Consider the following 143,645-nt stretch of genomic DNA (forward strand, 5'->3'; position numbering starts at 1 on the left):
AACTCGATCGGTGAAATGATGCCCTCTCTTTGCAGCCGGTCTAGCTCGATCTCTACCCTTTCTCTCATCATGTACGGAACTGCTCTCACCTTGTGATGGATGGATCGCACCCCCGGAATTAGGTGGATCTGCACTTTTGCTCCTTGGAATTTCCCGATGCCTGGTTCGAACAGTGAAGGAAATTTGTTTAAGATCTGGGCACATGAAATGTTGCCAGCGGGCGATAGCGCTCGGACGTCGTCCCAGTTCCAGCGTATCTTTCCCAGCCAACTCCTGCCGAGCAGCGTGGGACCATCGCCCGGTACCACCCAGAGTGGCAGCTTCTGCACCACTCCATCATAGGAGACCTTTACAGTAGCACTGCCGATTACAGGAATCAGTCCTTTTGTGTAAGTTCTTAGTTTCGTGTGAACTGGAATTAAGACTGGCCTTGAGGCTGTGCTGCACCACAACCTTTCTGAAGTCTTTTTGCCCATGATGGACTGGCTCACGCCCATGTCCAGCTCCATTGACACCGGGAGTCCATTTAGTTCAACATTCAGCATTATCGGGGGACAATTCGTGGTGAATGTGTGCACCCCATGTACCTCTGTCTCCTCGGTCTGAGGCTCTGGCTCGTCGTAATCCTCCGTGGATCTGTCCTCCTCTGCAACATGGTGGGTTGCAGGTTTAACAGGATTTGCAGCTCGCCTGTACATATGTTGGAGGTGTCCCATTGTTCCACAGCCCTTGCAAACATACCCTTTGAATTGGCATGAATGGAAACGATGATCACCCCCGCAGCACCAACAAAGTGTTAATGGCCTTGCAGTCATCATCCTTGATGACCTGACCTGTACGTTGCGATTCGAAAACAACATCACTTTGTTCACAGTACTTGTAGCATCACTTGTGTGCTGAGAGATTTGCTTAGTATTGTCACTGGTGGCAATGAACGCCTGGGTATCGCTATGGCCTTACTCAAGGTTGGGGTCACTACAGTCAAAAGTTTGCGAAGTATGGTGTCGTGGTCAATGCCAAGTACGAAAAAGTCTCCGAGCATGTGCTTCAAAAAACCTTCAAATTCGCAATGTCCTGCAAGGCGTTTTAGCTCGGCGACATAACTCACCACTTCCTGGCCTTCAGACCTTTTGTAGGTGTAGAACCGATAACTCGCCATCAGAACGCTTTCCTTCGGGTTCAAATGCTCTCGGACCATTGTGCACAAATCATCTTACGATTTCTACGTGGGTTTCGCTGGAGTGAGCAGATTCTTCATGAGGCCATACGTTGGTGCCCCACAGACGGCAAGCAGGATCGCCCTTCGTTTGGCAGCGCTCTCTTCCCCATCTAGCTTGTTGGCCATGAAGTATTGGCCGAGTCACTCCACAAAAGTTTCCCAATCATCTCCCTCAAAGAATTTCTCCAGGATGTCCACTGTATCTTTGGGTTCGCTTTCTGTATCTCGTCGCCAGTTGTTATGTATGGAGAAAGAGTCATACGGAACACTGTGAGCTCAAAGTAAAGTGTGACCGTAGTGCCTCTCCAACCTGTGAGGCCTCCTTAAATACCTGTGCCACCAGGGCATTATGGGATCCCTTGGGACTCCAGGGGATGAGCCCTCTGGTGGCTGTACAGAGTAAATACAAGTTTACATATATAACAGATACTATTTACTTCAACTGCTCCCTGTGGTAGAAAGTTCCACATTCTCACCACTTTTTGAGGTAATAAGCTTCTTCTGAATTCCCTATTTGATTTCTTAGTGACTATCTTATATTGATGGCCTCTAGATACGTTCTTTCACACAATTGGAAATATTCTCTCTGTATCCACTCTATCATAATTTTAAAGACCTCCATTAGGTCATCCCTCAGCCTTTTTTTAAGAGAAAAGAGACCCAGCCTGTTCATCCTTTCCTGATATGTATACCCTTGTATTTCTGGTATCATCCTCGTAAATCTTCTCTGCACCCTCTACAGTGCCTCTATATCCTTTGTTTAATATGGTGACCAGAAATGTATGCAGTACTCTAAGTGTGGTCTAACCAAGGTTCCATACAGGTTTAGCATAACTTCCCTACTTTTCAATTCTATCCGTCTAGAAATAAACCCTAGTGCTTGGTTTGCTTTTTTTACGGCCTTGCTAACCTGTGTCACAACTTTTAGTGATTTGTGTATTTGTATCCGAGATCCCTTTGTTCCTCTGCCCCACCCAGACTCGCACCCTCCAAGTAATAAGTGACCTCCCTATTCTTCCTACCAAAATGTAATACCTCACATTTATCTGTGTTGAACTTCATCTGCCAATTATATGCCAATTCTGCAAGTTTATTAATGTTCTCCTGTAATTTGTTGCACTCCTCCTTAGTATTGACTATTGCCTAATTTGGTGTCATCCGCAAATGTAGAAATTGTGTTTTTGATGCCAAACTCTAAATCGTTAATATAAATTGTGAACAGCAGTGGTCCCAGCACTGATCCTTGTGGAACACCACTACCCATCTTCTGCCCCTGTGAATTTTTTACCCCTACTCTCTGCTTTCTGTCTGGAAGCCAGCTAGCGATCCACTCTGCTACTTGTCCCCTGACTCTGCATTCTCTGACCTTGTTCATCAGTCTATTATGGAGTACTTTTTGAAAATCTAGATAAATTACATCTACTGCATTACCCTTGTCTACTCTCTCTATTACCTCTTTAAAAATTCACTGAGGTTGGTCAAGCTGTTGAGATCCATGCTTACTATTCAATATTATATTTTTGGTTTCTAGATGTTCTTCTATTTTCTCCTTTAGTCGGGATTCCATTATTTTTCCTACCACCGATGTTAAGCTGACTGGTCTATAATTCCCTGGACATATTCTATTCCCCTTCTTAAATATAGGTATTATGTTAGCTATCTGCCAGTCCTCTGGCACTATACAGGGTGGCAGGCGGTGGCTAGTGGGGTGCTGCAGGGCTCAGTGCTGGGACCCCAGCTATTTACAATATACATTAATGATTTGGATGAAGGAGTTGAGTGTCGTGTCTCCGGGTTTGCAGATGACACTAGGCTGGGTGGCAGTGTGAGCTTTGAGGAGGATGCTAGGAGGCTGCAGGGCGACTTGGACAGGTTGGGTGGGTGGGCAGGTGTATGGAAGATGCAGTATAATGTGGATAAATGTGTGGTTGTCCACTTTGGTGGCAAAAACAGGAGGGCAGAACATCATCTGAATGGTGGCAGATTCGGAGGAGGGGAGGTGCGGCAGGACCTGGGTGTCATGGTGCATCGGTCATTGAGGGTTGGCGTGCGGGTGTGGCGGGCGGTGAGGCGGGCGGGTGGTATGTTGGCCTTCATAGCGGGAGGGTTTGTGTCTAGGAGCAGGGAGATCTTACTGCAGTTGTACGGGGCCTTGGTGAGGCCACTCCTTGAATGTTGTGTACAGTTTTGGTCTCCTAATCTGAGGAAGGACATTCTTGCTGTTGGGGGAGTGCAGCGGGGGTTCACCAGACTGATTCCCGGGATGGCAGGACTGACATGTGAAGAGAGACTGGGTCGACTGGGCGTGTGTTCACTGGAGTTTGGAGGAGTGAGAGGGGATCTCATGGAAGCATATATAATTCCGACGGGATTGGACAGGTTGGATGCAGGGGGAGTGTTCCCGATGTTGGGGAGGTCCAGAATCAGGGGTCACGGTCTAGGGATGGGGGGGTGGGCCGTTTGGGACCGAGATGAGGAGAAATTTCTTCACTCAGAGAATTGCGTACCTGTGGAATTCTCTGCCACAGAAAGTTGTTGGGGCCAATTCGTTGGATATGTTCAAGGGGGAGTTGGATGTGGCCCTTGCGGCTGGAGGGATCGGGGGGTGTGGAGGGAGAGCAGGAGTGGGGTAGTGAAGTTGCCATGGTCGTGTTGGGTGGTGGTGCGGGCTCAGGGGGCCGAATGGCCTACTCCTGCACCTATTTTCTATGTTTCTATACTTCAATGCCTCAGCAGGGAATCCGTCCGCCCCATAACCTTGTTGCTTTTAAAAAAGGAGGGAGAAAACAGGGAATTATAGACCGGTCAGCCTGACATCAATAGTGGGTAAAATGATGGAATCAATTATTAAGGATGTCATAGCAGCGCATTTGGAAAGAGGTGATATGATAGATCCAAGTCAGCATGAATTTGTGAAAGGGAAGTCATGCTTGACAAGTCTTCTGGAATTTTTTGGGGATGGTTCCAGTGGAGTGGACAGGGGAGAACCAGTTGATGTGGTGTGTTTGGACTTTCGGAAGGCTTTCGGCGGGGTCCCACACGGGAGATTATTGTGCAGGGTTAAAGCGCATGGGATTGGGGGTAGTGTGCTGACGTTGATTGAGAACTGGTTGGCAGACAGGAAGCAAAGAGTAGGAGTAAATGAGCACTTTTCAGAATGGCAGGCAGTGACTAGTGGGGTACCGCAAGGTTCTATGCTGGGGCCCCAGCTGTTTACATTGTACATTAATGATTTAGACGAGGGGATTAAATGTAGTATCTCCAAATTTGCGGATGACACTAAATTGGGTGGCAGTGTGAGCTGCGAGGAGGATGCTATGAGGCTGCAGAGTGACTTGGATAGGTTAGATGAGTGGGCAAATGCATGGCAGATGAAGTATAATGTGGATAAATGTGAGGTTATCCACTTTGGTGGTAAAAACAGAGAGACAGACTATTATCTGAATGGTGACAGATTAGGAAAAGGGGAGGTGCAACGAGACCTGGGTGAGCCTGCTTTATATAGGGAGGCAGCACGAGGTGCAGTAATGTGTGCCTCCCGGGCTTTCCCCATCTGCTGGCTATTACATGTAATTACATGGTACGGAGCATGGTTGCAAATACATCACAACACTTCCCCCCAAGTCTTAGAAGCGGTTTACAGGTCGAGCTGACCGGGGGTCTGCGCTCTCTGGTTGAGCGTCTGAGTTGGACGCTGGGTGTGGGCGACCTGACTGGAGTGTCGCTGCCTTGCGGTGCTGTGGCTCTGGTCAGACTGTCCAGTGTGACGGGTTCTGTCTCTTGGTGAACCACCGGTTCTGTTGCTTGTGGTTGGAAGTCGATATCACTGTATCATCCAGTGGTTCTGGATCATCGGTAAACCTCAATTAGGTTTGATCGATGTGCTTCCTGCAGGTTTGGCCATTAGTGAGTCTCACCACAAATACCCTACTCCCCTCTTTAGCTACGACAGTGCCTGCGAGCCACTTGGGGCCCGTGCCAAAGTTCAGCATGAAAACAGGGTCATCGACATTGATACAACGCCTTACAGAGTTGCGGTCATGTTTTGTACATTGCTTAAGACGCCGGTTTTCGACAATCTCACTTAAAACCGGGTGCACAAGGGACAACCTTGTTTTGAGGGTCCTCTTCATGAGGAGTTTGGCGGGGGGAACCCCTGTGAGTGAGTGGGGCCGATATGCAAGCAGCACGCGAGGCAGACGGGTCTGCAAGGGGTCTTCCGTCACTCGCTGCATGCCCTGATTATGATCTGTACAGCCCGTTCAGCTTGGCCATTGGAGGCTGGTTTGAATGGGGCCGACCTGAACTGCTTTATGCCGTTACAGCACATAAATTCGCGAAATTCGGAACTCGTAAAGCATGGTCCATTGTCACTAACAAGGACGTCGGGCAGGCCGTGGGTGGCGATCATTGTCCGAAGGCTCTCTATTGTGGCGGTGGATGTACTGGACGACATTATAACACATTCGATCCATTCAGAGTAAGCATCAATTACAACTAGGAACATTTTTCCGAGAAAGGGACCCACGTAGTCTACGGGACCAGGGTTTGGAAGGCCAGGACCACAGGCTCAGGGGGGCTTCCCTGGGTACGTTGCTGAGTTGCACCGGTGTACGAATGACTCTAAGTCTGCGTCAATGCCGGGCCACCACACGTGCGATCTCACAATGGCTTTCAACATTATGATGCAGGGGCTGTGCTATGGAGATCCTTGACAAATGAATCTCTGCCCTTCTTGGGCAAGACTACGCGATTTCCCCACAAAATGCAGTCGGCCTGGATGGATAACTCGTCCTTGCGCCAGTGAAGCGGCTTAAAATCGCCATGCATCTCTCCATACGTGGTTGCCCAGTTTCCACTCAAGATACAGTTTTTCACTTGGGACAGCAGTGGGTCTTGGCTGGTCCAGATTCTTATCTGGCGCGCCGTGACGGGTGACCCTTCGCCCTCAAAGGCTTCCATGGCCATGACCAATTCCGCGGGCTGCTCCACTTCACCCTCGGTGGTGGCAAGCGGGAGCCGGCTGAGCGTATCTGCGCAGTTATCGGTGCCTGGTCTGTGGCGGATCGTGTCCTCGTAAGCGGACAGCGTTAGTGCCCACCTCTGAATGCGAGCTGAGGCGTTGGTATTAATGCCTTTGCTCTCAGAGAATAATGATGTGAGCGGCTTGTGGTCGGTTTCTAGTTCGAACCGCCGGCCATATATGAACTGGTGCATCTTTTTTACTATGTACACACAAGCTAGGGCCTCCTTTTCGACCTTGCTGTACCCCCTTTCAGCATATGCTACAGGTTGGAGCTTACCCGACACGTCCGCTTGCTGAAGTACACACCCGATCCCGTAGGATGATGCATCGCATGCTAAAACAAGATGCCTACAGGGATTATACAGTGTCAGTAGTTTGTTTGAGCATAATAAGTTTCAGGCCTTCTCGAAGGCAATTTCTTGATTTTTACCCCAGACCCAGTCATCACCCTTATGGTGCAGTACATGTAATGGTTCAAGCAAAGTGCTCAGCCCAGGCAGAAAGTTACCAAAGTAGTTCAGTAGTCCTAGGAACGAGCGCAGCTCCGTCGTGTTGCGTGGTCTCGGGGCCTTCTGGATCGCCTCCGTCTTGGTGTCTGAGGGTCTGATACCATCTGCTGCGATTCTCCTTTCCAGGAATTCTACCTCTGGTGCCAAGAAGATGCATTTAGTTCATTTCAATCTTAGACCTACTCGATTTAGTCGGCATAGGACCTCTTCCAGGTTATGGAGGTGTTCATTGGTGTCATGTCCGGTGATCAAGATGTTGTCTTGGAAGACGACAATTCCCGGGACAGATTTCAGCAAGCTCTCCATGTTTCGTTGGAAGATCGCAGCCGCTGAACGGATCCCGAAGGGACACCGGTTATATACGAACAGCCCCTTGTGTGTGTTTATACACGTCAGCTCCTTGGACGATTCCGCCAGCTCCTGGGTCATGTACGCCGAGGTGAGGTCCAATTTCGAAAACAGCTTTCCGCCCGACAGGGTCGTGAACAGATCCTCCACCTTGGGTAACGGGTACTGGTCCTGTAACGATACTCGGTTTCTGGTTACTTTATAATCCCCACAGATTCTAATTGTCCCATCACTTTTAAGAACGGGGACAATGGGATTGGCCCAGTCATTAAATTCCACTGGCGATATGATGCCTTCGCGCTGAAGCTGATCTAGCTCAACTTGTACTTTCTCCCGCATCATGTAAGGGACCGCTCTGGCCTTGTGGTGAACGGGTCTTGCGTCTGGGCTGAGGTGCATTGTTACCTTGACCCCTGTGAAGCTGCTGATGCCAGGCTGGAACAGTGATGGAAACTTGTCTAAGACCTGCACACACGTGGCTTTCTCCACCGATGATAATGTTTTTTACATCGCCCCATTTCCAGTTAAAATTCCGTAGCCAACTTCTGCCAAGCAGCATGGGCCCGTTACCGGGAACAATCCATAGTGGCAATTTATGCACAGAACCATCATGCAGCACCTGAACCATTGCACTTCCGAGGACCGGGATAATCTCTTTAGTGTAGGTGTGCAGCTTCGCATCGATCAGGCTCAGCTTGGGCCTGTGTGCCTTGTTTGCCCATAACTTTTCGAAGGCCTTCTGGCTCATGATCGATTGGCTCGCAGCCGTGTCCAGTTCCATCGGTACCGGTATGCCGTTCAGTTTAACGTTCATCATAATCGGGGGACTCTTGTTGGTAAAGGTGTGCACCTCATGCACGTGCACCCCATGTACCTCTTCCTCCTCGGTCATCTCTGTGCGATCCTCAGGATCTACGCTTGACCTCCCATCCTCCGCTACATATCGAGTTGCAGCACGTTTACACATTCGTTGGAGGTGCCCCATCATTGAACAATTCTTGCAGACATATTGTTTGAACCTGCGCTGGTTTGCGCGATGAGCCCCTCCCCAGCGCCAACAGCTTGCTGATGGACTTGCATTCACAGGTACTGATCTCTTCGCATTAGTCCATTGTTGTGGTGAGTAAGTCATCTCAGGTCAAGCAGAGATCGCATTAGCCCAGCTGGGGTACTTCTGCCTGCCGACAAATTTATCTTATTCACGGTGTTTGGCCCCGGGTGATTCCGAAGTTGTGAGTAGAGTAGCTTTGTTTCTACCTCTCTGGCCATGTATGCCTGAGCAATCAGGGTGGCTTTGGCTAAGTCCAAGTCTTCCTCTGCTAGCAATTTGTGGAAAATCCCTTCGTGTCCGATTCCCAAAACAAAGAATTCTCTGAACATTTCTTCAAGAACTGTCCCGAATTTGCATAGCCCAGCGAGACGCCTTAGCTCAGCGATGAACGCTGCCTACTCCACACTGGTGGGTGTAGAAACGGTACCTCACCATGAGCGCACTGCATTTTGCCGTTAGGTGATTTCGAACTAGCTCACACAGTTCTTCGTAACTTTTCTCAGTGGGTTTTGGCAGGGCCAGAAGGTCAATGCGTATGTCCGTGATCCACAGACCGTGAGGAGGACGGCCCTGTGTTTGCAGGAGGACACAGAGAGGCTGCAAGGAGATTTAGATAGGTTAAGCAAATGGGCTAAGGTTTGGCAGATGGAATACAATGTCAGAAAATGTGAGGTCATCCACCTTGGGAAAAAAAACAGTAAAAGGGAATATTATTTGAATGGGGAGAAATTACAACATGCTGCGGTGCAGAGGGACCTGGGGGTCCTTGTGCATGAATCCCAAAAAGTTAGTTTGCAGGTGCAGCAGGTAATCAGGAAGGCGAATGGAATGTTGGCCTTCATTGCGAGAGGGATGGAGTACAAAAGCAGGGAGGTCCTGCTGCAACTGTATAGGGTATTGGTGAGGCCACACCTGGAGTACTGCGTGCAGTTTTGGTCACCTTACTTAAGGAAGGATATACTAGCTTTGAAGGGGGTACAGAGACGATTCACTAGGATGATTCCAGAGATGAGGGGGTTACCTTATGATGATAGATTGAGTAGACTGGGTCTTTACTCGTTGGAGTTCAGAAGGATGAGGGGTGATCTTATAGAAACATTTAAAATAATGAAAGGGATAGACAAGATAGAGGCAGAGAGGTTGTTTCCACTGGTCGGGGAGACTAGAACTAGGGGGCACAGCCTCAAAATACGGGGGAGCCAATTTAAAACCGAGTTGAGAAGCAATTTCTTCTCCCAGAGGGTTGTGAATCTGTGGAATTCTCTGCCCAAGGAAGCAGTTGAAGCTAGCTCATTGAATGTATTCAAGTCACAGATAGATAGATTTTTAACCAATGGAATTAAGGGTTACGGGGAGCGGGCGGGTAAGTGGAGCTGAGTCCACGGCCAGATCAGCCATGGTCTTATTGAATGGCGGAGCAGGCTCGAGGACTAGGTGGCCTACTCCTGTTCCTAATTCTTATGTTCTTATAGAAACATAGAAAATAGCTGCAGGAGTAGGCCATTCGGCCCTTCTAGCCTGCACCGCCATTCAATGAGTTCATGGCTGAACATGCAACTTCAGTACCCCATTCCTGCTTTCTCACCATATCCCTATATCCCCCTAGTAGTAAGGACTTCATCTAACTCCTTTTTGAATATATTTAGTGAATTGGCCTCAACAACTTTCTGTGATAGAGAATTCCACAGGTTAACCACTCTCTGGATGAAGAAGTTTCTCCTCATCTCGGTCCTAAATGGCTTACCCCTTATCCTTAGACTGTGACCCCTGGTTCTGGACTTCTCCAACATTGGGAACATTCTTCCTGCATCTAACCTGTCTAAACCTGTCAGAATTTTAAACGTTTCTATGAGGTCCCCTCTCATTCTTCTGAACTCCAGTGAATACAAGCCCAGTTGATCCAATCTTTCTTGATATGTCAGTCCCGCCATCCCGGGAATCAGTCTGGTGAATCTTCGCTGCACTCCCTCAATAGCAAGAATGTCCTTCCTCAAGTTAGGAGACCAAAACTGTACACAATACTCCAGGTGTGGCCTCACCAAGGCCCTGTACAACTGTAGCAACACCTCCCTGCCCCTGTACTCAAATCCCCTCGCTATGAAGGCCAACATGCCATTTGCTTTCTTAACCGCCTGCTGTACCTGCATGCCAACCTTCAATGACTGATGTACCATGACACCCAGGTCTCGTTGCACCTCCCCTTTTCCTAATCTGTCACCATTCAGATAATAGTCTGTCTCTCTGTTTTTACCACCAAAGTGGATAAACTCACATTTATACACATTTATACTTCATCTGCCATGCATTTGCCCACTCACCTAACCTATCCAAGTCACTCTGCAGCCTCATAGCATCCTCCTCGCAGCTCACACTGCCACCCAACTTAGTGTCATCCGCAAATTTGAAGATACTACATTTAATCCCCTCGTCTATATCATTAATGTACAGTGTAAACAGCTGGGGCCCCAGCACAGAACCTTGCGGTACCCCACTAGTCACTGCCTGCCATTCTGAAAAGTCCCCATTTACTCCTACTCTTTACTTCCTGTCTGACAACCAGTTCTCAATCCATGTCAGCACACTACCCCCAATCCCATGTGCTTTAACTTTGCACATTAATCTCTTGTATGGGACCTTGTCGAAACCCTTCTGAAAGTCCAAATATACCACATCAACTGGTTCTCCCTTGTCCACTCTACTGGAAACATCCTCAAAAAATTCCAGAAGATTTGTCGAGCATGATTTCCCTTTCACAAATCTATGCTGACTTGGACCTATCATGTCACCTCTTTCCAAATGCGCTGCTATGACATCCTTAATAATTGATTCCATCATTTTACCCACTACTGAGGTCAGGCTGACCGGTCTATAATTCCCTGTTTTCTCTTAGAGGTCTTATGTTCTTATGCTGGCATTCGCGGCTCCCTCGAAGTTTTTCGCGACAAAGCATTGATCTAGCCAGTCAATGTAGTCATCCCAGTCTTCCCCGACGCAATATCGTTCGATGTAGTCAACGGTGGCCATGGCTGCGTGTTAGTATCCTATTCTCGTTGCCAGTTGATACATATGCTTATCACTATAATAAATCACACGTGGCCCATGCTGGAGCTGATCACCTTGTGATCTTTAGGTTTAATGTAAACTCCAAAAGTGAGCACTGCAGGGGGAGCCTGCTTTATATAGGGAGGCAGCACGAGGCGCAGTAATGTGTGCCTCCCGGGCTTTCCCCATCTGTTGGCTGTTACATGTAATTACATGGTACAGAGCATGGTTGCAAATACATGTACTGATGCGCTTAGCTGGCTACCATTGCCCACAACTGGGGTGGAAATGCCGCAGCCCGAAGACTTGCTGCTGGTCACGGATGCCTTCGAGAGCGAGGGGTCAAGTGTCACGGCTCGCCAAATTAGGACCTGGACCAGCCAGGATCCTGTACGGTCAAGTGTAAAAAGGAGTGTCCTAAATGGAAATTGATCTGCCATTCCCAGGGAAATGCAGGATGAAATTAAGTCTTATAGCCGCCGCAAAGATGAATTGTCTATTCAGTCTGATTGTCTGTTATGGGGTAATCACGTTGTTATGCCAAAAAAAGGCAGGGAAACTTTTGTGCGAGATTTACACAGTACCCATCCAGACATTGTCATGATGAAGGCCATTGCCAGGTCTCACGTTTGGTGGCCCGGCATTGACTCGGACTTGGAGTCATGCGTGCACCAATGTGACACTTACATGCAACTGAGTAACGCACCTGTGGAGGCTCCGCTGAGTCTGTGGTCATGGCCATCCAAACCGTGGTCAAGGATCCACATTGACTTTGCCGGCCCCTTTCTCGGCAAAATGTTTATAGTGGTAGTGGACGCTTACTCCAAATGGATTGAATGCGTAATAATGTCATCTAGCACGTCCACAGCCACTATTGAAAGTCTCCGGGCCATGTTTCCCACCCATGTCCTGCCTGACGTCCTTGTCAGCGACAACGGACCGTGTTTCACCAGTTTATGACCCGTTTATGACCCGTAATGGCATCAAGCATGTCAGGTCTGCCCCTTTCAAACCCGCGTCTAACGGTCAAGTGGAGCGGGCTGAACAAACCATTCAGCAGAACCTAAAACACGTGACTCACGGCTCCCTACAGACCCGCTTGTCCCGCATTCTGCTCAGTTACCGGACGAGACCCCACTCACTCACCGGGGTCCCTCCTGCCGAGCTGTTAATGAAGAGAGGCCTCAAAACCAGGCTCTCCCTTGTACACCCGGATCTCAATGATCACGTCGAAACCAGAAGGCAACGGCAGCAATGGTACCACGATCGCGTGGCCGTATCATGTGACATTGCTGTTCATGACCCTGTGTTTGTCCTGAATTATGGTCATGGTCCAAAGTGGGTTGCTGGCACGGTTTTGGCCAAGGAGGGAAACAGGGTGTTTGTAGTCAAACTGTTAAATGGCCAAACGTGCAAGAGGCTCATCGACCAAACCGAACTGCGATTCACAGACAACCCAGAACATCATCATCGACCAACCAACACACATCCAACCATCAGTTGACCCTTGTGTCATTCACGAAGATGAACCTACTATCCCTGACAGTCCTGTCAGACATAGAAACATAGAAAATAGGTGCAGGAGTAGGCCATTCGGCCCTTCGAGCCTGCACCACCATTCAATAAGATCATGGCTGATCATTCCCTCAGTACCCCTAACCGATCTATAATTATCCGCTTTCGCTCTTCCTCCCTTTTTAAAAAGTGGTGTTACATTAGCTTACCCTTCAGTCCATAGGAACTGATCCAGAGTCAATAGACTGTTGGAAAATGATCACCAATGCATCCACTATTTCTATGGCCACTTCCTTAAGTACTCTGGGATGCAGACTAGCAGGCCCCGGGGATTTATCGGCCTTCAATCCCATCGATTTCCCAAACACAATTTCCCGCCTAATAAGGATATCCTTCAGTTCCTCCTTCTCACTAGACCCTTGGTCCCCTAGTATTTCCGGAAGGTTATTTGTGTCTTCCTTCGTGAAGACAGAACCAAAGTATTTGTTCAATTGGTCTGCCATTTCTTTGTTCCCCATTAGAAATTCACCTGAATCCAACTGCAAGGGACCGATGTTTGTCTTCACTAATCTTTTTCTCTTCACATATCTATAGAAATTTTTGCAGTCAGTTTTTATGTTCCCGGCAAGTTTCTTCTTGTACTCTATTTTCCCCCTCTTAATTAAATCTTTTGTCCTCCTCTGCTGAATTCTAAATTTCTCACAGTCCTCAGGTTTGTTGCTTTTTCTGGCCAATTTATATACCTCTTCCTTGGATTTAACACTATCCTTAATTTCTCTTGTTAGCCACGGTTGAGCCACCTTCCCCGTTTTATTTTTACTCCAGACAGGGATGTGCAGTTGTTGAAGTTCATCCATGTGATCTTTAAATGTTTGCCATTGCCTATCCACCGTCAACCCTTTAAGTATCATTTGCCAGTCTATTTTAGCCAATTCACGCCTCAAACCATCGAAGTTACCTTTCCTTAAGTTCAGGACACTTGCTTCCAAATTAACTGTCACTCTCCATCTTAATAAAGAATTCTACCATGTTATGGTCACTCTTCCCCAAGGGGCCTCGCACAACAAGATTGCTAATTAATCCTTTCTCATTACACATCACCCAGTCTAGGATGGCCAGCTCCCTAGTTGGTTCCTCGACATATTGATCTAAAAAACCATCCCTAATTTCTTGATTGATGCTGTCCCCAACCTTACTACTACTGTTTGGTGGTCTGTACACAACTCCCACTGGCGTTTTCTGCCCCTTGATATTCCGTAGCTCCACCGACTGCTCCGCAGTTTAGCAATGGTCCTACTAACTCGCCGAAGCTTGGGTTCGAACTGAGAAGATCAACCAGGGTGCGGAAGGCCCTGGGCTGTCTCAACTTGTAAATACAACCTGTGCCAAGGACTTTGGGGGGAATGATGTTATGTATGTTAACTGGGTTTTACCTGCCACCGGAGGGCGCGACTGTCGGAGTCCAAATGGTCACTGGCAGACACGTGCAAGCCGTGTATATAATGTTGGCAGCCATGTTGAATCCTCACTTTGAGCATAAATAAACTGGAGTAAGGTCATGCCTGAACTAGCTCACCGTACCTAGCCTCGTGGAGTTATTCGATGCTTAACAGGTTGACTGGCCTGTAGTTGCCTGGTTTAACCCTCCTTTTTTTAAACAGGGGTTTAATATTCACACTGAAGAAATTTGCTCATGCACAAATAAGTATGTTTTCCATGGGCATTAAGCCTTTCAGAATCAAAGGTTTAATCCTAAATACAGCTCATTGCATCATCTAAGTTGTAGTTCACTCAGAGGATTGTGAATCTTTGGAATTCTCTACCCCAGAGGGCTGTGGATGCTGAATTATTGAGTATATTCAGACTGAGATCGATAGATTTTTGGACTCTAAGGGAATCAAGGGATATGGGGATAAGGCAGGAAGGTGGAGTTGAGGTTGAAGATCAGCCTTGATCTTATTGAATGGCGGAGCAGGCTCGAGGGGCTGTATGGCCGACTCTTATGTTCATTAAATCATAGAATGGTTACAGCATGGAAGAAGGCCATTCGGACCGTCGAGCCCGTGCCGGCTCTCTGCAAGAGCACTTCAGCCAGTCCCCCTCCCCCGCCCTTTCCCCGTAGCCCTGCAACTTTTTTTCCTTCAAGTACTTATCCAATTCCCTTTTGAAAGCAGTGATTGAGTCTGCCTCCACTGCTCTCTCAGGCAGCGCATTCCGGATCCTAACCACTCGCTGCATAAAAAGTTTTTTCTCATGTCGCCTTTGGTTCTTCTGCCAATCGCCTTAAACCTGTGCCCTCTGGTTCTCAACCCTTCCACCAATGGGAACAGTTTTTCTCGATCTGCTTTGTCCAGACCTCTCATGATTTTGAACATCTCGATCAAATCTCCTCTCAACCTTCTTATGTTCTTCTGGACACAGATTTTCCAGTGATTCGTGGACCTGTATATAAAGTCACACTACTCTCTGTATGTTTAATTCATCAAAGTTACCGTTAACGATTTAACATTGCATACAACATTAAAACAGTTTACACAAGCATAAAGACAGCATCCAGCAATACATATAACCTTTAAACTAAAGGTTCAACGCCATGGCAGCAGAGTGATCAGCTCTCACGTGGCACTCGACTCTTCTGGTGGAACGTTCTGCTCTTGGCGGAGTTCATGAGGCTTTCTGCGACTGCAGCACTGGCTCCATATTTTGTTTCCGCTGATTGGGACGTGAGTAAAAATTTATGGAATCCCATTTTGGTCACTCACCCATGTTGCTAGGCATCAATCATCATTATAGACAGTCCCTCGAAGTCGAGGAAGACTTACTCTACTCCCACTCTAAATGTGACTTCTTAGGTGACTGAACAGTCCAATACGAGAATTACAGTCTCTGTCACAGGTGGGACAGACAGTGGTTGAGGGAAGGGGAGGGTGGGACTGGTTTGCCGCACGCTCCTTCCGCTGCCTGTGCTTGGTTTCTGCATGCTCTCGGCAATGAGACTCGAGGTGCTCAGCGCCCTCTCAGCACTTCCTCCACTTAGGGCAGTCCTTGGCCAGGGACTCCCAGGTGTCAGTGGGGATGTTGCATTTTATCAAGGATGCTTTGAGGGTGTCCTTGAAACGTTTCCTCTGCCCACCTTGGGCTCGCTTGCCGTGTAGGAGTTCCGAATAGAACGCTTGCTTTGGGTGTCTTGTGACAGGCATACGAACAATGTGGCCCACCCAACGAAGCTGGCTTAGTGTGGTCAGTGCTTCGATGCTGGGGATGTTGGCCTGATCAAGGACGCCAACATTGGTGCATCTGTCCTCCCAAGGAAATTGCAGGATCTTGCTGGAGTGGAACTAAACTACAGAACCATGGTAACCTGTTCAACCTTCGTCGTCTCCAGGCCAGATCCAAGACCATCCCAACCTCTGTCATCGAACTACAATACACGGACGACGCTGGTGTCTGCACACAGAGACTGAACTTCAAGTCATAGACAACATCTTCACTGAGGCGTATGAAAGCATCGGCCTTACATCCCTAAGACAAAGGTCCTCCACCAACCTGACCCCGCCGCACAGCACTGCCCCCCAGTCATCAAGATCCACGGCACAGCCCTGGACAACGTGGACCACTTTTCATATCTCGGGAGCCTGTTATCGGAAAGGGCAGACATTGTTGACGAGGTTTAACACCGCCTCCAGTGAGCCAGTGCAGCCTTTGGCCACCTGAGGAAAAAGGTGTTCGAAGACCAGGCCCTCAAATCAGCCACCAAGCTCATGGTCTACAGGGCTGTAGTGATACCCGCCCTCCTGTTTGGCTGAGACGTGGACCGTATACAATAGACACCTCAAATCGCTGGAGAAATACCACCAACGATGTCTCCGCAAAATCCTAGGCATTAATACAGGACAGTTGGCTATTGGTTGTGTGTCAGTCAACTTCCTTCGAGGTTTCCTCAATTTTTTGAGGAGGTAACCAAGAGGGTCGATGAGGGTAGTGCGTACGATGTAGTATATATGGACTTCAGCAAGGCTTTTGATAGGGTCCCACATGGTAGACTGCTCATGAAGGTTAAAGCCCATGGGATCCAGGGCAAAGTGGCAAGTTGGATCCAAAATTGGCTTGGAGGTAGGAAGCAAAAGGTAATGGTTGAGGGATGTTTTTGTGACTGGAAGGATGTTTCCAGTGGGGTTCCGCAGGGCTCAGTAGTGGAATCCTTGCTTTTTGTGGTATATATCAACAATTTAGATTTGAATACAGGAAGTATGATTAAGAAGTTTGCAGATGACGCTAAAATTGGCTGTGTGGTTGATAATGAAGAGGAAAATCATGGGCTGCAGGAGGATATCAATCTACTGGTCAGGTGGGCAGAGCAGTGGCAAATGGAATTTAATTCAGAGAAGTGTGAGGTGATGCACTTTGGGAGGGCTAACAAGGAAAGGGTATACACAATAAGCGGTATACACATCTGAGTGTAGATGAACAAAGGGACCTTGGAGTGCTTGTCCACAGATCCCTGAAAGCAGCAGGCCAGGTGGATAAGGTGGTTAAGAAGGTATACAGAATGCTTGCCTTTATTGGCCGAGACATTGAATATAAGAACAGGGAGGTTATGCTTAAATTGTATAATACTTGGTTTAGGCCACAGCTGGAGTACTGCGTGCAGTTCTGGTCGCCATATTATAGGAAGGACGTGATTGCACTAGAGAGGGTGCAGAGGAGATTTACTAGGATGCTGCCTGGAATGGAGAATCTTAGTTATGAAGACAGATTGGATAGGCTGGATTTGTTCTCATTGGAACAGTGGAGGTTGAGAGGAGACCTCATTGAGGTGTACAAAATATTGAGGGGCCTGGACATAATGGACACTAAGGGCCTATTTCCATTGGTGGAGTGGTCTATTATGAGGGGGTATAGTTTTAAGGTGGTTGGTGGAAGGTTTAGAGGGGATTTGAGGGAGGGGCTTCTTTCCACAGAGGGTTGTGGGGATCTGGAACTCGTTGCCTGGAAGAGTGGTGGATGCAGAAACCCTCACCACTTTTAAGAGATGGTTGGATGGGCACTTAAAGTGCAGTAACCTGCAGGGTTACAGACCTAGAGCTGGTAATTGGGATTAGACTGGATGACCTTTTGTTGGACGGAGCAGATATAATGGTAAGTACTGCAGGGAATCGAATACGGCCAGGGTGATCTCCTGGACTAGTGTCGATCGCTTGGATGGGTCGGAGAGGAATTTTCCCAGATTTTTTCACCCTAATTTGGCCTGGGTTTTTATCTGGTTTTTGCCTCTCTCAGGAGATCACATGGCTCCGGTTGGGGTGGAGTGTAGAATGTTTCAGTATAAGGGGTGCCGCAGTTCTGTGAGGCGGACTGGTTGGGCCGGGTGCTCTTTACCTTTCCGTCATTGTTCATAGGTTTATATGTAACCTTTAGGGCTGCTGACCGAGGGCCGTGTGGCTCTTTGTCGGCCGGCGCGGACACGATGGGCCGGAATGGCCTCCTCCTGCCCTGTAAATTTCTATGTTTCTTTCTATGTTTCTATGTTCAACCAAGGGCAACCCTTCACCAATAGCTGGTCTTTTTACCTTGCTTGTTCCAGATCGGAATGCATTGGCATTTTCTTATCAGTGCTCAAACACTCTGGAAGCTTTCTTTCACAATGATACGCCCTGTTTCTTTCCACATTTTTTTAAATCAGCAGCCAAGGATTGTTTGAGTGGTGCTTTGGTCCTTTCAGTTTTGGAGCTTTTGCAGTGAATTAACTGGACTTCCGTTTTAAATGCAGAAAATCCTGCGTTATTGTGCCCATCCATCAGATTTGAACAGCAGGTTAGTAGCAGCAGAGACCATCGCATAAAATTTAAATCTATACAATGATAAACTAACTTAGACTTTGGACCAAATTTGGACAGATTGCATAATAACCTTTCTACCAATTTAAATCTTAGTTACATTGAACATCAGGCATCTGACTGTTGGATTTGTGTCCTCTCTGTGAGAAAAAACTTACTGCTTCTAAAGTAATAACTTTACTGATCCCTGGGGAATGTCTGTGAATTACTAATCCCGGGAATAATGTGGGAATTACTGATTCCAGGAATAATGTGTGGGAATTACTGATCCCGGGAATAATGTGTGGGAATTACTGATCCCGGGAATAATGTGTGTGAATTACTGATCCAGGGCCCGGTCTCGGTTCCGAGGGTTCCGGATTCTCGACGCTGCATCTGTATTGGGAAAAACTCATCGTTAGCAATGTTACCATATCTCTGTTCTTCTCAACATGATTTAATTGCGGTCTAAATTCTTTCCGAGACCCGGTCTCGCAGTCTTTCTACAATAGCATTTCTGGACAGTGGATACAGTTTTAATAGTAGCTTTCAAAAGGGAATTGGATAAATACTTGAAGGAGAACAACTAGCAGGTATATGGGAGAGCGGGGGGAGCGGGACTAACTGGGTCGCTCTTCGAAAGAGCTGGTGCAGACTCGATGGGCCGAATGGCCTCCTTCTGTGCTGTACTATTCTGTGATTCTGTGATAAGTGGGAGTTACTGATCCCTGGGGAATGTTTGGGAGTTACTGATCCCTGGGGAATGTTTGAGCGTTACTGATCCCTGGGGAATGTTTGGGAGTTACTGATCCCTGGGGAATGTGTGGGAGTTACTGATCCCTGGGGAATGTTTGGGAGTTACTGATCCCTGGGGAATGTTTGGGAGTTACTGATCCCTGTGGAATTTGTGGGAGTTACTGATTCTCGGGGAGTAAGCTGGATGTTACTGATCCCTGGGTCACTGGTTTAAAGTTTTCTGATTATGAACATATAATCAATGACGGATGGCCCTGGGATCTCCTGGGAGAAGCGAAAAACAAGTTTAAAAAAAACCGAGGCCAGTTTAGGGGAAAAAATCTTGGAAAACTCCTCCCCGACGCATCTAGCTGAAGAAAAGTAGTCGAGAGGATCAGTCAGACCCTGACTTCCCTGCAGTACCTCCCTTCTGTAAGAGGTGATCTCAGCCCTAGCCACAAATACGGCTAGCTCTCGCTTGAAGGAATTCAGCGTCCACCACACAAGGCGGCAGCTTCGTGGGGCCCAGGATTAAAGTTTGCTGATTTAAAGATCACATGGATGAACTTCAACAATTGTACACATCCCTGTCTGGGGTAAAAATAATACTGGGAAGGTGGCTCAACTGTGGCTAACAAGGGGAATTAAGGACAGTTTTAAATCCAAGGAAAAGGCATATAAATTGGCCAGAAAAAGCATCAAAACTGAGGACTGGGAGAAATTTAGAATTCAGCAGAGGAGGACAAAGGGTTTAATTAGGAGGGGGAAAATAGAGTATGAGAGTAAGCTTGCCGGGAACATAAAAACTGACTGCAAAAGCTTCTATAGATATGTGAAGAGAAAAAGATTAGTGAAGACAAATGTAGGTCCCTTACAGTTGGAGTCAGGTGAATTTATAATGTGGAACAAAGAAATGGCAGACCAATTGAACCAATACTTCGGATCTGTCTTCACGAAGGAAGACACAAATAACCTTCCGAAGGTACTAGGGGACAGTAGGTCTAGTGAGAAGGAGGAACTGAAGGATATCCTTATTAGGCGGGAAATTGTGTTAGGGAAATTGATGGGATTGAAGGCCGATAAATCCCCGGGGCCTGATAGTCTGCATCCCAGAGTACTTAAGGAAGTGGCCCTAGAAATAGTGGATGCATTGGTGATCATTTTCCAACAGTCTATTGACTCTGGATCAGTTCCTATGGACTGGAGGGTAGCTAATGTAACACCACTTTTTAAAAAAGGAGGGAGAGAGAAAACAGGTAATTATAGACCGGTTAGCCTGACATCAGTAGTGGGGAAAATGTTGGAATCAATTATTAAAGATGAAATAGCAGCGCATTTGGAAAGCAGTGACAGGATCGGTCCAAGTCAGCATGGATTTATGAAAGGGAAATCATGCTTGACAAATCTTCTGGAATTTTTTGAGGATGTAACTAGTAGAGTGGACAAGGAAGAACCAGTGGATGTGGTGTATTTGGACTTTCAAAAGGCTTTTGACAAGGTCCCACACAAGAGATTGGTATGCAAAATTAAAGCACATGGTATTGGGGGTAATATACTGATGTGGATAGAGAACTGGTTGGCAGATAGGAAGCAGAGAGTCGGTATAAGCGGGTCCTTTTCAGAATGGCAGACAGTGACTATTGGAGTGCCCCAGGGCTCAGTGCTGGGACCCCAGCTCTTTACAATATACATTAATGATTTGGATGAAGGAATTGAGTGTAATATCTCCAAGTTTGCAGATGACACTAAACTGGGTGGTGGTGTGAGCTGTGAGGAGCTCGCTAAGAGGCTGCAGGGTGACTTGGACAGGTTAGGTGAGTGGGCAAATGGCAGATGCAGTATAACGTGGATAAATGTGAAGTTATCCACTTTGGGGGCAGAAACACGAAGACAGAATATTATCTGAATGGCGGCAGATTAGGAAAAGGGGAGGTGCACCGAGACCTGGGTGTCATGGTTCATCAGTCATTGAAAGTTGGCATGCAGGTACAGCAGGCGGTGAAGAAGGCAAATGGTATGTTGGCCTTCATAGCGAGGGGATTTGAGTATAGGAGCAGGGACGTCTTACTGCAGTTGTACAGGGCCTTGGTGAGGCCTCACCTGGAATATTGTGTTCAGTTTTGGTCTGCTAGTCTGAGGAAGGACGTTCTTGCTATTGAGGGAGTGCAGCGAAGGTTCACCAGACTGATTCCCGGGATGGCAGGATTGACATATGAGGAGAGACTGGATCGACTGGGCCTTTATTCACTGGAGTTTAGAAGGATGAGAGGGGATCTCATAGAAACATATAAAATTTTGATGGGACTTGACAGGTTAGATGCAGGAAGAATGTTCCCGATGTTGAGGAAGTGCAGAACCAGGGTACATAGTCTAAGGATAAGGGATAAACCATTTAGGACTGAGATGAGGAGAAACATCTTCACTCAGAGAGTGGTTAACCTATGGAATTCCCTACCGCAGAGAGTTGTTGATGCCAGCTTGTTGGATATATTCAACAGGGAGTTAGATATGGCCCTTACGGCTAAAGGGATCAAGGGGTATGGAGAGAAAGCAGGAAAGGGGAACTGAGGTGAATGATCAGCCATGATCTTATTGAATGGTGGTGCAGGCTCGAAGGACCGAATGGTCTACTCCTGCACCAATTTTCTATATTTCTATGTTTCTATGTTTCTAATGGTCTTCTGATCTTCAGCATATTGAGCAACTAGCATTGCGATTTCAGATGGCAAGCCATTGTAGGCATGGGCTGATTTGATTTGAGGAAACCCTGAGTAGCTAGTAAACAGGCAACATGTGTCACAATTGTTATTTGCCAAATTATATTGTTTCCCCACAGGATCTGTGCATCGGTCTCACTCAGTATGGATTGTTCTGGATGGAAAAGCAGATTACAGGTTGCATGTGTTCTCAGTATCATTATCAGCCTGCCTTGTCCAGTTACCCACGGGGCGAATATACTGGTTGTTCCAATTGATGGAAGCCACTGGATCAACATGAGAGTTCTAATAGAAGAACTGAGACTTCACACACACAACATTACTGTGCTTCATTCCTCAACATCTTGGTATATTAAAGAGGAGCATGATCTATATCAATCCATTGTGGTTGAACTAAAGGGCTACAAAGGAGTGATTGAAGATACTACTGCCATACAGAGTTTGATACAAAGGTCACTGGCAATCTCCAAGAATGGCCGCACACTGTGGTCGTTTATCCAGCTCGAGTTTGAGCTACTATTGCTTTGGAAAGCTGGCAATCTTTGGGTCAACCAATTCATCACTATACTTTTTGAAAACAAAGACTTGTTAAACCAACTTGCAGATGCCAACTTTGACTTAATACTCGCAGATCCAGCTTTATGTGCAGGTCCAATGCTTGCTTACCATTTAAATGTCCCATTGGTGTACAATGTGCGATGGATCATTACTGGAGAAGTTCATTTCTTCGCTGCCCCATCTCCACTTTCCTATATCCCAGTCTTCAATTCACACTTAACAGACAAAATGAGTTTTCCCCAAAGAATTCAAAACGTTATGCAAAATCTTCTTGGGTTAAGTATTTCGGAATTTCTGGTTTACCCCGTGTACAATGAACTGTGCCATCGATATCTGGGCAGAGACACAGATATCAGGACCGTTCTGTTAAGGGCGGACGTGTGGCTGATGAGAGTAGACTTTACATTTGAATTCCCGAGACCTATCATGCCGAATTTTGTGTACATTGGAGGATTCCAGTGTCAACCGCCCAAACCGCTGACTGCACAGCTCCAAGACTTTGTCGAAAGCTCGGGGAAGCATGGGATTGTTGTGATGTCACTGGGGACCTTTGTCAACTCTTTGTCACTGGATATTTCAATGAAAATTGCTGAAGCCTTGGCTCAGATACCCCAGAAAGTCATTTGGAGACACGTTGGAGACATCCCTCCCAATATAGGGAATAACACACTACTAGCAAAGTGGATCCCTCAGAATGACCTACTCGGGCACCCCAAGACTCGAGCCTTCATTTCCCATGGTGGCACCAATGGAGTGTATGAAGCCATCTATCACGGGGTACCAGTAGTTGGCCTACCATTGTTTTATGACCAGTTTGACAACCTAGTTAGACTCGAAAGCAGAGGCGCAGCAAAAGTGGTTGATGTCGCCTCTCTGCAGTCATCAGATCTACTGCGGGCACTCAACGAGGTCATAAACAAGACGACATATCGGGAAAAGATGCAGAAACTCTCTGCTCTCCACAGGGACCAGCCAGAGTCTCCGATGGACAGAGCCGTGTTCTGGATCGAGTACACTGTACGGCACAAAGGCGCTGGACATTTACGCTCCGAATATTACAAACTTCCCTGGTACGTGTATTACTCTGTGGACGTGATGATCTTCCTGCTGTGCGTGTCACTAACGATTACGATGCTGATAGTTCTAATATTGAAGAAGTTTTGTAACATCGTACTGAAGAGAAAAGAAAAAGTTCTGTAGGATTGGTCTATTTTTGCGGGAGGGGCGGCGAGTGAGTTCTTTAAATGTAATAATAGAAGATTTGAATACTTCACAGGATGAGCCATGTTCCTCATGTTATTGGTTTCGAGCTGAGTTTAGCAGGGTTTAGCCAGGGTTTAGGAATCAAGGACATTACAGCACAGAAGAAACCCTGTGTGGAGCCTCTCTACTCCAGTCCCAACACTCTGCCTTCCTGGATCATTTTATATCCTTTTCAAACACGCATCCGATTCTTTCATACCCTGACAGACCCACTATGTGTTTCCAGTGATGCCTGCGTGCCTCAGTCCCATTCCTGCATTACCCCATGCAGTCACCAGGGGAGCGCTTGATATTTTTGTCAGACCGTTCACCGCCTAAAATTTGTAGACGACACAAACCTCACGTCAAGGGTAATGTCGGAACAAATCTGCTTTAGAAAGTTGCAGGACACTTGAGAAAGGACTGAGCCACTCCATTATTCAATGAATCAACCAACTGTTACAATTCAAAATGACAAGTACAATTATAATCCCATCATTGGGTACACAGAAACAAGACAACACAACAAAATGAAATATTACTGGTACACATTTAAAGGGAAGCACAACTTGGACGGAATGGTGATCAGCTGGGGTGCCCACTATGGTTGAATAGCTTTTGCTGTCTGAACCCAAGCATGCAGAATAGCCACTTTGGATGAGAAATTGGAGAAGCTGTGGAACAGTACCCCAGTGAGAGTCAGAGCCTTCAGCTGCTTCATCAATGACCTTGCTTCATTGTACAGTTAGAAATGGGGCTGTTTGTTGATGATTGCACTGTGTGCAGCTCCATACACAATTCCTCATCATGCGGCAAGATATGGACAGCATCCACGCTTGGGCTTATTAAGTGGCAAGTAACCTTTGCACCACACAACTGCCAGGCTATGACCATCTCCAACAAGACAGAGTCTAACCACCTCCCAGTGACATTTAATGGCCTAACCATCGTGGAATCCCTACCATCAACATCAATGGGGTCACCATTGATCAGAAATGTAACTGGATCAGCCAAATATGTGGTTACAAGAGCAGGTCAGAGACTGGCTATTCTGTGACGATTGTCTCACCTCCTGACTCCCTAAGGTTTTTCACCATCTACAAGGCACAAGTCAGGAGTGTGATGGAATACTCTCCACTTGCCTGGATGAGTGCAGCACCCACAACACTCAAGAAGCTCGACACCATCCAGGACAAAGCAACCGGTTAATTGGCCCCCCATCCACCACCTTCAACATTCACTCCCTCCACCACCGGTGCACCGTGGCTGCAGTGTGCACCATCTACAAGATGCACTGCAGCAACTCGCCAAGGCTTCTTCGGCAGCACCTTCCAAACCCGCGACCTCTACCACCTAGAAGGACAAGGGCAGCAGGCGCTTGGGAACACCATCACCTCCATGTTCCCCTCCAAGTCACACACCATCCCGACTTGGAAATATATCGGTCATTTGTTCATTGTGGCTGGGACGTGAGCTGGGATTGTGACACCGGGAGCTGGGATTGTTACAGTTGGGCAATGGCCCAGAATTCCTGGTTGTAATGAGAGTGAAACTGTCAGCATTCGACGTCATTACTGTGTAAAACTGACAGCAACCTCTTCCATCCGCACATGCAGACTTAAAGGTGGAAATGCGGCAATTGCTGTCAGTGATGCTCTGCTCCTCTACACGATGTGCTGTTGCAGTCTTCGCAGATACAATCAACATACGATCCGTGACTTGACATGAACTTCACCTTTTCACACGCTGTTCTCACTGTAAAAACCTTGTAAAAAGTTAATCCTTGCTGAATGAGCTGTAACTGAGTCAAATCGGCATAATCAGTCATAATTATTGCTGAACAACCTCTCTGGCCCTGTAAAACTAATTTTAGGAGCATGAAGTGTCATTCCTTCCTTACAATGATAAAATTTCCACAGATTTTTAAAATAATCAAAATTTCTTTTTTAATTTGTTTGATATTTCCTTAATCCCATGTGAAACCACAATCGTTATTTCATTCCCGGTATCATTATTAAAAAGTGAATGATAATTGTGCTTTTCGCTGTCTGTGAGAATTCCTCCATCTGATTGGTTGCTCAGCCTGCTTGATGATGTCACTGTTTCTGGACGCCCGGGATCCCCTATAGATGGCGCCAGAATGAAATTGACGTCGGAATATTAGACAAAAAGGATCCCACAGCACTAGTTCGAAGAGCAGGGGAGTTAAACCCGGTGTCCCGGCTCATATTTAACCCTCAACCAACATCGCAAATACAGATAATCTGCTCATTATCACATTGCTGTTTGTGGGAGCTTGCTCTGTGCAAATTAGCTGCCCCGTTTCCTACATTATAAGAACATAAGAAATAGGAGCAGGAGTATGGCCCCTCGAGCCTGCTCCACCATTTAATACGATCATAGCTGATCTGATCATGGACTCAGCTCCACTTCCCCGCCTGCTCCCCATAACCCCTTATCCCCTTATCGGTTAAGAAATTGTCTATTTCTGTCTTAAATTTATTCAATGTCCCAGCTTCCACAGCTCTCTGAGGCAGCGAATTACACAGATTTTCAACCCTCAGAGAAGAAATTTCTCCTCATCTCTGTTTTAAATGGGCGGCCCCTTATTTTAAGACCATGCCCTCTAGTTCTAGTCTCCCCCATCAGTGGAAACATCCTCTCTGCATCCACCTTCTCAAGCCCCCTCATAATCTTATACGTTTCGATAAGATCACCTCTCAATCTTCTGAATTCCAATGAGTAGAGGCACAACCTACTCAACCTTTCGTCATAAGTCAACCCCCTCATCCCCGGAATCAACCTAGTGAACCTTCTCTGAACTGCCTCCAAAGCAAGTATGTCACTGACTACACTCCAAATGTGCTTCATTGTCTGTAAAGTGCTTTGGAATGTCCTGAGGATGTGAAAGATGCTATAGAAATGCAAGTTCTTTATCCTCATTCCATTGCTCTGTGGATAGAATGTTTAGAAGATAATAATCAAACTTTGTGGAGTTTTTGAAAAATGTTTTAATTCGATTTAATGCACAGGATGTTTTAAATAAATATTCACATCTGACGAGATATAAAAGGGCCAGCCTCCTACTATACACATCAACAGCCACAATAATCTTCAAATCATTCAACAATTCATCACCTTTAATGTAACAGTACAATTAGTCTCCACAAATGGCACCCACACCCCCACAAATAAAATTTGGAAACATTTCACGAAGGATGAGCAAGGAATCTGCAGCCTCAGAGACAGACTCAAACAAACAACTTCCTGTTTGGCATTTTTTGTCATCTTTCAATTTTTGTGCTCATCGAGGAGAGGAATGTTAATGTCCCATCAAACACTCCCAGGGCAGGTACAGCATGGGGTTAGATACAGAGTAAAGCTCCCTCTACACTATCCCATCAAACACTCCCAGGGCAGGTACAGCACGGGTTAGATACAGAGTAAAGCTCCCTCTACACTGTCCCATCAAACACTCCCAGGGCAGGTACAGCACGGGGTTAGATACAGAGTAAAGCTCCCTCTATACTGTCCCATCAAACACTCCCAGGGCAGGTATGGCATGGGGTTAAATACAGAGTAAAGCTCCCTCTACACTATCCCATCAAACACTCCCAGGGCAGGTACAGCACGGGTTAGATACAGAGTAAAGCTCCCTCTATACTATCCCATCAAACACTCCCAGGGCAGGTATGGCATGGGGTTAAATACAGAGTAAAGCTCCCTCTACACTGTCCCATCAAACACTCCCAGGGCAGGTACAGCACGGGGTTAGATACAGAGTAAAGCTCCCTCTACACTGTCCCATCAAACACTCCCAGGGCAGGTACAGCACGGGGTTAGATACAGAGTAAAGCTCCCTCTACACTGTCCCATCAAACACTCCCAGGGCAGGTACAGCACGGGGTTAGATACAGAGTAAAGCTCCCTCTACACTATCCCATCAAACACTCCCAGGGCAGGTATAGCACGGGTTAGATACAGAGTAAAGCTCCCTCTACACTATCCCATCAAACACTCCCAGGGCAGGTATGGCATGGGGTTAAATACAGAGTAAAGCTCCCTCTACACTGTCCCATCAAACACTCCCAGGGCAGGTACAGCACGGGTTAGATACAGAGTAAAGCTCCCTCTACACTGTCCCATCAAACACTCCCAGGGCAGGTACAGCACGGGGTTAGATACAGAGTAAAGCTCCCTCTACTCTGTCCCATCAAACACTCCCAGGGCAGGGACAGGGGGTTAGATACAGAGTAAAGCTCCCTCTATACTATCCCATCAAACAATCCCAGGGCAGGTATGGCATGGGGTTAAATACAGAGTAAAGCTCCCTCTACACTGTCCCATCAAACACTCCCAGGGCAGGTACAGCACGGGTTAGATACAGAGTAAAGCTCCCTCTACACTGTCCCATCAAACACTCCCAGGGCAGGTACAGCACGGGTTAGATAATTTCTTCTTATGCAGTTCCCTTGCTCTCTTTAGCTAAGAGACTAGATCCACTGTGCGGGCTCCCCAGCACGAGTGAAAAGGGAACACGAGATCTGGCAAGAAATCTTGGTTCAATGACACCAAGTTTATAGGAGACATATCGGAGACTTTGGGAGTGGAAGAGTTGCACGGTACAAGATGCTGGGGAAGAAAGAGTCAGAGACGGTATGATGAGACCCGTTTTCAGTGCAGAGAGGAGGGAGTGTGTGTAAAATTGGGAGCTTCGGAAGAACAAGCGAGAAGAGTTTAGTGGAAAAGTGACTATTACATCTTACATAGAATATACAGCACAGAAACAGTCCACTTGGCCCAACCAGTCCATCTGGGGTAAAGAGCACTGAGTGACAGGAAAGACATTTATCCATTTTCCACCAGTGAGGGTGTTGAACATCAGCTGTTAGCCTGCCCCCACAGTATAGTGTGATGTTCAGGGCTTTGACTCCAGAATATCCGTCAACAACGTTGGATCGACAGCTGCTCATGTGTGTTTGTTGCTGGGCTCCTACTACCTGCTTTAAACCCAGCCCAAGCTCATTTCAGGGCTCAGGCAGAAGAGAACTTCATTCTCCACAGCGCCAGCGCATGGCTGATGGAATTTAGCAGTGAAGGTTGAAGTGATACATTTTGCTCAGAAGAATCCTTGGTTTTATAAATAAAGCCAAAGAGTACAAAAGCAAGCAAGTTATGCTAAAGCTTTATACAATTCTGGATAGACCTGAACTGCAGTATTGTGTCCAATTCTTTGTAGGAAGGATGTCAAGGCCTTGAAGACAGTGCAGCACAGTTTTACTAGTTTGGTACCAGGTATGAGGGACTTCAGTTATGTGAAGCGTCTGCAGAAACATAGAACATAGATAATAAGTGCAGGAGCAGGCCATTCGGCCCTTCGAGCCTGCACCACCATTCAATATGGTCATGGCTGATCATGCAACTTCAGTACCTCATTCCTGCTTTCTCTCCATACCCTTTGATCTCTTTAGCCGTAAGGGGCACATCTAACTCCCTTTTGAATATATCTAACGAACTGGCCTCAACAACTCTCTGTGGTAGAGAATTCCACAGGTTCACAATTCTCTGAGTGAAGAAGTTTCTACTCATCTCAGTCCTAAATGGCTTACCCTTATCCTTAGACTGTGACCCCTGGTTCTGGACTTCCCCAACATTGGGAACATTCTTCCTGCATTTAATCTGTCCAATCCCATCAGAATTTTATATGTTTCTATGAGACCCCCTCTCATTCTTCTAAATTCCAGTGAATATGAGCCTAGTCGATCCAGTCTTTCTTCATATGTCAGTCGTGCTATCCCGGGAATCAGTCTAGTGAACCTTCGCTGCACTCCCACAATAGCAAGAATGTCCTACCTCAGATTAGGAGACCAAAACTGTACACAATATTCCAGGTGTGGCCTTACCAAGGCCCTGTACAACTGCAATAAGACCTCCCTGCTCTTATACTCAAATCTTCTCGCTATGAAGGCTAACATGCCATTTGCCTTCTTCACCGCCTGCTGTACCTGCATGTTAACTTTCAATGACTGATGTACCATGAAACTCAAGTCTCGTTGCACCTCCCCTTTTCCTAATCTATCACCATTCAGATAATATTCTGCCTCCCTGTTTTTGCCCCCAAAGTGGATAACCTCATATTTATCTACATTATACTGCATCTGCCATGCATTTGCCCACTCACCTAACCTGTCCAAGTCACCCTGTAGCCTCTTAGCATCCTCCTCACAGCTCACACTGCCACCCAGCTTAGTGTCATCTGCAACCTTGGAGATATTACATTCAATTCCTTCATCTAAATCATTAATGTATATTGTAAATAGCTGGGGTCCCAGCACTGAGCCCTGCGGCACACCACTAGTCACTGCCTGCCATTCTGAAAAGGACCCGTTTACCCCGACTCTCTGCTTCCTGTCTGCCAACCAGTTCTCTATCCACGTCAGTACATTACCCCCAATACCATGTGCTGTCATTTTGCACACCAATCTCTTGTGTGGGACCTTGTCAAAAGCCGTTTGAAAGTCCAAATACACCACATCCACTGGTTCTCCCTTGTCCACTCTACTAGTTACATCCTCAAAAAATTCCAGATTTGTCAAGCTGGGGTTCTTCTACTTCGAGCAGAGACTGTTAAGAAGAGATTTAATAGAGGTGTTCAAAGTCATAACCAGTTTTGATAGGAATAGATAAGGAGAAAGTCTCCTCTGGCAAGAGGCTCGGTAACCAGACGACACAGATTTAAGAGAATTGGTCAAAAAGCCAGATGGGAGATGAGGGTAATTTTTTTAGGTGAGTTATGATGATCTGAAATGCACGGCCTGAAAGGGCGCTGGAAGCAGATTTAATAGTAACTTTCAAAAGGGAATTAGATAAATACTTGGAAGGGGAAACATTGACAGGACTATGGGGAAAGAGCAGGGGAGTGGAAGTAAATGGATAGCTGTTTCAAAGAGAAGGGCAGATACTTTGGGCCAAGTGGCCCTCCATGGAGGTATGATTCTATTCTATGATCACTAACTGTTGTCCCATGAGCTCGGTCTGGCAGTTGAGGCTGTTGTCAGTGTTGGATGGCAGTGAGCAGGACCAAGGGTTATCGCTGGGCTTTCCACCATCCCTCTGCCACACGCTCACCTCGTAGTCATGCTGGTTTACCAGAGCTGGTCGCAAGTGGACATTAAGCAACTGGTCGAGAGATTTGGCCGTGCGAGGCAGGAAACGTGTGCAGTTTGAGTCGGACATGCGCCTTATTGGGAAAGGATGAAAAATCGCTCCATGCCCACACCTGGAACAGGTTAGCAATTTGTATATTCAAATGGGGGCCTACACCCCCAAAAGTGGGTGCGCCCGAATTGCCAGGCCCTTGTCTTTGGTCAGGAAGGGGAATGGGTGGTGGGGGTATCGGGGGAATACGGCAGGCAGGGATTGACCAGAATATCAGTACAGTACAATATCACAGCGTAGTCTCAGGAGAGGTTCTCTGGCAACGAAAATCAGTTCTTTATTATGCCTCACCACTCCCTTTTCTTGTATTCTGTCCGTACTCCTCACCTGAAGCCAGCAGCCAAGAGTGTAATGTAGCCAAGTTTGCTAATGATACAAAGATGGGTGGGAAAGCAAGTTGTGAGGAGGGTACAAAATATCTGCAAAGGGATATAGACAGGCTAAGTGAGTGGGCAAAAATTTGGCAGATGGAGTATAATGTGGGAAAATGTGAGGTTATCCACTTTGGTAGGAAAGATAAAAAAGCTAATTATTATTTTAATGGTAGATTACAAAGTGCTGCAGTACAGAGGGACCTGGGGGTCCTTGTACATGAAGCACAAAATGTTAGTATGCAGGTACAGCAAGTGATCAGGAAGGCAAATGTAATGTTGGTCTTTATTGCAAGGGGGATAGAGTATAAAAGCAGAGAAGTTCTGCTAAAACTGTCCAGGTGAGACCACACCTGGAGTGCTGCGTACAGTTTTGGTCTCCTTATTTAAGGAGGGATCATCATCATCATCATAGGCAGACCCTCGGAATCGAGGAAGACTTGCTTCCACTCCTGAAGTGAGTTCTTTGGTGGCTGAACAGTCCAATACGAGGTGGGACAGATAGTCGTTGAGGGAAGGGGTGGGTGGGACTGGTTTGCCGCACATTCTTTCCGCTGCCTGCGCTTGATTTCTGCATGCTCTCGGCATTGAGACTCGAGGTGCTCAGTGCCCTCCCGGATGCACTTTCTCCACTTAGGGCGGTCTTTGGCCAGGGATTCCCAGGTGTCAGTGGGGATGTTGCACTTTATCAGGGAGACTATCCTTGTCCCACCTTTGGCTTGTTTGCCGTGAAGGAGCTCCAAGTTTACTTTGGGAGTCTTGTGTCTGACATACGAACTATGTGGCCTGCCCAGCGGAGTTGATCGAGTGTGGTCAGTGCTTCAATGCTGGGGATGTTAGCCTGGACGAGGACGCTGATGTTGGTGCATCTGTCCTCCCAGGAGATTTGTAGGATCTTGCAGAGACATCGTTGGTGATATTTTTCCAGCGACTTGAGGTGTCTACTGTACATGGTCCATGTCTCTGAGCCATACAGGAGGGCGGGTATTACTACAGCCCTGTAGACCATGAGCTTGGTGGCAGTTGTCATGTATTCGACATGGTCAGTGCTTGTACTATTACAAGGTGTGCCACCAGGGGGCACCTCAGTGGGAGACTTGTAGGTTACCTGTACAGGTGTGCCTGGCCTAGTATAAAAGGCAGGTCACCAGGTGTGATCCTCACTCTTGCTTCTTTCCACAGAGGGTTGTGGGGATCTGGAACTCGTTGCCTGGAAGAGTGGTGGATGCAGAAACCCTCACCACTTTTAAGAGATGGTTGGATGGGCACTTAAAGTGCAGTAACCTGCAGGGTTACAGACCTAGAGCTGGTAATTGGGATTAGACTGGATGACCTTTTGTTGGACGGAGCAGATATAATGGTAAGTACTGCAGGGAATCGAATACGGCCAGGGTGATCTCCTGGACTAGTGTCGATCGCTTGGATGGGTCGGAGAGGAATTTTCCCAGATTTTTTCACCCTAATTTGGCCTGGGTTTTTATCTGGTTTTTGCCTCTCTCAGGAGATCACATGGCTCCGGTTGGGGTGGAGTGTAGAATGTTTCAGTATAAGGGGTGTCGCAGTTCTGTGAGGCGGACTGGTTGGGCCGGGTGCTCTTTACCTTTCCGTCATTGTTCATAGGTTTATATGTAACCTTCAGGGCTGCTGACCGAGGGCCGTGTGGCTCTTTGTCGGCCGGCGTGGACACGATGGGCCGGAATGGCCTCCTCCTGCCCTGTAAATTTCTATGTTTCTTTCTATGTTTCTATGTTCAACCAAGGGCAACCCTTCACCAATAGCTGGTCTTTTTACCTTGCTTGTTCCAGATCGGAATGCATTGGCATTTTCTTATCAGTGCTCAAACACTCTGGAAGCTTTCTTTCACAATGATACGCCCTGTTTCTTTCCACATTTTTTAAAATCAGCAGCCAAGGATTGTTTGAGCGGTGCTTTGGTCCTTTCAGTTTTGGAGCTTTTGCAGTGATTTAACTGGACTTCCGTTTTAAATGCAGAAAATCCTGCGTTATTGTGCCCATCCATCAGATTTGAACAGCAGGTTAGTAGCAGCAGAGACCATCGCATAAAATTTAAATCTATACAATGATAAACTAACTTAGACTTTGGACCAAATTTGGACAGATTGCATGATAACCTTTCTACCAATTTAAATCTTAGTTACATTGAACATCAGGCATCTGACTGTTGGATTTGTGTCCTCTCTGTGAGTAAAAACTTACTGCTTCTAAAGTAATAACTTTACTGATCCCTGGGGAATGTCTGTGAATTACTAATCCCGGGAATAATGTGGGAATTACTGATTCCAGGAATAATGTGTGGGAATTACTGATCCCGGGAATAATGTGTGGGAATTACTGATCCCGGGAATAATGTGTGTGAATTACTGATCCAGGGCCCGGTCTCGGTTCCGAGGGTTCCGGATTCTCGACGCTGCATCTGTATTGGGAAAAACTCATCGTTAGCAATGTTACCATATCTCTGTTCTTCTCAACATGATTTAATTGCGGTCTAAATTCTTTCCGAGACTCGGTCTCGCAGTCTTTCTACAATAGTATTTCTGGATAGTGGATACAGTTTTAATAGTAGCTTTCAAAAGGGAATTGGATAAATACTTGAAGGAGAACAACTAGCAGGTATATGGGGGAGCGGGGGGAGCGGGACTAACTGGGTCGCTCTTCGAAAGAGCTGGTGCAGACTCGATGGGCCGAATGGCCTCCTTCTGTGCTGTACTATTCTGTGATTCTGTGATAAGTGGGAGTTACTGATCCCTGGGGAATGTTTGGGAGTTACTGATCCCTGGGGAATGTTTGGGAGTTACTGATCCCTGGGGAATGTTTGGGAGTTACTGATCCCTGTGGAATTTGTGGGAGTTACTGATTCTCGGGGAGTAAGCTGGATGTTACTGATCCCTGGGTCACTGGTTTAAAGTTTTCTGATTATGAACATATAATCAATGACGGATGGCCCTGGGATCTCCTGGGAGAAGCGAAAAACAAGTTTAAAAAAAACCGAGGCCAGTTTAGGGGAAAAAATCTTGGAAAACTCCTCCCCGACGCATCTAGCTGAAGAAAAGTAGTCGAGAGGATCAGTCAGACCCTGACTTCCCTGCAGTACCTCCCTTCTGTAAGAGGTGATCTCAGCCCTAGCCACAAATACGGCTAGCTCTCGCTTGAAGGAATTCAGCGTCCACCACACAAGGCGGCAGCTTCGTGGGGCCCAGGATTAAAGTTTGCTGATTTAAAGATCACATGGATGAACTTCAACAATTGTACACATCCCTGTCTGGGGTAAAAATAATACTGGGAAGGTGGCTCAACTGTGGCTAACAAGGGGAATTAAGGACAGTTTTAAATCCAAGGAAAAGGCATATAAATTGGCCAGAAAAAGCATCAAAACTGAGGACTGGGAGAAATTTAGAATTCAGCAGAGGAGGACAAAGGGTTTAATTAGGAGGGGGAAAATAGAGTATGAGAGTAAGCTTGCCGGGAACATAAAAACTGACTGCAAAAGCTTCTATAGATATGTGAAGAGAAAAAGATTAGTGAAGACAAATGTAGGTCCCTTACAGTTGGAGTCAGGTGAATTTATAATGTGGAACAAAGAAATGGCAGACCAATTGAACCAATACTTCGGATCTGTCTTCACGAAGGAAGACACAAATAACCTTCCGAAGGTACTAGGGGACAGTAGGTCTAGTGAGAAGGAGGAACTGAAGGATATCCTTATTAGGCGGGAAATTGTGTTAGGGAAATTGATGGGATTGAAGGCCGATAAATCCCCGGGGCCTGATAGTCTGCATCCCAGAGTACTTAAGGAAGTCGCCCTAGAAATAGTGGATGCATTGGTGATCATTTTCCAACAGTCTATTGACTCTGGATCAGTTCCTATGGACTGGAGGGTAGCTAATGTAACACCACTTTTTAAAAAAGGAGGGAGAGAGAAAACAGGTAATTATAGACCGGTTAGCCTGACATCAGTAGTGGGGAAAATGTTGGAATCAATTATTAAAGATGAAATAGCAGCGCATTTGGAAAGCAGTGACAGGATCGGTCCAAGTCAGCATGGATTTATGAAAGGGAAATCATGCTTGACAAATCTTCTGGAATTTTTTGAGGATGTAACTAGTAGAGTGGACAAGGAAGAACCAGTGGATGTGGTGTATTTGGACTTTCAAAAGGCTTTTGACAAGGTCCCACACAAGAGATTGGTATGCAAAATTAAAGCACATGGTATTGGGGGTAATATACTGATGTGGATAGAGAACTGGTTGGCAGATAGGAAGCAGAGAGTCGGTATAAGCGGGCCCTTTTCAGAATGGCAGGCAGTGACTAGTGGAGTGCTGCAGGGCTCAGTGCTGGGACCCCAGCTCTTTACAATATACATTAATGATTTGGATGAAGGAATTGAGTGTAATATCTCCAAGTTTGCAGATGACACTAAACTGGGTGGTGGTGTGAGCTGTGAGGAGGACGCTAAGAGGCTGCAGGGTGACTTGGACAGGTTAGGTGAGTGGGCAAATGGCAGATGCAGTATAACGTGGATAAATGTGAAGTTATCCACTTTGGGGGCAGAAACACGAAGACAGAATATTATCTGAATGGCGGCAGATTAGGAAAAGGGGAGGTGCACCGAGACCTGGGTGTCATGGTTCATCAGTCATTGAAAGTTGGCATGCAGGTACAGCAGGCGGTGAAGAAGGCAAATAGTATGTTGGCCTTCATAGCGAGGGGATTTGAGTATAGGAGCAGGGAGGTCTTACTGCAGTTGTACAGGGCCTTGGTGAGGCCTCACCTGGAATATTGTGTTCAGTTTTGGTCTGCTAGTCTGAGGAAGGACGTTTTTGCTATTGAGGGAGTGCAGCGAAGGTTCACCAGACTGATTCCCGGGATGGCAGGATTGACATATGAGGAGAGACTGGATCGACTGGGCCTTTATTCACTGGAGTTTAGAAGGATGAGAGGGGATCTCATAGAAACATATAAAATTTTGATGGGACTTGACAGGTTAGATGCAGGAAGAATGTTCCCGATGTTGAGGAAGTGCAGAACCAGGGTACATAGTCTAAGGATAAGGGATAAATCATTTAGGACTGAGATGAGGAGAAACATCTTCACTCAGAGAGTGGTTAACCTATGGAATTCCCTACCGCAGAGAGTTGTTGATGCCAGCTTGTTGGATATATTCAACAGGGAGTTAGATATGGCCCTTACGGCTAAAGGGATCAAGGGGTATGGAGAGAAAGCAGGAAAGGGGAACTGAGGTGAATGATCAGCCATGATCTTATTGAATGGTGGTGCAGGCTCGAAGGACCGAATGGTCTACTCCTGCACCAATTTTCTATATTTCTATGTTTCTATGTTTCTAATGGTCTTCTGATCTTCAGCATATTGAGCAACTAGCATTGCGATTTCAGATGGCAAGCCATTGTAGGCATGGGCTGATTTGATTTGAGGAAACCCTGAGTAGCTAGTAAACAGGAAACATGTGTCACAATTGTTATTTGCCAAATTATATTGTTTCCCCACAGGATCTGTGCATCGGTCTCACTCAGTATGGATTGTTCTGGATGGAAAAGCAGATTACAGGTTGCATGTGTTCTCAGTATCATTATCAGCCTGCCTTGTCCAGTTACCCACGGGGCGAATATACTGGTTGTTCCAATTGATGGAAGCCACTGGATCAACATGAGAGTTCTAATAGAAGAACTGAGACTTCACACACACAACATTACTGTGCTTCATTCCTCAACATCTTGGTATATTAAAGAGGAGCATGATCTATATCAATCCATTGTGGTTGAACTAAAGGGCTACAAAGGAGTGATTGAAGATACTACTGCCATACAGAGTTTGATACAAAGGTCACTGGCAATCTCCAAGAATGGCCGCACACTGTGGTCGTTTATCCAGCTCGAGTTTGAGCTACTATTGCTTTGGAAAGCTGGCAATCTTTGGGTCAACCAATTCATCACTATACTTTTTGAAAACAAAGACTTGTTAAACCAACTTGCAGATGCCAACTTTGACTTAATACTCGCAGATCCAGCTTTATGTGCAGGTCCAATGCTTGCTTACCATTTAAATGTCCCATTGGTGTACAATGTGCGATGGATCATTACTGGAGAAGTTCATTTCTTCGCTGCCCCATCTCCACTTTCCTATATCCCAGTCTTCAATTCACACTTAACAGACAAAATGAGTTTTCCCCAAAGAATTCAAAACGTTATGCAAAATCTTCTTGGGTTAAGTATTTCGGAATTTCTGGTTTACCCCGTGTACAATGAACTGTGCCATCGATATCTGGGCAGAGACACAGATATCAGGACCGTTCTGTTAAGGGCGGACGTGTGGCTGATGAGAGTAGACTTTACATTTGAATTCCCGAGACCTATCATGCCGAATTTTGTGTACATTGGAGGATTCCAGTGTCAACCGCCCAAACCGCTGACTGCACAGCTCCAAGACTTTGTCGAAAGCTCGGGGAAGCATGGGATTGTTGTGATGTCACTGGGGACCTTTGTCAACTCTTTGTCACTGGATATTTCAATGAAAATTGCTGAAGCCTTGGCTCAGATACCCCAGAAAGTCATTTGGAGACACGTTGGAGACATCCCTCCCAATATAGGGAATAACACACTACTAGCAAAGTGGATCCCTCAGAATGACCTACTCGGGCACCCCAAGACTCGAGCCTTCATTTCCCATGGTGGCACCAATGGAGTGTATGAAGCCATCTATCACGGGGTGCCAGTAGTTGGCCTACCATTGTTTTATGACCAGTTTGACAACCTAGTTAGACTCGAAAGCAGAGGCGCAGCAAAAGTGGTTGATGTCGCCTCTCTGCAGTCATCAGATCTACTGCGGGCACTCAACGAGGTCATAAACAAGACGACATATCGGGAAAAGATGCAGAAACTCTCTGCTCTCCACAGGGACCAGCCAGAGTCTCCGATGGACAGAGCCGTGTTCTGGATCGAGTACACTGTACGGCACAAAGGCGCTGGACATTTACGCTCCGAATATTACAAACTTCCCTGGTACGTGTATTACTCTGTGGACGTGATGATCTTCCTGCTGTGCGTGTCACTAACGATTACGATGCTGATAGTTCTAATATTGAAGAAGTTTTGTAACATCTTACTGAAGAGAAAAGAAAAAGTTCTGTAGGATTGGTCTATTTTTGCGGGAGGGGCGGCGAGTGAGTTCTTTAAATGTAATAATAGAAGATTTGAATACTTCACAGGATGAGCCATGTTCCTCATGTTATTGGTTTCGAGCTGAGTTTAGCAGGGTTTAGCCAGGGTTTAGGAATCAAGGACATTACAGCACAGAAGAAACCCTGTGTGGAGCCTCTCTACTCCAGTCCCAACACTCTGCCTTCCTGGATCATTTTATATCCTTTTCAAACATGCATCCGATTCTTTCATACCCTGACAGACCCACTATGTGTTTCCAGTGATGCCTGCGTGCCTCAGTCCCATTCCTGCATTACCCCATGCAGTCACCAGGGGAGCGCTTGATATTTTTGTCAGACCGTTCACCGCTTAAAATTTGTAGACGACACAAACCTCACGTCAAGGGTAATGTCGGAACAAATCTGCTTTAGAAAGTTGCAGGACACTTGGGAAAGGACTGAGCCACTCCATTATTCAATGAATCAACCAACTGTTACAATTCAAAATGACAAGTACAATTATAATCCCATCATTGGGTACACAGAAACAAGACAACACAACAAAATGAAATATTACTGGTACACATTTAAAGGGAAGCACAACTTGGACGGAATGGTGATCAGCTGGGGTGCCCACTATGGTTGAATAGCTTTTGCTGTCTGAACCCAAGCATGCAGAATAGCCACTTTGGATGAGAAATTGGAGAAGCTGTGGAACAGTACCCCAGTGAGAGTCAGAGCCTTCAGCTGCTTCATCAATGACCTTGCTTCATTGTACAGTTAGAAATGGGGCTGTTTGTTGATGATTGCACTGTGTGCAGCTCCATACACAATTCCTCATCATGCGGCAAGATATGGACAGCATCCACGCTTGGGCTTATTAAGTGGCAAGTAATCTTTGCACCACACAACTGCCAGGCTATGACCATCTCCAACAAGACAGAGTCTAACCACCTCCCAGTGACATTTAATGGCCTAACCATCGTGGAATCCCTACCATCAACATCAATGGGGTCACCATTGATCAGAAATGTAACTGGATCAGCCAAATATGTGGTTACAAGAGCAGGTCAGAGACTGGCTATTCTGTGACGATTGTCTCACCTCCTGACTCCCTAAGGTTTTTCACCATCTACAAGGCACAAGTCAGGAGTGTGATGGAATACTCTCCACTTGCCTGGATGAGTGCAGCACCCGCAACACTCAAGAAGCTCGACACCATCCAGGACAAAGCAACCGGTTAATTGGCCCCCCATCCACCACCTTCAACACCCACTCCCTCCACCACCGGCGCCCCCTGGCTGCAGTGTGCACCATCTACAAGATGCACTGCAGCAACTCGCCAAGGCTTCTTCGGCAGCACCTCCCAAACCCGCGACCTCTACCACCTAGAAGGACAAGGGCAGCAGGCGCATGGGAACACCACCACCTCCACGTTCCCCTCCCAGTCACACACCATCCCGACTTGAACATATATCGGTCATTTGTTCATTGTGGCTGGGACGTGAGCTGGGATTGTGACACCGGGAGCTGGGATTGTTACAGTTGGGCAATGGCCCAGAATTCCTGGTTGTAATGAGAGTGAAACTGTCAGCATTCGACGTCATTACTGTGTAAAACTGACAGCAACCTCTGCCTTCCGCACATGCAGACTTAAAGGTGGAAATGCGGCAATTGCTGTCAGTGATGCTCTGCTCCTCTACACGATGTGCTGTTGCAGTCTTCGCAGATACAATCAACATACGATCCGTGACTTGACATGAACTTCACCTTTTCACACGCTGTTCTCACTGTAAAAACCTTGTAAAAAGTTAATCCTTGCTGAATGAGCTGTAACTGAGTCAAATCGGCATAATCAGTCATAATTATTGCTGAACAACCTCTCTGGCCCTGTAAAACTAATTTTAGGAGCATGAAGTGTCATTCCCTCCTTACAATGATAAAATTTCCACAGATTTTTAAAATAATCAAAATTTCTTTTTTAATTTGTTTGATATTTCCTTAATCCCATGTGAAACCACAATCGTTATTTCATTCCCGGTATCATTATTAAAAAGTGAATGATAATTGTGCTTTTCGCTGTCTGTGAGAATTCCTCCATCTGATTGGTTGCTCAGCCTGCTTGATGATGTCACTGTTTCTGGACGCCCGGGATCCCCTATAGATGGCGCCAGAATGAAATTGACGTCGGAATATTAGACGAAAAGGATCCCACAGCACTAGTTCGAAGAGCAGGGGAGTTAAACCCGGTGTCCCGGCTCATATTTAACCCTCAACCAACATCGCAAATACAGATAATCTGCTCATTATCACATTGCTGTTTGTGGGAGCTTGCTCTGTGCAAATTAGCTGCCCCGTTTCCTACATTATAAGAACATAAGAAATAGGAGCAGGAGTATGGCCCCTCGAGCCTGCTCCACCATTTAATACGATCATAGCTGATCTGATCATGGACTCAGCTCCACTTCCTAGCCTGCTCCCCATAACCCCTTATCCCCTTATCGGTTAAGAAATTGTCTATTTCTGTCTTAAATTTATTCAATGTCCCAGCTTCCACAGCTCTCTGAGGCAGCGAATTCCACAGATTTTCAACCCTCAGAGAAGAAATTTCTCCTCATCTCTGTTTTAAATGGGCGGCCCCTTATTTTAAGACCATGCCCTCTAGTTCTAGTCTCCCCCATCAGTGGAAACATCCTCTCTGCATCCACCTTCTCAAGCCCCCTCATAATCTTATACGTTTCGATAAGATCACCTCTCAATCTTCTGAATTCCAATGAGTAGAGGCACAACCTACTCAACCTTTCGTCATAAGTCAACCCCCTCATCCCCGGAATCAACCTAGTGAACCTTCTCTGAACTGCCTCCAAAGCAAGTATGTCACTGACTACACTCCAAATGTGCTTCATTGTCTGTAAAGTGCTTTGGAATGTCCTGAGGATGTGAAAGATGCTATAGAAATGCAAGTTCTTTATCCTCATTCCATTGCTCTGTGGATAGAATGTTTAGAAGATAATAATCAAACTTTGTGGAGTTTTTGAAAAATGTTTTAATTCGATTTAATGCACAGGATGTTTTAAATAAATATTCACATCTGACGAGATATAAAAGGGCCAGCCTCCTACTATACACATCAACAGCCACAATAATCTTCAAATCATTCAACAATTCATCACCTTTAATGTAACAGTACAATTAGTCTCCACAAATGGCACCCACACCCCCACAAATAAAATTTGGAAACATTTCACGAAGGATGAGCAAGGAATCTGCAGCCTCAGAGACAGACTCAAACAAACAACTTCCTGTTTGGCATTTTTTGTCATCTTTCAATTTTTGTGCTCATCGAGGAGAGGAATGTTAATGTCCCATCAAACACTCCCAGGGCAGGTACAGCATGGGGTTAGATACAGAGTAAAGCTCCCTCTACACTATCCCATCAAACACTCCCAGGGCAGGTACAGCACGGGTTAGATACAGAGTAAAGCTCCCTCTACACTGTCCCATCAAACACTCCCAGGGCAGGTACAGCACGGGGTTAGATACAGAGTAAAGCTCCCTCTACACTGTCCCATCAAACACTCCCAGGGCAGGTACAGCACGGGTTAGATACAGAGTAAAGCTCCCTCTATACTATCCCATCAAACACTCCCAGGGCAGGTATGGCATGGGGTTAAATACAGAGTAAAGCTCCCTCTACACTATCCCATCAAACACTCCCAGGGCAGGTACAGCACGGGTTAGATACAGAGTAAAGCTCCCTCTATACTATCCCATCAAACACTCCCAGGGCAGGTATGGCATGGGGTTAAATACAGAGTAAAGCTCCCTCTACACTGTCCCATCAAACACTCCCAGGGCAGGTACAGCACGGGGTTAGATACAGAGTAAAGCTCCCTCTACACTGTCCCATCAAACACTCCCAGGGCAGGTACAGCACGGGGTTAGATACAGAGTAAAGCTCCCTCTACACTGTCCCATCAAACACTCCCAGGGCAGGTACAGCACGGGGTTAGATACAGAGTAAAGCTCCCTCTACACTATCCCATCAAACACTCCCAGGGCAGGTATAGCACGGGTTAGATACAGAGTAAAGCTCCCTCTACACTATCCCATCAAACACTCCCAGGGCAGGTATGGCATGGGGTTAAATACAGAGTAAAGCTCCCTCTACACTGTCCCATCAAACACTCCCAGGGCAGGTACAGCACGGGTTAGATACAGAGTAAAGCTCCCTCTACACTGTCCCATCAAACACTCCCAGGGCAGGTACAGCACGGGGTTAGATACAGAGTAAAGCTCCCTCTACTCTGTCCCATCAAACACTCCCAGGGCAGGGACAGGGGGTTAGATACAGAGTAAAGCTCCCTCTATACTATCCCATCAAACACTCCCAGGGCAGGTATGGCATGGGGTTAAATACAGAGTAAAGCTCCCTCTACACTGTCCCATCAAACACTCCCAGGGCAGGTACAGCACGGGTTAGATACAGAGTAAAGCTCCCTCTACACTGTCCCATCAAACACTCCCAGGGCAGGTACAGCACGGGTTAGATAATTTCTTCTTATGCAGTTCCCTTGCTCTCTTTAGCTAAGAGACTAGATCCACTGTGCGGGCTCCCCAGCACGAGTGAAAAGGGAACACGAGATCTGGCAAGAAATCTTGGTTCAATGACACCAAGTTTATAGGAGACATATCGGAGACTTTGGGAGTGGAAGAGTTCCACGGTACAAGATGCTGGGGAAGAAAGAGTCAGAGACGGTATGATGAGACCCGTTTTCAGTGCAGAGAGGAGGGAGTGTGTGTAAAATTGGGAGCTTCGGAAGAACAAGCGAGAAGAGTTTAGTGGAAAAGTGACTATTACATCTTACATAGAATATACAGCACAGAAACAGTCCACTTGGCCCAACCAGTCCATCTGGGGTAAAGAGCACTGAGTGACAGGAAAGACATTTATCCATTTTCCACCAGTGAGGGTGTTGAACATCAGCTGTTAGCCTGCCCCCACAGTATAGTGTGATGTTCAGGGCTTTGACTCCAGAATATCCGTCAACAACGTTGGATCGACAGCTGCTCATGTGTGTTTGTTGCTGGGCTCCTACTACCTGCTTTAAACCCAGCCCAAGCTCATTTCAGGGCTCAGGCAGAAGAGAACTTCATTCTCCACAGCGCCAGCGCATGGCTGATGGAATTTAGCAGTGAAGGTTGAAGTGATACATTTTGCTCAGAAGAATCCTTGGTTTTATAAATAAAGCCAAAGAGTACAAAAGCAAGCAAGTTATGCTAAAGCTTTATACAATTCTGGATAGACCTGAACTGCAGTATTGTGTCCAATTCTTTGTAGGAAGGATGTCAAGGCCTTGAAGACAGTGCAGCACAGTTTTACTAGTTTGGTACCAGGTATGAGGGACTTCAGTTATGTGAAGCGTCTGCAGAAACATAGAACATAGATAATAAGTGCAGGAGCAGGCCATTCGGCCCTTCGAGCCTGCACCACCATTCAATATGGTCATGGCTGATCATGCAACTTCAGTACCTCATTCCTGCTTTCTCTCCATACCCTTTGATCTCTTTAGCCGTAAGGGGCACATCTAACTCCCTTTTGAATATATCTAACGAACTGGCCTCAACAACTCTCTGTGGTAGAGAATTCCACAGGTTCACAATTCTCTGAGTGAAGAAGTTTCTACTCATCTCAGTCCTAAATGGCTTACCCTTATCCTTAGACTGTGACCCCTGGTTCTGGACTTCCCCAACATTGGGAACATTCTTCCTGCATTTAATCTGTCCAATCCCATCAGAATTTTATATGTTTCTATGAGACCCCCTCTCATTCTTCTAAATTCCAGTGAATATGAGCCTAGTCGATCCAGTCTTTCTTCATATGTCAGTCGTGCTATCCCGGGAATCAGTCTAGTGAACCTTCGCTGCACTCCCACAATAGCAAGAATGTCCTACCTCAGATTAGGAGACCAAAACTGTACACAATATTCCAGGTGTGGCCTTACCAAGGCCCTGTACAACTGCAATAAGACCTCCCTGCTCTTATACTCAAATCTTCTCGCTATGAAGGCTAACATGCCATTTGCCTTCTTCACCGCCTGCTGTACCTGCATGTTAACTTTCAATGACTGATGTACCATGAAACTCAAGTCTCGTTGCACCTCCCCTTTTCCTAATCTATCACCATTCAGATAATATTCTGCCTCCCTGTTTTTGCCCCCAAAGTGGATAACCTCATATTTATCTACATTATACTGCATCTGCCATGCATTTGCCCACTCACCTAACCTGTCCAAGTCACCCTGTAGCCTCTTAGCATCCTCCTCACAGCTCACACTGCCACCCAGCTTAGTGTCATCTGCAACCTTGGAGATATTACATTCAATTCCTTCATCTAAATCATTAATGTATATTGTAAATAGCTGGGGTCCCAGCACTGAGCCCTGCGGCACACCACTAGTCACTGCCTGCCATTCTGAAAAGGACCCGTTTACCCCGACTCTCTGCTTCCTGTCTGCCAACCAGTTCTCTATCCACGTCAGTACATTACCCCCAATACCATGTGCTGTCATTTTGCACACCAATCTCTTGTGTGGGACCTTGTCAAAAGCCGTTTGAAAGTCCAAATACACCACATCCACTGGTTCTCCCTTGTCCACTCTACTAGTTACATCCTCAAAAAATTCCAGATTTGTCAAGCTGGGGTTCTTCTACTTCGAGCAGAGACTGTTAAGAAGAGATTTAATAGAGGTGTTCAAAGTCATAACCAGTTTTGATAGGAATAGATAAGGAGAAAGTCTCCTCTGGCAAGAGGCTCGGTAACCAGACGACACAGATTTAAGAGAATTGGTCAAAAAGCCAGATGGGAGATGAGGGTAATTTTTTTAGGTGAGTTATGATGATCTGAAATGCACGGCCTGAAAGGGCGCTGGAAGCAGATTTAATAGTAACTTTCAAAAGGGAATTAGATAAATACTTGGAAGGGGAAACATTGACAGGACTATGGGGAAAGAGCAGGGGAGTGGAAGTAAATGGATAGCTGTTTCAAAGAGAAGGGCAGATACTTTGGGCCAAGTGGCCCTCCATGGAGGTATGATTCTATTCTATGATCACTAACTGTTGTCCCATGAGCTCGGTCTGGCAGTTGAGGCTGTTGTCAGTGTTGGATGGCAGTGAGCAGGACCAAGGGTTATCGCTGGGCTTTCCACCATCCCTCTGCCACACGCTCACCTCGTAGTCACGCTGGTTTACCAGAGCTGGTCGCAAGTGGACATTAAGCAACTGGTCGAGAGATTTGGCCGTGCGAGGCAGGAAACGTGTGCAGTTTGAGTCGGACATGCGCCTTATTGGGAAAGGATGAAAAATCGCTCCATGCCCACACCTGGAACAGGTTAGCAATTTGTATATTCAAATGGGGGCCTACACCCCCAAAAGTGGGTGCGCCCGAATTGCCAGGCCCTTGTCTTTGGTCAGGAAGGGGAATGGGTGGTGGGGGTATCGGGGGAATACGGCAGGCAGGGATTGACCAGAATATCAGTACAGTACAATATCACAGCGTAGTCTCAGGAGAGGTTCTCTGGCAACGAAAATCAGTTGGTTTTATTTTTCTTTATTATGCCTCACCACTCCCTTTTCTTGTATTCTGTCCGTACTCCTCACCTGAAGCCAGCAGCCAAGAGTGTAATGTAGCCAAGTTTGCTAATGATACAAAGATGGGTGGGAAAGCAAGTTGTGAGGAGGGTACAAAATATCTGCAAAGGGATATAGACAGGCTAAGTGAGTGGGCAAAAATTTGGCAGATGGAGTATAATGTGGGAAAATGTGAGGTTATCCACTTTGGTAGGAAAGATAAAAAAGCTAATTATTATTTTAATGGTAGATTACAAAGTGCTGCAGTACAGAGGGACCTGGGGGTCCTTGTACATGAAGCACAAAATGTTAGTATGCAGGTACAGCAAGTGATCAGGAAGGCAAATGTAATGTTGGTCTTTATTGCAAGGGGGATAGAGTATAAAAGCAGAGAAGTTCTGCTAAAACTGTCCAGGTGAGACCACACCTGGAGTGCTGCGTACAGTTTTGGTCTCCTTATTTAAGGAGGGATCATCATCATCATCATAGGCAGACCCTCGGAATCGAGGAAGACTTGCTTCCACTCCTGAAGTGAGTTCTTTGGTGAACAGTCCAATACGAGGTGGGACAGATAGTCGTTGAGGGAAGGGGTGGGTGGGACTGGTTTGCCGCACATTCTTTCCGCTGCCTGCGCTTGATTTCTGCATGCTCTCGGCATTGAGACTCGAGGTGCTCAGTGCCCTCCCGGATGCACTTTCTCCACTTAGGGCGGTCTTTGGCCAGGGATTCCCAGGTGTCAGTGGGGATGTTGCACTTTATCAGGGAGACTATCCTTGTCCCACCTTTGGCTTGTTTGCCGTGAAGGAGCTCCAAGTTTACTTTGGGAGTCTTGTGTCTGACATACGAACTATGTGGCCTGCCCAGCGGAGTTGATCGAGTGTGGTCAGTGCTTCAATGCTGGGGATGTTAGCCTGGACGAGGACGCTGATGTTGGTGCATCTGTCCTCCCAGGAGATTTGTAGGATCTTGCAGAGACATCGTTGGTGATATTTTTCCAGCGACTTGAGGTGTCTACTGTACATGGTCCATGTCTCTGAGCCATACAGGAGGGCGGGTATTACTACAGCCCTGTAGACCATGAGCTTGGTGGCAGTTGTCATGTATTCGACATGGTCAGTGCTTGTACTATTACAAGGTGTGCCACCAGGGGGCACCTCAGTGGGAGACTTGTAGGTTACCTGTACAGGTGTGCCTGGCCTAGTATAAAAGGCAGGTCACCAGGTGTGATCCTCACTCTTGCTTCTTTCCACAGAGGGTTGTGGGGATCTGGAACTCGTTGCCTGGAAGAGTGGTGGATGCAGAAACCCTCACCACTTTTAAGAGATGGTTGGATGGGCACTTAAAGTGCAGTAACCTGCAGGGTTACAGACCTAGAGCTGGTAATTGGGATTAGACTGGATGACCTTTTGTTGGACGGAGCAGATATAATGGTAAGTACTGCAGGGAATCGAATACGGCCAGGGTGATCTCCTGGACTAGTGTCGATCGCTTGGATGGGTCGGAGAGGAATTTTCCCAGATTTTTTCACCCTAATTTGGCCTGGGTTTTTATCTGGTTTTTGCCTCTCTCAGGAGATCACATGGCTCCGGTTGGGGTGGAGTGTAGAATGTTTCAGTATAAGGGGTGTCGCAGTTCTGTGAGGCGGACTGGTTGGGCCGGGTGCTCTTTACCTTTCCGTCATTGTTCATAGGTTTATATGTAACCTTCAGGGCTGCTGACCGAGGGCCGTGTGGCTCTTTGTCGGCCGGCGTGGACACGATGGGCCGGAATGGCCTCCTCCTGCCCTGTAAATTTCTATGTTTCTTTCTATGTTTCTATGTTCAACCAAGGGCAATCCTTCACCAATAGCTGGTCTTTTTACCTTGCTTGTTCCAGATCGGAATGCATTGGCATTTTCTTATCAGTGCTCAAACACTCTGGAAGCTTTCTTTCACAATGATACGCCCTGTTTCTTTCCACATTTTTTAAAATCAGCAGCCAAGGATTGTTTGAGCGGTGCTTTGGTCCTTTCAGTTTTGGAGCTTTTGCAGTGATTTAACTGGACTTCCGTTTTAAATGCAGAAAATCCTGCGTTATTGTGCCCATCCATCAGATTTGAACAGCAGGTTAGTAGCAGCAGAGACCATCGCATAAAATTTAAATCTATACAATGATAAACTAACTTAGACTTTGGACCAAATTTGGACAGATTGCATAATAACCTTTCTACCAATTTAAATCTTAGTTACATTGAACATCAGGCATCTGACTGTTGGATTTGTGTCCTCTCTGTGAGTAAAAACTTACTGCTTCTAAAGTAATAACTTTACTGATCCCTGGGGAATGTCTGTGAATTACTAATCCCGGGAATAATGTGGGAATTACTGATTCCAGGAATAATGTGTGGGAATTACTGATCCCGGGAATAATGTGTGGGAATTACTGATCCCGGGAATAATGTGTGTGAATTACTGATCCAGGGCCCGGTCTCGGTTCCGAGGGTTCCGGATTCTCGACGCTGCATCTGTATTGGGAAAAACTCATCGTTAGTAATGTTACCATATCTCTGTTCTTCTCAACATGATTTAATTGCGGTCTAAATTCTTTCCGAGACCCGGTCTCGCAGTCTTTCTACAGTAGCATTTCTGGACAGTGGATACAGTTTTAATAGTAGCTTTCAAAAGGGAATTGGATAAATACTTGAAGGAGAACAACTAGCAGGTATATGGGAGAGCGGGGGGAGCGGGACTAACTGGGTCGCTCTTCGAAAGAGCTGGTGCAGACTCGATGGGCCGAATGGCCTCCTTCTGTGCTGTACTATTCTGTGATTCTGTGATAAGTGGGAGTTACTGATCCCTGGGGAATGTTTGGGAGTTACTGATCCCTGGGGAATGTTTGAGCGTTACTGATCCCTGGGGAATGTTTGGGAGTTACTGATCCCTGGGGAATGTGTGGGAGTTACTGATCCCTGGGGAATGTTTGGGAGTTACTGATCCCTGGGGAATGTTTGGGAGTTACTGATCCCTGTGGAATTTGTGGGAGTTACTGATTCTCGGGGAGTAAGCTGGATGTTACTGATCCCTGGGTCACTGGTTTAAAGTTTTCTGATTATGAACATATAATCAATGACGGATGGCCCTGGGATCTCCTGGGAGAAGCGAAAAACAAGTTTAAAAAAAACCGAGGCCAGTTTAGGGGAAAAAATCTTGGAAAACTCCTCCCCGACGCATCTAGCTGAAGAAAAGTAGTCGAGAGGATCAGTCAGACCCTGACTTCCCTGCAGTACCTCCCTTCTGTAAGAGGTGATCTCAGCCCTAGCCACAAATACGGCTAGCTCTCGCTTGAAGGAATTCAGCGTCCACCACACAAGGCGGCAGCTTCGTGGGGCCCAGGATTAAAGTTTGCTGATTTAAAGATCACATGGATGAACTTCAACAATTGTACACATCCCTGTCTGGGGTAAAAATAATACTGGGAAGGTGGCTCAACTGTGGCTAACAAGGGGAATTAAGGACAGTTTTAAATCCAAGGAAAAGGCATATAAATTGGCCAGAAAAAGCATCAAAACTGAGGACTGGGAGAAATTTAGAATTCAGCAGAGGAGGACAAAGGGTTTAATTAGGAGGGGGAAAATAGAGTATGAGAGTAAGCTTGCCGGGAACATAAAAACTGACTGCAAAAGCTTCTATAGATATGTGAAGAGAAAAAGATTAGTGAAGACAAATGTAGGTCCCTTACAGTTGGAGTCAGGTGAATTTATAATGTGGAACAAAGAAATGGCAGACCAATTGAACCAATACTTCGGATCTGTCTTCACGAAGGAAGACACAAATAACCTTCCGAAGGTACTAGGGGACAGTAGGTCTAGTGAGAAGGAGGAACTGAAGGATATCCTTATTAGGCGGGAAATTGTGTTAGGGAAATTGATGGGATTGAAGGCCGATAAATCCCCGGGGCCTGATAGTCTGCATCCCAGAGTACTTAAGGAAGTGGCCCTAGAAATAGTGGATGCATTGGTGATCATTTTCCAACAGTCTATTGACTCTGGATCAGTTCCTATGGACTGGAGGGTAGCTAATGTAACACCACTTTTTAAAAAAGGAGGGAGAGAGAAAACAGGTAATTATAGACCGGTTAGCCTGACATCAGTAGTGGGGAAAATGTTGGAATCAATTATTAAAGATGAAATAGCAGCGCATTTGGAAAGCAGTGACAGGATCGGTCCAAGTCAGCATGGATTTATGAAAGGGAAATCATGCTTGACAAATCTTCTGGAATTTTTTGAGGATGTAACTAGTAGAGTGGACAAGGAAGAACCAGTGGATGTGGTGTATTTGGACTTTCAAAAGGCTTTTGACAAGGTCCCACACAAGAGATTGGTATGCAAAATTAAAGCACATGGTATTGGGGGTAATATACTGATGTGGATAGAGAACTGGTTGGCAGATAGGAAGCAGAGAGTCGGTATAAGCGGGTCCTTTTCAGAATGGCAGGCAGTGACTAGTGAAGTGCCCCAGGGCTCAGTGCTGGGACCCCAGCTCTTTACAATATACATTAATGATTTGGATGAAGGAATTGAGTGTAATATCTCCAAGTTTGCAGATGACACTAAACTGGGTGGTGGTGTGAGCTGTGAGGAGGACGCTAAGAGGCTGCAGGGTGACTTGGACAGGTTAGGTGAGTGGGCAAATGGCAGATGCAGTATAACGTGGATAAATGTGAAGTTATCCACTTTGGGGGCAGAAACACGAAGACAGAATATTATCTGAATGGCGGCAGATTAGGAAAAGGGGAGGTGCACCGAGACCTGGGTGTCATGGTTCATCAGTCATTGAAAGTTGGCATGCAGGTACAGCAGGCGGTGAAGAAGGCCTTCATAGCGAGGGGATTTGAGTATAGGAGCAGGGAGGTCTTACTGCAGTTGTACAGGGCCTTGGTGAGGCCTCACCTGGAATATTGTGTTCAGTTTTGGTCTGCTAGTCTGAGGAAGGACGTTTTTGCTATTGAGGGAGTGCAGCGAAGGTTCACCAGACTGATTCCCGGGATGGCAGGATTGACATATGAGGAGAGACTGGATCGACTGGGCCTTTATTCACTGGAGTTTAGAAGGATGAGAGGGGATCTCATAGAAACATATAAAATTTTGATGGGACTTGACAGGTTAGATGCAGGAAGAATGTTCCCGATGTTGAGGAAGTGCAGAACCAGGGTACATAGTCTAAGGATAAGGGATAAACCATTTAGGACTGAGATGAGGAGAAACATCTTCACTCAGAGAGTGGTTAACCTATGGAATTCCCTACCGCAGAGAGTTGTTGATGCCAGCTTGTTGGATATATTCAACAGGGAGTTAGATATGGCCCTTACGGCTAAAGGGATCAAGGGGTATGGAGAGAAAGCAGGAAAGGGGAACTGAGGTGAATGATCAGCCATGATCTTATTGAATGGTGGTGCAGGCTCGAAGGACCGAATGGTCTACTCCTGCACCAATTTTCTATATTTCTATGTTTTTATGTTTCTAATGGTCTTCTGATCTTCAGCATATTGAGCAACTAGCATTGCGATTTCAGATGGCAAGCCATTGTAGGCATGGGCTGATTTGATTTGAGGAAACCCTGAGTAGCTAGTAAACAGGCAACATGTGTCACAATTGTTATTTGCCAAATTATATTGTTTCCCCACAGGATCTGTGCATCGGTCTCACTCAGTATGGATTGTTCTGGATGGAAAAGCAGATTACAGGTTGCATGTGTTCTCAGTATCATTATCAGCCTGCCTTGTCCAGTTACCCACGGGGCGAATATACTGGTTGTTCCAATTGATGGAAGCCACTGGATCAACATGAGAGTTCTAATAGAAGAACTGAGACTTCACACACACAACATTACTGTGCTTCATTCCTCAACATCTTGGTATATTAAAGAGGAGCATGATCTATATCAATCCATTGTGGTTGAACTAAAGGGCTACAAAGGAGTGATTGAAGATACTACTGCCATACAGAGTTTGATACAAAGGTCACTGGCAATCTCCAAGAATGGCCGCACACTGTGGTCGTTTATCCAGCTCGAGTTTGAGCTACTATTGCTTTGGAAAGCTGGCAATCTTTGGGTCAACCAATTCATCACTATACTTTTTGAAAACAAAGACTTGTTAAACCAACTTGCAGATGCCAACTTTGACTTAATACTCGCAGATCCAGCTTTATGTGCAGGTCCAATGCTTGCTTACCATTTAAATGTCCCATTGGTGTACAATGTGCGATGGATCATTACTGGAGAAGTTCATTTCTTCGCTGCCCCATCTCCACTTTCCTATATCCCAGTCTTCAATTCACACTTAACAGACAAAATGAGTTTTCCCCAAAGAATTCAAAACGTTATGCAAAATCTTCTTGGGTTAAGTATTTCGGAATTTCTGGTTTACCCCGTGTACAATGAACTGTGCCATCGATATCTGGGCAGAGACACAGATATCAGGACCGTTCTCTTAAGGGCGGACGTGTGGCTGATGAGAGTAGACTTTACATTTGAATTCCCGAGACCTATCATGCCGAATTTTGTGTACATTGGAGGATTCCAGTGTCAACCGCCCAAACCGCTGACTGCACAGCTCCAAGACTTTGTCGAAAGCTCGGGGAAGCATGGGATTGTTGTGATGTCACTGGGGACCTTTGTCAACTCTTTGTCACTGGATATTTCAATGAAAATTGCTGAAGCCTTGGCTCAGATACCCCAGAAAGTCATTTGGAGACACGTTGGAGACATCCCTCCCAATATAGGGAATAACACACTACTAGCAAAGTGGATCCCTCAGAATGACCTACTCGGGCACCCCAAGACTCGAGCCTTCATTTCCCATGGTGGCACCAATGGAGTGTATGAAGCCATCTATCACGGGGTGCCAGTAGTTGGCCTACCATTGTTTTATGACCAGTTTGACAACCTAGTTAGACTCGAAAGCAGAGGCGCAGCAAAAGTGGTTGATGTCGCCTCTCTACAGTCATCAGATCTACTGCGGGCACTCAACGAGGTCATAAACAAGACGACATATCGGGAAAAGATGCAGAAACTCTCTGCTCTCCACAGGGACCAGCCAGAGTCTCCGATGGACAGAGCCGTGTTCTGGATCGAGTACACTGTACGGCACAAAGGCGCTGGACATTTACGCTCCGAATATTACAAACTTCCCTGGTACGTGTATTACTCTGTAGACGTGATGATCTTCCTGCTGTGCGTGTCACTAACGATTACGATGCTGATAGTTCTAATATTGAAGAAGTTTTGTAACATCTTACTGAAGAGAAAAGAAAAAGTTCTGTAGGATTGGTCTATTTTTGCGGGAGGGGCGTCGAGTGAGTTCTTTAAATGTAATAATAGAAGATTTGAATACTTCACAGGATGAGCCATGTTCCTCATGTTATTGGTTTCGAGCTGAGTTTAGCAGGGTTTAGCCAGGGTTTAGGAATCAAGGACATTACAGCACAGAAGAAACCCTGTGTGGAGCCTCTCTACTCCAGTCCCAACACTCTGCCTTCCTGGATCATTTTATATCCTTTTCAAACATGCATCCGATTCTTTCATACCCTGACAGACCCACTATGTGTTTCCAGTGATGCCTGCGTGCCTCAGTCCCATTCCTGCATTACCCCATGCAGTCACCAGGGGAGCGCTTGATATTTTTGTCAGACCGTTCACCGCTTAAAATTTGTAGACGACACAAACCTCACGTCAAGGGTAATGTCGGAACAAATCTGCTTTAGAAAGTTGCAGGACACTTGGGAAAGGACTGAGCCACTCCATTATTCAATGAATCAACCAACTGTTACAATTCAAAATGACAAGTACAATTATAATCCCATCATTGGGTACACAGAAACAAGACAACACAACAAAATGAAATATTACTGGTACACATTTAAAGGGAAGCACAACTTGGACGGAATGGTGATCAGCTGGGGTGCCCACTATGGTTGAATAGCTTTTGCTGTCTGAACCCAAGCATGCAGAATAGCCACTTTGGATGAGAAATTGGAGAAGCTGTGGAACAGTACCCCAGTGAGAGTCAGAGCCTTCAGCTGCTTCATCAATGACCTTGCTTCATTGTACAGTTAGAAATGGGGCTGTTTGTTGATGATTGCACTGTGTGCAGCTCCATACACAATTCCTCATCATGCGGCAAGATATGGACAGCATCCACGCTTGGGCTTATTAAGTGGCAAGTAACCTTTGCACCACACAACTGCCAGGCTATGACCATCTCCAACAAGACAGAGTCTAACCACCTCCCAGTGACATTTAATGGCCTAACCATCGTGGAATCCCTACCATCAACATCAATGGGGTCACCATTGATCAGAAATGTAACTGGATCAGCCAAATATGTGGTTACAAGAGCAGGTCAGAGACTGGCTATTCTGTGATGATTGTCTCACCTCCTGACTCCCTAAGGTTTTTCACCATCTACAAGGCACAAGTCAGGAGTGTGATGGAATACTCTCCACTTGCCTGGATGAGTGCAGCACCCGCAACACTCAAGAAGCTCGACACCATCCAGGACAAAGCAACCGGTTAATTGGCCCCCCATCCACCACCTTCAACACCCACTCCCTCCACCACCGGCGCCCCCTGGCTGCAGTGTGCACCATCTACAAGATGCACTGCAGCAACTCGCCAAGGCTTCTTCGGCAGCACCTCCCAAACCCGCGACCTCTACCACCTAGAAGGACAAGGGCAGCAGGCGCATGGGAACACCACCACCTCCACGTTTCCCTCCCAGTCACACACCATCCCGACTTGAACATATATCGGTCATTTGTTCATTGTGGCTGGGACGTGAGCTGGGATTGTGACACCGGGAGCTGGGATTGTTACAGTTGGGCAATGGCCCAGAATTCCTGGTTGTAATGAGAGTGAAACTGTCAGCATTCGACGTCATTACTGTGTAAAACTGACAGCAACCTCTGCCATCCGCACATGCAGACTTAAAGGTGGAAATGCGGCAATTGCTGTCAGTGATGCTCTGCTCCTCTACACGATGTGCTGTTGCAGTCTTCGCAGATACAATCAACATACGATCCGTGACTTGACATGAACTTCACCTTTTCACACGCTGTTCTCACTGTAAAAACCTTGTAAAAAGTTAATCCTTGCTGAATGAGCTGTAACTGAGTCAAATCGGCATAATCAGTCATAATTATTGCTGAACAACCTCTCTGGCCCTGTAAAACTAATTTTAGGAGCATGAAGTGTCATTCCCTCCTTACAATGATAAAATTTCCACAGATTTTTAAAATAATCAAAATTTCTTTTTTAATTTGTTTGATATTTCCTTAATCCCATGTGAAGCCCCAATCGTTATTTCATTCCCGGTATCATTATTAAAAAGTGAATGATAATTGTGCTTTTCGCTGTCTGTGAGAATTCCTCCATCTGATTGGTTGCTCAGCCTGCTTGATGATGTCACTGTTTCTGGACGCCCGGGATCCCCTATAGATGGCGCCAGAATGAAATTGACGTCGGAATATTAGACGTAAAGGATCCCACAGCACTAGTTCGAAGAGCAGGGGAGTTAAACCCGGTGTCCCGGCTCATATTTAACCCTCAACCAACATCACAAATACAGATAATCTGCTCATTATCACATTGCTGTTTGTGGGAGCTTGCTCTGTGCAAATTAGCTGCCCCGTTTCCTTCATTATAAGAACATAAGAAATAGGAGCAGGAGTATGGCCCCTCGAGCCTGCTCCACCATTTAATACGATCATAGCTGATCTGATCATGGACTCAGCTCCACTTCCTAGCCTGCTCCCCATAACCCCTTATCCCCTTATCGGTTAAGAAATTGTCTATTTCTGTCTTAAATTTATTCAATGTCCCAGCTTCCACAGCTCTCTGAGGCAGCGAATTCCACAGATTTTCAACCCTCAGAGAAGAAATTTCTTCTCATCTCTGTTTTAAATGGGCGGCCCCTTATTCTAAGACCATGCCCTTTAGTTCTAGTCTCCCCCATCAGTGGAAACATCCTCTCTGCATCCACCTTCTCAAGCCCCCTCATAATCTTATACCTTTCGATAAGATCACCTCTCAATCTTCTGAATTCCAATGAGTAGAGGCCCAACCTACTCAACCTTTCGTCATAAGTCAACCCCCTCATCCCCGGAATCAACCGAGTGAACCTTCTCTGAACTGCCTCCAAAGCAAGTATGTCACTGACTACACTCCAAATGTGCTTCATTGTCTGTAAAGTGCTTTGGAATGTCCTGAGGATGTGAAAGGTGCTATAGAAATGCAAGTTCTTTATCCTCATTCCATTGCTCTGTGGATAGAATGTTTAGAAGATAATAATCAAACTTTGTGGAGTTTTTGAAAAATGTTTTAATTCGATTTAATGCACAGGATGTTTTAAATAAATATTCACATCTGACGAGATATAAAAGGGCCAGCCTCCTACTATACACATCAACAGCCACAATAATCTTCAAATCATTCAACAATTCATCACCTTTAATGTAACAGTACAATTAGTCTCCACAAATGGCACCCACACCCCCACAAATAAAATTTGGAAACATTTCACGAAGGATGAGCAAGGAATCTGCAGCCTCAGTGACAGACTCAAACAAACAACTTTCTGTTTGGCATTTTTTGTCATCTTTCAATTTTTGTGCTCATCGAGGAGAGGAATGTTAATGTCCCATCAAACACTCCCAGGGCAGGTACAGGGGGTTAGATACAGAGTAAAGCTCCCTCTACACTATCCCATCAAACACTCCCAGGGCAGGTACAGCACGGGGTTAGATACAGAGTAAAGCTCCCTCTACACTGTCCCATCAAACACTCCCAGGGCAGGTACAGCACGGGTTAGATACAGAGTAAAGCTCCCTCTACACTGTCCCATCAAACACTCCCAGGGCAGGTACAGCACGGGGTTAGATACAGAGTAAAGCTCTCTCTACACTGTCCCATCAAACACTCCCAGGGCAGGTACAGGGGGTTAGATACAGAGTAAAGCTCCCTCTACACTGTCCCATCAAACACTCCCAGGGCAGGTACAGGGGGTTAGATACAGAGTAAAGCTCTCTCTACACTGTCCCATCAAACACTCCCAGGGCAGGTACAGGGGGTTAGATACAGAGTAAAGCTCCCTCTACACTATCCCATCAAACACTCCCAGGGCAGGTATGGCATGGGGTTAAATACAGAGTAAAGCTCCCTCTACACTGTCCCATCAAACACTCCCAGGGCAGGTACAGCACGGGGTTAGATACAGAGTAAAGCTCCCTCTACACTGTCCCATCAAACACTCCCAGGGCAGGTACAGGGGGTTAGATACAGAGTAAAGCTCCCTCTACACTGTCCCATCAAACACTCCCAGGGCAGGTACAGGGGGTTAGATACAGAGTAAAGCTCCCTCTACACTGTCCCATCAAACACTCCCAGGGCAGGTACAGCACGGGGTTAGATACAGAGTAAAGCTCCCTCTACACTATCCCATCAAACACTCCCAGGGCAGGTATGGCATGGGGTTAAATACAGAGTAAAGCTCCCTCTACACTGTCCCATCAAACACTCCCAGGGCAGGTACAGCACGGGGTTAGATACAGAGTAAAGCTCCCTCTACACTGTCCCATCAAACACTCCCAGGGCAGGTACTGCACGGGTTAGATACAGAGTAAAGCTCCCTCTACACTGTCCCATCAAACACTCCCAGGGCAGGTACAGCACGGGTTAGATACAGAGTAAAGCTCCCTCTACACTGTCCCATCAAACACTCCCAGGGCAGGTACTGCACGGGTTAGATAATTTCTTCTTATGCAGTTCCCTTGCTCTCTTTAGCTAAGAGACTAGATCCACTGTGCGGGCTCCCCAGCACGAGTGAAAAGGGAACACGAGATCTGGCAAGAAATCTTGGTTCAATGACACCAAGTTTATAGGAGACATATCGGAGACTTTGGGAGTGGAAGAGTTCCACGGTACAAGATGCTGGGGAAGAAAGAGTCAGAGACGGTATGATGAGACCCGCTTTCAGTACAGAGAGGAGGGAGTGTGTGTAAAATTGGGAGCTTCGGAAGAACAAGCGAGAAGAGTTCAGTGGAAAAGTGACTATTACATCTTACATAGAATATACAGCACAGAAACAGTCCACTTGGCCCAACCAGTCCATCTGGGGTAAAGAGCACTGAGTGACAGGAAAGACATTTATCCATTTTCCACCAGTGAGGGTGTTGAACATCAGCTGTTAGCCTGCCCCCACAGTATAGTGTGATGTTCAGGGCTTTGACTCCAGAATATCCGTCAACAACGTTGGATCGACAGCTGCTCATGTGTGTTTGTTGCTGGGCTCCTACTACCTGCTTTAAACCCAGCCCAAGCTCATTTCAGGGCTCAGGCAGAAGAGAACTTCATTCTCCACAGCGCCAGCACATGGCTGATGGAATTTAGCAGTGAAGGTTGAAGTGATACATTTTGCTCAGAAGACTCCTTGGTTTTATAAATAAAGCCAAAGAGTACAAAAGCAAGCAAGTTATGCTAAAGCTTTATACAGTTCTGGATAGACCTGAACTGGAGTATTGTGTCCAATTCTTTGTAGGAAGGATGTCAAGGCCTTGAAGACAGTGCAGCACAGTTTTACGAGTTTGGTACCAGGTATGAGGGACTTCAGTTATGTGAAGCGTCTGCAGAAACATAGAAACATAGATAATAAGTGCAGGAGTAGGCCATTCGGCCCTTCGAGCCTGCACCACCATTCAATATGATCATGGCTGATCATGCAACTTCAGTACCTCATTCCTGCTTTCTCTCCATACCCTTTGATCCCTTTAGCCGTAAGGGGCACATCTAACTCCCTTTTGAATATATCTAACGAACTGGCCTCAACAACTCTCTGTGGTAGAGAATTCCACAGGTCACAATTCTCTGAGTGAAGAAGTTTCTACTCATCTCGGTCCTAAATGGCTTACCCCTTATCCTTAGACTCTGACCCCTGGTTCTGGACTTCCCCAACATTGGGAACATTCTTCCTTCATTTAACCTGTCCAATCCCATCAGAATTTTATATGTTTCTATGAGACCCCCTCTCATTCTTCTAAATTCCAGTGAATATGAGCCTAGTCGATCCAGTCTTTCTTCATATGTCAGTCGTGCTATCCCGGGAATCAGTCTAGTGAACCTTCGCTGCACTCCCACAATAGCAAGAATGTCCTACCTCAGATTAGGAGACCAAAACTGTACACAATATTCCAGGTGTGGCCTTACCAAGGCCCTGTACAACTGCAATAAGACCTCCCTGTTCTTATACTCAAATCTTCTCGCTATGAAGGCTAACATGCCATTTGCCTTCTTCACCGCCTGCTGTACCTGCATGTTAACTTTCAATGACTGATGTACCATGAAACTCAAGTCTCGTTGCACCTCCCCTTTTCCTAATCTATCACCATTCAGATAATATTCTGCCTCCCTGTTTTTGCCCCCAAAGTGGATAACCTCACATTTATCTACATTATACTGCATCTGCCATGCATTTGCCCACTCACCTAACCTGTCCAAGTCACCCTGTAGCCTCTTAGCATCCTCCTCACAGCTCACACTGCCACCCAGCTTAGTGTCATCTGCAACCTTGGAGATATTACATTCAATTCCTTCATCTAAATCATTAATGTATATTGTAAATAGCTGGGATCCCAGCACTGAGCCCTGCGGCACACCACTAGTCACTGCCTGCCATTCTGAAAAGGACCCATTTATCCCGACTCTCTGCTTCCTGTCTGCCAACCAGTTCTCTATCCACGTCAGTACATTACCCCCCAATACCATGTGCTTTCATTTTGCACACCAATCTCTTGTGTGGGACCTTGTCAAAAGCCGTTTGAAAGTCCAAATACACCACATCCACTGGTTCTCCCTTGTCCACTCTATTAGTTACATCCTCAAAAAATTCCAGAAGATTTGTCAAGCTGGGGTTCTTCTACTTCGAGCAGAGACTGTTAAGAAGAGATTTAATAGAGGTGTTCAAAGTCATAACCAGTTTTGATAGGAATAGATAAGGAGAAAATCTCCTCTGGCAAGAGGCTCGGTAACCAGACGACACAGATTTAAGAGAATTGGCCAAAAAGCCAGATGGGAGATGAGGGTAATTTTTTTACGTGAGTTATGATGATCTGAAATGCACGGCCTGAAAGGGCGCTGGAAGCAGATTTAATAGTAACTTTCAAAAGGGAATTAGATAAATACTTGGAAGGGGAAACATTGACAGGACTATGGGGAAAGAGCAGGGGAGTGGGAGTAAATGGATAGCTGTTTCAAAGAGAAGGACAGATACTTTGGGCCAAGTGGCCCTCCATGGAGGTATGATTCTATTCTATGATCACTAACTGTTGTCCCATGAGCTCGGTCTGGCAGTTGAGGCTGTTGTCAGTGTTGGATGGCAGTGAGCAGGACCAAGGGTTATCGCTGGGCTTTCCACCATCCCTCTGCCACACGCTCACCTCGTAGTCACGCTGGTTTACCAGAGCTGGTCGCAAGTGGACATTAAGCAACTGGTCGAGAGATTTGGCCGTGCGAGGCAGGAAACGTGTGCAGTTTGAGTCGGACATGCGCCTTATTGGGAAAGGATGAAAAATCGCTCCATGCCCACACCTGGAACAGGTTAGCAATTTGTATATTCAAATGGGGGCCTACACCCCCAAACGTGGGTGCGCCCGAATTGCCAGGCCCTTGTCTTTGGTCAGGAAGGGGAATGGGTGGTGGGGGTATCGGGGGAATACGGCAGGCAGGGATTGACCAGAATATCAGTACAGTACAATATCACAGCGTAGTCTCAGGAGAGGTTCTCTGGCAACGAAAATCAGTTGGTTTTATTTTTCTTTATTATGCCTCACCACTCCCTTTTCTTGTATTCTGTCCGTACTCCTCACCTGAAGCCAGCAGCCAAGAGTGTAATGTAGCCAAGTTTGCTGATGATACAAAGATGGGTGGGAAAGCAAGTTGTGAGGAGGGTACAAAGAATCTGCAAAGGGATATAGACAGGCTAAGTGAGTGGGCAAAAATTTGGCAGATGGAGTATAATGTGGGAAAATGTGAGGTTATCCACTTTGGTAGGAAAGATCAAAAAGCTAATTATTATTTTAATGGTAGATTACAAAGTGCTGCAGTACAGAGGGACCTGGGGGTCCTTGTACATGAAGCACAAAATGTTAGTATGCAGGTACAGCAAGTGATCAGGAAGGCAAATGTAATGTTGGTCTTTATTGCAAGGGGGATAGAGTATAAAAGCAGAGAAGTTCTGCTAAAACTGTCCAGGTGAGACCACACCTGGAGTGCTGCGTACAGTTTTGGTCTCCTTATTTAAGGAGGGATCATCATCATCATCATAGGCAGACCCTCGGAATCGAGGAAGACTTGCTTCCACTCCTGAAGTGAGTTCTTTGGTGGCTGAACAGTCCAATACGAGGTGGGACAGATAGTCGTTGAGGGAAGGGGTGGGTGGGACTGGTTTGCCGCACATTCTTTCCGCTGCCTGCGCTTGGTTTCTGCATGCTCTCGGCATTGAGACTCGAGGTGCTCAGTGCCCTCCCGGATGCACTTTCTCCACTTAGGGCGGTCTTTGGCCAGGGATTCCCAGGTGTCAGTGGGGATGTTGCACTTTATCAGGGAGACTATCCTTGTCCCACCTTTGGCTTGTTTGCCGTGAAGGAGCTCCAAGTTTACTTTGGGAGTCTTGTGTCTGACATACGAACTATGTGGCCTGCCCAGCGGAGTTGATCGAGTGTGGTCAGTGCTTCAATGCTGGGGATGTTAGCCTGGACGAGGACGCTGATGTTGGTGCATCTGTCCTCCCAGGAGATTTGTAGGATCTTGCAGAGACATCGTTGGTGATATTTTTCCAGCGACTTGAGGTGTCTACTGTACATGGTCCATGTCTCTGAGCCATACAGGAGGGCGGGTATTACTACAGCCCTGTAGACCATGAGCTTGGTGGCAGTTGTCATGTATTCGACATGGTCAGTGCTTGTACTATTACAAGGTGTGCCACCAGGGGGCACCTCAGTGGGAGACTTGTAGGTTACCTGTACAGGTGTGCCTGGCCTAGTATAAAAGGCAGGTCACCAGGTGTGATCCTCACTCTTGCTTCTTTCCACAGAGGGTTGTGGGGATCTGGAACTCGTTGCCTGGAAGAGTGGTGGATGCAGAAACCCTCACCACTTTTAAGAGATGGTTGGATGGGCACTTAAAGTGCAGTAACCTGCAGGGTTACAGACCTAGAGCTGGTAATTGGGATTAGACTGGATGACCTTTTGTTGGACGGAGCAGATATAATGGTAAGTACTGCAGGGAATCGAATACGGCCAGGGTGATCTCCTGGACTAGTGTCGATCGCTTGGATGGGTCGGAGAGGAATTTTCCCAGATTTTTTCACCCTAATTTGGCCTGGGTTTTTATCTGGTTTTTGCCTCTCTCAGGAGATCACATGGCTCCGGTTGGGGTGGAGTGTAGAATGTTTCAGTATAAGGGGTGTCGCAGTTCTGTGAGGCGGACTGGTTGGGCCGGGTGCTCTTTACCTTTCCGTCATTGTTCATAGGTTTATATGTAACCTTCAGGGCTGCTGACCGAGGGCCGTGTGGCTCTTTGTCGGCCGGCGTGGACACGATGGGCCGGAATGGCCTCCTCCTGCCCTGTAAATTTCTATGTTTCTTTCTATGTTTCTATGTTCAACCAAGGGCAACCCTTCACCAATAGCTGGTCTTTTTACCTTGCTTGTTCCAGATCGGAATGCATTGGCATTTTCTTATCAGTGCTCAAACACTCTGGAAGCTTTCTTTCACAATGATACGCCCTGTTTCTTTCCACATTTTTTAAAATCAGCAGCCAAGGATTGTTTGAGCGGTGCTTTGGTCCTTTCAGTTTTGGAGCTTTTGCAGTGATTTAACTGGACTTCCGTTTTAAATGCAGAAAATCCTGCGTTATTGTGCCCATCCATCAGATTTGAACAGCAGGTTAGTAGCAGCAGAGACCATCGCATAAAATTTAAATCTATACAATGATAAACTAACTTAGACTTTGGACCAAATTTGGACAGATTGCATAATAACCTTTCTACCAATTTAAATCTTAGTTACATTGAACATCAGGCATCTGACTGTTGGATTTGTGTCCTCTCTGTGAGTAAAAACTTACTGCTTCTAAAGTAATAACTTTACTGATCCCTGGGGAATGTCTGTGAATTACTAATCCCGGGAATAATGTGGGAATTACTGATTCCAGGAATAATGTGTGGGAATTACTGATCCCGGGAATAATGTGTGGGAATTACTGATCCCGGGAATAATGTGTGTGAATTACTGATCCAGGGCCCGGTCTCGGTTCCGAGGGTTCCGGATTCTCGACGCTGCATCTGTATTGGGAAAAACTCATCGTTAGTAATGTTACCATATCTCTGTTCTTCTCAACATGATTTAATTGCGGTCTAAATTCTTTCCGAGACCCGGTCTCGCAGTCTTTCTACAATAGCATTTCTGGACAGTGGATACAGTTTTAATAGTAGCTTTCAAAAGGGAATTGGATAAATACTTGAAGGAGAACAACTAGCAGGGATATGGGAGAGCGGGGGGAGCGGGACTAACTGGGTCGCTCTTCGAAAGAGCTGGTGCAGACTCGATGGGCCGAATGGCCTCCTTCTGTGCTGTACTATTCTGTGATTCTGTGATAAGTGGGAGTTACTGATCCCTGGGGAATGTTTGGGAGTTACTGATCCCTGGGGAATGTTTGAGCGTTACTGATCCCTGGGGAATGTTTGGGAGTTACTGATCCCTGGGGAATGTGTGGGAGTTACTGATCCCTGGGGAATGTTTGGGAGTTACTGATCCCTGGGGAATGTTTGGGAGTTACTGATCCCTGTGGAATTTGTGGGAGTTACTGATTCTCGGGGAGTAAGCTGGATGTTACTGATCCCTGGGTCACTGGTTTAAAGTTTTCTGATTATGAACATATAATCAATGACGGATGGCCCTGGGATCTCCTGGGAGAAGCGAAAAACAAGTTTAAAAAAAACTGAGGCCAGTTTAGGGGAAAAAATCTTGGAAAACTCCTCCCCGACGCATCTAGCTGAAGAAAAGTAGTCGAGAGGATCAGTCAGACCCTGACTTCCCTGCAGTACCTCCCTTCTGTAAGAGGTGATCTCAGCCCTAGCCACAAATACGGCTAGCTCTCGCTTGAAGGAATTCAGCGTCCACCACACAAGGCGGCAGCTTCGTGGGGCCCAGGATTAAAGTTTGCTGATTTAAAGATCACATGGATGAACTTCAACAATTGTACACATCCCTGTCTGGGGTAAAAATAATACTGGGAAGGTGGCTCAACTGTGGCTAACAAGGGGAATTAAGGACAGTTTTAAATCCAAGGAAAAGGCATATAAATTGGCCAGAAAAAGCATCAAAACTGAGGACTGGGAGAAATTTAGAATTCAGCAGAGGAGGACAAAGGGTTTAATTAGGAGGGGGAAAATAGAGTATGAGAGTAAGCTTGCCGGGAACATAAAAACTGACTGCAAAAGCTTCTATAGATATGTGAAGAGAAAAAGATTAGTGAAGACAAATGTAGGTCCCTTACAGTTGGAGTCAGGTGAATTTATAATGTGGAACAAAGAAATGGCAGACCAATTGAACCAATACTTCGGATCTGTCTTCACGAAGGAAGACACAAATAACCTTCCGAAGGTACTAGGGGACAGTAGGTCTAGTGAGAAGGAGGAACTGAAGGATATCCTTATTAGGCGGGAAATTGTGTTAGGGAAATTGATGGGATTGAAGGCCGATAAATCCCCGGGGCCTGATAGTCTGCATCCCAGAGTACTTAAGGAAGTGGCCCTAGAAATAGTGGATGCATTGGTGATCATTTTCCAACAGTCTATTGACTCTGGATCAGTTCCTATGGACTGGAGGGTAGCTAATGTAACACCACTTTTTAAAAAAGGAGGGAGAGAGAAAACAGGTAATTATAGACCGGTTAGCCTGACATCAGTAGTGGGGAAAATGTTGGAATCAATTATTAAAGATGAAATAGCAGCGCATTTGGAAAGCAGTGACAGGATCGGTCCAAGTCAGCATGGATTTATGAAAGGGAAATCATGCTTGACAAATCTTCTGGAATTTTTTGAGGATGTAACTAGTAGAGTGGACAAGGAAGAACCAGTGGATGTGGTGTATTTGGACTTTCAAAAGGCTTTTGACAAGGTCCCACACAAGAGATTGGTATGCAAAATTAAAGCACATGGTATTGGGGGTAATATACTGATGTGGATAGAGAACTGGTTGGCAGATAGGAAGCAGAGAGTCGGTATAAGCGGGTCCTTTTCAGAATGGCAGGCAGTGACTAGTGAAGTGCCCCAGGGCTCAGTGCTGGGACCCCAGCTCTTTACAATATACATTAATGATTTGGATGAAGGAATTGAGTGTAATATCTCCAAGTTTGCAGATGACACTAAACTGGGTGGTGGTGTGAGCTGTGAGGAGGACGCTAAGAGGCTGCAGGGTGACTTGGACAGGTTAGGTGAGTGGGCAAATGGCAGATGCAGTATAACGTGGATAAATGTGAAGTTATCCACTTTGGGGGCAGAAACACGAAGACAGAATATTATCTGAATGGCGGCAGATTAGGAAAAGGGGAGGTGCACCGAGACCTGGGTGTCATGGTTCATCAGTCATTGAAAGTTGGCATGCAGGTACAGCAGGCGGTGAAGAAGGCCTTCATAGCGAGGGGATTTGAGTATAGGAGCAGGGAGGTCTTACTGCAGTTGTACAGGGCCTTGGTGAGGCCTCACCTGGAATATTGTGTTCAGTTTTGGTCTGCTAGTCTGAGGAAGGACGTTTTTGCTATTGAGGGAGTGCAGCGAAGGTTCACCAGACTGATTCCCGGGATGGCAGGATTGACATATGAGGAGAGACTGGATCGACTGGGCCTTTATTCACTGGAGTTTAGAAGGATGAGAGGGGATCTCATAGAAACATATAAAATTTTGATGGGACTTGACAGGTTAGATGCAGGAAGAATGTTCCCGATGTTGAGGAAGTGCAGAACCAGGGTACATAGTCTAAGGATAAGGGATAAACCATTTAGGACTGAGATGAGGAGAAACATCTTCACTCAGAGAGTGGTTAACCTATGGAATTCCCTACCGCAGAGAGTTGTTGATGCCAGCTTGTTGGATATATTCAACAGGGAGTTAGATATGGCCCTTACGGCTAAAGGGATCAAGGGGTATGGAGAGAAAGCAGGAAAGGGGAACTGAGGTGAATGATCAGCCATGATCTTATTGAATGGTGGTGCAGGCTCGAAGGACCGAATGGTCTACTCCTGCACCAATTTTCTATATTTCTATGTTTCTATGTTTCTAATGGTCTTCTGATCTTCAGCATATTGAGCAACTAGCATTGCGATTTCAGATGGCAAGCCATTGTAGGCATGGGCTGATTTGATTTGAGGAAACCCTGAGTAGCTGGTAAACAGGCAACATGTGTCACAATTGTTATTTGCCAAATTATATTGTTTCCCCACAGGATCTGTGCATCGGTCTCACTCAGTATGGATTGTTCTGGATGGAAAAGCAGATTACAGGTTGCATGTGTTCTCAGTATCATTATCAGCCTGCCTTGTCCAGTTACCCACGGGGCGAATATACTGGTTGTTCCAATTGATGGAAGCCACTGGATCAACATGAGAGTTCTAATAGAAGAACTGAGACTTCACACACACAACATTACTGTGCTTCATTCCTCAACATCTTGGTATATTAAAGAGGAGCATGATCTATATCAATCCATTGTGGTTGAACTAAAGGGCTACAAAGGAGTGATTGAAGATACTACTGCCATACAGAGTTTGATACAAAGGTCACTGGCAATCTCCAAGAATGGCCGCACACTGTGGTCGTTTATCCAGCTCGAGTTTGAGCTACTATTGCTTTGGAAAGCTGGCAATCTTTGGGTCAACCAATTCATCACTATACTTTTTGAAAACAAAGACTTGTTAAACCAACTTGCAGATGCCAACTTTGACTTAATACTCGCAGATCCAGCTTTATGTGCAGGTCCAATGCTTGCTTACCATTTAAATGTCCCATTGGTGTACAATGTGCGATGGATCATTACTGGAGAAGTTCATTTCTTCGCTGCCCCATCTCCACTTTCCTATATCCCAGTCTTCAATTCACACTTAACAGACAAAATGAGTTTTCCCCAAAGAATTCAAAACGTTATGCAAAATCTTCTTGGGTTAAGTATTTCGGAATTTCTGGTTTACCCCGTGTACAATGAACTGTGCCATCGATATCTGGGCAGAGACACAGATATCAGGACCGTTCTGTTAAGGGCGGACGTGTGGCTGATGAGAGTAGACTTTACATTTGAATTCCCGAGACCTATCATGCCGAATTTTGTGTACATTGGAGGATTCCAGTGTCAACCGCCCAAACCGCTGACTGCACAGCTCCAAGACTTTGTCGAAAGCTCGGGGAAGCATGGGATTGTTGTGATGTCACTGGGGACCTTTGTCAACTCTTTGTCACTGGATATTTCAATGAAAATTGCTGAAGCCTTGGCTCAGATACCCCAGAAAGTCATTTGGAGACACGTTGGAGACATCCCTCCCAATATAGGGAATAACACACTACTAGCAAAGTGGATCCCTCAGAATGACCTACTCGGGCACCCCAAGACTCGAGCCTTCATTTCCCATGGTGGCACCAATGGAGTGTATGAAGCCATCTATCACGGGGTGCCAGTAGTTGGCCTACCATTGTTTTATGACCAGTTTGACAACCTAGTTAGACTCGAAAGCAGAGGCGCAGCAAAAGTGGTTGATGTCGCCTCTCTACAGTCATCAGATCTACTGCGGGCACTCAACGAGGTCATAAACAAGACGACATATCGGGAAAAGATGCAGAAACTCTCTGCTCTCCACAGGGACCAGCCAGAGTCTCCGATGGACAGAGCCGTGTTCTGGATCGAGTACACTGTACGGCACAAAGGCGCTGGACATTTACGCTCCGAATATTACAAACTTCCCTGGTACGTGTATTACTCTGTAGACGTGATGATCTTCCTGCTGTGCGTGTCACTAACGATTACGATACTGATAGTTCTAATATTGAAGAAGTTTTGTAACATCGTACTGAAGAGAAAAGAAAAAGTTCTGTAGGATTGGTCTATTTTTGCGGGAGGGGCGTCGAGTGAGTTCTTTAAATGTAATAATAGAAGATTTGAATACTTCACAGGATGAGCCATGTTCCTCATGTTATTGGTTTCGAGCTGAGTTTAGCAGGGTTTAGCCAGGGTTTAGGAATCAAGGACATTACAGCACAGAAGAAACCCTGTGTGGAGCCTCTCTACTCCAGTCCCAACACTCTGCCTTCCTGGATCATTTTATATCCTTTTCAAACATGCATCCGATTCTTTCATACCCTGACAGACCCACTATGTGTTTCCAGTGATGCCTGCGTGCCTCAGTCCCATTCCTGCATTACCCCATGCAGTCACCAGGGGAGCGCTTGATATTTTTGTCAGACCGTTCACCGCTTAAAATTTGTAGACGACACAAACCTCACGTCAAGGGTAATGTCGGAACAAATCTGCTTTAGAAAGTTGCAGGACACTTGGGAAAGGACTGAGCCACTCCATTATTCAATGAATCAACCAACTGTTACAATTCAAAATGACAAGTACAATTATAATCCCATCATTGGGTACACAGAAACAAGACAACACAACAAAATGAAATATTACTGGTACACATTTAAAGGGAAGCACAACTTGGACGGAATGGTGATCAGCTGGGGTGCCCACTATGGTTGAATAGCTTTTGCTGTCTGAACCCAAGCATGCAGAATAGCCACTTTGGATGAGAAATTGGAGAAGCTGTGGAACAGTACCCCAGTGAGAGTCAGAGCCTTCAGCTGCTTCATCAATGACCTTGCTTCATTGTACAGTTAGAAATGGGGCTGTTTGTTGATGATTGCACTGTGTGCAGCTCCATACACAATTCCTCATCATGCGGCAAGATATGGACAGCATCCACGCTTGGGCTTATTAAGTGGCAAGTAACCTTTGCACCACACAACTGCCAGGCTATGACCATCTCCAACAAGACAGAGTCTAACCACCTCCCAGTGACATTTAATGGCCTAACCATCGTGGAATCCCTACCATCAACATCAATGGGGTCACCATTGATCAGAAATGTAACTGGATCAGCCAAATATGTGGTTACAAGAGCAGGTCAGAGACTGGCTATTCTGTGATGATTGTCTCACCTCCTGACTCCCTAAGGTTTTTCACCATCTACAAGGCACAAGTCAGGAGTGTGATGGAATACTCTCCACTTGCCTGGATGAGTGCAGCACCCGCAACACTCAAGAAGCTCGACACCATCCAGGACAAAGCAACCGGTTAATTGGCCCCCCATCCACCACCTTCAACACCCACTCCCTCCACCACCGGCGCCCCCTGGCTGCAGTGTGCACCATCTACAAGATGCACTGCAGCAACTCTCCAAGGCTTCTTCGGCAGCACCTCCCAAACCCGCGACCTCTACCACCTAGAAGGACAAGGGCAGCAGGCGCATGGGAACACCACCACCTCCACGTTCCCCTCCCAGTCACACACCATCCCGACTTGAACATATATCGGTCATTTGTTCATTGTGGCTGGGACGTGAGCTGGGATTGTGACACCGGGAGCTGGGATTGTTACAGTTGGGCAATGGCCCAGAATTCCTGGTTGTAATGAGAGTGAAACTGTCAGCATTCGACGTCATTACTGTGTAAAACTGACAGCAACCTCTGCCATCCGCACATGCAGACTTAAAGGTGGAAATGCGGCAATTGCTGTCAGTGATGCTCTGCTCCTCTACACGATGTGCTGTTGCAGTCTTCGCAGATACAATCAACATACGATCCGTGACTTGACATGAACTTCACCTTTTCACACGCTGTTCTCACTGTAAAAACCTTGTAAAAAGTTAATCCTTGCTGAATGAGCTGTAACTGAGTCAAATCGGCATAATCAGTCATAATTATTGCTGAACAACCTCTCTGGCCCTGTAAAACTAATTTTAGGAGCATGAAGTGTCATTCCCTCCTTACAATGATAAAATTTCCACAGATTTTTAAAATAATCAAAATTTCTTTTTTAATTTGTTTGATATTTCCTTAATCCCATGTGAAGCCCCAATCGTTATTTCATTCCCGGTATCATTATTAAAAACTGAATGATAATTGTGCTTTTCGCTGTCCGTGAGAATTCCTCCATCTGATTGGTTGCTCAGCCTGCTTGATGATGTCACTGTTTCTGGACGCCCGGGATCCCCTATAGATGGCGCCAGAATGAAATTGACGTCGGAATATTAGACGTAAAGGATCCCACAGCACTAGTTCGAAGAGCAGGGGAGTTAAACCCGGTGTCCCGGCTCATATTTAACCCTCAACCAACATCACAAATACAGATAATCTGCTCATTATCACATTGCTGTTTGTGGGAGCTTGCTCTGTGCAAATTAGCTGCCCCGTTTCCTTCATTATAAGAACATAAGAAATAGGAGCAGGAGTATGGCCCCTCGAGCCTGCTCCACCATTTAATACGATCATAGCTGATCTGATCATGGACTCAGCTCCACTTCCTAGCCTGCTCCCCATAACCCCTTATCCCCTTATCGGTTAAGAAATTGTCTATTTCTGTCTTAAATTTATTCAATGTCCCAGCTTCCACAGCTCTCTGAGGCAGCGAATTCCACAGATTTTCAACCCTCAGAGAAGAAATTTCTCCTCATCTCTGTTTTAAATGGGCGGCCCCTTATTCTAAGACCATGCCCTTTAGTTCTAGTCTCCCCCATCAGTGGAAACATCCTCTCTGCATCCACCTTCTCAAGCCCCCTCATAATCTTATACGTTTCGATAAGATCACCTCTCATTCTTCTGAATTCCAATGAGTAGAGGCACAACCTACTCAACCTTTCGTCATAAGTCAACCCCCTCATCCCCGGAATCAACCGAGTGAACCTTCTCTGAACTGCCTCCAAAGCAAGTATGTCACTGACTACACTCCAAATGTGCTTCATTGTCTATAAAGTGCTTTGGAATGTCCTGAGGATGTGAAAGGTGCTATAGAAATGCAAGTTCTTTATCCTCATTCCATTGCTCTGTGGATAGAATGTTTAGAAGATAATAATCAAACTTTGTGGAGTTTTTGAAAAATGTTTTAATTCGATTTAATGCACAGGATGTTTTAAATAAATATTCACATCTGACGAGATATAAAAGGGCCAGCCTCCTACTATACACATCAACAGCCACAATAATCTTCAAATCATTCAACAATTCATCACCTTTAATGTAACAGTACAATTAGTCTCCACAAATGGCACCCACACCCCCACAAATAAAATTTGGAAACATTTCACGAAGGATGAGCAAGGAATCTGCAGCCTCAGTGACAGACTCAAACAAACAACTTTCTGTTTGGCATTTTTTGTCATCTTTCAATTTTTGTGCTCATCGAGGAGAGGAATGTTAATGTCCCATCAAACACTCCCAGGGCGGGTACAGCACGGGGTTAGATACAGAGTAAAGCTCCCTCTACACTGTCCCATCAAACACTCCCAGGGCAGGTACAGCACGGGTTAGATACAGAGTAAAGCTCCCTCTACACTGTCCCATCAAACACTCCCAGGGCAGGTACAGCACGGGTTAGATACAGAGTAAAGCTCCCTCTACACTATCCCATCAAACACTCCCAGGGCAGGTACAGGGGGTTAGATACAGAGTAAAGCTCCCTCTACACTGTCCCATCAAACACTCCCAGGGCAGGTACAGGGGGTTAGATACAGAGTAAAGCTCCCTCTACACTGTCCCATCAAACACTCCCAGGGCAGGTACAGCACGGGTTAGATACAGAGTAAAGCTCCCTCTACACTGTCCCATCAAACACTCCCAGGGCAGGTATGGCATGGGGTTAAATACAGAGTAAAGCTCCCTCTACACTGTCCCATCAAACACTCTCAGGGCAGGTACAGGGGGTTAGAGAGAGAGTAAAGCTCCCTCTACACTGTCCCATCAAACACTCCCAGGGCAGGTACAGCACGGGTTAGATACAGAGTAAAGCTCCCTCTACACTATCCCATCAAACACTCCCAGGGCAGGTACAGGGGGTTAGATACAGAGTAAAGCTCCCTCTACACTGTCCCATCAAACACTCCCAGGGCAGGTACAGCACGGGTTAGATACAGAGTAAAGCTCCCTCTACACTGTCCCATCAAACACTCCCAGGGCAGGTACAGCACGGGTTAGATACAGAGTAAAGCTCCCTCTACACTGTCCCATCAAACACTCCCAGGGCAGGTATGGCATGGGGTTAAATACAGAGTAAAGCTCCCTCTACACTGTCCCATCAAACACTCCCAGGGCAGGTACAGCACGGGTTAGATACAGAGTAAAGCTCCCTCTACACTGTCCCATCAAACACTCCCAGGGCAGGTACTGCACGGGTTAGATAATTTCTTCTTATGCAGTTCCCTTGCTCTCTTTAGCTAAGAGACTAGATCCACTGTGCGGGCTCCCCAGCACGAGTGAAAAGGGAACACGAGATCTGGCAAGAAATCTTGGTTCAATGACACCAAGTTTATAGGAGACATATCGGAGACTTTGGGAGTGGAAGAGTTCCACGGTACAAGATGCTGGGGAAGAAAGAGTCAGAGACGGTATGATGAGACCCGCTTTCAGTGCAGAGAGGAGGGAGTGTGTGTAAAATTGGGAGCTTCGGAAGAACAAGCGAGAAGAGTTTAGTGGAAAAGTGACTATTACATCTTACATAGAATATACAGCACAGAAACAGTTCACTTGGCCCAACCAGTCCATCTGGGGTAAAGAGCACTGAGTGACAGGAAAGACATTTATCCATTTTCCACCAGTGAGGGTGTTGAACATCAGCTGTTAGCCTGCCCCCACAGTATAGTGTGATGTTCAGGGCTTTGACTCCAGAATATCCGTCAACAACGTTGGATCGACAGCTGCTCATGTGTGTTTGTTGCTGGGCTCCTACTACCTGCTTTAAACCCAGCCCAAGCTCATTTCAGGGCTCAGGCAGAAGAGAACTTCATTCTCCACAGCGCCAGCACATGGCTGATGGAATTTAGCAGTGAAGGTTGAAGTGATACATTTTGCTCAGAAGAATCCTTGGTTTTATAAATAAAGCCAAAGAGTACAAAAGCAAGCAAGTTATGCTAAAGCTTTATACAATTCTGGATAGACCTGAACTGGAGTATTGTGTCCAATTCTTTGTAGGAAGGATGTCAAGGCCTTGAAGACAGTGCAGCACAGTTTTACTAGTTTGGTACCAGGTATGAGGGACTTCAGTTATGTGAAGCGTCTGCAGAAACATAGAACATAGATAATAAGTGCAGGAGCAGGCCATTCGGCCCTTCGAGCCTGCACCACCATTCAATATGGTCATGGCTGATCATGCAACTTCAGTACCTCATTCCTGCTTTCTCTCCATACCCTTTGATCTCTTTAGCCGTAAGGGGCACATCTAACTCCCTTTTGAATATATCTAACGAACTGGCCTCAACAACTCTGGTAGAGAATTCCACAGGTTCACAATTCTCTGAGTGAAGAAGTTTCTACTCATCTCGGTCCTAAATGGCTTACCCCTTATCCTTAGACTGTGACCCCTGGTTCTGGACTTCCCCAACATTGGGAACATTCTTCCTGCATTTACCCTGTCCAATCCCATCAGAATTTTATATGTTTCTATGAGACCCCCTCTCATTCTTCTAAATTCCAGTGAATATGAGCCTAGTCGATCCAGTCTTTCTTCATATGTCAGTCGTGCTATCCCGGGAATCAGTCTAGTGAACCTTCGCTGCACTCCCACAATAGCAAGAATGTCCTACCTCAGATTAGGAGACCAAAACTGTACACAATATTCCAGGTGTGGCCTTACCAAGGCCCTGTACAACTGCAATAAGACCTCCCTGCTCTTATACTCAAATCTTCTCGCTATGAAGGCTAACATGCCATTTGCCTTCTTCACCGCCTGCTGTACCTGCATGTTAACTTTCAATGACTGATGTACCATGAAACTCAAGTCTCGTTGCACCTCCCCTTTTCCTAATCTATCACCATTCAGATAATATTCTGCCTCCCTGTTTTTGCCCCCAAAGTGGATAACCTCATATTTATCTACATTATACTGCATCTGCCATGCATTTGCCCACTCACCTAACCTGTCCAAGTCACCCTGTAGCCTCTTAGCATCCTCCTCACAGCTCACACTGCCACCCAGCTTAGTGTCATCTGCAACCTTGGAGATATTACATTCAATTCCTTCATCTAAATCATTAATGTATATTGTAAATAGCTGGGATCCCAGCACTGAGCCCTGCGGCACACCACTAGTCACTGCCTGCCATTCTGAAAAGGACCCGTTTACCCCGACTCTCTGCTTCCTGTCTGCCAACCAGTTCTCTATCCACGTCAGTACATTACCCCCCAATACCATGTGCTTTCATTTTGCACACCAATCTCTTGTGTGGGACCTTGTCAAAAGCCGTTTGAAAGTCCAAATACACCACATCCACTGGTTCTCCCTTGTCCACTCTACTAGTTACATCCTCAAAAAATTCCAGATTTGTCAAGCTGGGGTTCTTCTACTTCGAGCAGAGACTGTTAAGAAGAGATTTAATAGAGGTGTTCAAAGTCATAACCAGTTTTGATAGGAATAGATAAGGAGAAAGTCTCCTCTGGCAAGAGGCTCGGTAACCAGACAACACAGATTTAAGAGAATTGGCCAAAAAGCCAGATGGGAGATGAGGGTAATTTTTTTACGTGAGTTATGATGATCTGAAATGCACGGCCTGAAAGGGCGCTGGAAGCAGATTTAATAGTAACTTTCAAAAGGGAATTAGATAAATACTTGGAAGGGGAAACATTGACAGGACTATGGGGAAAGAGCAGGGGAGTGGGAGTAAATGGATAGCTGTTTCAAAGAGAAGGACAGATACTTTGGGCCAAGTGGCCCTCCATGGAGGTATGATTCTATTCTATGATCACTAACTGTTGTCCCATGAGCTCGGTCTGGCAGTTGAGGCTGTTGTCAGTGTTGGATGGCAGTGAGCAGGACCAAGGGTTATCGCTGGGCTTTCCACCATCCCTCTGCCACACGCTCACCTCGTAGTCACGCTGGTTTACCAGAGCTGGTCGCAAGTGGACATTAAGCAACTGGTCGAGAGATTTGGCCGTGCAAGGCAGGAAACGTGTGCAGTTTGAGTCGGACATGCGCCTTATTGGGAAAGGATGAAAAATCGCTCCATGCCCACACCTGGAACAGGTTAGCAATTTGTATATTCAAATGGGGGCCTACACCCCCAAAAGTGGGTGCGCCCGAATTGCCAGGCCCTTGTCTTTGGTCAGGAAGGGGAATGGGTGGTGGGGGTATCGGGGGAATACGGCAGGCAGGGATTGACCAGAATATCAGTACAGTACAATATCACAGCGTAGTCTCAGGAGAGGTTCTCTGGCAACGAAAATCAGTTGGTTTTATTTTTCTTTATTATGCCTCACCACTCCCTTTTCTTGTATTCTGTCCGTACTCCTCACCTGAAGCCAGCAGCCAAGAGTGTAATGTAGCCAAGTTTGCTAATGATACAAAGATGGGTGGGAAAGCAAGTTGTGAGGAGGGTACAAAATATCTGCAAAGGGATATAGACAGGCTAAGTGAGTGGGCAAAAATTTGGCAGATGGAGTATAATGTGGGAAAATGTGAGGTTATCCACTTTGGTAGGAAAGATCAAAAAGCTAATTATTATTTTAATGGTAGATTACAAAGTGCTGCAGTACAGAGGGACCTGGGGGTCCTTGTACATGAAGCACAAAATGTTAGTATGCAGGTACAGCAAGTGATCAGGAAGGCAAATGTAATGTTGGTCTTTATTGCAAGGGGGATAGAGTATAAAAGCAGAGAAGTTCTGCTAAAACTGTCCAGGTGAGACCACACCTGGAGTGCTGCGTACAGTTTTGGTCTCCTTATTTAAGGAGGGATCATCATCATCATCATAGGCAGACCCTCGGAATCGAGGAAGACTTGCTTCCACTCCTGAAGTGAGTTCTTTGGTGGCTGAACAGTCCAATACGAGGTGGGACAGATAGTCGTTGAGGGAAGGGGTGGGTGGGACTGGTTTGCCGCACATTCTTTCCGCTGCCTGCGCTTGGTTTCTGCATGCTCTCGGCATTGAGACTCGAGGTGCTCAGTGCCCTCCCGGATGCACTTTCTCCACTTAGGGTGGTCTTTGGCCAGGGATTCCCAGGTGTCAGTGGGGATGTTGCACTTTATCAGGGAGACTATCCTTGTCCCACCTTTGGCTTGTTTGCCGTGAAGGAGCTCCAAGTTTACTTTGGGAGTCTTGTGTCTGACATACGAACTATGTGGCCTGCCCAGCGGAGTTGATCGAGTGTGGTCAGTGCTTCAATGCTGGGGATGTTAGCCTGGACGAGGACGCTAATGTTGGTGCATCTGTCCTCCCAGGAGATTTGTAGAATCTTGCAGAGACATCGTTGGTGATATTTTTCCAGCGACTTGAGGTGTCTACTGTACATGGTCCATGTCTCTGAGCCATACAGGAGGGCGGGTATTACTACAGCCCTGTAGACCATGAGCTTGGTGGCAGTTGTCATGTATTCGACATGGTCAGTGCTTGTACTATTACAAGGTGTGCCACCAGGGGGCACCTCAGTGGGAGACTTGTAGGTTACCTGTACAGGTGTGCCTGGCCTAGTATAAAAGGCAGGTCACCAGGTGTGATCCTCACTCTGGAGTTATCAATAAAGGGCTACAGTCACTACAGTTCAAGTACAACACATTGCCTCGTGGAGTCATTATCAGAGCATTTAAAGATATAACAATGGCCGACGAAATTACGGACTTTCACGCGAAAATGGCTACCCTTGGTACGTTGCAGCAGTTCGCCGATGGTGATGATTGGGACACGTTTGTGGAGAGGCTCCACCATTTCTTCACAGCAAACAACCTGGCAGGCGACAATCCGGCCACACTGGCTGATAAACGCAGAGCTATCCTGCGAACCAGTTGTGGGCCCACCGTCTATGGCCTCGTCAGGGACTTGCTGGCACCAGCGAAGACATAGATCAAGACGTACGAGGAGCGTGTAACGCTGATCCAAGAACAACTCAAGCCCAAAGAGAGCATCCTCACAGCCAGACGCCGGTTCTACACCCACCGACGGCCCGAAGGCCAGGAAATCGCGAAATATGCCGCAGACCTCAGGAGGCTGGTGGCTCCGTGTGATTTCGGCGACCACCTCACCGAAGTGCTGCGGGATATCTTTGTCATCGGAATCGGCCACGAGGGCCTTCTTCACAAGCTACTGTCTGCGGATACCACAGTCACACTGCAGAAGGCCATCTCCGTGAGCCAGGCATTCATGACCTCGACCTACGGCTCTAGGCAGGTGACTCAGCCTCAGGACTCAAACCCGGCAAATACTGTGCACAGAGTGGCGCCTTTTAGAGGCTGGACTGTAGAACGCGAACCCTCTCAGGGAAGAGAGAACAAGCCCCCGAGTCCCTTAACTCAGAGTCCCCCGAGGGGGGCTAGTCGAGTATCTCTATGCTGGCGTCGCGGAGGGAATCACAGGGCTCACCAGTGCCGTTTTAAGGACTATGTGTGTAAAGGCTGCAGCACAAAGGGCCACCTCCAGCGAATGTGTAAGAGAAATATGACTTACTGTGTTGATGAGGAGTCTGCAGATGGCCATGAATCCAGCGCGGATTATGAAGCGATAGACAGAGAGGCAGCTCAGCCCCACGATGAGGTATATAGCATGTTTACCTGCACCACTGAGTGTTCCCCATTGAGGATGGAAATCGAGATAGATGGCGTTCCAATCTTCATGGAAGTGGACACGGGGGCGAGCCAGTCAGTAATGAATCAAGAAGCCTTTGAGAGGCTATGGGACAATCAAACTAAACAACCCAAGTTGGTCCCGGTTCAGGCAAAACTGCGCACCTACAACAATGAACTTATCCTAGTCATTGGTAGTGCGGATGTAAAGGTACTCCATGATGGCGTGATGCACAAGTTACCCCTGTGGATTGTTGCAGGTGATGGACCAAAGCTACACGGAAGAAACATAGAAAATAGTGCAGGAGTAGGCCATTCGGCCCTTCGAGCCTGCACCACCATTCAATAAGATCATGGCTGATCATTCACCTCAGTACCCTCAGAAGGTGGATGGAGAAGATCCATTGGAGTTGGGAAGATTTCATCCCTCCAGCGATCGACGTCCTCCGCGCTCAGGGGCAAAGCAAGCCCCCACCTGAGAGTGGACCCAGCACCAGAGAGCAGACCAGCACAGCACCCGAGGCACAGACCGCTCAGCACGGCTGCGTGGAGATGATCCAGCTGAGACGACCCGAACACACCTTCCAGGCTCCAGTGGCAGGACTCCGGAGGAAGAAAATCGAATCCAAAGCCGACTTCTCAGCCTCGATGGCAGAACCCGGGGAGAAGAGGATCACCGCAGTCAACATCGTGGATGGAAGAAAGATGGCCCTCGAACCACGAGATGATGTGCTGATGGAGCAACCCATGGCACCAAGTGAAGAAGAGGAGTGGGATAAAGATAGCAAGGCTCTCTTAAAGGAGGCCTGCAACCCACAACACTTAAACGGACAGTTCCACACTCTCAATCAATGTAAGAGCAACTGTGAGTTAAATGTAAAATGTGCAATTGATGATCAGAGTTGTGTACATGCAATAAGCAAAGAAAAGTCTCAATGTAATTGTTATGTATGTAACCCTTTGTAACCTGCATGACACCTGACCACCAGAGGGCCCACCTGTTGGAGTCCCAAGGGATCCCAGCATCCCTTGGGAGTACAGTATATAAGCAGGCCACCCACGAGGTACCTGCACTCTGGAATCTTATTAAAGGAGCTAAGGTCACACTTGCTCATTACACACAGTACTCAGTTTCACCCTTTATTATAAGTGTATCAATTGGCGACGAGATAATGAACAACTGCGCGAAAATGCAAAGAACAGTCGTATCATGGAGAAGTTCTCAGAAGGGGATGATTGGGAGGCCTTCGTGGAGAGACTCGACCAATACTTCATGGCCAATGAGCTGGAAGGGGATGAGAACGCTGCCAAGCGAAGGGCGATCCTCCTAACTGTCTGTGGGGCAACAACCTATGGCCTCATGAAGAATCTCCTGGCCCCGGCAAAACCAACAGAGAAATCCTACGAAGGATTGTGTACGCTGGTCTGGGAGTACCTAAATCCTAAGGAAAGCGTTTTGATGGCGAGATATTGGTTCTACATGTGTCAACGATCAGAGGGCCAGGAAATGGCGAGCTACGTCGCCGAACTAAGGCGCCTCGCAGGACATTGTGAGTTTGAGGGATTCCTAGAACAAATGCTCAGAGACTTTTTTGTACTGGGCTTCGGACATGGGACAATCCTTCGCAAGCTTTTGACTGTAGAAACTCCGAATCTGAGTAAAGCCATAACGATAGCCCAGACATTTCTGTCCACCAGCGACAACACCAAGCAGATTTCGCAGAATAAAGATGTTCCGGCCAGTACATAAAGTAATGTCGATCTCGAGCAAAAATGTACACGGCAGAACGTACACGTCGGCTGATGCTGCCCGACCTCAGATGACCCAGAGTCCGCCATCAATTGTTAATGCGAGGCAGTTAACACCTTGTTGGTGCTGTGGAGGTGATCATCGGCCCCATCAATGCTGCTTTAAGCACTATGCGTGCAATGGCTGCAGAACAATGGGATACCTCCAACGAATGTGCAGGTGAGCTCCAAGCCCTGCAAACCACCACGTTGCAGAAGAAGATCGATCTACAGTGGATCAGGCTGAATTGGAGACTTGTACTGAGGAGGCAGAAGTGCACGGGGTATATATGTTCACTACGAAATGTCCACCAATAATGTTGAAAGTTGAACTGAACGGCATTCCAGTATCTATGGAGCTGGACACGGGGGCAAGTCAGTCCAATATGAGTAAAAAGTCCTTCGACAGGCTGTGAGGCAAAAAGGCACACAGGCCCAAGCTCAGCCCCATTCACACCAAACTAAGGACTTACACCAAGGAACTACTCTCTGTAATTGGCAGTGCAGAAGTCAAAGTCTCCTATGAAGGAGCAGTACACGAACTCCCGCTGTGGATTGTACCAGGGGATGGCCCCACGTTGTTTGGCAGAAACTGGTTGGGAAAAATTGGCTGGAACTGGGATGACATCCGAGCGCTCTCATCCGTCGACGACGCCTCATGTGCCCAGATTCTGAGCAAGTTCCCATCGTTGTTCGAGCCAAGCATCGGAAGCTTCTCGGGGGCGAAAGCGCAGATCCATTTGGTTCCCGGTACGCGACCCATCCACCACAAGGCTCGGGCGGTACCGTACATGATGCGTGAAAAAAGTGGAAATTGAGCTGGACAGGCTGCAACGTGAAGGCATCATCGCGCCGGTGGGATTCAACCACTGGGCCAGTCCGATTGCCCCGGTACTTAAGGAGGACGGCACGGTTAGAATTTGTGGGGACTATAAAGTAACGATTAACCGTTTTTCGCTGCAGGACGAGTACCCGCTACCCAAGGCAGACGACCTATTTGCGACCCTGGCTGGAGGGAAGACGTTCACCAAACTGGACCTGACCTCGGCCTACATGACGCAGGAGCTGGAGGAGTCTTCGAAAGGCCTCACCTGCATCAACACGCACAAAGGTCTATTTATCTACAACCGGTGCCCGTTCGGGGTTCGGTTGACCACGGCGATCTTCCAGCGGAACATGGAGAGCCTGCTAAAGTCAGTTCTTTGCACAGTGGTCTTCCAAGACGACATATTGGTTACAGGTCAGGACACCATGGAATACTTGAAGAATCTGAAGGAGGTTCTTTGTCATAGATTCATAGAAAATAGGTGCAGGAGTAGGCCATTCGGCCCTTCGAGCCTGCGCCACCATTCAATAAGATCATGGCTGATCATTCCCTCAGTACCCCTTTCCTGCTTTCTCTCCATACCCATTGATCCCTTTAGCCGTAGGGCCTTATCTAACTCCCTCTTGAATATATCTAACGAACTGGCATCAACAATTCTCTGTGGTAGAGAATTCCACAGGTTAACAACTCTCTGAGTGAAGAGGTTTCTCCTCATCTCGATCTTAAATGGCTTAACTCTTATCCTTAGACTGTGACCCCTGGTTCTGGACTTCCCCAACATCGGGAACATTCTTCCTGCATCTAACCTGTCCAGTCCCGTCAGAATTTTATATGTTTCTATGAGGTCTCCTCTCATTCTTCTAAACTGTAGGGGAGGACTAAAACCCCCTCATTTTACCCAGAAGGAAAAGGGCTGTGGGATCAGTCTGTGCTGCAATGTGAATTGAAACCGATACAGTTTGACCTTGGCAGAGCAGTGATTGGACGGGGGAGGACACCGGAGGGCCAATGGTGAGACAGAGTCAGCCCGAAGCATGGGGCTTTCAAGCCAATGGGAGAGCACTTGCTCAAACTGTGGGACTGACTCACAGCCATTATCGGACTATTGTCTTCCCCATGTTTACACTATGGAAGGAAATTATGTAGATCTTCAGAAAACTAGGGAACCCAAAACAAACCAAGGACCTACACAATGGCTACAGGAGGCCAACCCAATTAACACCCATTCAAACCTTGAGTAGGTTAGAAAAACTAAATTGAAGGAAAATTATGCAGACCTTCAGAAACCAGGGAACCCAAAACAACCCAAGGACCTACACAATGGCTACAGGAGGCCAACCCAATTAACACCCACTCAAACCTTGAGTAGGTTAACATCAGTGGAAAAACCCCGCAATAATCTAAAACTGCTGCATTTTTCAAAATCGTAAAGCCCACCAATGGGTAGAATCGATTTCAGCAGGAGAGGCGGACTGGATAATCTGGCTATAAAAAGGGGTTTCTGACATAGTGTGGGTGGTTCCCTGCCCTCGTCATCCAACAACCAGCAAGACTCTCGACACTGAAGGAAAACCAGTGTCCGAAGACACCGAAGATAGAAGAAACAAACCACTAGACTGCAGAAGGCACAGTAGTGAGTATAACCTCTGGTCCCCGGAACTCCCAACTCAGTTAGGCCAGGAAAGGTGGGAGGTTGGGCATTGTACTGCTAAACTGGTGTAAAGATTTTCGTTGTGTCCGTTTAGTGGGATTTAGGGGGATTGTTTTGTTGGTGTATTACTGTTTGTTGAGATACACCTTGTCAAATAAATTTGAAGCCTAAAGTTCCTCTTGGAATCACCTTGTCTCAGTTCTATTGTATTACATCTCCTGATCATGAGTCTTATGTCAGAACTGTGTAAGGGAAGCTAGGAGCACCTCGAAAACGCTCAACTGTGTGTCACAGGCTAGGGAAGAAGGGGTTAGGAGTGTTTGACACTCACAGGTGCCTCACAGGCTAGGCATAAGCTGTGGGGACGCACGAGTCTCAAAGCCCCCTTCATAAGCTGTGGACACAGTCTCTCCAGGGGTGCTCTTGCAGCACTCAGGGTACCTCACAGGCCAGGCATAAGCTGTGAGGGCAGAAGCCCAGAGAGAGACACCCAAGGCACAACAACACTCCCCGAGAACCCCTTACAGAACATGGTGACCGCGGCAGGACATAAGCAAACAGGAGATGTTAATATAACAGATGAGGTGATAAGAGAGGAAACTAAAATGGAGGAGAGAATTTCCTCATACATTTTTGGCAAGGTGAACCTCACCAAACCTTGGGTGCAAGCCCTCACTCGGGCAGAGCGCCCAGTGGATGCTGCTGTTCAGTGGACAACCCCAGGGTGGAAAAGGCCATCTGGCTTATCTGCCTCACCCGCCAAGTCCGAAAGCTCGACCAGCGGGTGAAGGACTTGGAACAGAGTCTTCAGAAATCAGAGGAGCTCTCTGCCATCCGGGCTGCGGTTGGGGACAACCTGCTGGCCGAATTAGCTGAGGAGCAGCAAGGGAACCGGCAGTTGGAGGAGACCTTCCGAAATAGCCGGGACTATCTTCAGTGTCAGATCACTGAGGCCAAGGGTGGTGAGGGGTCCCTCCGGTAACAGAACTCTCGGTACCCAGAAAATTTGGAAACTAGAGAATAAGTTGAAAGATGTACAGGCAGCCTATAAAGTGGCCAGTAGCAGTGAGTTTTTCAGATCACGGTCCCTGCCAGGAGAGGATTAAAACTCTCACCCACGCTCTATCCCAGGCAAAGGGGATGGTCGCCCTGATAGGACCCGGAGGGTCCACAGGGGACAAAGGAGATTATTGGGGGGTAGAGGAGAATCCAAAGGCAAGAGACGCCCGACCACCTCATGAGGCACCGGTGGTTTGTTCGGTGGGGTACCAGGAGGAGCGGGGCGCGCAGGGCTGGGGGCAGGACCAATGTGTCCCGCTCGGCAGCAGGGATGTGAGGCTCCAGCCGAGGGTCAGTTAAGGGCTGGATCAGGAGACCAGGCACTGTCTGCTGCACCGGGTATGGTGGGACAGCCGGAGGTAGAGGGACCAGCGCAGAAAGATCCTGAACCAGGGCGGATGTGCCTGGTCAGGCAGCGCAAGTACGGTCCTCCACAGGGAGGTGGCCAAGGTTGGGGAGCGCTGGAGAGAGACTTTATTATTCCCCATGGAGTTCAATCACTCAGAGCCATGGTGGCCCATTTGGCCAAACTCACTCGCAGCGGGGACCCGTCTATCCACTTCATGGAGGTGATGCAGGCAGGGGGAATTAATGGGTGTGACGAGGAAGAGACAGCCAAGCTGCTGCTCTACTCTCTGGACACCAAATTGTACCAGGCCCTACCGGCAGAATGTCGGAGGGGACAGCGGACATTTACTGAGGTCCAGAGGGCCGTCCTTGAGGCTATGGGCTTCGATGACGGCAGTCCTTTCGGACGGGTCGAAAGGACAAGGCAGCTCGCAGGGGAAACCCCGCAGGCGTTTGCGGACAGGCTGTGGGTGGTATACCACGCAGCCTGTGGGGAGCTCCTCGACTGGGCGAATCTTTCCGCGGTACAGACCGGCCGCTGGCTGAGGATACTGGTGGCAAACTGCTTGCCCAGGCTCAAGGCCAGGGCAGAACTGTGGTTCGATTCCCGGGACCCCAACCTCACCGAGGAAGCAGTGGTCAGGCAACTGGCACTGGTCCAACGGAATGGAGGAGGGGAGGAGGAGAAAACCTCCAAAGGTCGGGTAAATGAAGTAAAACCCAACCCGATTCCCAAAAGGGAATGGCACCAGGAGGGTGGCCGCTCGTCTGATAAGGAGGGAGTGTGCTACGGGTGCGGGAAAGCTGGGCATTTTAAAAGGGATTGCAGGAGCCCAGTAAAGAGATATGAGGGGAGAAGTCCTTCAGGAGCCGCCCAGAGTGGGGGAAGTGGAGCGTGCTCCTCACCATCCCTGGACCAGATAGTAGCTGCAGTGAGGACAGCGCTGGAGGGGACTGGGAAGGTAGCCACGGCAACAGGCAGGGAAGTACCAGCAACCCTGCCAGTACAGAGGCCGTGACTAGCCCAGACCCAGCCTGCATACCTGTGCCCACTAGAATACGACCCCTGGGGACGACCCTGGGTCAAGATGGAGGTTGAGGGTGTATTGGGTACTTACCTTTTGGACATTGGTGCTTCCAGCACGATAGTCCATTCGGAGGACCCCGCAACCTCACCTCTATCAAACGGGGTGCCATATCAACTAGTTGGGTTCACAGGTAATGAGAAGGCTGGGTTTTTCTCAGTCCCGCTCACAGTTCGTTTAGGAGCACTCCAAACACAATGGAAGTGCGTCCTGATGAACTGGGAGCAGGTGGGAAAAGGGATCTTGGGGGCTGATTTCATCATCGCTCGCCAGATCCTAGTAGACTTGAGGAATCACTGTCTATGGGGCACGGGAGCAGAGGGAGAAGTCATGGTGATTGATAAGAAACAGGGAAAAGGGACTCTGTGTACAATGAAGCCAAAAGGGGGTTACGACCTGGAGGTTCGGGTCAGTAACACCCCGGCCGAGTACCGGGCCTATGTGCAAGCAAATCTTGCAGCATTTGCCACCCATAAACACGATTGTGGAAGAGTCACAGGAGTGGAGGTTAGAATAGATGGGGATCCCATGTCCCGCCCGCAAAAGCAGTATGGCTTTCCCCGAGAGGCAGAAGCAGACTTGGAGACAGCTTTAAGCTCGCTTGTCGAGCAGGGTGTTTTGAGACTCATAACCACCCATGTCAACTCCCCGCTTTGGCCGGTTAGGAAACCGGACAATTCTTGGAGGGCTACGGTGGATTATAGGGTGCTCAATAAAAACATCCCAGCTTGTGCCCCCACAGTAGTGGCGGTTGCGGATCTGATAGGGGAAATCCCTGCATCCACAACCACGTTCACAGTGTTGGACATATCCAACGGGTTCTGGTCTATCCCTGTACGGAGGGAAGACCAGTACAAGTTTGCCTTCACCTTCCGGGAACAGCAGTATACATGGAGCTGCCTCCCACAGGGCTTTCATAATAGTCCCAGCATCTTTCACCAATGCATGGCGAACTGCTTAAAAGGCTTCAGCTAGCCACACCAGCTGGTCCAGTATGTGGACGACCTGTTGTTGTTCACAGACAGCAGTGAGGAACACGGTCCACTGCTGGCCGAACTGCTGGTCTTACTGAAGGAAGGGGGTTTTAAAGTTAACCCCAAGAAAGCCCAGATAGGTCTAGGAGAGGTAAAATTCCTGGGCCTGACGATAAGGGCAGGAGAAAGGGCCATTGATGAGGCTAGAAGAAAGGCAGTGCAGGAACTCCCTGTCCCTAGGGATGTGTCCGGGGTAAGGTCTTTCCTGGGAATCACCGGCTACTGTAGGGACTTCATCGAGGACTATGCAGCCACTGCCGCCCCTCTGCTCAGACTCCTCCATAAGGGGGTCAAGTGGGAATGGGACAAGGGCTGTGAGGCAGCATTTGTCCGTCTTAAGAGAGACCTGCAGGGAGCACCAGCCCTCGGGGCAATTGATGGGGGGGAGGAATTCTTCCTGGAGGTGGCAGCCAGTGGTGACAGCTTAAGTGCAGTGTTGCTCCAGGGGCGAAACGGTCAGCTGAGACCAGTGGTGTACTCCTCCAGGGTCCTCACGGAGGTAGAAAAGGGATACTCCAATTGTGAGAGGCACTTGCTTGCCACCCACTGGGCAGTAAAGAGAGCTCAGATCTTTACCGGAATATCCCCCATTACACTCCTCACCCATCATACCCCGACGCAGATGCTGTTGGACGGGAGGATTAAGGACGGGACAGTGAGCAGTGCTAGAATCACTCGCTGAACCCTCCTGCTCTCCCAAATGACTTTAAAGGTCAAGGGCCTCTGTGAGCCCAGGCTCGCAGCAAATTGAATCTATCCAGGGCAGCCACATAGATGCTCTGTGGAGGGGGTATGGGACATCAACTTTGGATTTCGGGCAGGGATACACCTTGAGATCTACGTTGATGGCTCCAGTTCAGTGTCCGTGGGTACAAGACTCACGGGCTGCGGAGTTTGGGATCCCAAGGCAGGAATTGCCTTGGCTCTTAAACTCCCATGCACCCTGAGCGCCCAGCAGGCGGAACTCTCGGCGGTGATGTATGTGGTCACACACCCCGAGGAATTCCCTACCCCATACATGATTTGCTCGGACAGCATGTTCACTTGCAATTCGTGTACAGAGTATCTGGCGATTTGGTCACGCCGGGGGTACACCTCTGTGGCTGGGAAGCCCCTTGTGACCAAACCCCTGCTAGAAAAGATCGTGGCTGCAGTGGGAGAAACCGGGGATGTATATATCCATAAGGTAAAGGCCCACTCCAAAACTGAGCCACGGGGGGAAGGTAACCAGCAGGCAGACCTGCTGGCAAGGGAAGGTGCTCGTACAGGTCGCCCATGGGACCCATACGAGGCAGGCAGGATAGCAGCAGCAAGAAGCAAGCCAGGGACACAAGGGAGCGTAGGGGCGGCTGCGGCCCCGGACCTTAAAGTAGTCCAGATGCAGGATCCGATCCTGAAGGCTGCCTTGGCTGCTATCAAAAAGGAGGGAAAGGCTGAGGGCCCGTACTGTGCTGTAGATATTGCTGTGCGGGAAGGCATGTTGTTTAAAGGGGACAAATGGGTAGTGCCACCACAACACCGGAGGGAATTCCTTCAACTGGCCCATGAGGGTCCAGGTGCGGGACACCCTGGGCCGGAATCTACCTGGCAACGGGTAGAAAAGGCAGGGTGGTGGCCAGACCTCCGGGAAGACGTCCGCAACTTCTGTGCGGGCTGTCTGGCTGCAAACAACCCACACCCTCAGAAAAGGAAGGTGTCTATGGGACACGTCAGGCGGGTAGAGGGACCATGGCAGTCGATCCAGATCGACTACATCGGACCCCTACCGGCCGCCCAGGGAGGTTATAAATACTGCCTCGTCCTGGTGGATGTGTTTTCCAAGTGGGTGGAAGCCTTCCCTTGCCGAACAGCTACCGCGGTGGGGACTGCAAAAATCCTGGTGAGGGAGGTGTTCTCTCGGTGGGGTCTACCTCAAATCGTGGAGTCCGACCGGGGAAGCCACTTCACCGGCCAGGTGATGCAGGCCACCCTAAAGGTGCTGGGGATAAGAGCCAAATGGCATGTCGCCTACAACCCTCAGTCCTCAGGCCCCGTAGAACGCCTGAACCGGACCCTAAAGGAAAGGCTGCGCAAGGAGACGGGAGACTCACCGAACAAGTGGGTGGAGGTCTTACCGTTGGTCCTCATGGGAATCCGGGCCAGTCAGTCAAAGAGCACAGGGTACTCACCCCATGAGCTGATGACAGGCCGGATCATGAGAACCCCAGTGCATGTGTTGGTGCCGGTTCTCACCGAAGGGCAGCTCCGAGAGGTGAACCGGGACCGCTTCGTCAGGAATCTGTTTGAACAGCTTCACCAGATTCACTGGCAGGCGGCCAACAACTTGGGTAAACAGCACCGTGCCAATTGGCTGCTGCTGGAACCCTGCAGTCACCATGATTGGGAGGTGGGCGACCAGGTGATGGTGAGCAGCTTCGCCCGGGTCGGGGTATTTGAACCACTGTATATGGGACCATACAGCATAGTCGACAAGGCTAGCCCTGTGGTCTATGTGGTTCGACTGCCTCGCCGGGTGAAGTGGTATCACATTAATCAGTGTAATTTGTTTGACCCCAAAAGAGGTAAAAAACAGAGGGGACGAGCAAGGGAAGGGAATCAGGCACTGGGGGAAGAACAGGCCCCGGTGGATGTGGAGGCTCCGGAGGAGGCAGCGGGCCCCGAAGCTCTAAAGCCGGGGCTGGTTCACTGCTCCAGTAAGGCTATCCCACCACTGGGTAGAGGTTCCCAGCCCACTAACAGAAGTGGGGAGAATGGCTCTACCATTAGCAAGGTCCGAGGGGAAGCTGAACCTCCCATGGTGGATCAGCTGGGGCTAGCCCAAGAGGTGGAGGAGATAGCACTGCACCGACAGTAAGGAGGAGTGACAGAGTGCCACAGCCCAGGGCGCCGTGGTCCCCTGTTTACTTAGCTCCCCGCCCCAGACCGAGAAGGTGAAAGACAACAGGGAGGGTGCTCTGTTGCGCTAGCAAGGGTCTCCCACCGATTATCCGGGGCTCGGGAGGGCCTTGGAGGGCAGCACCAGACCCATTAAGGGGGACTATACGAGCCCCTCAGCGGAGGGCGTCCTGGTCCCCAGGGTACGGTCAGCCGAGTGGTCGACGACGCCTGTACAGTGACAGGATGTAGCGTGGCCACCCAGGGACGGGTGGCGGTGTGTATTTTTTCCCTTCCTGTTTTGTTACTTTGTGTTGTGTGTATATGTGTTTAGGTAAGGCAGTGACGGTTGGGTACAGTATTTTTGTGTTTGGAACATGTTAAGTGGGCCGAGCCTGGAGAGGTCTCTCAAGGCAAGGCCATGTTCTTCTTGCCTTTCAGATGTCAACACCTCCCTACTGGACATTAGTGATGCTGGTATCGCTAAGGATCTGCACCGGGCACCGAGGGGACACCGAGGACTCCCTGGTTTTCGGATGCTCCGGGGGCAGAGCGCCGACAGTGACCACAGGAGAAGGGACTCCGGCGGCGGATGGCCGGGTCACCTACTCCCACGACGGGAGATGGCCTGGATGGTTGGGATCGAACTCCACCAAGTACTCCAACCATAAGGACTTTACCTACGGAGAGGCCTCCATCCCCTGCCCGGAGATCACTGTGGCCACTTCCAGAGTGAGAGTGACAGAAGACAGGAAGGTATGCCTAACTTGCCAAGGGGACATACCTCTGGGATGGTGGTGGTGGCTCAGAAAGCTCAAGAGGGACATGGGAGACCGACACTCGGACTGGGAACGTCTGGATAATACCTACCGAACCATCATGGGGTCATCTGGCAGGGTCACGGTGTGCTGGGAGAAATGGTGGGCGTACGACCAAGGAATTTATTTGTGTATGTGGGGATCCACTCGCGTGTGTTCAGAGGGGGTCTCCATTGCTTTCTATAGGTGGTGGCAGGATGTCGGGGATGGGGTGGTATGGGATCGCAGCGGGGAGGCGTGTGTGACCCCCAATCCCCGGGTACCAGTAAATGCCACCGAACTTGTAGTTCAGGAAAGAAAACCCCCACCCACGGCCAAGCCCACCGTCCCACACGAGTGCCCGACAACAACCAGGGGGCCGGGGAATGGTTTAGTGTTGGTCCCTACCGAGAAACTACTTTATCAGGGGGTACACTACGCGGTGGCATCAGTGGTGCTAAATCTGACAGAAGTCCGCCTACCTACGTGGTGTCCCCGGGAAACCCAGCTGTTATACCAGGCTCTGCTGCGGGAGATGTTCCGGAAGTTCTATGAGCTGGACTTCGGGGATGTCAGTGTGACAGACTTGTATAAACAGTGGGATGGGGCCGAACCGGGCAGGCAGAAGCGTGGCACTTTAAATGACATTTTCACGGGGTTTAACACCGGGGCGTCCGCCATAAACAGTTTGGATAACATGCAGCTGGCCCTCCAGATAAATGGGTTAAAGAATCAGCTGCGCAAAGTCCTGGGGGACGAGAATACCGTAGTGGGATCCGCGCTCCACGAAGAGGTGGCAATGACAGTTCACTTAAAGAAGATTATCTCTCAATTGGAGGCACAGGTCAGGGCTGTAAACGCCTTGATTCGGGAGGATAGAAACGCCTCCGATCAAGCCGCCCAAAATGAGGTGTGCATGCTCTCTGGGGCCTGGTTGCTGGGAGAGGGACGGAGTAACCTCGAGGATCTGAGACAGGGACAGGTCCCCTCCTGGATCAGCAACCAGCACTTAGCAGCACTGCACCCTTATGATAATGTTTTGAGTCCTTGCCAACTTCGTGTAGCGTCAGAAGCCTACCCGGTACCGGTGGACTGTGGAAAGTCAAACCATACCACCATGGGTGTGGTGGTCAGGATGCCCGTGATGGGGGCGTCCCCACGACCAGCACCCCTGTACCGAGTGGAGAATGTGGGAGTCATTCGTGGAGGGGTGCATGTTCGATTCCAAGAGGTCCCACCTTATGTCACAATGTGGGAGCACACTGTGACAGATACAGACCTCTCGGGTTGTCAGAGCAGGGGAGCACAGGTAATCCTGTGCCCCCAGCACTTGAACGCTTTTGCAAGGCCACAATGCGGGTTCAGCACTGCTGGGGCAGAGCCCATCAATTGCACAATGGAGGTAATGGCCCCTAACCACATGCCTCCACAGGTAGCATATGTAGGCAGTGGGACATATTGTGTCACCACAAGTGCCCAACGGTATGAACACGGACCGGGAAGGTGGTGTCCAATTCCATACAGCAGCTTTTGCTTTAAACCCAGGGCAGAGGTTCAAGTGGCACACACCAGAATCACACCCATCCCTGAACCTTCCACGATTCACCTCACGGGACAAAACAACCTCAGCCATCTACAACAATATGTCGCCCAGTTTGGCTATCCCATTGCCCCACTACCTGAGAAACTTACAGCCCTCCTCCAGGCAGTGGATTTGTCTCAAAAAAATTTTTACACCATGGAGCAGAAAACTGAAATTCTAGCAGGGGAGATTGCCCAGATTAAACCCCCAGCATGGTGGGATGTGGGAATACGGGCAGACATACCTGCGTGGATCCGGGTGGGATCGCATGCCTTAGTAATCGGCCAACTCCTGATTGTAGCTTATCTGCTAGTTACAAGCTGTACGCTCAGGAGAAAAAGAAAAAGAACGCAGTTCCTCAGGCTACTACATAGACAGGAGAGCCGTTGCTAAACACTCAAGGTGTGTAAACAAAGCTTGACTGTGACACTTAGGCGGTTTTGTTATTCCAGGGATGACTGCGTTTTCATACATGGCCCCTGGGGAGTTTGCAGGGCAGGTTTCTTTGTTTTACGGTTAAGACTGAAATGAGACTCAATGTACAATTCCTGCTGTAACCTTAAGTACAGATATGTATATTGCTGTCGTATATTGTAACCTGTTGGATTCTGTGTTTTGTACCGCGTTAAAAGGAATTACGATATATATCGACGGGATCAGTTTAGAGTTAAACTGGGGAAAGTTGGGCAATTTGGGAGACCTGGGGTTTTCTCACCACCCTGAACTTTGAAACACTCGAGTGGTGTCTGACTGTGTCAGATGGGGGATTATGTAGGGGAGGACAAAAACCCCCTCATTTTACCCAGAAGGAAAAGGGCTGTGGGATCGGTCTGTGCTGTGAATTGAAACCGAGACGGTTTGACCTTGGCAGAGCAGTGATTGGACGGGGGAGGACACCGGAGGGCCAATGGTGAGACAGAGTCTGCCCGAAGCATGGGGCTTTCAAGCCAATGGGAGAGCACTTGCTCAAACTGTGGGACTGACTCACAGCCATTATCGGACTATTGTCTTCCCCATGTTTACACTATGGAAGGAAATTATGCAGCTCTTCAGAAAACTAGGGAACCCAAAACAACCCAAGGACCTACACAATGGCTACAGGAGGCCAACGCAATCAACACCCACTCAAACCTTGAGTAGGTTAACATCAGTGCAAAAAACCCGCAATAATCTAAAACTGTTGCAAAAGGGGTTTCTGACATAGTGTGGGTGGTTCCCTGCCCTCGTCATCCAACAACCAGCAAGACTCTCGACACTGAAGGAAAACCAGTGTCCGAAGACACCGAAGATAGAAGAAACAAATCACTAGACTGCAGAAGGCACAGTAGTGAGTATAACCTCTGGTCCCCGGAACTCCCAACTCAGTTAGGCCAGGAAAGGTGGGAGGTTGGGCATTGTACTGCTAAACTGGTGTAAAGATTTTCGTTGTGTCCGTTTAGTGGGATTTAGGGGGATTGTTTTGTTGGTGTATTGCTGTTTGTTGAGATACACCTTGTCAAATAAATTGGAAGCCTAAAGTTCCTCTTGGAATCACCTTGTCTCAGTTCTATTGTATTACATCTCCTGATCATGAGACTTATGTCAGAACAGTGTAAGGGAAGCTAGGAGCACCTCGAAAACGCTCAACTGTGTGTCACAGGCTAGGGAAGAAGGGATTAGGAGTGTTTGACACTCACAGGTGCCTCACAGGCTAGGCATAAGCTGTGGGGACGCACAAGTCTCAAAACCCCCTTCATAAGCTGTGGACACAGTCTCTCCAGGGGTGCTCTTGCAGCACTCAGGGTACCTCACAGGCCAGGCATAAGCTGTGAGGGCAAAAGCCCAGAGAGAGACACCCAAGGCACAACAACACTCCCCGAGAACCCCTTACAAAATTCCAATGAATACAGACCTAGTCGATCCAGTCTTTCCTCATATGTTGGTTCTGCCATCCCGGGAATCAGTCTGGTGAACCTTCGCTGCACTCCCTCAAGAACAAGAACGTCTTTCTTCAGATTAGGAGACCTAAACTGAACACAATATTCCAGGTTTCATCAAGGCCCTGTACAATGGCAGTAAGACCCTCCTGCTCCTATACTCAAATCCCCTAGCTATGAAGGCCAACATGTCATTTGCCTTCTTCACCGCCTGCTGTACCTGCATGCCAACTTTCAATGACTGATGTACCATAACACCCAGGTCTTGTTGCACCTCTCCTTTTCCTAATCTGCCGCCATTCAGATAATATTCTGCCTTCATGTTTTTGCCACCAAAGTGGATAACTTCACATTTATCCACATTATACTGCATCTGCCATGTGTTTGCCCACTCACCTAACCTGTCCAAGTCACCCTGCAGCCTCTTAGCGTCCTCCTCACAGATCACACTGCCACCCAGCTTAGTGTCATCTGCAAACTTGGAGACATTACACTCAATTCCTTCATCTAAATCATTAATGTATCTTGTAAATAGCTGGGGTCCCAGCACTGAACCCTGCGGCACCCCACTAGTCACTGCCTGGCATTCTTAAAAGGACACATTTATCCCGGCTCTCTGCTTCCTGTTTGCCAACCAGTTCTCTATCCACTTCAATACATTACCCCTAATACCATGCGCTTTAATTTTGCACATCAATCTCTTGTGTGGGACCTTGTCAAAAGCCTTTTGAAAGTCCAAATACACCACATCCACTGGTTCTCCCTTGTCCACTCTACTAGTTACATCCTCAAAAAATTCTAGAAGATTTGTCAAGCATGATTTCCCTTTCATAAATCCATGCTGACTTGGACCGATCCTGTCACTGCTTTCCAAATGCGCTGTTATGTCATCTTTAATAATTGATTCCAACATTTTCCCCACTACTGATGTCAGACTAACCGGTCTATAATTCCCTGTTTTCTCTCTCCGCCCTTTTTTTAAAAAGTGGGGTTACATTAGCTACCCTCCAGTCCATAGGAACTGATCCAGAGTCGATAGACTATTGGATAATGATCACCAATGCATCCACTATTTCTAGGACCACTTATTTAAGTACTCTGGGATGCAGACTATCAGGCCCCGGGGATTTATCGGCCTTCAATCTCATCAATTTCCCTAACACAATTTCCTGAGTAATAAGGATTTCCTTCAGTTCCTCCTTCTCGCTAGACCCTCGGCCCCTAGTATTTCCGGAAGGTTATTCGTGTCTTCCTTCGTGAAGACAGAACCAAAGTATTTGTTCAATTGGTCTGCCATTTCTTTGATCCCCATAATAAATTCACCTGATTCTGACTGCAAGGGACCTACGTCTGCCTTCACTAATCTTTTACTCTTCACATATCTATAAAAGCTTTTGCAGTCAGTTTTTATGTTCCCAGAAAGCTTCCTCTCATACTCTATTTTTCCCCTCCTAATTAAACCCTTTGTCCTCCTCTCTCGGTTGATCATGTGGGGCTCAGATTGAAATGCTCGAAGTGTGTTTTCCTGGCACAGGAGGTCGAATTCTTGGGAAGGAGAATGGCAGCAGACGGCATCAGACCCACCGACGCCAAGACGGAGGCCATCAAGAACGCGCCGTGACCACAGAACGTGATGGAGCTGCAGTCGTTCCTGGGACTCCTTAACTATTTCGGTAAATTCCTGCCTGGGTTAGACACCCTGCTAGAACCTCTACATGCGCTATTGTGCAAGGGAGATGACTGGGTATGGGGGAATTCACAAGAGGCTGCCTTTAAGAAAGCCAGAAATCTGCTGTGTTCAAACAAACTGCTTGTCCTGTATAACCCTTGTAAACGATTAGTGCTAGCTTGCACTAATACGGAGTCATCATACGGAGTCGGGTGTGTGCTACAACAGGCTAACGAATCGGCGATTTTGCAATCGGTCGCTTATGCATCCAGGAGTTTGTCCAAGGCCAAAAGGGCCTACAGCATGGTTGAAAAAGAGGCTCTGGCGTGCGTTTACGGGGTAAAGAAAATGCACCAGTACTTACTTGGCCTCAAATTTGAGCTTGAAACTGACCACAAGCCACTCATATCGCTGTTCTCTGAGAGCAAAGGGATTAACACCAATGCCTCTGCCCGTATCCAAAGATGGGCGCTCATGCTGTCGGCATCCAATTATGTAATGCGCCACAGACCGGGCACAGAGAACTGCGCAGATGCTCTCAGTCAGCTGCCATTGCCTACCACCGGGGGGGGGAAATAGCACACCAGCGGACTTGCTCATGGTCATGGAGGCATTCGAGAATGAGAAGATACGGCCCGCCAGATCAGGACCTGGACCAGCCAGGACCCTTTATGTCATTAGTAAAAAACTGTGTCCTCCATGGGAGCTGGTCCGGTGTCCCAGTGGAGATGCAGGAGGCGATTAAGCCGTTCCACAAACGCAAAGACGGGTTGTCCCTGCAGGCAGACTGTCTATTGTTGGGCAATCGTATGGTCTTGCCCAAGAAAGCAATTCAAGGAATTCATGACCCGCAACGGGATCAAACACGTCACATTTTCCCCGTTCAAGCCCGCATCCAATGGCCAGGCAGAACGGGCAGTTCAGACCATCGAGCAAAGCTTGAAACGTGTGTCAGAAGGTTCCCTGCAGACCCGGTTGTCCCGAGTCCTGCTCAGCTACCGCACCAGACCCCACTCACTCACCGGGATTCCCCCAGCTGAGCTGCTCATGAAAAGGGCGCTTAAATGAAGGCTCTCTCTTGTCCACCATGATCTCCATGATCACATGGAGGGCAGGCGGCATCAACAAAGTGTGTACCATGACCGCTCAAACTTGTCACGCGATATTGAGATCAATGATCCTGTGTTTGTGCTCAATTATGGACATGGTCCCAAATGGCTCGCTGGCACGGTCACAGCCCAAGAGGAGAGTAGGGTGTTTCAGGTCAAATTGACCAATGGAGAAAAGCACAGATAACATTTGGACCAAATCAAATTGCAGTTCGCCAACAGCTACGAACAACCCGAAGAGGACACTACCAACTTTGACCCTCCAACACACACACAAGTGGCAATTGACATCATGGTTGACCACGAAACCGAACTCATCATCCCCAGCAGCCCGGCAAGGCCGGCTGCCTAACAGCCCAGTGACGAACTGACCAACTCACCCACACCCGCATTTGTACCGAGACGATCGGCAAGAGAGCGTAAAGCCCCAGATCGTCTCACCTTGTAAATAAGTGTACTGTTGACTTCACGGGGGAGTGCTGTTATGTATTTAACCCCTTGTAACCTGCATGACACCTGACCACCAGAGGGCCCACCTGTTGGAGTCTCCAGCATCCCTTGGGAGCACAGAATATAAGCAGGCCACCCATGAGGTACCTGTGCTCCGGAGTCTTATTAAAGGAGCTAAGGCCACACTTGCTCATTACACACATTACTCAGTTTCACCATTTGTTATAAGTGTATCAGTAATAGCGACTGTGAGTTAGATGTAAAATGTGTAATTGATGATCAGAGCTATGTACATGCAATAAGCAAAGAAAAGACATGCGATCACAATCGGAGCTACAGGTTATTTACAATGAGTAATGAAAAGTTTTGCGATGTAGGATTTCAACTGCATTTAGTCAATGCAGTGGGCAGATACCCATCGGGAGCACACAGGTCCAGCGAGCTACCCAGTGTAGTAGCCTGCGTCCCTGGGACCAGAGTGATGAAGCATGGAGTGTGGCCACAAGCAGCCAATGCATACAAGCTGCAGAGCAAGTGATCTCAGGAGGGCAACGGCACTGGTATCGATACCCTGCCCCTGATCGGCTCCACCTCTCAGGCACCCGATGGCACCAACCGCCATGAGCCTGAAAGAACAAACCGCGCTAAGGCGCAGCCCCCAGACCCTATCGCCACCAAGGTCATACCCAGGAACAAAGGGTCACCTGCAACGATTCTCCCAAATGGGACCGGGACCAGTCAGGATCCCAAGCCAAATAACGCCCAGGCAAGCGAGTCAGCGGTTCCCTGTGCATTGCCAGACGACTGCTCCTCAGGGAGCGGCAGTGACCCGGGGCACAAGGAGAGGACGGGGAGGTCACAGGCATCTGTGAACCTGTCCAACGCTAGGAGCAACGGAAAAGGCCCCGAGAGCAGGCAACTTGAGCCAACCGGGTTCCCACTGCCAGCACTGGAACCTGGATACCATCCAGCAGTTCTGATACTAGCTTGACCTCACGCTCTGGTGCTGATTCCAAGTATGTATCAAGTATGTACCTCACCAATCAAATGTACTTGCCTCACAACTGTACCACAAATGTAATGGTGTAAATGCAAATTTTTTTTGGGGATTTGAATGTATATGAATGTAATGAGCCAACGGCACAATCTCTATGTTGGAGCGGGGGAGGGGGGGGGGCGGGGGGAGTGGGGGAGGAGAGAATGGGATGGTCATGGACTCACAAACAGAAACCACCAGCACCTCTACTGCCAACGAAACACTACCCACACACCCCAGATGGAAACAACCCTCCAAGGGTCAACCAGATAGAGCTAAGCCCAGAACACAGTCAATGCATGAAGGCGGTTTGCACTAAAGGCTTGGGGGAAGAGTGATGTCATGTATCCTACATGCTTACTGCTTGTACTATCACAAGGTGTGCCACCAGGGGGCACCTCAGTGGGAGACTTGTAGGTTACCTGTACAGGTGTGCCAGGCCTAGTATAAAAGGCAGGCCACCAGGTGTGACCCTCAGTCTGGAGTTATCAATAAAGGACTAGGATCACTACAATTCAAGTACAACACATTGCCTCGTGGAGTTATTATCAGAGCATCTAAAGATATAACAGCAGTTTGGAGGGCCTGGTCTTCAAACACACTTTTCCTCAGGCGACCGAAGGCTGCACTGGCGCACTGGAGGCGGTGTTGGATCTCGTTGTCGATATCTGCTCTTGTTGATTGGAGGCTCCCGAAATATGGGAAATGGTCCACGGTGTCCATGGCCGCGCTGTGGATCTTGATGAGTGGGGGGCAGTGCTGTGCGGTGAGGACAGGCTGGTGGAGGACCTTTGTCCTACGGATGTTTAGAGTAAGGTCCATGCTTTCGTACGCCTCAGTAAATACGTCGACTATGTGCTGGAGTGCAGCCTCTGTATGTGCACAGATGCAGGTGTAGTCCGCGTACTGTAGCTCGACGACAGAGGTTGGGGTGGTCTTAGATCTGGCCTGGAAACAGCGCAGGTTGAACAGGTTCCCACTGGTTATGTAGTTTAGTTCCATTCCAGCGGGCAGCTTGTTGACTGTGAGGTGGAACATGGCGGCGAGAAAGATTGAGAAGAGGGTTGGGGCGATGACGCAGCCCTGTTTGAACCCGGTCCAGATGTGGATTGGGTCTGTGATGAATCCGTTGGTAAAGATCACGGCCTGCATGTTGTCAAGGAGTAGGTGGAGGATGGTAGTGAACTTTTGGGGGCATCCGAAACGGAGGGGAACACTCCATAGACCCTCGCGGTTGACAGTGTCAAAGGCCTTTGTAAGGTTGAAGAAGGCCATGTATAAGGGCTGGTGCTACTCCCTGCAGATTCCTTTGTAGTTGCCGCAGTTGAACTTGTCCCCTTTTTAAAAGATGGTCACGATCACTGCATCTCTGAGATCCCCCGGCATGCTCTCCTCCCTCCAGATGAGAGAGATGAGGTCGTGTATCCGTGCCAGCAGTGCCTCTCCGCCGTACTTCAATGCCTCAGCAGGGATTCCATCCGCTCCCGTAGCCTTGTTGTGTTTGAGCTGTCTTATGGCTTTTTCTACCTCGTGCAGTGTTGGGGTCTCACTGAGGTAATGGCGGGTAGCATGCTGCGGGATGGAGTCGAGAACACTCGAGTCAAAGGCAGAGTCTCGATTGACTAAGGATTAAGGAAGGATATACTTGCATTGGAGGCAGTTCAGAGAAGGTTCACTCGGTTGATTCCAGAGATGAGGGGGTTGACTTATGGAGAAAGGTTGAGAAGGTTGGGCCTCTACTCTTTGGAGTTTAGAAGAATGAGAGGTGATTTTATTGAAACGTATAAGATTCTGAGGGAGCTTGACAGGGTAGCTGCTGAGAGGATGTTTCCCCTCGTGGGGGAATCTCGAACTAGGGGGCATAGTTTCAGAATAAGGGGCCGTCCATTTAAAAAGGAGATGAGGAGGAATTTCTTCTCTGAGGGTCGTAAATCTGTGGAATTCTCTGCCCCAGAGAGCTGTGGAGGCTGCGTTATTGAATATATTTAAGGTGGAGGTAGACAGATTTTTGAGCGATAAGGGAGTCAAGGGTTAAGGGGAGCGGGCAGGGAAGTGGAGCTGAGTCCATGATCAGATCAGCCATGATCTTATTGAATGGCGGAGCAGGCTCGAGGGGCCAAATGGCCGACTCCTGCTCCTATTTCTTATGTTCTTATGTAAACTGGATCCTGAGTCTGGATTCAAGAGAGAGATGAGGAGACAGAGAGAGAGATAAAGAGAGATGAGAAGACATTCAGACACTGAAAGACAGAGGGAAAAAAAAACAGTAAAAGGAAATATTATTTGAATGGGGAGAAAATACAACATGCTGCGGTGCAGAGGGACCTGGGGGTCCTTGTGCATGAATCCCAAAAGGTTAGTTTGCAGGTGCAGCAGGTAAACAGGAAGACGAATGGAATGTTGGCCTTCATTGCGAGAGGGATGGAGTACAAAAGCAGGGAGGTCCTGCTGCAACTGTACAGGGTATTGGTGAGGCCGCACCTGGAGTACTGCGTGCAGTTTTGGTCACCTTACTTAAGGAAGGATATACTAGCTTGGAGGGGGTACAGAGACGATTCACTAGGCTGATTCCGGAGATGAGGGGGTTACCTTATGATGATAGATTGAGTAGACTGGGTCTTTACTCGTTGGAGTTCAGAAGGATGAGGGGTGATCTCATAGAAACATTTAAAATAATGAAAGGGATAGACAAGATAGAGGCAGAGAGGTTGTTTCCACTGGTCGGGGAGACTAGAACTAGGGGGCACAGCCTCAAAATACGGGGGAGCCAATTTAAAACCGAGTTGAGAAGGAATTTCTTCTCCCAGAGGGTTGTGAATCTGTGGAATTCTCTGCCCAAGGAAGCAGTTGAGGCTAGCTCATTGAATGTATTCAAGTCACAGATAGATAGATTTTTAACCAATAAGGGAATTAAGGGTTACGGGGAGCGGGCGGGTAAGTGGAGCTGAGTCCACGGCCAGATCAGCCATGATCTTGTTGAATGGCGGAGCAGGCTCGAGGGGCTAGATGGCCTACTCCTGTTCCTAATTCTTATGTTCTGATGTTCTTATGAGACACAGTCACAGAGTGAGTCAGGTAGATGAATAAAGACAGCAAAACAGAACGAGACACAGACTATCAGAGTGAGGGGGAGAGGGAGAGAGAGGGCGTGACATGAGACAGGACAGATGTACATGCACTGACAGAGAGGGGCAGAGAGAGAAGAGAGGAAAGAGACGGATAGAGACAAGACAATGATGAATTGAGAGAGACTGGGAGAAGGAGAGAAACAGTCTTACACATGCAGAGAATGAGAAACCAAGAAAGATAGGGAGAGACTAATACAGGGAGAAGCAGAATAGATAGAGATAGAGAGAATGAGAGATAAAAGGAGAGAGACCAAGGGAATGAACTCAGGCAGGTTTTATGCTGAATTTTCTGGCTCTCTGCCTGACCGGGGCTGGGTGATGTGAGAGCTTGGGAGCTATTCCAACGGTAGTCTCTCCAGAACAGAATTTCTCTCATGTGATGTGAACAGTCGCCCCACGAACCGGTCTATAATAGTGGAACATCCTCTTTAAGGAACACAAGACCGCAATTCCTGCCATTTTAGGTACCCTGCCCACCAGACATCTCCAGTACCCTGGACCTTGGCAATAAGAATCTAGAGAACAATCTGTGTATATTGGCAAACACACCCCATGGTGGTGTTCTGCTCAAGGTGCTCCATGGTACACTCTACCTCATGCCCCTTCTCTCCCTCCAAACTCTACCCCTCCTGCCCCCTCTCTCCTCCCGCACTCTACCCTCCTGCCCCCTCTCTCCCCCCACACTCTACCTCCTGCCCCCTCTCCCCACACTCTACCTCCTGCCCCCTCTCTCCCCACACACTCTGCCCCTCCTGCCCCCCATCTCCCCACACTCTACCTCCTGCCCCCACACACTCTGCCCCTCCTGCCCCCCCTCTCCCCACACACTCTACCTCCTGCCCCCTCTCTCCTCCCGCACTCTACCCTCCTGCCCCCTCTCTCCCCACACACTCTACCTCCTGCCCCCTCTCCCCACACTCTACCTCCTGCCCCCTCTCTCCCTCCAAACTCTACCCCTCCTGCCCCCCCTCTCCCCACACACTCTACCTCCTGCCCCCTCTCTCCCCACACACTCTGCCCCTCCTGCCCCCTCTCCCCACACACTGTACCTCCTCCCCCTCTCTCCCCACACACTGTACCTCCTGCCCCCCCTCTCCCCACACACTCTACCTCCTGCCCCCTCTCTCCCCACACACTGTACCTCCTCCCCCTCTCTCCCCACACACTGTACCTCCTCCCCCTCTCTCCCCACACACTGTACCTCCTGCCCCCCCTCTCCCCACACACTCTACCTCCTGCCCCATTTCTCCCCACACACTCTACCTCCTGCCCCCTCTCTCCCCACACTCTACCTCCTGCCCCCTCTCTCCCCACACTCTATCTCCTACTCCCTCTCTCCCCACACTCTACCTCCTGCCCCCTCTCTCCCTCCACACTCGACCCCTCCTGCCCCCTTGCTCCCCACACTCTACCTCCTGCCCCCACTCTCCCCACACACTCTACCTCCTGCCCCCTTTCTCCCCACACACTCTACCTCCTGCCCCCTCTCTCCCCACACTCTACCTCCTGCCCCCTCTCTCCCCACACTCTACCTCCTACTCCCTCTCTCCCCACACTCTACCTCCTACTCCCTCTCTCCCCCCACATTCTACCTCCTGCTCCCTCTCTCCCCTCACACTCTACCTCCTACTCCCTCTCTCCCCACACTCTACCTCCTGCCCCCCCTCTTCCCACACACTCTACCTCCTACTCCCTCTCTCCCCCCACACTCTACCTCCTGCCCCCTCTCTCCCCACACTCTACCTCCTGCCCCCTCTCTCCTCCCCACACTCTATCTCCTACTCCCTCTCTCCCCACACTCTACCTCCTGCCCCCTCTCTCCCTCCACACTCGACCCCTCCTGCCCCCTTGCTCCCCACACTCTACCTCCTGCCCCCCCCTCTCCCCACACACTCTACCTCCTGCCTCCTTTCTCCCCACACACTCTACCTCCTGCCCCCTCTCTCCCCACACTCTACCTCCTGCCCCCTCTCTCCCCACACTCTACCTCCTTACTCCCTCTCTCCCCACACTCTACCTCCTACTCCCTCTCTCCCCCCACATTCTACCTCCTGCTCCCTCTCTCCCCTCACACTCTACCTCCTACTCCCTCTCTCCCCACACTCTACCTCCTGCCCCCTCTCTCCCCACACTCTACCTCCTGCCCCCCCTCTCCCCACACACTCTACCTCCTGCCCCCTCTCTCCCCACACTCTACCTCCTGCCCCCTCTCTCCCCACACTGTACCTCCTGCCCCCCCTCTTCCACACACTCTACCTCCTACTCCCTCTCTCCCCCCCACACTCTACCTCCTGCCCCCTCTCTCCCCTCACACTCTACCTCCTACTCCCTCTCTCCCCCCACACTTTACCTCCTGCTCCCTCTCTCCCCTCACACTCTACCTCCTGCTCCCTCTCTCCCCCCACACTCTACCTCCTGCTCCCTCTCTCCCCTCACACTCTACCTCCTGCTCCCTCTCTCCCCCCACACTCTACCTCCTGCCCCCTCTCTCCCCTCACACTCTACCTCCTACTCCCTCTCTCCCCTCACACTCTACCTCCTGCCCCCTCTCTCCCCCCACACTCTACCTCCTGCTCCCTCTCTCCCCCCCACACTCTACCTCCTGTTCCCTCTCTCCCCTCACACTCTACCTCCTGCTCCCTCTCTCCTCCCACACTCTAACCCCCAGTTGCCGGGAGTGGGATGCAGCAGGTGGGGGACACAGAATTGGTCTAGGCCAGCGGCGCTAAACGAGCGGCCCATTTCCCCTCCTCCCCGCCACCCACCCGGGGCCGAGCGTAAAGCGGGCCCAGACCAATGTGGCCCGGCGGGAGGGAGGGGCTAGTCCTCGGGGCCGAGTGGCCAGGAGTAGTTGAACATGGTGTAGTCGGTGCGGTAGAAGTGGTAGAGGCGCCGGCGCTGGGCGGGCGCGAGCTGTGCCAGGTAGCGGCGGCGGAGCCGGGGGCCGGTGCGCTCCTCCCGCCAGTGGCGGTCCTTGAAGCGGGGGAAGGTGAGGTTGGCCGGTGCCCCGACCAGGCGCAGTAGCACGCCCGCCTCCGCCTGCATGCTCTCGAAGCGGCCGATGAAGTCATAGCGCAGGCGGCAGGGGCTGCACAGCCGGCTGACCGGCTCCCAGTGGATGTCCAGGCCCACGGGCCGCCGCGCGTCCAGCAGGTAGCGCACGAACTCGGCGAAGGTGACGCCGGCGCCGGTGGCCAGCGCCTGGCGGGTGGCGTTGGGCCGGTAGCGGGCGATGATGGCGCGGCCGAAGAGCGGGCGGTAGTAGGCGTTGGGCTGCTCGAACTTGTCGCGGAAGGCGGAGACCAGGCGCTCGAGCGGCTCGCGCACGAACAGCGCCTTGGTGTAGGAGCGCAGGCGGCGGGCGGCCGCCGGGCGCGCGAAGCTGTCGAGACGCCGCAGCGCGTTGCCGTAGTGCGCGGCCTGGTGCGGGATGTGGGCAGCCGAGCCGGCGAGGCCTGCCAGCACCATCAGCACCCGCTTCCAGTTGGAGCAGCCGGCCTTGGGCACCTCGCAGTACAGCAGCCGGTGCCGGTCCTCCACGTACAGGCGGGATAGGTGGTGCGCAGCGAGTGGTGCGTCTGGCTCCCGGTACCTCACACACGCCTCAGTCACCAGGCGCTGTCGGTCCCCCTGCACCGCCCGCAGGCGGCGGTACTCCAGCGCCCCCAGGCGGCCAGGGGCGGAACGTTGGTCCTCCGGCTCCAGCGCCCCCAGGCGGCCAGGGGCGGAACGTTGGTCCTCCGGCTCCAGCGCCCCCAGGTGCTCATGTGAGGAATGTTGGTCCTCCGGCTCTAGTGCCCCCAGGCGGTCAGGCTCCGGTTGTTGGTCCTCCGGCTCTAGCGCCCCCAGGTGGCCAGGGGCGGAACGATGTTCCTCCGGCTCTAGCGCCCCCAGGTGGCCAGGGACGGAATGTTGTTCCTGCGGCTCTAGCGCCCCCAGGAGGCCAGGGGCGGAATGTTGTTCCTCCGGCTCGAGCGCCCCCAGGCGGTCAGGCGCGGATTGTTGGTCCTCCGGCTCCAGCGCCCCCATGAGGCCAGGCTCCTCCTCCCGCCTTCCGTCCATCAGCTTCCTCCTTCGCCTGCGCCGTGGCCGGCGAGGGGGCGTGTCCCTGAGATTGGGGGTGGGGCCATGCGGTGGGTCAGAGGTCACGGCTGGCGGAGGGGCGGGGCCCCGGGTCTTCTGGCCCCAGTCGCACCAATCCTGAGGGGAGGGCGGGAACAAGAAGACTTTAGAACAAATAAACTTCTCCATCATTTCTACATTTTATTTCTCGCTTTCCCCCAATCAGCCCTCCTCCAATGGCCATTCCCCAACTCCGAGCTACTATTGGCTGGCTATTCGACCAAGGCTGGCTATCCTCGCCCAATACCCACTGGACAGTGATCAGGAGCAGGAACCCTGGCTGATTTCCCCTCTCTCTAACCCAGGGGTCACTGGGCAGTGATCAGGAGCAGGAACCCTGGATGATTTCCCCTCTCTCTAACCCAGGGGTCACTGGGCAGTGATCAGGAGCAGGAACCCTGGCTGATTTCCCCTCTCTCTAACCCAGGGGTCACTGGGCAGTGATCAGGAGCAGGAACCCTGGCTGATTTCCCCTCTCTCTAACCCAGGGGTCACTGGGCAGTGATCAGGAGCAGGAACCCTGGCTGATTTCCCCTCTCTCTAACCCAGGGGTCACTGGGCAGTGATCAGGAGCAGGAACCCTGGCTGATTTCCCCTCTCTCTAACCCAGGGGTCACTGGGCAGTGATCAGGAGCAGGAACCCGGGCTGATTCCCCCTCTCTAACCCAGGGGTCACTGGGCAGTGATCAGGAGCAGGAACCCTGGCTGGTTTAATTCACTCTCAATCTGATCGTAATTGACGCAGACAGCAATCTGTAGGCCAGTGATCTAAGAAGTGTGCGGGAGTCGGGTGTAATATAGACTTGATTTGTGTTCCCTTGAGTTTTGAAAATTAAGGGGTGATCTGATCAAGGTGTTTAAAGCGATGGAGGAGTTGATAGGATAGATATAGAGAAACTATTTCTTCTGGTAGGGGAATTATGAACAAGGGGATATCCTTAAAATTAGAGCCAGGTTATTCAGGAGTGAAATCAGAGAGCAACTTTTCACACAAAGGGTGGTGTAAATCTGGAACACTCACCCCCCAAAAGGTAATGGATGCTCGGGGTCAATTGAAATTTTCAAGACTGAAATCAATAGATTTTTGTCGGGTGAGGGCATCGAGAGACAGGGAGCAAAGGCGGGTAAATGGAGTTGAGGTACAGATCAGCCGGGATCTCATTGAATGGCGGAGCAGGTACAATGGACTGTATGGCCTCCTCCTGTTCCTAAGTCAGGATCGGGGATCAAGCTTGGCTGTGATGCTCTGAAGGTTGAATATCTTGCCTGCATTTACTCCTGTCAGGTCTTAGAAGAAGCCGGGCCAGAGGCCAGCGGTGTCAGCAGAGCTCACCCCTGTCATGTCAGCGTCTTCAGTGAATGAGGGGCAAAAATCAGTGGAAAACTGGGAGGAAAATCCCAACCTGGGTGTTATTGCATCATTCATCCACGGGGTGGTGCTGCAGGATCATTCCCCAATTTCCTGAACCAGGAACATTCCTGGAGGGGGACGGGGGCGGGGGGGAGGGTCAGGGGGATGGGTGGGAGTGCGGGGAAACCGGAGAGGGGGTGTCCTGGGGAGGGCAGGGTCGCCAATGCATTCCTGGAGGTTTGATCACGTGACCTCCCGCCTCGAACCACCCCACTCGGGCGAACAGCCTTTATTCCCCAAACCCTTTTTAAGTTAAAAAACTAAAGCATTCAAAGCAAATAACAAGAAACGCACAATATTTGAAATCGCTCCTGGGTTTTTACTGGCAGCAGATTAATCTGGAAACTCCAGAGCAATTCTGGAGGGTTGGTAACCCCAGGAAGGGGGAGGGGAGGGGGAGGGGGCGGGGGAGAGGAAGGGGGGAGGACAGAAGGAGGAGGTGGGGGAGAGGGAGGGGGGGAGGGAAGGGGGAGGAGAGGGGGAGGGAGTGGAGAGAGGGATGGGGGAAGGGAAGGGGGGAGAGGATGGAGGCGGGGGAGGTGATGGGGCGGGGGAGGGGGAGGAGGAAAGGGAAGGGGAGAAGGGAAGGGGTTCGGGGGAGGGGGGAAAGGGAAGGGGGAGGGGAGGGGGAATGGATTGGGGTGGGGAGGGGTTCGGGGGATACTGTGACGGACAGACCTCGATACACAGCTCCCGGTGCAGTGGAGGCAGAGCCTGGGATCGCACCATGCCTGACACGGCTGACATTCAAACCCTGAGCCCAAAATGGGCCCAAAGCTCAGTAACACCCTGCCATCTATTGATGGGCCCAAAACACAGCCCGAGCCTCAGTCTCATCACTCCGCCCAGAATAAACAATCCCAAGCAAAGACCCAACGGAAGCCCTGCCCCTCTCCCTCCCTGCCTCCCTCTCCCTGCCCCCTCCCTCTCCCCATCCCTCTCTCTGCCCCCTCCCTCTCACTGCCCCTCTCCCTCCTCCCCTCCCTCTCCCTGCCCCTCTCCCTCTCCCTGTCCCTGCCCCTGCCCCTCTTCCTCTCCACCTCCCTCTCCCCCATTATCTCTCTCGCCTCTCCCCATTATCCACTCCCCCTTTTGCCTCTCCCCATTACCCCTCTCCCCATTACCCCCCTCCCCATTGCCCCTCCCCATTACCCCTCTCCCCCATTACTCTTCTCCCCATTACCCCTCCCCCATTGCCCCTCTCCCCATTACCCCTCTCCCCCATTACCCCTCTCCCCATTACCCCTCCCCATTACCCTTCTCCCCACATTACCCCCTCCCATTACCCCTCTCCCCCATTACCCCTCTCCCCCATTACCCCCTCCCCATTACCCCTCCCCATTACCCCTCTCCCCCATTACCCCCTCCCCATTACCCCCCCATTACCCTTCCTTCCGTTACCCCCCCATTACCCCTCCCCTCCCCATTATCGCTCCCCATTACCCCTCTCCCCCATTACCCTCCTCCCCATTACCCCTCTCCCCCTGTTACCCCTCTCCCCATTACCTCTCTCCCCCCATTACACCTCTCCTCCCCATTACCCCTCTCCCCCCATTACCCCTCCCCTCCCCATTACCCCTCTCCCCATTACCCCTCTCCCCCCCATTACCCCTTCATTGTTACAGGACGTCAGGGAACAGCATTGAGATCAGCCTCAGTTCGGTTCTTACCTTCCTCGTCTGTCTAGGATTCTGAACTCTGGTTCCTGAAACAAGAAAGTAAAAGTGTTACTGATGACAGAAAGAGGAACACTGACCTTACAGCCCTGCGTTCTAATTCACCACAGCTCGGAGCAGGGGCCATTCAGCCCCTCCAGCCTGACCCACCCGCCATTGTATTGGACCATGCTGCTCTCTATCCAATCTCCATTTATCACCTTTGCTCGTCCCGGCTCCACATTGAACGTGCAGCCACTGCTCGCCCCTGGACCCCTCATCTCACCCTGGACCCCCCCCCCGTCTCCCCCGGAGCCCCCCCTGTCTCCCCCCAGACCCCCGCCCTGTCTCCCCCCCCAGACTCCCCCTGTCTCCCCCTGGACCCCCCGTGTCTCCCCCCGGAACACCCCCCCTCCCCCCCGCCGTAACTCCCCTGTCTCCCCCCCCAGACCCCCCCTGTTTCCCCCCCCGTAACTCTCCCTGTCTCCCCCCGGACCCCCCCCCCCCGTCTCCCCCCGTAACTCCCCTGTCTCCCCCCGCCAGACTCCCCCTGTCTCCACCAGCCCCCCCCCCCCCCCCCGGACCCCCCCTGTCTCCCCGTGAGACTTGTGCTGTAATCTATGCCGGCCCACCTTTGCCCTCTCCAGGAGTGGTGCACAGATCCCTGGGGCGGACACTGCCACACGACCAGCTTGGCGTGCACCCCACTTGTGCACCCGTTTGCGGGCGGGGGCCAATGTCACCCCCGGAGATCGCAATCCCATTTCTAACCCATTCTGTTCCTTTGATTCTAATTGGCACAGTGAGCAATTTCTGGACAGAATGTGGTTTTATGTTTGTCTTCCATCTTTCGGATGAGACGTTAAAACGAGGCCCCGTCTGCCCTCTCAGGTGGATGTAAAAGATCCCATGGCACTATTTCGAAGAAGAGCAGGAGAGTTCTCCCCGGTGTCCTGGGCCAATGTTTATCCCTCAACCACCATCACTAAAACGGATTATCTGGTCATTATCACAGTGCTGTTTGTGGGAGCTTGCTGTGTGCAAATTGGCTGCCGCGTTTTTCACATTACAACAGTGACTGTGCTCCAAAAAAAGTACATCCTTGGCTGTAAAGTGTTTTGGGACGTCCGTTGGTCTTGAAAGGCGCTATATAAATGCAAGTCTTTCTTTTTATATAAAATAGAGGCAGTCTTTGATATACCAGGACAGTGAAGGCAATACTCAATCACCTGCCCAATAAGAACCTATCAAAATGCCACAAATTAACATTAAATGGAACCTTGACAAATCGAATTAAATAAAAATTTTGTTCCCTGTTGAAATGGTGCACTCCAGTCCCTCCGGCGCCCACCTCTCGCGGAAGTACCGGTGGACATCGCGTGCTCCATCTCCAGGGACACCCTGGCTCGGATGTAACCGCGGAAGAGAGGCAGGCAGTCGGGCTGAACGACCCCCTCGACCACCCGCTGCCTGGACCGGCTGATGGCCCCCCTTGGCCAGGCCCAGGAGCAGTCCTACGAGGAGGCCCTCGGACCTACCCGCTCCCCTCCGCACTGGGTGCCCAAAGATCAGGAGTGTGGGTCTGAAGTGCAGACAGAAATTGAGGAGCAGTCCCTTTAAATAATGGAACAGGGGCTGCAACCTCTCATACTCTGTGTATATGTGGAACACGGACTTGCAACAGCTCTTCAACTATTTTTGTAAAACATATAATCAACTGCCCCCGTATTAGAGAGGCACGGGAACTGAGAAATTAACAAATAAAAGTGTTGAACATTGAACCAATTGCAACAGTTCTACACACAGGTACACACATTACCGAGAGTGATATTTTTGTTGGGTAAGGGTGTCAAGGGATATGGAGCTGAGATGAGGTCAGCCGTGATCTAATGGAATGGCAGAACAGGTTCAAGGGGCTGAATGGCCTGCACGTGTTCCTACGTTCCTAATGCCGGGCTTTCCGATTTTCCGATCTCACTCACTCCCTACATCCTGCTCAATCGCGAAGCTGGAAAGCTGCTAAGTGCATTTCAAACCTGTCTCCTTATTTCACCCTCAATCCCCCCCACCACCCCCCACCCCCACACTCCCCACTTCATGTTACCATCCCGGCCTCCGTTTCTCCCGCCCCTGACAGATCAAGCCGTTATCTCGGGGGGGGATTAATGCTGTCTCACTGGTGTTCTGTTCCTAAGGTCATCTCACTTTTGCAAACACTCCCGAGATGTTCCTGCCGAGCTAACATGAGCCATTACCATGGCAACGCCGCCTGTGAGTCATGTCTGAATGTCAGAGCGAAACTCATGGGGGCACAGTCAAAATAAATTAACTGGGCAGACAAGCTCGCTGCCCAATTAAAGGAATCGAGAGGTAATAGAGACAACAGAGATAAGTATGAAAAAAACTTGTATTTATTTAGCAACTGATCGCATCATCATTTGAAATGTCTCACGTTGATTCACACAAGCTCGAGGGTCAGCTCCTCCTCACCACTCACAGCCTCCCAGGCTCAGCATTGAGGCTTACAACTTCAGATCTTAACCAGCTCTTGCTCACCCCCACCCCCAGACCTACCCCAACCCCCCCACTCGCGGGTTTGGGAGGTGCTGCCGAAGAAGCCTTGGCGAGTTGCTGCAGTGCATCTTGTAGACGGTGCACACTGCAGCCACGGTGCGCCGGTGGTGGAGGGAGTGAATGTTGAAGGTGGTGGATGGGGGGGCCAATCAAGCGGCTGCTTTGTCCTGGATGGTGTTGGGCTTCTTGCGTGTTGTTGGAGCTGCGCTCATCCAGGCAAAGTGGGGAGTATTCCATCACACTCCTGACTTGTGCCTTGTAGATGGTGGAAAGGCTTTGGGGAGTCAGGAGGTGAGACACTTGCCGCAGAATACCCAGCCTCTGACCCGCTCTTGTTGCCACAGTATTTATGTGGCTGGTCCAGTTAAGTTTCTGGTCAATGGTGACCCCCAGGATGTTGATGGTGGGGGATTCGGCGATGGTAATATCGTTGAATGTCAAGGGGAGGTGGTTCGACTCTCGCTTGTTGGAGATGGTCATTGTCTGGCACTTGTGTGGCGCGAATGTTACTTGCCACTTATCAGCCCAAGCCTGAATGTTGTCCAGGTCTTGCTGCATGCGGGCACGGACTGCTCCATTATCTGAGGAGTTGTGAATGGCACTGAACACTGTGCAGTCATCAGTGAACATCCTCACTTCTGACCCTGTGATGGAGGGAAGGTCATTGATGAAGCAGCTGAAGATGGTTGGGCCGAGGACACTGCCCTGGGGAACTCCTGCAGCGATGTCCTGGGGCTGAGATGATTGACCTCCAACCACCACAACCATCTTCCTGTGTGCTGGGTATGACTCCAGCCAGTGGAGAATTTTCCCCCCAATTCCCATTGACTTCAGTTTTACTCGAGTTCCTTGATGCCACACTTGGTCAAATGCTGCCTTGATGTCGAGGGCAGTCACTCTCACCTCACCTCTGGAATTCAGCTCTGTTGTCCATGTTTGGACCAAGGCTGTAATGAGGTCTGGAGCCGAGTGGTCCTGGCGGGACCCAAACTGAGCATCGGTGAGCAGGTTATTGGTGAGTAAGTGCCGCTTGATAGCACTGTCGATGACACCTTCCATCACTTTTCTGATGATTGAGAGTAGACTGATTGGATTTGTCCTGATTTTTTGTGGACAGGACATACCTGGGCAGTTTTCCACATTGTCGGATAGATGCCAGTGTTGTAGCCGTACTGGAACAGCTTGGCTGGAGGCGCGGCTAGTTCTGGAGCACAAGTCTTCAGCACGACAGCTGGGCTGTTGTCGGGGCCCATTGCCTTTGCTGTATCCAGTGCGCTCAGCTGTTGATATCACATGGAGTGAATCGAATCGGCTGAAGACTGGCTTCTGTGATGGTGGGGACCTCAGGAGGAGGCCAAGATAGATCATACACTCGGCTGGAGATGGTTGCAAACGCTTCAGCTGTGTCTTCTGCACTCGCGTGCTGGGCTCCGCCATCATTGAGGATGGGGATATTCATGCAGCCTCCTCCTCCCGTTAGTTGTTCAAATGTCCACCACCATTCACAACTGGATGTGGCAGGACTGCAGAGCTTTGATCTGATCCGTTGATTGTGGGATCGCTTGGCTCTGTCTATGGCGTGCTGCTCCCGCTGTTTAGCATGTAGTCCTGTGTTGCAGCTTCCCCAGGTTGGCACCTCATTTTTAGGTACGCCTGGTGCTGCTCCTGGCATGCTCTTCTGCACTCCTCATTGAACCCGGGTTGGTCCCCGGGCTTGATGGTAATGGTAGAGTGAGAGATATGCTGGGCCATGAGGTTACAGATTGTGGTGGAATACAATTCTGCTGCTGCTGATGACCCACAGTGCCTCATGGATGCCCAGTTTTGAGCTGCTGGATCTGTTCTGAATCTATCCCATTTAGCACGGTGGTAGTGCCACACAACACGATGGAGGGGGTTCTCAGTGTGAAGACAGGAGCTCGTCACCACAAGGACTGTGCGGTGGTCACTGCTACCAATGCTGTCATGGACAGATGCATCTGCGACAGGCAGATTGGTGAGGACAAGGTCGTGGGTTTTTCCCTGGTGTTGAGTGCTCTAGGGTCGAAAGCCATGGGTCAAAGAAACCATAACCAATCCGATCACAGACTCCCCCAACATTGTCACTGAGTGCCATGTTGTAATTCCTGTGTAATTCTAAACAGCATAGAGAGAGAGAGAGAGACAGAGAGAGACAGAGAGAGAGTGGGGGAGATATAGAGCGAGAGAAACTGAGAGAGAGAGTGAGAGAAACTGAGAGAGAGCGAGAGACAGGGAGTGAGACAGGAAGTGAGAGAGACTGAGAAACAGAGAGAATGGGAGAGACAGAGAGTGAGAGAGAGATAGAGTGAGAGAAACTGAGAGCGAGAGAGAGTGAGAGAGAGCGAGAGAAACTGAGAGAGAGCGAGAGAGAGAGCGACAGAGAGCGCGACAGAAAGAGAGCGAGAGACAGACAGAGAGTGTCATATCTTAGAGAGCACACACATCACACAGCCTGTAAAATGTGCAAATTCTTCTGAACGAAATTTAGTCCATTATCCGAAACAATTTCTTCTGGGAGGCCAAATGAAGAAAATAATCTTCGCAAAATGTCTAATGTTTTACTTGATGTTATTTTCCACATTGGAAACACCTTGACACACTTCGAATGGCTATCAATCACAATGAACAATTGTTGCCCTTCCAGCTCAGCAAAATCGATATGTAGCCTTTGCCACACCCTGGAAAGCCATTTCCAAGGCTGTAATGTTGTTCTAACTTAGTTAGAATCTGTTTCAGCATTGTATCCTTTGACTTGTCAGGCACAAGAAAATCTATCAGCGTTTCATACAACTCGGGCCCAGCCTCCGTTAAGAATATAGTTCTTTTTTGTTCCAACAACGCCCAATTATTGTCTTCGTTACCAGGAATTTCGATGATATTATTTGCAGTGAAAAACATTTCTATCCGATCCACATATGCTCTGAAACTTTCACGGTCACGTTGAAATTCCCCACTATAACTCCCATGGGGCAGCCATTTTGACTCTGGCAGTTTCACCAACTGTGCTCGTAATTTACCTCGGATTTGTAGCTGTTTCCAAAAACAGAGAAGCTCTCAAAGTCTCTCGGTCAGCTGGCTGAATCCTTCACCAAATTTCAGCTTGTATTATCCGTCGCCAAATGTCATATTTTAGGAGAGAGCGACAGAGAGAGAGCGACAGAGAGAGAGACAGACAGAGACAGAGAGAGAGCGACAGAGAGAGAGACAGACAGAGACAGAGAGAGAGCGAGAGACAGAGAGATAGAGAGAGAGAGACAGAGAGGGGACAGAGAGACAGAGAGAGACAGAGCAACAACAGAGAGAGACAGAGAGACAACAGAGAGAGGCAGAGAGAGAGAGAGGGACAGAGAGAGAGACAGAGAGACAGAGAGAGAGACAGAGAGAGACAGAGGGACAGAGACAGAGGGACAGAGAGAGAGAGACAGAGCGACAGAGAGAGAGAGAGAGTCACTGGAAGGACACACAGCTGAGGGCAAAGCGTTCGGTGTGATAGATGAAGCCGAACCGATCCTGCTCCTCTGTTAAATATGAAAAGCAAGGGACACAGAGGAATAGAGCAAGTCTGCCGGTGAGCTGAAGGACAAATTAAGGCTGCAGCATGAAGGACACCGGGCTCCTGCAGGGAGTGCTGCCTCAGAGAGTGCAGAGTGCCCTGGAGTCACTACACATCGAGCAGCTAAAACACGCTACTTCCCCGAAGTATCCCCTTCTCTCCCCTCCCCTGCTGAAGGTGCTGATGTGCTGGGTACGTCTCTCTCTCTCTCACTTCGACCCTCCGTGGGCCCGACTCTAACCTCTGCCGCCGAAAATGCGATCTCCCGCCCGCTGCCGCCCAGATTGGCACGTTGTCCATTTACTGCCCGCCGACCTTCGAGGGACTTTGGCCGTGAATATCCCGCCCAAAATACCGTCCGGTACCTTGGCGGCCATCGGCGGCACTTTGGGCAGCACTTTGGGCAGGTGGGGGCCTTGCTGAAAATCGCCCCCCCCCCCCGCCGTGTTTACAAAGTGAGACCAGCGTTCGAGACTGAGCGCAGTTTGAGAACACCATTACAGAGGGGACCTGAAACCCACAGACAGCGGAGATTCACCAGGAATGGGGGGGCTAGAGTTATGAGGAGAGACTGGAGATCCTGGGAGCTAAGAGGAGATTTAATGAACGTTTAAAAAAAATTGTGAAGGGTTTTGATAGACTGAATACAACGCTGTTTACAGGGTGATTTAATAGAAGTGTTTAAGGTTATGGGCTAGAACCTCCACTTTTGTGTTTATTGCCCATGGCATGGGCGGTAAAAATGGGTTTTCAGATCGCCGGCTTCTCACCCATTCTCAAAGCACCTAGTCTCCATTTTTGAAAATAGGCATTACCGTGAGCAATATGAAATGGGTGGCAGCCGTTACATTTTTTTGACCCTTTTGCCGTAAAGTGTGGCCGTCCTTAGCAACGGCCTGGCAACACTCGATTCCCGCGCTTCAGGAGGTCAAGGGTCATCACGACATGCGCAGAAGAGGAAACAGAGAGAGAGGGACTGAAGGTGTGTCTGGGTGTGGTGTGGCTGCTTTGGGAGGAAGGAGGGAGACTTTAGAGCTCCACAGCAAGTAGGTAAACAAAAATTAGCTGTTACCAGCCACATATTTGCCCGAATTTGGGCAACGTAAACTTTAACTGGCACCAAGGTGATGGGCACCATTGATGTCTGAGCTGCACACACACAGCAGTGTGTCAGCGTTGTCACTCACATCAATGCTCTTTCAGGCAAATCGTTCAGATCTCAGCTCCTCACATAAGAGTCTTGCAGCTATGTCGCCACCACGGGCCCTTTCCTGTGGTCTGGAGGGGGTCGTGGTCATGGTTGCATAGCCAGCATGATTGTCTGGCCCAGGTCAGCGTCCAGCCCCTCGTTGTCCTCTTCATCTCTCTCCTGAGGTGGAGCATCAGTGCCTTCTGACAATTCCTGGCCCCTCCTGATAGCCAGGTTGTGCAGCATTGAGCACACCACCACGAATTTACCTACTTGCTCAGGGTTGTATTGTAGCTCCCCTCCTGAGTAGTCAAGACATCTGAAGCGCAGTTATTGTTTGGTGGCCCCATTGCATTGAAAGTATAATAGCGATTGATCAGAAGCAATGATTTCCTCACTAAAATACACCTGGAGTAAAGCCCCAATAGTCCAGAGTCTGAAAATATGTCTGTTGAGATAACAGGCAGCGACAACAACAACAACCTGTATTTATATAGCTGCCTTTAACGTAGCGGAACATCCCAACGCGCTTCACAGGAGAGTTATGAGATTTAAAAAAAATTTGACACCGAGCCGCATAAGGAGAAATTAGCGCAGGTGACCAAAAGCTCGGTCAAAGAGGTGGGTTTTAAAGAGTGTCTTGAAGGAGGAAAGAGAGGTAGAGAGGCGGAGAGGTTTAGGGAGGGAGTTCCAGAGCTTGGGGCCCAGGCAGCAGAAGGCACGGCCACCGATGGTGGAGCGATTATAATCAGGGATGGACAAGGGGCCAGAATTAGAGGAGCGCAGACATCTCGGGGGGTTGTGGGGCTGGAGGAGATTACAGAGATAGGGAGGGGCGAGGGCCATGGAGGGATTTGAAAATAAGGATGAGAATTTTGAAATCGAGGTGTTGCTTAAACGGGAGCCAATGTAGGTCGGTGAGCACGGGGGGGTGATGGGCGAGTGGGACTTAGTTAGGACACGGGGCAGTTAAGCTTTTGATGATCTCAAGTTTACGTAGGGTAGAATGTGGGAGGCCAGCCAGGAGTGCGCTGGAATAGTTCGGTCTAGGCAGGTGCAGTGGTGCAGTGGCAGGATCAGGATTGTTGTCATCCTGAGAGAGGACAGCAGGTTTCTGCTCCACTGACCCATTGCCACTTCCCCCCAGGGCAGCACCTCAACATCCCTCCTGATCTGTTGGAGCACAGATTGGTGGCCTGCTGCGAGACCGTGAGGTCTCCGGTTGACTGTGGTGGACCCAGCGGCGATGCTGAGTATCAGTCTGAGATTGGATGCCAAGCATAGACTACATTACAGCACGAAGACATTGCGTTGCTTCCGCCTGTGCCCCCTCCACACCCCCACCCCCCCTGCCCCGGGGAGCTGGCCCCCGAGCTACCCTTTGCCCCCTGACCTTGCTGCAGCCCACTTGTCCCCGGTGCCTCACCCTGTGCAGATCCCACTAGCCTCTATAGACCAGCAGTATCTGAGCTGGTGCCGGCGGGAGATACATGCAGTGACACGGTGTGTTCTTCCCCCTCCTCTCCTCCTGCCTCACTCTGTACGCCGCCCTCGGAGACAGGCTGCTCAAGTGCTGGCTCATTATCTGAAAACATAAAGGCACAAGAGTTGTGTTAAGGTGAGGGGACGGGGCCAGGAAGGGGGAAATGCATGCGGACAGCATGATTAGCTGGAAAGTGCGAAATGCTTGTGGGGCGAGGGGGAAGTGGGATGTGGGAAGGAGTCGAGATGAACAAGACTCAAGGGGGGTCAACGTCGCCGGTGGTCACGGCGCCCACCACCATCAGGTGGTGGTTAGGGTTAGGGTTGGGGTTAGGGTTAATCTGCAGCGCTCGATTGTCCAACGCAGACGATGGTCGGGTGTCAGCTTGGCCCCCGCCTGTGCGCTCGCACTGCCTGCTGTTGTGAGCCACCCTGGCCTGCGAGAGAAAGGAAAGTGAGCGAGTGAGTGTGGTGCAGTGTGTTTGGGTAATGTGCCTGCCGCTGGCTGGGTCGGGCACCCACCTCTGTCTCTCCACAGCGAATACCAATGCCTCCAACGCCTCATCGCAGAATCTGCGGGCTCGCTCTCCGAGGCGTGGATCTGCCATGGGTACAGCTGCTTCCGTCCTGCGACTCCTTCTCCTGGACCTGCTGCTGCTCACTGAGGCAGTGCACAGCCAGCTATACTGAGAATCAGGCGCTGCATCATCAATCAGCCTCCCCTTTAAGAACTGGAAAAAGCCTGTGACAATCATGACTTGCGGTTAGGCTGCACCCAATACTGGTGCACCCGCTGAGTGTAATGCCAATGAGCTTGGGCTTACAGACATGTGGGGCAAAATTGCCCCTTTTCGCACCCCATTAGCACCTCTGGGGGGGGGGGGCGCTAACGGGGTGCAAGGCAGTTTTTGCCCGGGGGAGGGGGGGGCGCTATTGTCCCGGACGTTCGGGAAGTGCTGGAATAGCAGCGGCGCGCCCTGCGGTAAGCACCCCGGGCTGTTGCACCACCGGCGATGTCATCGCCCCACGGGGGAATTTGCCCCACGGGCCACGAGGCCGGCCTGAGTGGATGTCAACGGCAGCTTCGCGGGTTCTGAGGCTGGCGGACATCCGCTCCCCGGGGCCCGCTGTTTAAAAGGGGCGGCTGTCATCTTTGTTGGCCGGTCGACTCTTGGGTCGGCTCGACCACGGTGGCCCTAGCGTGGTCTGGGCCGCCATCGTACAGTCTGGCACACCGTCTTGGCCCGGTGACAAGCTGCCCTGGCGGCCCAATGGCAGCCACTAAAGGCCCATGCAGCGTGCACAGCGACACTCCCCTTTGAACAAAGGGGAGGGGCGCTGTCGCTGCCCAGGGACTCTCCTGCAAAGGAAGCTGAACGCTGGAGGCAGCACTCCACGTCCTCTGAGGGGTGGTAAGCCCAATTTAGCGTCGGGGGCAGGACATATGCACTGGGCGCTAAAAGTCCCGGCCCCAGAAGGTTACTGCCTCCAATCGGGGCGCAGGGCAATTTTACTCCCTTGAATTAGGACCCCAATCATTTCTTTGAGCAGTGTGTGTGAATTTTGCGTACATTAGTGCCTGGTTCTAATTCCCAACTTTTCTAATTATACTGCCCATTCCTGGGCCGGAAATAATTTCTAGCCCGATATGGTTCTACTTCCTTTAACATAGAAACATAGAAAATAGGTGCAGGGGTAGGCCATTCGGCCCTTCGAGCCTGCACCACCATTCAATAAGATCACGGCTGATCATGCAACTTCAGCACCCCACTCCTGCTTTTTCTCCATACCCTTTGATCCCTTTAGCCGTAAGGGCCACATCTAACTCCATTTTGAATATATCTAACGAACTGGCCTCAACAACTTTCTGTGGTAGAGAATTCCACAGGTTCACAATTCTCTGGGTGAAGAAGTTTCTCCTCATCTCGGTCCTAAATGGCTTACCCCTTATCCTTAGACTGTGACCCCTGGTTCTGGACTTCCCCAACATCGGGAACATTCTTCCTGCATCTAACCTGTTCAATCCCATCAGAATTTTATACGTTTCTATGAGATCCCCTCTCATTCTTCTAAATTCCAGTGAATATAAGCCTAGTCGAGCCAATCTTTCTTCATATATCAGTCCTGCCATCCTGGGAATCAGTCTGGTGAACCTTCGCTGCACTCCCTCAATAGCAAGAATGTCCTTCCTCAGATTAGTAGACCAAAACTGTACACAATATTCAAGGCCCTGTACAATTGCAGTAAGACCTCCCTGCTCCTATACTCAAATCCCCTCGCTATAAAGGCCAACATGCCATTTGCTTTCTTCAACGCCTGCTGTACCTGCATGCCAACTTTCAATGACTGATGTACCATGACACTCGGGTCTCGTTGCACCTCCCCTTTTCCTCATCATTCAGATAATATTCTGCCTTTGTGTTTTTGCCTCCAAAGTGGATAACCTCACATTTATCCACATTATACTGCATTTGCCCACTCACCTAACCTGTCCAAGTCACCCCGCAGCCTCTTAGCGTCCCCCTCACAGCTCACACCGCTACCCAGCTTAGTGTCATCTGCAAACTTGGAGATATTACACTCAATTCCTTCATCTAAATCATTAATGTATATTGTAAATAGCTGGGGTCCCAGCACTGAACCTTGTGGTACCTCACTAGTCACTGCCTGCCATTCTGAAAAGGACAAGTTTATTCCTACTCTCTGCTTCCTGTCTGCCAACCAGTTCTCTATCCACGTCAATACATTACCCCCAATACCATGTGCTTTAATTTTGCACACTAATCTCTTGTGTGGGACCTTGTCAAAAGCCTTTTGAAAGTCCAAATACACCACATCCACTGGTTCTCCCTTATCCACTCTACTAGTTACATCCTGTCCCTGCTTTCCAAATGCGCTGCTATTACGTCTTTAATAATTGATTTCAACATTTTCCCCACTACCGATGTCAGGCTAACCGGTTTATAATTCCCTGCTTCCTCTCTCCCTCCTTTTTTAAAAAGTGGGGTTACATTAGCTACCCTCCAATCCATAGGAACTGATCCAGAGTCGAAAGAATGTTGGAAAATGATCACCAATGCATCCACTATTTCTAGGGCCACTTCCTTAAGTACTCTGGGATGCAGACTATCAGGCCCTGGGGATTTTTTGGCCTTCAATCCCATCAATTTCCCTAACACAATTTCCTGACTAATAAAGATTTCAATCAGTTCCTCCTTCTCACTAGACCCTCAGTCCCCTAGTATTTCCGAAGGTTATTTGTGTCTTCCTTAGTGAAGACAGAACCAAAGTATTTGTTCAATTGGTCTGCCATTTCTTTGTTCCCCATTATAAATTCACCTGAATCCGACTGCAAGGGACCTACATTTGTCTTCACCAATCTTTTTCTCTTCACATATCTATAGAAGCTTTTGCAGTCAGTTTTTATGTTCCCTGAAGGCTTACTCTCATACTCTATTTTCCCCCTCCAAATTAAACCTTTGTCCTCCTCTGCTGAATTGTAAATTTCTCCCAGTCCTCAGGTTTGCTGCTTTTTCTGGCCAATTTATATGCCTCTTCCTTGGATTTAACACTATCCCTAATTTCCCTTGTTAGCCACAGTTGAGCCACCTTCCCCGTTTTATTTTTACGCCAAACAGGGATGTACAATTGTTGAAGTTCATCCATGTGATCTTTAAATGTCTGCCATTGCCTATCCACCGTCAACCCTTTCAGTATCATTCGCCAGTCTATTCTAGCCAATTCACGCCTCAAACCATCGAAGTTACCTTTCCTTAAGTTCAGGACCCTAGTCTCTGAATTAACTGTGTCACTCTCCATCTTAATGAAGAATTCTACCATGTTATGGTCACTCTTCCACAAGGGGCCTCGCACAACAAGATTGCGAAGTAATCCTCTCTCATTACACATCACCCAGTCTAAGATGGCCAGCCCTCTAGTTGGTTCCTCGACATATTGGTCTAGAAAACCATCCCTTATACACTCCAGGAAATCCTCCTCCACCGTATTGCTACCAGTTTGATTAGCCCAATCTATATGTAGATTAAAGTCACCCATGATAATTGCTGTACCCTATTGTACGCGTCCCTAATTTCCTGTTTGATGCCATCCCCAACCTCACTACCACTGTTTGGTCGTCTTAACGTAGCACTCCCTTGGAACTGCACTGGATCCAATTAGAGCTGTGCCCAAATCCTGGGGCGGAGTGCAAACCCACAACAGTGCAGCCAAATGTGCCAAGCTGGCCTGCCCAAAGGCTGGTGATGGCTCACGTTCCCACAGGCGCGACATTGCGCTATCCGAAATCCTCTCTCCAAGTGACTGAGCGAGTTTTGCCTCTATTTGGGTTTGGGAAGGTGTCACTGATGGGAAAACAGCATTGAGTTTGCATCTTACACATTCAGCAGGTTAAGCCTCACTCACCATGCAACTGTACAGAGTCACTGTTTGTTCAGCAGGAGAAGGATTACCTGCTGTGTAACTGGGTGCTGTTGCAGGGTACGGTAAGCGTTAATGTGAACACTGTTTAAATCGTTGTTACGCCCTTGTGTTAAAGGTCGTTTCCATGACTGCATTCGCAGTCCGCAACCTGGTGTGTGAATGTCAGCAAATGCACTGGGATGTATTCAATCTGTGCTGGGTACCAGCTGTTACTGTCTCTGTCTGACTCACAAACAGGTTTCTAAAATTCACCAACCAGACATCTCTCTCGTGCTCTCTCTCTCGCTCGCTCTCTCTCGTTCTTTCTCTCGCTCTTCCCTCGTTCTCTCATTCTCCCCCACTCCCTCTCTTCCACTGTCTCCCTCTCCTACTCTCTCTCTCTTACTCTCTCTTTCTCTTACTCTCTCTCACTCTCTCTCTCTCTCTCTCTCTCTCTCACTCACACTCTCTTTCAGTCTATTTTTCAGTCTCTCTTTCAGTCTCTCCCTCACTCGCTCTCGTTCTCTGTCTGTCTCTCTGGCTCTGTCTCTCTTGCTTTCACTCTCGCTCTTGCCATGTCTCTCTCTCTCTCTCTTTCTCGCTCTCTATATGTCTCTCTCGCTCTCTATATGTCTCTCTCTCTCTCGCTCTCTTTCTCGCTCTATGTCTCTCTCTATGTCTCTCTCTCTCTCTCTCTCTGTCTCTCTCCATCATTGTGTCTCTCATTGTGTTACTGTTTCCTGCACTTTCTGTCTCTCTCTATATCTTTATATTCTCCATCTGTCTCTCTATCACTTTATCTCCCTCTTCATCTGCTTCTTCATCTATTTCTCTTTCTGTTTCTCTCTCTCCTTCTCCCCTTCCTTCTCTGTCGCTGCCAACTTTTCTGGCCTCAATATCTGCGCCTCACTGCCTTTCTTTCCTCTTCTCCATCTTCCTCTGTTACGATCAATCTCTCCCTCTCCCATCTTTCGGACTCTCTCTACCTATCTTTCCTTCTGTCTTGCTCTGACTTTCTCTTTAGTGCTCTTTGGGATGACGGAGACAACGGGAGGTAACGAATCCTTCTCCCGATATACACCCCGCTCCATTTTCCATTCCATAAGGTGCATAAAGGGCAGCTAACTGTGTAAGGGTGAGGGTCACTCACTGTGAAACTGTACAGAGTCACTGTATATTTAGGGTAAGGATCACTCACTGTGTAACTGTACAGAGTCACTGTTTATTCAGGGTAAGGGTCACTCACTGTGTAACTGTACAGAGTCACTGTTTATTCAGAGTAAGGGTCACTCACTGTGTAACTGTACAGAGTCACTGTTTATTCAGGGTAATGGTCACTCATTGTGTAACTGTACAGAGTCACTATATATTCAGAGTAAGATTCACTCACTTTGTAACTGTACAAAGTCACCGTTTATTCAAGGTAAATGACACTCACTAACTGTACAGAGTCACTGTTTATTCAGGGTAAGGGTCACTCACTGTAACTGTACAGAGTCACTGTTTATTCAGGGTAAGGGTCACTCACTGTGTAACTGTACAGAGTCACTGTTTATTCAGAGTAAGGGTCACTCACTGTGTAACTGTACAGAGTCACTGTTTATTCAGAGTAAGGGTCACTCACTGTGTAACTGTACAGAGTCACTGTTTATGCAGGGTAAGGGTCACTCACTGTAACTGTACAGAGTCACTGTTTATTCAGGGTAAGGGTCACTCACTAACTGTACAGAGTCACTGTTTATTCAGGGAAAGAGTCACTCACTGTAACTGTACAGAGTCACTGTTTATTCAGGGTAAGGGTCACTCACTGTGTAACTGTACAGAGTCACTGTTTATGCAGGGTAAGGGTGACTCACTGTAACTGTACAGAGTCACTGTATATTCAGGGTAAGAGTCACTCACTGTAACTGTACAGAGTCACTGTTTATTCAGGGTAAGGGTCACTCACTGTGTAACTGTACAGGAGTCACTGTTTATTCAGAGTAAGGGTCACTCACTGTGTAACTGTACAGAGTCACTGTTTATTCAGGGTAAGGGTCACTCACTGTGTAACTGTACAGAGTCACTGTATATTCAGGGTAAGGGTCACTCACTGTAACTGTACAGAGTCACTGTTTATTCAGGGTAAGGGTCACTCACTGTGTAACTGTACAGAGTCACTGTTTATTCAGAGTAAGGGTCACTCACTGTGTAACTGTACAGAGTCACTGTTTATGCAGGGTAAGGGTCACTCACTGTAACTGTACAGAGTCACTGTTTATTCAGGGTAAGGGTCACTCACTAACTGTACAGAGTCACTGTTTATTCAGGGAAAGAGTCACTCACTGTAACTGTACAGAGTCACTGTTTATTCAGGGTAAGGGTCACTCACTGTGTAACTGTACAGAGTCACTGTTTATGCAGGGTAAGGGTGACTCACTGTAACTGTACAGAGTCACTGTATATTCAGGGTAAGAGTCACTCACTGTAACTGTACAGAGTCACTGTTTATTCAGGGTAAGGGTCACTCACTGTGTAACTGTACAGGAGTCACTGTTTATTCAGAGTAAGGGTCACTCACTGTGTAACTGTACAGAGTCACTGTTTATTCAGGGTAAGGGTCACTCACTGTGTAACTGTACAGAGTCACTGTATATTCAGGGTAAGGGTCACTCACTGTAACTGTACAGAGTCACTGTTTATTCAGGGTAAGGGTCACTCACTGTGTAACTGTACAGAGTCACTGTTTATTCAGGGTAAGGGTCACTCACTGTGTAACTGTACAGAGTCACTGTATATTCAGGGTAAGGGTCACTCACTAACTGTACAGAGTCACTGTGTAACTGTGCAGTTACTGAGAGTGAGATGCTGGTATAGAGGAGGTGGACAAGTCAGTCGTGTCCAATGCCTGGGAGGGCAGGAGACAGAGCCGGAGCTGGTGACAGACAGACAGGATGTGATTGGTGACTGACCATTGGTGTCAGGGCTGTGGATAGATGAAATCTGGTGTACTCAACAGTGATCAGTGGAAGAGCCAAACCTATCGGGATAAATGAAAACCGTAATTCACCATCAAACGTGGGGAAAATATTCATAGTCAGTAACTTGGAACCATGAAATGAATCAGAAATATTAAATATTCATGAGCAGCAAACAAGATGAAATACAGATAAGTGAATAAATCTGCAGCAACATAAGCACTCATTTCCAGGGAGGAATGTTGAACTAAAATGTATATTAAGCCATCGTCTGTGTCTATTTATCGATTCTGAGACTTCCTTCGACACTTCAATTTTAAGGGGTTCTAGACTGAAACATAATTTAACAACATCTTGGAGAATTCACCCAATAGGTTCAGAAACACAAAGGTTTGACAGCTCAGGATACAGCCCAGTGTATCCGTGCTGGCTCTTTGATAAAACAAAGCCCATCTCATCCCACGGTCTGCCAGCCAGCATCACCATCAACACCCCATAATACCCCATCAACACCCCATAATACCCCATCAACCCCCATAACACCCCATAATAGCCCCTCAATACCCCATCGACACCTCAAATCCATCAACACCCCATAATACCCCATCAACACCCCATAATACCCCATCAACACCCCATAACACCCCATAATACTCCATTAACACCCCATAATACCCCATCAACACCCCATAACACCCCATAATACCCCATCAACACCCCATAACACCCCATAATACCCCATCAACACGCCATAATACCCCATCAACACCCCATAACACCCCATAATAGCCCCTCAATACCCCATCGACACCCCAAATCCATCAACACCCCATAATACCCCATCAACACCCCATAATATCCAATCAACACCCCATAATATCCAATCAACACTCCAAATCGATCAACACCCCATAATACCCCATCAACATCCCATAATACCCCATCAACACCCCATCATACCTCAACACCCCATAATATCCAATCAACACCCCTTCATACCTCAACACTCCATAATATCCAATCAAAATCCCATAATACCCCATCAACATCCCATAATACCCCATCAACACCCCATAACACCCCATAATAGCCCCTCAATACCCCATCAACACTCCAAATCGATCAACACCCCACAATACCCCATCAACATCCCATAATACCCAATCAACACCCCATCATACCTCAACACCCCATAATATCCAATCAACACCCCTTCATACCTCAACACCCCATAATATCCAATCAAAATCCCATAATACCCCATCAACATCCCATAATACCCCATCAACACCCCATCATACCCCATAATACCCCAACATCCCATCAACATCCCATAATACCCCAGTAGCATCCCATCAACAACCCTTCAACATCCCATAATACCCCATCAACATCCCATATGCACCATCAACACGCCATAATGCCCCAACATCCAATAATACCCCCTCAACATCCCATCATCATCATAGGCAGTCCCTCGGAGTCAAGGAGGACTTGCTTCCACACTAACAATGGGTTCTCAGTTGACTGATGAGCCCAATGCGGGACCCACAGTCTCTGTCACAGATGGGACGGACGGCGGTTGAAGGAACAAGTGGTAGGGGTGATTGGGTTGTCGTGCACTCCTTCCGCTGTCGACGCTTGGCTTCAGCTTGCTCTCGGTGACGAGACTCGAGGTGTTCAGCGCCTTCCCGGATGCTTTTTCTCCACTTTGGGCGGTCTTCGGCCAGGGATTCCCAGGTGTCGGTGGGGATGTTGCATTTTTTCAAGGAAGCTTTGAGGTTGTCCTTGAAGTGTTTCCTCTGCCCACCTGGGGCTCGCTTGCCATGTCAGAGCTCCGAGTAGAGCACTTATTTTGGGAGTCTCGTGTCAGGCATGCGGGCGATGTGGCCTGCCCAGCGGAGCTGATTGAGTGTGGTCAGTGCTTCGATGCTGGAGATATTGGCCTGAGTGAGGACATTGATGTTGGTGCGCCTATCCTGCCAATGGATTTGCAGGATCTTGTGGAGGCAGTGTTGGTGGTACTTGCTGTACATAGTCCATATCTCTGAGCCATATAGGAGGGCGGGTATCACCACTGCTCTGTAGACCATGAACTTGGTGCCAGGTTTGAGGTCCTGGTCTTGAAACACTCTCTTCCTCAGACGACCGAAGGCTGCACTGGCACACTGGAGGCGGTGTTGGACCTCGTCATCGATGTCTGCCTCGTTGACAGTAGACTCCTGAGATATGGAAAATGGTCCACGTTGTCCAAGGCCTCGATGTGGATTTTGATAACCGGGGAGCAGTGCTGTGTGGCGGGGGCAGGTTGGTAGAGGACCTTTGTCTTACGGATGTTTAGTGTAAGGCCCATGCTCTCATACGCCTCGGTGAAGGTATTGACGATGGTTTGGAGTTCGGCCTCCGAGTGTGCGCAGACGCAAGCGCCGTCTGCTTACAGTGGTTCAATGACAGAGGATGGGACGACCTTGGATCTGGCCTGGAGGTGGCGACGGCTGAACAGATTCCCGTTTGTCCTGTAATTTAGCTCCACTCCAGTGGGGAGCTTGCTGAGGGTGAGATCGAGCATTGCAGCGAGGAAGATCGAGAAGAGCGTTGGTGCGAGAACACAGCCCTGCTTGACCCCGCTCCGGACGTGGATTGGGTCTGTGGTGGATCCGTTGGTCAGGATCACGGCCTGCATGTCATCGTGGAGCAGGCGGAGAATGGTGACAAACTTTTGAGGGCAGCCGAATCTGAGGAGGACGCTCCATAGTCCCTCGCGGTTGACAGTGTCGAAGGACTTTGTGAGGTCGAAGGAGGCCATGTACAGGGATTGGTGCTGTTCCCAGTATTTCTCTTGTATCTGCCACGCGGTGAAGATCATGTCCATTGTGCCCCTTAGTGGGCGGAATCCTCATTGCGACTCTGGGAGGAATTCTTCAGCCACAGGGTGAAGGCGATTGAGGAGGATTCTTGCAATGACTTTCTTGGTGTCGACAGCAGGGAGATTCCTCCATAGTTACCACAGTCGGACTTGTCACCTTTCTTGACGATGGTCACGATTACAGCGTCTCTGAGATCTTCTGGCATGATCTCCTCCTTCCAGATAAGAGAGATGAGGTCATGGATCCACGTCAGTAGTGCTTTGGCGGGGATTCCATCTGCTCCTGATGACTTGTGTTCTTCAGTTGTCGGATGGCCTTTTAAACCTCGTGCCGGGCTGGGGTTGTGCTGAGATGGTGGTGTGTAGCATGCTGTGGGATGGAGTCGAGGACACTCGCATCAAAGACAGCGTCTCAGTTGAGGAGATCCTCGAAGTGCTCCTTCCACCGGGCACTGACTGCCTCTCTGTCCTTGATGAGCACCTCTCTGTTCTTGGCCAGCAGTGGCCTAGGGCCTTGGGTGCTTGGGCCGTGGGTGGTCTTGACTGCGCTGAAGAATCCTCACACGTCGTGGTTGTCGGATAGCTGCTGGGTTTCTTGAGCTTTCTCCACCCACCATCTGTTCTTTAGGTCGCGGGTTTTCTGTTGGATCTCGGCCTTCAGACGTCTGTAGAGCTGCTTTCTTGCCCTCGAGTTGTGTTGCTGCTTCCAGTCCAAGAATGCCTTGCGCTTGCGGCATATTAGCTCCTGGATCTCCTGGTCTTTCTCGTCGAACCAGTCTTGGTGTTTCCTGGTCGAGTGACCGAGCGTCTCTTCACAGGTGCTGATTATGGAAACCTGGAGGGCAGACCAGGCGCTGTGGACACTCTGCGTCTCTGGGTCACTGGGAGTCAGGTTGGTAGTGAGGCGCTGGCTGAACAGGGCTTTCTTAGCAGGATCTTTGAGTGCACCGGCGTTGATTTTCCTGCGGCATTGTTTCTGTTGTCATCGCTGTTTTGGGGCAATGTTGATGGTGATGACAGAACGAATTAGGCGGTGGTCCGTCCAGCAGTCGTCAGCTCCTGTCACGGCGCGGGTGATGCGCACGTCTTTGCGGTCCCTCGCTCGGACGATGACGGAGTCTAGCAGATGCCAGTGTTTGGAGCAAGGCTGTTGCCATGAAGCTTTATATTTGTCCTTCTGACGGAACAGGGTATTGGTTATGACCAGACCGTGTTCTAAGGAGGAGGGTGCCATTAGAGTTGGTTTTCCCTGTTGATAGTACCTCCTCAGAGGTCTGTATCCTTTCCGACTCTGGTGGTGAAGTCGCCAAGGATACCCCATCAACATCCCATAATACCCCATCAACATCCCATAATACCCCATCAACATCCCATAATACCCCATCAACATCCCATAATACCCCATCAACATCCCAAAATACCCCATCAATATCCCATAATACCCCATCAATATCCCATAATACCCCATCAACATCCCATAATACCCCATCAACATCCCATAAATACCTTATCAACATCCCATAATACCTTATCAACATCCCATAATACCTCATCAACATCCCATAATACCCCATCAACATCCCATAATACCCCATCCACACCCATCTCCACCAACACCAGGTATAGACCGTTTGTGAAGTGTTTTGAGACGGTTCTGCGAGATGTAGCTTTGAAGGGCTCATCTGATTTCGGATCATTAAGTAATACATTTTGTACATGGAATAATCATGCTCAGACTCCATCTGTGTGCGTTATTCGTCCATGCCAGGACACCCTCTGCCAGCTTCCAGCTGCCTCCATCTCGCAACTGTTCACCAGATTTATTATTCGGAACTAAAACCAGCAGCCAAGTGGAGGAGATGGAAAGTGTAGAGTTGCCACAACCTGAACAAGCCATTGCCATCACTGGAGAAGGTCCAATTGCTATTGTTAGATGAAATGCCAGATTATTAAGTAGGAAGAATGTGTCTCATCTCAAATATAATCAACAGCAGTGAACAATTTTGTATGAAATTTTGTACTGTAACGTGTATAATAAATGTGGAGATTTAAAAAAATAACAGGATTGGCAGGCCACAGGCTGGAGTGTGAGACATGCACATTGTAGGGTAGGTCGGAAAACTTCAGCGAAAAGCAGCACTTTGTTTCTCAGAGTGTAGAAACATGTGTCAGAATCACTCCTCCTTCATCTACTCAATAATTTATCACAAGATTTTAGCGCAGTCATTAAATGTGAAGATCATTTCATTTTTGTCAGGGGCTGTCTACAGGTTTCAAACCACCAGGATCAGCCGCCTCCCACCAGCTTCTGAAAAGCTCAGCTCTGTTCTTTGTGAGTGGAAGCCCCTTATCTGCCCTGTGGCTTAACCGGTAGTGCGAGGGAACCAACCGTGGGCCAGCAATTGCCCAAATCTGATGGCGCACAAGTCTCCAACTGCGCGGAGTTATACTGCCAGCGACGCACAGCCCTCCAGTCAGACAAAGTAAGGCGTGGCACCATGTGAAATTCTGCTGGCAGGCTGCTGGGAGTGGAGTAATGCAATGTTAGCACGGAGCCAAGTCTCCATATTGACACTAGATTTAAAGTGAAGTTGAAGAAGCTCGCTTTCCCGCTACACGGCAGCGAAGCCTAAGCAACAGGCCCATCTCCCTGGGAAGTGAATTGTCATACCTACGTAAAAAACTGCAGTATAAGCAGCCCCCGAATGAGCGTTGCCAAGGTAACCGTCTAATCAGCGAGCAGTGCCTTCCCTGGGGTCTGCAGTAATTGGTACCGAGATAAGAGAGAGAGAGAAAAGCTCATGACAGACATTCTAGCTTTGATTGAAGCGTTATTACCAACATACACGGGTATTGGAAAGCACAGTTTCCTTCAGCTGTAAGATCGATGGAGCTGAAATCAAACATGTCAGTTTGTTGTTGGTGAATCACTTGTTTAAGTCCTTTCCAAGAATAAAGATATCTTGGCTTTGACTGTGGTAACCCATAATGCCCTCCATTTCGTTTTGCCATTAAACTTGCCTTTCTGGGATATTAGTAACATTACTATAATCCTCCCAAGTGTAGAGTAAGGGTTTCACTGCAGTGATTACAAACCACTTATACCTTCAATGTCAATGTGCATCACATGAAGTTCATGACCCTCCAAAGTTAACAGGCAAAGTCATGGAATATTTAAGGGCAGGCTTACAGTATGTATTGCGTTCTTTCCCAGTTCTGCTCTGCAGGTCTCCCGGACTTGTGTCATATCCTGACCTGGGGGCAAGTGAGTCCAATTTCCCAGCTTCTTCAAACTCTGCACTAAATCCAGACACGTGTAGATGGATTACAATGGCCTGAGAGTAACACGGCTTCCAAATCAACCGCACCTTTCGAAAAAGGATATGGCTTGGAATGCCATACTGCAGGAGTTAATGGGAGGAGGTTATATCCATTGGGATTGTGTACAGTTGGAGTGAATGGGAAGGGGTTTGGCTCCTTTGGGATTGTGTACAATTGCAGTGAATGGGAAGGGGTTTGGGTCCATTGGTATTATGTACAATGGGAGTGAATGGGAGGAGGTTATATCCATTGGGATTGTGTACAGTTGGAGCGAATGGTAAGGGGTTTGGGTCCATTGGGATTCTATACAATGGGAGTGAATGGGAAGGGGTTTGGGTCCATTGGGATTGTGTACAGTGGGAGTGAATAGTAAAGGATTTGGGTCCATTGGGATTTTGTATGCTGGGAATGAATGGGAAGGGGTTTGGGTCCATTGGGATTGTGTACACTGGGAGTGAATGGGAAAGAATATAGTCTCTTGGGATTGTGTACAATGGGAATGAATGGGAAAGGGTTTGATCCAGTGGGATTGTGTACACTGGGAGTGAATGGGAAGGGGTTTGGGTCCATTGGGACTGTGTACAATGGGAGTGAATGAGAAAGGGTTTGGGTCCATTGGGATTGTGTACGCTGGGAATGAATGGGAAGGGGTTTGGGTCCATTGGGATTGTGTACACTGGGAGTGAATGGGAAGGGGTTTGGGTCCACTGGGACTGTGTACAATGGGAGTGAATGAGAAAGGGTTTGGTCTATTGGGATTGTGTACAATGGGAGGGAATGGGAAGGGGTTTGGGTCTATTGGGACTGTGTACAATGGGGGAATGGGAAGGGGTTTGGTCAATTGGGACTGTGCACAATGGGAGGGAAAGGAAACGGGTTTGGGTCCATTGGGATTGTGTACAATGGGAGGGGGTTTGGTCCATTGGGACTGTGTACAATGGGGGAATGGGAAGGGGTTTGGACTATTCGAAGCTTGTGCTGTGACCGGGAGTTGCTGTGGAGTGGATTGTATTCCTGGACTCTCTCTGAACCCAGCACTTTTGTAACTTGTAATCTAATTGCACAGAATATCTGTGAATGGTTTTAACATTTACAGAGAGAGAGAAATGTAATGGCATTTTATGAAGTTTGTCACTGCCTGGTTCAGTGAGCTTGTTTTCCCTTATTTATGAGATGATTGCTTTGATAAATATATACTCAGTCTAAGAGCCAATGAGGCAAGCTATAATTAGTTTTTTTTTCTGAATTGTGCTTTTGTGCTTAACAAGCGTGAAGTTATTTGATCTGAATCCAGATGTGGAACTCGACAGAGAATTTAACTGTAAATTTAGATTTTATTTGTTCTTTGGATGTGGCTGTTGTTGGCAATGCTGGTATTCGTGGCCTCAGGATGCCCCAAAGCGCTTTACAGCCAATTAATTACATTTTTTTGGAGTGTAGTCACTGTTGTAATGTGGGAAACACAGCAGCCAACTTGCGCACAGCAAGCTCCCACAAACAGCAATGTGATAATGACCACATAATCTGTTTTAGTGATGTTAGTTGAAGGATAAAATGGCCCAGGAAACACTCCCCTGCTATTTGAAATAGCCCCATGGGATCGTTTACATGACTGGGCCTAGGTTTAATGTCACATTTATTTTAACAACACCTCCGATAGAGCAGCGCTCCCTCAACATTGCACTGGGGTGTCAGCCTAGATTTTTGTGCTCAAGTCCCTGGAGTGGGGCTTCGAACCCATAACTTTCTTGACTCAGACGCGAGAGTGCTACCCACTGAGCCACAGCTGCCCTAACATCGACGGCTTTCAAAGTGAGGTAGTGAATGTGGGCGGGGTCCATGGGCGAGATTCCAGCTTCATCAGTACAAGACGGAGGGGAGTTTGAAGGAACGTCCAAACTGGTGCAACTGCGTTCAGTTCTGGACCCAGAAAGGATTTTTGTTATGTTGATTGAGGGATAAATATTGCCCAGGACACCGGGGATAATGCCCTCTTTCAAAATTGCACCATAGGATCTTTTATGTTGACCTGAGAAAGCAGACGGAGCTTCGGTTTAATGTCTCATCCAAAAGACGGCACCTCTGCCAGTTCAGTGCTCCCTCAGCTACTGCACTGGAGTGTCGGCCTAGATTTTTAAGCTCAAGTCTCTGGAGTGGGACTTGAACCCACGACCTTTTGATTCAGAGGTAAGTGTGCTACCCACTGAGACACACAATGGTCAGAGCACCTTCCCATTCACTGTGTTGATAGAATCCCGAGGGATCAAACGCCATCCCATTCATTCCCATTCCATTGAAATTGTGATCTAACAAGGTGTCAGTGTGGCTCAGTGGGAAGCACCCTCACCCCTGAGTCAAAAGGTCATAGGTTCAAGCCCCACTCCAGAGATTTGAGCACATAATCCAAGCTAATATTACAGCACTGTACTGAGGGAATGCTGAACTGCCAAAGGTGCCAGCTTTTGGATGAGACGTTAAACCGAGGCTCGTCTGCCCACTCAGGTGGTATTAAATGATCCCGTGACACTATTTCAACGAAGAGCAGGGGGAGTTTTCCCCGGTGGTCCTGGCCAATATTTATCCCTCCACCAACACTTACAAAACAGATTATCTGGTTATTATTTCATTGCTGTTTGTGGGAGCTTGCTGTGCGCAAATTGGCTGCTGCGTTTCCTACATTACAGCAGTGACTACACTCCAAAAAGTACTTCATTAACTGTGAAGCACTTTGGAATATCTTGAGGTCGTGAAAGACACCATAGAAATACAAGTGCTTTCTTTTCTTTATAAACCTTGAATATATTGTAAGATGTTTCCCAATTGTTTTTGCTTTGGTGCTGAATCCATAAAGGTGCCACACAAGAGATTGCTACACAAAATATGGGCTCATGGGATTGGAGGTAATAGACTAGCATGGATTGAGGATTGGTTAACGGACAGATAACAAAGAGTAGGAATAAACGAGTCATTTTCGATTGAGTTGACTGGAATATATTCCCTGGAGTTTAGAAGAATGAGAGGTGATTTCATTGCAACGTATAAAATTCTTACAGGGCTTGACAGGGTAGATGCAGGGAGGATGTTTCCCCCCGGGCTGGGGAGTCTAGAACCAGGGGTCACAGTCTCAGGATAAGGGGTCGGCCATTTAGGACTGAGATGAGAAGGAATTTCTTCACTCAGAGGGTGGTGAATCTCTGGAATTCTCTGTCCCAGAGGGCTGTGGAGGCTCAGTCGTTGAGTATATTCAAGGCTGAGATCGATAGATTTTTGGATATTAAGGGAATCAAGGGTTATGGAGATCGGGCGGGAAAGTGGGGTTGAGGTCAAAGATCAGCCATGATCTCATTGAATGACGGAGCAGGCTCGAGGGGCCCACTCCTGCTCCTAGTTCTTATGTTCTTTACCATATATTAACTGAACACCAAATGCCAAATGACCTCATTTGGTCTTTTAGGTCATGCAATTGGATGTAAGTGGATGTGACTGACCTGCTGAACCAAGTGTTGGTGCGCAGACGGTTAGTTTGTCCATCTGCACCATTTTCAGAGAACCAGCCGATAGCTTTCTTGTAGCTGCAGGAGGTTCTTTCTCCCTAACCCATCTCTTCCAACACAATTTGCTCCGGCTAAAAGCACAAGTAAATGAAGGGCTTGCAGCAGGAAGACGTTTTTCTGCAGTGGCTCCCTGAGGGAATGCTGAGTTGTAACATCCTCTGCTTGGTCTACTGTGGAACCGTTCAGCTGCCTGATGAAACCTATTACCTGCCTTTCACCTACACCAGCTGCCCCACTTCAGCATCCATCACCAGCCCAATTAGTGTCCACAGGTAATGGGATACGAGCGGTACAGGAGTTAGCCATGAGCGGCTCACTAAATCACACAACCAAAGCCATAGCTGTAATGTGGAAGCACACTCAGTGAAGCAGCACTGACTGGCTACATCATTATTAACACGATGATCACAGGCAGACAAGGCACACTGTTAGGGATTCTAATTGGAAACTGAATCAGATTAAAACCCATTTTCTACTAATGGCCTTGGGTTATTTAAGATTAACGAACAAAGCCTCTCTTTACCATTTTATCTTGCATGTTTAATTTGTAAAAACAAAGGGATCTAGATGATGAGTTCCAGATATTCTGAAACAGCTCACTGACTGGTTCAGCGGTGATTGATTTGGAAAATGAATCGACGCTCCGACTGATCTGAAAACAGAGCGCAGGCTCACTTCACGAGATTGCAATCTATACAGCTTCTAGAACAGTGGATAATAGTGCAAGACAATGGATAAGAGTGCAAGGGAGTGTATAATAGTGCAGGGCAGTGTACAATAGTGCAAGGGAGTGTGTAATAGTGCAAAAGAGTATATAATAGTGCGGGAAAGTGTATAATAGTGCAAGACAGTGTATAAAAGTGCAGAGCCATGTATTATAGTGCAAAACAGGATATAATAGTGCAAGGCAGTGTATAATATTACCTGCCCTGGGAGTGTTTGATAGGACAGTGTAGAGGGAGCTTTACTCTGTATCTAACCCCGTGCTGTCCCTGCCCTGGGATGTTTGATGGGACAGTGTAGAGGGAGCTTTACTCTGTATCTAACCCCGTGCTGTCCCTGCCCTGGGATGTTTGATGGGACAGTGTAGAGGGAGCTTTACTCTGTATCTAACCCCGTGCTGTCCCTGCCCTGGGATGTTTGATGGGACAGTGTAGAGGGAGCTTTACTCTGAATCTAACCTCGTGCTGTACCTGCCCTGGGAGTGTTTGATGGGACAGTGTAGAGGGAGCTTTACTCCGTATCTAACTTCGTGCTGTACCTGCCCTGGGAGTGTTTGATGGGACAGTGTAGACTGAACTTTACTCTGTATCTAACCCTGTGCTGTATCCTGCCCTGGGAGTGTTTGATGGGACAGTGTAGAGGGAGCTTTACTCGGTATCTAACCTCGTGCTGTACCTGCCCTGGGAGTGTTTGATGGGACAGTGTAGAGGGAGCTTTACTCTGTATCTAACCTCATGCTGTACCTGCCCTGGGAGTGTTTGATGGGACAGTGTAGAGAGAGCTTTACTCTGTATCTAACCCCGTGCTGTACCTGCCCTGGGAGTGTTTGATGGGGCAGTGTAGAGGGAGCTTTACTCTGAATCTAACCTCGTGCTGTACCTGCCCTGGGAGTGTTTGATGGGACAGTGTAGAGGGAGCTTTACTCCGTATCTAACTTCGTGCTGTACCTGCCCTGGGAGTGTTTGATGGGACAGTGTAGACTGAACTTTACTCTGTATCTAACCCCGTGCTGTACCTGCCCTGGGAGTGTTTGATGGGACAGTGTAGAGGGAGCTTTACTCTGTATCTAACCCCGTGCTGTACCTGCCCTGGGAGTGTTTGATGGGACAGTGTAGACTGAACTTTACTCTGTATCTAACCCCGTGCTGTACCTGCCCTGGGAGTGTTTGATGGGACAGTGTAGAGGGAGCTTTACTCTGTATCTAACCTCGTGCTGTACCTGCCCTGGGAGTGTGATCTGGTCATTATTAGTTGCTGTTGGTCGGACCCTGCTGCCCGCAGTTTAACACACACTAAGTCCCGTTGGACCATCAAAAAGTCGACTCACCTGCTGCGATGTGCTGTCCCCACGATAATGCTTTGCACTCGGCTGGTGGAGATGAAGATCTACCTGCGGAATCACATTCCCATTAATAAATTCATAAAGATATATCCTCGCTCACAGAACTTTGCTGCTTGAATGTCAAGGTGAACAGGGACAGCGTTGCTGAATTATGTTAATTAGCCGAACATTTCTGATGTAATGTTCAATGATTTTTTCAATTGATTTTCAAACACATTTCCAATCGATTAAAACCTACAGTTTTGTCTTCACGAAACCTGAAGGTTATCGGTTGATGTAACTGTTGGGATTAGTAACTCCGGTTTAAAATATGCGTCGCTGAGTCAAAATATTGTGAAGTTTGTCAAACTCCTTCAGATATTTCCAGAATTGGTTACTATTTTAGATGCTTAGCATTTCAAAGATTTGCTTTTAATCTCCGCAATTTTTCACGGTCCCGAGTTCTCTCACTCATTCAGCAGAAAGCTCCCCCTTTCCAGATTCATGTCCAAACATCGATTGTCGAATCAATGGGCCATTAACTGGCCAGGGAAATTCCACTATCCATAATCTACTGCATCTTTTGAAGTATAAATTCCAAAACTTTGTTGAAATCCTCATGTAAAACACATCCTAAAATAATCTATATGGCAAAATAGATGTTTTTTTACCTTATCCATAATTAGACTAAAGGTGACAATAAAAAATGGCAGCTTTTCATAATAATGTCAATCAAACGAATTCCGGTGAGAAATGGTTTCTTTCCCTGACTGAATGTAGAATAGATTAATGGTGAAAGATTTCTATCGGGGAAGAACAGATTTGCCCATTTTATTTTAAAGTTTATTCCATGCCCGGCCTGTGGTCCCCTCTTTCCCTCACCCAACAAACACTGGCAGTGTTCCACTGGATCCCGTCCTTGTCGCCTGACCGGGGACTTCCCGACAAACCTGGGACCTCTGAATTACACCGTGAGACGCACGGGGCCGAAATGGCCCTCCGCCCCGTTTGGGGCGGATAGTTTGCATGAACTGAAGATTTTGCGCCCGTAGAGATGGGGCGGAGAATGGAACGATATTCGGGACTTTGTTTTTCGGGAAGCCACCCAGCGATCTCGTGCCCTGTTGGAGGCGGGAGCGGGCGGAAGGCGGGCGGAGTCACTTAGCGCCTGGCTGACGCCTGGCAGCGTCCCTCCCCTTCACTTAAAGGGGAGGAATGCACTTAAAGGGGAGGGACGCACTTAAAGGGGAGGGACGCACTTAAAGGGGAGGGATGCACTTAAAGGGGAGGGATGCTGCGAGACCCAGTGAGGACTCTGTTGCACCCACTGGGTCAACAGGGAGGGGTTCGGCCAGGCTGCCTGTTGGCAGAGTACACCCTCCCCTTTAAGGGTGGCCGCAGTGCACGGCCACCGGTAGCTTCACGGGGCACGAGTTCGTTGGGGGCACCGACCAAGGTCGACCGCACTCCTGCGGGGCAATTCCCCCCCCCGTGGTGCGCAAAAGGGGTTGGCGCCGGGCAGTAAGGGGTCGGTGTGCCGTTTTCGCCGCCCCGGCAATTGCGGACGGATCACAGCCTGCGCCTGTCCCCGGGCGGAATGGCCTTACCGCCCTGTTATCACCCCTCAGAGGCGATAGCGGGTCTGACAAAAGGGGCAATTTCGACCCGATAATTGTGAACACAGCAGCAAATGAAGATGTACGTTTCTGTTCAGAAGGGAACTGACCCTACTTGCAAACTGTAGTCAGACTACGAACAGGAGAGCAAGTGTTTGGAAAGAGACCCAACTGTAACTGACTCACTGTGTCAGCCTCTGTGGCCAAATAGCCTGCTAGCATTCTTGCACATATGAAGACTGGTCACAAGGGAGAGGTAAAAGAGAGAAAGAGCTTGCATTTATATAGCGCCTTTCATGACCACCGGTAGTCTCAAAGCTCTTTACAGCCAATTAAGTACTTTTGAATTGTAGTCACTGTTGTAATATACGAGACGCGGCAGCCAATTTGTGCACAGCAAGCTCCCATAAACAGCAATGTGATGATGACCAGACAATCTGTTTTTGTTGTTGATTGAGGGATAAATATTGGCCCCTCCTCTTCAAATTGCACCATGGGATCTTTAATGTCCACCTGAGAGAGCAGATGCAGCCTCATTTAACATCACATCCGAAAGACGGAACCTTCGACAGTGCAGCACTCCCTCAGTACTGCCCGTCCGACAGTGCGGCACTCTCTCAGTACTGTCCCTCCGACAATGCAGCACTCCCTCAGTACTGCCCCTCCGACAGTTCGGCGCTCCCTCAGTACTGCCCCTCCGACAGTGCAGCACTCCCTCAGTACTGCCCCTCCGACAGTGCGGCGCTCGCTCAGTACTGCCCCTCCGACAGTGCGGCACTCCCTCAGTACTGCCCCTCCGACAGTGCGGCACTCCCTCAGTACTGCCCCTCCGACAGTGCGGCCCTCCCTCAGTACTCCCCCTCCGACAGTGCGGCGCTCGCTCAGTACTGCCCCTCCGACAGTGCGGCACTCCCTCAGTACTGCCCCTCCGACAGTGCGGCGCTCGCTCAGTACTGCCCCTCTGACAGTGCGGCGCTCCCTCAGTACTGCCCCTTTGACAGTGCAGCACTCCCTCGGTACTGCCCCTCCTACAGTGCGGCACTCCCTCAGTACAGCACTGGAGTGTCAGCCTATATTTTTGTTTCAAGTTCCTGGAGTGGGACTTGAACCCACGACCTTCTGACTCCGACCCACTGAGCTACAGTTGACACCAATTAGAACGTGAGATTGCACAAAGTGAACTGCTACTCTGCCAGAGGTGAACACTGTTAATTAATCCAACCATCGCATGATTACAAGTTACTAATTGTTCTCCCGACAGCCTGTCCCATTTACACGGGTCCTGATAGCCCAGAATTACTGCCGGTCTATCAGTCGTCAGCTCCTGTTTCCATTCCGACTTCCTGCAAAGCCCATCAGACTTGGATTCAGCTCAGGACTTTCCCAATGGGGTTCGATGAGGTCTGAGGTTCGGATTTGTCTCCCACTCCTGGCCTGTCCCTTCCCGATGGCTCAAAGGGATCTCAGCAACTGCCATATAATGGGAATCACAGAATCACAGAAATTTACAGCACGGAAGGAGGCCATTCGGCCCATCGTGTCTGTGCAGTCGAAGTACAGCTACCCAGCCTAATCCCACTTTCCAGCTCTAAGTCCGTAGCCCTGTACGTTACAGCACTTTAAGTGCACATCCAGGTACTTTTTAAATGTGGTGAGGGTTTCTGCCTCTACCACCCTTTCAGGCCGTGAGTTCCAGACCCCCACCACCCTCTGGGTGAAGACATTTTCCCTCAAATTCCCTCTACACCTCCTACCAATTACTTCATCTAGCTGGCCTGCTATCTTCAGCGATGCACTCCAAGGTCCTTTTGTTCCTCTACAACTAAACATAAGAACATAAGAAATAGGAGCAGGAGTAGGCCATATGGCCCCTTGAGCCTGCTCCGCCATTTAATACGATCATGGCTGATCCGATCATGGACTCAGGTCCACTTCCCTGCCCGCTCCCCATAACCCCTTATTCCCTTGTCGCTTAAGGAACTGTCTATTTCTGTCTTAAATTTATTAAATGTCTCAACTTCCACAGCTCTCTGAGGCAGCGAATTCCACAGATTTACAACCCTCTGAGAGAAGAAATTTCTCCTCATGTCAGTTTTAAATGGGCGGCCCCTTATTCTAAGATCATGCCCTCTAGTTCTAGTCTCCCCCATCAGTGGAAACATCCTCTCTGCATCCACCTTGTCAAGCCCCCTCATAATCTTATACGTTTCGGTAAGATCACCTCTCATTCTTCTGAATTCCAATGAGTAGAGGCCCAACCTACTCAACCTTTCCTCATAAGTCAACCTCCTCATCTTCGGAATCAACCGAGTGAACCTTCTCTGAACTGCCTCCAAAGCAAGTATATCCTTTCGTAAATATGGAAACCAAAACTGCACGCAGTATTCCAGGTGTGGCCTCACCAATACCCTGTACAACTAGAGCAAGACTTCCCTGCTTTTATACTCCATCAACTTTGCAATAAAGGCCAAGATTCCAGTACTGCAGCACTTTGCAATCTTTCTCCATTTAAATAATAACGTGCTCTTTGATTTTTTTCTGCCAAAGTGCATGACCTCACACTTTCCAACATTATACTCCATCTGCCAAATTTTTGCCCACTCACTTAACCTGTCTATGTCCTTTTGCAGATTTGTTGTGGCCTCCTCACACATTGCTTTTCCTCCCATCTTTGTATTGTCAGCAAACTTGGCTACGTTACACTCAGTCCCTTCCTCCAAGTCGTTAATATAGATTGTAAATAGTTGGGGTCCCAGCACTGATCCCTGCGGTACCCCATGGTTACTGATTGCCAACCCGAGAATGAACCATTTATCCCGACTCTCTGTTCTCTGTTAGTTAGCCAATCCTCTATCCATGCTAATATATTACCCCCAAACCCGTGACATTTTATCTTGTGCAGTAACCTTTTATGTGGCACCTTGTCAAATGCCTTCTGGAAGTCCAAATACACCACATCCACTGGTTCCCCTTTATCCACCCTGTTCATTACATCCTCAAAGAATTCTAGCAAATTTGTCAAACATGACTTCCCCATCATAAATCCATGCTGACTCTGCCTGACCGAATTTTGCTTTTCCAAATGTTCTGCTACTGCTTCTTTAATAATGGACTCCAACATCTTCCCAACCACAACTGTTAGGCTAACTTGTCTATAGTTTCCTGTTTTTTGTCTGCCTCCTCTTTTAAATAGGGGCGTTACATTTGCAGTTTTCCAATCTTCTGAGATCTCCCCAGAATCCAGGGAATTTTGGTAAATTACAACCAATGCATCCACTATCCCTGCCGCTACTTCTCTTAAGACCCTAGGATGCAAGCCATCAGGTCCAGGGAATTTATCTGCCTTTAGTCCCATTATCTTACTGAATATCATCTCCTTAGTGATTGTGATTGTGTTAAGCTCAAAGCCTCCCTGATAAAGTGCAACATTCCCACTGACACCTGGGAGTCCCTGGCCAAAGACCGCCCTAAGTGGAGGAAGTGCATCCGGGAGGGCGCTGAGATCCTCGAGTCTCGTCGCCAAGAGCATGCAGAAATCAAGCGCACACAGCGGAAGGAGCGTGCGGCAAACCAGTCCCACCCACCCCTTCCCTCAACGACTATCTGTCCCACCTGTGACAGAGTCTGTGGCTCTCGTATTGGACTGTTCAGCCACCTAGAACTCACTTCAGGAGTGGAAGCAAGTCTTTCTCGATTCCGAGGGACTGCCTATGATGATGATGATGAGTTAAGTTCCTCCCCCCCTATTGCCTCTTGACTATCCACTGTTGGAATATGGTTAGTGTCCTCTACTTCTCAGTGTCCTACCATTTAATCTGTATTCCCTTGTTAGCCCTCCCAAAATGCATTACCTCACACTTCTCCGGATTGAATTCCATTTGCCACTGTTCTGCCCACCTGACCAGTACATTGATATCTTCCTGCAGTCTACAGCTTTCTTCTTCATTTAGCAACCACACAGCCGATTTTAGTATCCTCTGATAATTCTTAATCATACCCGCTAAATCATTGATATGAGAGTGCACCAGAGCAGGAAAAAAAAGAAAAAGATTTGGGTGGAAAAGGAGAAATGAAGAGTGAAAGAGAAGGATTTGAGCCGAGGGTCTGAGGGTGGGGAGGGAGTGGGTTGAAGAAGAGAGCAGGGTGTGGTGATGATGAGGGAGTGGGTTGAGGGTTGAGGGAGAGAGCAGGGTGTGGTGATGATGAAGGCATGGGTTGAGGGTTGAGGGAGAGAGCAGGGAGTGTTGATGATGAACGAGTGGGTTGAGGGAGAGAGCAGGGTGTGGTGTTGATGAGTGAGTGTGTTGAGGGTTGAGGGAGAGCAGGGTGTGGTGATGATGAGTGAGTGTGTTGAGGGTTGAGGGAGAGCAGGGTGTGGTGATGATGAACGAGTGGGTTGAGGGAGAGAGCAGGGTGTGGTGATGATGAGTGAGTGTGTTGAGGGTTGAGGGAGAGCAGGGTGTGGTGATGATGAACGAGTGGGTTGAGGGAGAGAGCAGGGTATGGTGATGATGAGTGAGTGGGTTGAGGGTTGAGGGAGAGCAGGGTGTGGTGATGATGAGTGAGTGGGTTGAGGGTTGAGGGAGAGCAGGGTGTGGTGATGATGAATGAGTGGGTTGAGGGTTGAGGGTTGAGGGAGAGCAGGGTGTGGTGATGACGGAGCAGTGAACCACTAGTACTCTCCTGAGCAAAGCAGATGCCCGTGACTGGAGAAGTGCTTTCTCACTGTGCTGGTACCTGACTCCACTCTTATACTCGGCTCTAAATCTCAATCCTACAGATCGTCAGCACTCCAAACCCTGACTCACCCGCCATCACACTGCCCCCAACCCTTTACACTACCTCTTCCTTTCCCTTTATCTCTTGTGCCTGCCTTTACCTCTGCGCCAGTCTCATTCACGGCCTGTTATCTTCACTGTAAATCCACTCTCTGACTCGCCTTGCCTCTACCTTGAGCTTAACCCCCTATCTCCACTGTACAACACCTCTGCCTAATCCTTTCTCCCAACCCCCTCTATGTTGGGTGATTCCAGCCCGATCTACCCTCAACAACAACAACTTGCATTTATATAGCGTCTTTAACGTAGTCAAATGTTCCGAGGCGCTTCACAGGAGAGTAATCAGACAAAGTTTGACACTGAGCCACATAGGGGGTTATGGGGAGCGGGCGGGGAAGTGGACCTGAGTCCATGATCGGGTCAGCCATGATCTTATTGAATGGCGGAGCAGGCTCGAGGAGCCGTATGGCCTGCTCCTGCTCCTATTTCTTATGTTCTTATGAGGAGAAATTAGGACAGGTGACCAAAAGCTTGGTCAAAGAGGTTGAGACGTGGAGAGGTTTAGGGAGAGAGTTCCAGAGCTTGGGGCCTCGGCAGCTGAAGGCATGGCCACCGATGGTGGATCGATTAAAAATGGGCATGCTTAAGATGCCAGAATTGGAGGAGTGCAGATATCTTGGGGTGGGAGGAGGTTACAGAGATAGGGAGGGGCGAGACCATGGAGGGATTTGAACACAGGGAATTTTGAGAATTTTGAAATCGCTTTGTTGCCAAACTGGAAGCCAATGTTTTAATTCTGAATGTTGGGGGGCGAGCTGGTCGACTTTAACTCATCAGTTAGGCCTCTCCCCTGCAAGGCAAGAGACCCATTACAGGGCTCAGGATTGTAATAAATCCACATTGGGTCAGAGATTGAGCACGACGTTGTGACTGATTATTCGAGTGTCGAGAGCAGAGCTGAACCTCGTACTGTGACCCTAGCTCGCACGCATCGACCACACAGACGCAGATCGCTGGTTTCACCCCACAACATAAATTAATACTTACATCAGAGTGGCAACGAGGCCCACTGTTTCGTCTCCTTGAGCAACCTCACACTCGCTCATCTTGTTGACCGCTCGGTTACTCCGGTTCCCGGAGCTGCAGGTTAAGTGAGTGGAATGGTCAATGTGACTCAGGACACTGGCTTCAGCACACCTCCCCAGGACCAGTCCCGGGGGCCTGTGAGCCTGCCAGGCCGAGAAGCAGTGGGTTCGATCGGTAGCCCACGGGCAGGTGACTAGCATCAGGACCACGATAATAGTGCGGTGCAATGACAGAAAGCAGCCTGGGTTCCCTGGGAAGCTCGTGTGCAGCGGTTAGGGGAGGACATGTCATGTATCCCGACATGTTTACTGCTTGTACTATTACATATGATGTGCCACCAGAGGGCACTACTATGGGAAACTTGCACACCAGCTGTATGGTCACTAAGGTGTGCCACCAGAGGGCATTGCAGTAGGAGACTTGTAGGGTACCTGTACAGGTGTGCCAGGCCTAGTATAAAAGGCAGGCCACCATGTGTGATACTCACTCTGGAGTTATAGTAAATGGACTAAGGTCACTACAGTGCAAGTGCAATACATTGCCTCGTGGAGTCATTATCAAAGCATCTAAAGACATAACAATTGGCGACAAGATTACGGA

General features: G+C 48.6%; 5 protein-coding genes across 9 annotated transcripts; 4 read left to right on the forward strand and 1 right to left on the reverse strand.

Annotated features, from left to right (window-relative positions):
* Positions 1 to 18,397: 18,397 nt before the first annotated feature.
* Positions 18,398 to 26,850, forward strand: LOC139279015 (UDP-glucuronosyltransferase 2C1-like). 2 transcript variants are annotated; one of them, XM_070898335.1, is made up of 3 exons: positions 18,473 to 18,524; positions 18,644 to 18,689; positions 22,098 to 26,850. In XM_070898335.1, exon 3 carries the CDS (start codon positions 22,123 to 22,125, stop codon positions 23,734 to 23,736), a length of 1,614 nt encoding a protein of 537 aa, XP_070754436.1. In that variant the 5' UTR covers positions 18,473 to 18,524; positions 18,644 to 18,689; positions 22,098 to 22,122; the 3' UTR covers positions 23,737 to 26,850. The 2 variants fall into 2 exon arrangements, with proteins under 2 accessions (XP_070754435.1, XP_070754436.1); XM_070898334.1 differs by lacking the exon at positions 18,644 to 18,689 and having other exon boundaries at positions 18,398 to 18,524.
* Positions 26,851 to 33,236: 6,386 nt separating this feature from the next.
* Positions 33,237 to 41,644, forward strand: LOC139279013 (UDP-glucuronosyltransferase 2C1-like). 2 transcript variants are annotated; one of them, XM_070898333.1, is made up of 3 exons: positions 33,238 to 33,402; positions 33,522 to 33,567; positions 36,892 to 41,644. In XM_070898333.1, exon 3 carries the CDS (start codon positions 36,917 to 36,919, stop codon positions 38,528 to 38,530), a length of 1,614 nt encoding a protein of 537 aa, XP_070754434.1. In that variant the 5' UTR covers positions 33,238 to 33,402; positions 33,522 to 33,567; positions 36,892 to 36,916; the 3' UTR covers positions 38,531 to 41,644. The 2 variants fall into 2 exon arrangements, with proteins under 2 accessions (XP_070754433.1, XP_070754434.1); XM_070898332.1 differs by lacking the exon at positions 33,522 to 33,567 and having other exon boundaries at positions 33,237 to 33,402.
* Positions 41,645 to 48,100: 6,456 nt separating this feature from the next.
* Positions 48,101 to 56,582, forward strand: LOC139279017 (UDP-glucuronosyltransferase 2C1-like). 2 transcript variants are annotated; one of them, XM_070898339.1, is made up of 3 exons: positions 48,102 to 48,271; positions 48,391 to 48,436; positions 51,830 to 56,582. In XM_070898339.1, the coding sequence occupies exon 3, from the start codon at positions 51,855 to 51,857 to the stop codon at positions 53,466 to 53,468; it is 1,614 nt and encodes a 537-aa protein (XP_070754440.1). In that variant the 5' UTR covers positions 48,102 to 48,271; positions 48,391 to 48,436; positions 51,830 to 51,854; the 3' UTR covers positions 53,469 to 56,582. The 2 variants fall into 2 exon arrangements, with proteins under 2 accessions (XP_070754439.1, XP_070754440.1); XM_070898338.1 differs by lacking the exon at positions 48,391 to 48,436 and having other exon boundaries at positions 48,101 to 48,271.
* Positions 56,583 to 62,970: 6,388 nt separating this feature from the next.
* On the forward strand, positions 62,971 to 71,449 carry LOC139279016 (UDP-glucuronosyltransferase 2C1-like). 2 transcript variants are annotated; one of them, XM_070898337.1, is made up of 3 exons: positions 62,971 to 63,138; positions 63,258 to 63,303; positions 66,697 to 71,449. In XM_070898337.1, exon 3 carries the CDS (start codon positions 66,722 to 66,724, stop codon positions 68,333 to 68,335), a length of 1,614 nt encoding a protein of 537 aa, XP_070754438.1. In that variant the 5' UTR covers positions 62,971 to 63,138; positions 63,258 to 63,303; positions 66,697 to 66,721; the 3' UTR covers positions 68,336 to 71,449. The 2 variants fall into 2 exon arrangements, with proteins under 2 accessions (XP_070754438.1, XP_070754437.1); XM_070898336.1 differs by lacking the exon at positions 63,258 to 63,303.
* A 31,768-nt stretch (positions 71,450 to 103,217) lies between these two features.
* Positions 103,218 to 114,110, reverse strand: LOC139278234 (carbohydrate sulfotransferase 8-like). The gene is made up of 4 exons (XM_070896876.1): positions 114,099 to 114,110; positions 113,042 to 113,210; positions 107,601 to 107,635; positions 103,218 to 104,597 (listed from the first exon to the last, which is right to left on the reverse strand). Exons 1-4 carry the CDS (start codon positions 114,108 to 114,110, stop codon positions 103,218 to 103,220), a joined length of 1,596 nt encoding a protein of 531 aa, XP_070752977.1.
* Between the last annotated feature and the right edge of the window lie 29,535 nt (positions 114,111 to 143,645).

The sequence above is a fragment of the Pristiophorus japonicus genome, chromosome 13 (assembly GCF_044704955.1).
Source record: "Pristiophorus japonicus isolate sPriJap1 chromosome 13, sPriJap1.hap1, whole genome shotgun sequence".
Classification (NCBI taxonomy): domain Eukaryota; kingdom Metazoa; phylum Chordata; class Chondrichthyes; family Pristiophoridae; genus Pristiophorus; species Pristiophorus japonicus.

Coding starts and splice junctions, on each gene's coding strand:
- LOC139279015 (XM_070898334.1), top strand. CDS start 18,475: ATGCAGAAAATCCTGCGTTATTGTGCCCATCCATCAGATTTGAACAGC. Junction 18,525..22,097: donor CCATCAGATTTGAACAGCAG/GTTAGTAGCAGC, acceptor GTTTCCCCACAG/GATCTGTGCATCGGTCTCAC.
- LOC139279013 (XM_070898332.1), top strand. CDS start 33,353: ATGCAGAAAATCCTGCGTTATTGTGCCCATCCATCAGATTTGAACAGC. Junction 33,403..36,891: donor CCATCAGATTTGAACAGCAG/GTTAGTAGCAGC, acceptor GTTTCCCCACAG/GATCTGTGCATCGGTCTCAC.
- LOC139279017 (XM_070898338.1), top strand. CDS start 48,222: ATGCAGAAAATCCTGCGTTATTGTGCCCATCCATCAGATTTGAACAGC. Junction 48,272..51,829: donor CCATCAGATTTGAACAGCAG/GTTAGTAGCAGC, acceptor GTTTCCCCACAG/GATCTGTGCATCGGTCTCAC.
- LOC139279016 (XM_070898336.1), top strand. CDS start 63,089: ATGCAGAAAATCCTGCGTTATTGTGCCCATCCATCAGATTTGAACAGC. Junction 63,139..66,696: donor CCATCAGATTTGAACAGCAG/GTTAGTAGCAGC, acceptor GTTTCCCCACAG/GATCTGTGCATCGGTCTCAC.
- LOC139278234 (XM_070896876.1), bottom strand. Junction 107,636..113,041: donor TAATATCATCGAAATTCCTG/GTAACGAAGACA, acceptor TTCTTGTTTCAG/GAACCAGAGTTCAGAATCCT. Junction 104,598..107,600: donor ATCCTAGACAGACGAGGAAG/GTAAGAACCGAA, acceptor CCCTCCCCTCAG/GATTGGTGCGACTGGGGCCA.